Source organism: Eumetopias jubatus, unplaced genomic scaffold, assembly GCF_037043125.1.
Source record: "Eumetopias jubatus isolate StellerSeaLion01/CBP00866 unplaced genomic scaffold, mEumJub1_p1.0 scaffold_15, whole genome shotgun sequence".
NCBI classification, from domain to species: Eukaryota; Metazoa; Chordata; class Mammalia; order Carnivora; family Otariidae; genus Eumetopias; species Eumetopias jubatus.
The window spans coordinates 58731991-58841181 of record NW_028274821.1 but is presented as its reverse complement, the minus strand read 5'-3'; the positions used below and the strand labels follow the sequence as shown (position 1 = coordinate 58841181).

The 109191-nt window shown below is 40.6% G+C and overlaps 1 protein-coding gene and 1 non-coding gene across 2 annotated transcripts; both read right to left on the bottom strand.

The window, feature by feature from the left end:
* Positions 1 to 19411: 19411 nt before the first annotated feature.
* Positions 19412 to 106857, bottom strand: LOC114218175 (phospholipid-transporting ATPase FetA-like). The gene is made up of 27 exons (XM_088019222.1): positions 106770 to 106857; positions 86146 to 86204; positions 81395 to 81508; positions 80440 to 80538; positions 78777 to 78838; positions 73600 to 73672; positions 73157 to 73227; positions 72032 to 72114; positions 71134 to 71292; positions 68865 to 68953; positions 48495 to 48691; positions 45646 to 45854; positions 45067 to 45110; positions 37735 to 37900; positions 34461 to 34649; positions 33641 to 33756; positions 30696 to 30860; positions 28710 to 28821; positions 27208 to 27313; positions 26721 to 26868; positions 25986 to 26169; positions 24207 to 24430; positions 22747 to 22830; positions 21152 to 21397; positions 20828 to 20966; positions 19700 to 19830; positions 19412 to 19603 (listed from the first exon to the last, which is right to left on the bottom strand). The coding sequence occupies exons 1-27, from the start codon at positions 106810 to 106812 to the stop codon at positions 19412 to 19414; spliced, it is 3504 nt and encodes a 1167-aa protein (XP_087875348.1). The 5' UTR covers positions 106813 to 106857.
* Positions 27570 to 27676, bottom strand: LOC114218281 (U6 spliceosomal RNA). Its single transcript, XR_003611159.1, has one exon. It is a non-coding gene; the product is annotated as a U6 spliceosomal RNA (small nuclear RNA).
* Positions 106858 to 109191: the final 2334 nt, after the last annotated feature.

Below are 109191 nucleotides of genomic sequence, written 5' to 3'. Positions count from 1 at the left end.
CGCGGAGCAGGGAGCCCGATGTGGGGCTCGATCCCAGGACCCTGGGATCATGACCTGAGCCCAAGGCAGATGCTTAACAACTGAGTCACCCAGGTGCCCTGAAAATAACATTTTAAAGACGTGGACTAGTTCTTGTACAACCAAGTAAGAGACATGATTCAAAATAGTCACCTTGAATGACTTAATTCATTACAGTAGTGCTCCTATTCAAAATATTTTTAAACTCCTGGGATGCCTGGGTGGCTCAATTGATTAAGCATCCAACCTCTGATCTCAGCTTGGGTCTTGATCTCAGGGTCCTGAGTTCGAGCCCTGAGTTGGGCTCCATGCTGGGTGTGGAGCCTACATCAAAAAAAAAAAAAAAAAAATTCTAGAACTCCTATAAAAATTTTTAAAAAGTATGTATGTTTAAAAAAAAGTTGGGGGTGCCTGGCTGGCTCAGTTAGTAGAGTGTGTGACTCTTGATCTCAGGGTCTTGAGTTCATGCCCCAAGTTGGGTGTAGAGCCCCCTTAAAATAAAAATTAAAAAAATATATATATATATATCAAAATATTTCTAGAACTCCTCTTTTGGAACTGCAAAAACCCACCTAGCCAACTCACAAAATTGTGAAACATAATCAATCATTGTTTTAAGGCACAAAGTTTTGGGGTGATTTGTTATACAGTAATATATAAGCGAGACAGAAAAGTATAAATCATTATGCTTTGGGGAATGTTGAAAGGAAATGATTAGCCTTACAGAAAAACTCTAGCTAGGCAGAACCCTGAGAGAATAGGTTGGTCTGGATAAAAAAAGCTCAGCTGTATCTTTTTTTTTTTTTTTAAGATTATTTGAGAGAGAGAGCGAGCTCACAAGCAGTGGGGAGAGGCAGAAGCAGGCTTCCCACAGAGCAGGGAGCCTGAAGTGGGGCTGGATCCCAGGACCCCGAGATCATGACCTGAGCCAAAGGCAGACGCTTAACTGACTGACCCATCCAGGCGTCCCTAAAACTTGGTTGTATCCTTAAATAAATAGAATATAACACTTTAAAAAACAAGGAAATAATATTTTGTAAGAGAACTCCATGATGAATGGGATCAGCAGTAGGTCCCCAACTTTCTCCTCTTGAGTTTTTGCTTTTTTTCCTTAGGGTCACCTGAACCCTATCTATTTTGACTTCAGGAATACTCTGCTTTCCTTTTTTCTTTACCTGAGCATGGATAAAAAATAACTTTCCATTTCTCCCTGAGAACACTAAATATAAGGCTACATTTTCTTTTTAAAAAGAGTTATACAAGAAAAGAAAGTACAAAAGTATAAAAACAGATAAACAAGTTAAATATAGATTTTAGGATACTAAGATAAGCAAGTTAAGTATAGAATTTGGATCCTAAGATAACTAAAGTCTAGTCAGAAGTTGGCTGGCCCTGTTTTTCTCTCTACCCAGTTATCAATCCACTGTCTTTGACTATAGGACCTCACACAAACCAAAAACACAGCAGATATTTCAAAGCTCAACGTCTTACTTCCGGGAGGAGATAAAAGACTATCTTATTAAATCAGGAGTTCTAGAGAACAGAGGATTTCTTCTTGAAGTATCAAAATTAATTTTTTTAGGTATTTTGGGGCACCTGGGTGGCTCAGATGGTTAAGCGTCTGCCTCAGCTCAGGTCATGATCCCAGGGTCCGGGGATCGAGCCCCACATCAGGCTCTGCAGGAAGCCTGCTTCTCCCTCTCCTGCTCCACCTGCTTGTGTTCTCTCTCTGGCTGTCTCTCTCTGTCAAATAAATAAAATCTTTTTTTTTTTAAGATTTTATTTATTTATTTGAGAGAGAGAGAATGAGAGATAGAGAGCACGAGAGGGAAGAGGGTCAGAGGGAGGAGCAGACTCCCTGCCGAGCAGGGAGCCCGATGTGGGACTCGATCCCGGGACTCCGGGATCATGACCTGAGCTGAAGGCAGTAGCTTAACCAACTGAGCCACCCAGGCGCCCCAAATAAATAAAATCTTAAAAAAAAAAATTTTTTTAGGGTGGGCACCTGGCTGGCTCAGTTGGAAGAGCATGCAACTCTTGATCTTGAGGTTGTGAGTTCAAGCCCTGTGTTGGGTATAAAGATTACTTAAAAAACAAAAAAAATTTTTTTGGGTATTTTTGTAAAACTCCTTTAAAAGTGTACTTTTACTGGGGCATCTGGGTGGGTCAGTTGGTTAAGTGCCTGACAATTTGGCTCAGGTCATAATCTCAGGGTCATGGGATGGAGCCCCTTGTCAGGCTCCACGCTCTGCGTAGTCTGCTTCTCCCTCTCCCTGTGCTCCTCCCCCAGGTTGCGTGCTCTCTCTCTCTCAAATAAATAAATAAAATCTAAAAAAAAAAAGAATTACATTTTTACTTATACACTTTGCTTTACATACAGTATATAGGTTATAATTTTTTTCTTTTTATAAAAACTTTCTTAATGATTTACTGTGAACACTAATTAATATACTAGGCTAAAATACAGTTTTGTTCTCACTGTCTATTAAGGACTTGCATACCAAATTATCAAACTTTTTTCTAGTCAATAGGCAAGAAAAAGAAATAGAAGGCATCTGAGTCTCTGTTTGCAGATGACCTGATCTTACAAGTAAAAAACCCTAAAGATTCCCCACAAAACTGTTAGAACTAATAAATTAATCTGGCAGAGTTGCAGGACACAAAATCAACACAAAAATCTGCTGTGTTTCTGTACAGCAGCAAAGAAAAATATGAAAAGGAAATTAAGAAAACAATCCCATTTATAATAACAACAAAAAGAGTAAAATACTTAGGAATAAGCTTAACCAAAGAGTTTTGTAAAAGACTTGGACACTAAAAACTATAAAACATTGCAGAAAGAAATGAAAGAAAACACAAATAAATGGAAAGATATCCTGTGTTCATGGACTGTAAGACCTAATATAGCTAAGATGTCAAAACCTGCAATATGTGACAACATAAATAGACATTATGCTAAGTGAAATAAGCTAAGCATAGAAAGAAAAACATTACCTGATGTCACTTATATGAGGTATCTACAATAGCCAAATTAATGAATTGAAGAGTGAAATGGTGGTTGCCAGGGGCTGGAGGAGAGGGAAATGGGGAGTTGCTGTTCAATGGGCATAAAGTTTCAGTCAAGCAAGATGAATAAGCTCTAGAGATCTGCTATACAACAATGTACCTATAGTCAACAATATATTGTTAAGTGTTCTTTCCACATTAATAAAAAAAAATGTCAATACTACCCAAAGCAATCTGCAGATTCAATGCAATCATTTTCAAAATCCTAACAATGTTTTCACAGAAATAGAAAAATCCATCCTAAAATTCATTTGTAATCTCAAGGGATCCTGAATAGCAAAACAATCTTGAAACAGAAGAATAAAGTTGGAAAGCTCCCATTTCCTAATATCGAAACTTACTACAAAGCTACAGTAATCAAAAGAGTATGGTATTGGCATAAATACAGACATACAGACCAATGGAACAGAATAGAGAGCCCAGAAATAAACTCTGGCATATCTGGTCAAATGATTTTTGACAAGAATGCCAAGACTATTCAATGGGGGAAAGGACAGTCTTTTCAATAAATGGTGTTGGGAAAATTGATATCCACATGCAAAAGAACGAGGTTGGGCCTTTGTCTTATACTGTATACAAAAATTAACTCAAAATGGATCAAAGACTTAACCATAGGCATAAAACTATGAAAAACTTAGAAAAAACATAGGGGGAAAACTTCATGATGCTGAATTTGGCAATGATTTCTTATATATTGCACCAAAACCACAGGCAACAAAAGAAAAAATGGATAAACTGGATTTCACCAAAATTTAAAACTTTGTGCATCAAAGGACAATCAACAGAGTGAAAAGACAACCCACAGAATGGGAGAATATATTTGTATATCATATATCTGATAAGGGACTTCTATCCAGAATATATAAAGAACTCATATAACTCAATAATAAAAAGACATGTAACCCAATTAAAAAATGGGCAAAGATGGGGCACCTGGGTGGCTCAGATGGTTAAGCGTCTGCCTTCAGCTCAGGTCATGATCTCTAGGTCTTGGGATCAAGCCCCATGTCGGGCTCCCAGCTCAGCAGGGAGTCTGCTTCTTCCTCTCCTTCTGCCCCTCCCCCTGCTTGTGCTCTCTCTCTCTCTCTCTCTCTCTCTGTGTCTCTGTATCTCTCTCAAATGAATAACTAAAATCTTAAAAAAAAAATTTTTTTTTAAGAATCAGCTTAAAAAAAAGGGGGCAAAGGATTTCAACAGACATTTCTCTAAAGAAATAAAAATAGCCAATAAGCCCATGAAAAGATGCTCAGCATCACTAGCCATTAAAGAAATGCAAATCAAAACCAACAATGAGATACTTCACATCCATTCATTTGACTGTTATAAAAACAAAACAAAAACAGAAAATACCAAGTGTTGGCAAAGATGTGGAAGAACTGGAACACTATATTGCTGGTGGGAAGGTAAAATGGTACGGCCTGTGGAAAACAATCGCTGGTTCCTCAAAAAAGTAAACATAAAATTACCATATAATCCAGAAATTCCATTTCTGGGTATATACCCAAAAGAATTACAAGCAGGAACTCAAATAGGTATTTGTACACTCATGTTCATAGCAGAATTATTCACAATAGCCAAAAGGTGGAAGCAACCCTAGTGTCCATTAACAAATGAATGAATAAACAAACAGAATGTGGTATATATATCAATGACCACTATTCAGCCTTAAAAAGGAAGGAAATTCAGATACGAGCTGCAAAATGCATGAACCCTGAGGACATTATGTTAAATGAAATAAACCAGTCACAGACAAATATAATATGATTTAACTTAGTCAAATTCATAGAGTAATCATAGAGTAATCTAGAGTAGTCAAATTCATAGAGAAAGAAAGCAGAATGGTAGTTGCCAGGGCCTCTGGGGAAGAGGGAACAAGAGTTATTGTTTAATGGGTATGTAGTTTCAGTTTGAGAAGGTGAAAAAGTTTTGTAGATGGATGGTGGTGATGGATGGATAACAATGTGAATATACTTAATGCCACTGAATTGTACACTTCAGAATGGTTAAAATTCCTCCAAAGAAAACATCCAGATGGCCAACAGACACACGAAAAGATGCTCAACATCACTCATCATCAGGGAAATGCAAACCAAAACCACAATGAGATATCACCTCACACCTGTCAGAATGGCTAAAATCAAAACACAAGAAACAACCAGTGTTGGTGAGGATGTGAAGAAGAAGGAACCCTCTTGCACTGTTGGTGGGAATGTAAACTGGTGCAGCCACTATGGAAAACAATATGGAGTTTCCTCAAAAAATTAAAAGTAGAACTACCCTATGATCCAGTAATTGTACTACTGGGTATTTACTCCAAAAAATACAAAAACACTAATGTGATGGAATACATGCATTCCTATGTTTACTGCAGGATTATTTACAGTAGCCAAACTATGGAAGCAGCCCAAGTGTCCATCGATAAATGAATGGACAAAGAAGACGTGGTATATATATAATACAGAATATATATATTACAGGATATTATTCAGTCATAAAAAAGGATGAAATCTTGTCATTTGCAACAACATGGATAGAGCTAGAGAGTACAATGCTAAGCAAAATAAGTCAGTCAGAGAAAGGCAAATACCATACGATTTCAATCACATGTGGAAGTTAAGAAAAGAAACAAATGGGGGCACCTGGGTGGCTCAGTCCTTAAGCGTCTGCCTTCGGCTCAGGTCATGATCCCAGGGTCCTGGGATCGAGCCCTACATCGGGCTCCAGCCCCACATCGGGCTCCCTGCTCGGCGGGAAGCCTGCTTCTCCCTCTCCCGCTCCCCCTGCTTGTGTTCCCTCTCTCGCTGTCTCTCTGTCAGATAAATAAATAAAATCTTTAAAAAAAAAGAAAAGAAAAAAAAGAAAAGAAACAAATGAACAAAGGGAAAAAAGAGAGACAAACCAAGAAACAGACTTTTTTGGGGGGGAGGAGCAGAGGGAGAGGAAGAGAGAGAATTTTTTTTCTAAAGATTTTATTTATTCATTTGAGAGAGAGATAGAGAGAGAGAGAGCAGGGGGGGAGGCAGAAACAGGCTCCCTGCTGAGCCAGGAGCCTGATTATGGGGCTCAATCCCAGGACCCTGGGATCATGCCCCGAGCCAAAGGCAGACACTTACCCATCTGAGCCACCCAGGTGTCCTAAGAGAGAGAATCTTAAGCAGACTCCATGCCCAGCACGGGGCCTGACATGGGGCTGGATCTCATAACCCTGAGATCATGACCTGAGCCCAAATCATGAGCTGGACGCTTAACTGAGTGAGCGACCCAGGAGCCCCCAGACTCTTAACTGTAGAGAACAAATTGATGGTTACCAGAGGGGAGGTGGGTGAGATGATGGGATGGGAATTCAAAAGTATACTTATAATAATGTAAAAAATGATTAAAAAAGAATGGTTAAAATGGTAGATTTTATGTTATATATATGTTACCACAATTAAAAAAAAGTTAATATGGTACAGGAGGTTCTGCTACGAGTTACACTTTTTTTGTTAGAATCTACCCCTGCCCCCCCAATCCCACTCTCATCCCCGCTCTTGGCCATCTCTCTCAGAGCCATATTGATATCTGGCCACTCAAAATAATATGCTCATTTTGCATTTCAGACTCATTTGACAGGTATTATAATATATGCCAATGTCTGAGTGGGTGTTTTCTGGGTAACGCAAACACTGATCAATCAGACTATCTCCACAGAGCTTGCCCTTACTCTAATGTGTCATGAGCCACTCCAGTCAAGTGACTTTTAATAGGGTGCTCAGTCATTGTGTATGAGTAACAGAAGAGAAGGGTGAGTTATGGTCCTAAGTTTGCAGAGAGAAAATTAGAACGCATAAGCCTTCCCACGAACTAGGGTTGCCAGATTTGGCAAACAAAAATACAGGACACCTTGCTGTTTATCTGAAATTCAAATTTAACTTGGCACCTTGTATTTTATCTGGCAACACTCTAAAGTACTGGAAGTTGAAGAGAAAATAAATAAAATAATCCAGAGTGTTCTGGGCTCACTGAGGTCTTACTTGTTAGGGAGTCTAGACCGGGAAAAGTAAAAAAGCTCCTTAATAATTGGTTCCACTTCCCCCACCAAAAAAAAAAAAAAAAAAAAGTATTGGTCTCCACGCAATGCCCATGTGGACTCCATCTCAGGAGCCCCTCCCTGATTTGGGATTCTATGGTCCAAGACCTACTTTATAAAGACAGATCAGAGGGTGGGGAAAAAAGTGAAGAAGGATAAATCAAAGCTAGAAACGGGTGGGAACATACTCAGCTTCCTGTTAGGCAGGCCTGGCCTCAAAAAGGGACTTTCAACACTTAAAAAAATCAGAGGAAATCAGATTTTGACCTGGCTCAAAGTGGAAGAGAAACAAAGGTGGTAAGTATCCTATGGCACTTATAGCAGGAGGGGCACAGGTAACAGAATACAGGGATAGTGGTGGGCTCTCTCTTCCTTCCCCAAAGCCACATAACTGCCTCCTAAAAACTCCAATCATTATTTGTACTTACTAATACTCTGAGCCCCAGTTACAATAATGGCACTACTGGTCAGGCAACTACTTGTCAGCTTATCAACTCCTACAGCTTCCCAACCACTGTTTCATCACTGCAATATCACCTACTTCCCCACAGAACCTGGGGTTCTGAGGTCTCTGAATCCTGTCTCACCTTCAGGAATCTGAGGTCTCTGAACCCTGTCTCACCTTCAGGAATCTGAATCTGTTCAGGTTACCCTCCTAAGAATCAACAAAAACAGGTTTCAGGCTGTTCTTTGAGAATGCCGTCTTTAAAAGGCTCACATTCTCATTTATTACTGACACTGTTCACATAGTGGTAATCCCTGTGTGACTCTGGTCTACTGAGATATAAATGGCCCAATACGGCCTGATCATATCACAGCAGTATTTATGAATCTTTGCTATCTATCACACTAGGCCTGCCTGGGATGCCTACCACTCCAGTCTCTGAGGGGTGTGGGTGGGGGTATCCAGGAGCTAAAGGGTAAAATCCATGAGGACTTTGATTCATCAACCTGTCCTGAAACACCAGCTGACTGGCTACACTGAGTCAGCTTTAAAGGCTGTGGCTGACCTCCAGAATTCTTCCCCAGAGGGAGTAGTCTCTAGGGCAAGAGGAGCAGGTCACTTGGGCAAAGCTCTTTCAAGATTATCTGGACAGCCCCTAAGGCACTTACCAATAAGAATTTCTGCAGCACCCCACCCTGACTTTTTTTGTAAACAGAACATTAGCGGAAAACAGCTGATACATAGAAGGTCCTACCTGAATGAAATTAGATGCATGAATTGAAAGACTGAATATATTCAGTTTTAGCTCGCCATATGAGCATCACAAGTAACCCCCCAGATACTCTTCCTTTCTTCCCCCCTTCATGTAACTAGAGACAGCTTTCCCACCAAAGCACTGCCTCACACCTTCTACACTGGGCTCATTCACTCATTTATCCACCCATCAAATATTTACTGGGTGCAAACATGTGTCAGGTACTGTGCTCTGGCGCTGGGATACAAATGAATAGTGTATGGTCTTTGCCTCCAGGACAGTCCCCTGTGTCTGCTGGGCCAGCCTGGCAGTCCCAAGCCAGCCCTGGGCACTGGATCACCATGCCCTTCGCAGCAGGTAAAGGTAGCGGCGGGGGACTGGCAAAATGTCAGACAAAACGTTTTCCTAAGGTAACAGTGAGAGAAAGATCCTATCCTGGCTCTGACAGATACCAACTTGGGAACCAGGGGCCAAAAGGGCGGAGGACACCGAGGACCTGGTTGGGACTGGCTGTGCGGAGGCCCCCGCCACAGTCCCGGGGCTGGGTGCTCGGCGGCTGCGCTCCCCCAGGGCGGGCACAGGAGATGTGGGTACAACGATGACAGCTGGGCGCGAGTCAGTTGAGGGGTGTCACCAAAAGGACAGTTTGAGGAGACGGTTGCGGTGGATCTGAGGTGACGCCCAAAGGGATGTTTGGTCCTCGGTGCTTGAGGGTTCAGCGTATGGTAGAGCTGAAGGGTCAGGAGGAGGACAAGATGAGGTCGGTCCAGAGGGCGGGAGCGGACGGGGAGGGTGGGGATGAAGGGCCACGGACAGGGCTGAGGGGATGGGCGGGGGCACGGAGGGCCTTCTCCTAAGGGATCATTTGGAACGTGAGAGCAATGGGTCTTCCGGACCCCGCCAACCCCGAAGAGTCGTCCCTACCTCGTTTCTCGCCTCAGTGTGATCCTACGGTGCCAGCGGCGAGGGTGCCGGCGGCGGCGTCTCGCGCCCTCCTGGGGTCGCGTTGCAGCTGGGACAGGTCGGCGCCCCCCTCCCTCTCCGGCCGGTTGGTAATGTCCGGTCCCCCCTGCAGCCGCGGCGCCGATGGTCCAATCTGGGTTGCCCTCTTTGCCGCCCCTCCGGACGGCGCGTTGGTTCGGTCCTCTGGGCCGGCGGTGCTTGCCCAGCTCCCCCGCTTCTCGCTGCGATGGGTGCAGCGAGTCACGCGCAGTGCTTTCCCGCGAGGGGAGCGGCGAAGCTTCGGCCGCGGCCCCGCCTTCTGCGGCCCCTGCCCCGCCCCTTCGCCGTGGTGCGCCGCAAGCGCGGCTCGGGTCCTGGGAACCTAGGGGACCGTGGGCGCGGGCCTAATGGGTTCGAAGATAGGTGTATTAGCGCACCCACCTTCTCCCAAAGCAGCAGTTCTCAACCCTGACACCCCAGCAGAAACTCTTAGGGAAAACAAACTCAAAATAGAGCAACAAAACCAAGGCTTGACTTAAGCAGAGACGGACTGAATCAGGATCTCTGCGATGGGAGTGTAGTGGTCATTGGGTGGCGCCCAGGCTTTGATATTTTTATTTATTTATTTTTAAAGATTTTATTTATTTGAGAGAGAGAATGAGAGACAGAGCGCATGAGAGGGAGGAGGGTGAGAGGGAGAAGCAGACTCTCCACTGAGCAGGGAGTCCGATGCGGGACTCGATCCCGGGACCTCCAGGATCATGACCTGAGCCGAAGGCAGTCGCTTAACCAACTGAGCCACCCAGGCGCCCCGGCTTTGATATTTTTAAAAAGTACGCCACGCATACCCAGGGTTAAGAAGCCCTGGTAAAACCTGGAACTGACAAAGATTCTCTCTTTTGACCAAAACTTCAGTCAGGCTCTTCTGGGTTCTCTGCTGGACTTGGCCTGACCTTGAGCTTCCTTGTAGAATCCAGTTTGAGCAAGAATCCTAAGTCCGTTTAGTGAGAATCCCCCACCGTCGGTATCTGACCACCCTCCATTTCTTACCAGCCTGGCCTGCCTTTAGCAAGAATTCTGCTGAGACCCTCTTCGCAATTGCTATCTGTGGTCTGAATGTTTGTGTCTCTCAGAAATACACACATTGAAATACTCCCAAAGCACTGGGTGGGTGGGGATTTGGAGAAGTGATTGCCTCTTGAGGCTGGAGCCCACATGAATATTGAATTAGTGCTCTTACAGAAGAGAGCTCTCAGAGGTCCCTGTCAAATCCTACACGTTGAGGTTATAAGGGGAAGTCTGCTGCCCAGAAGGGAGCCCTCACCCAACCATGTTGGTGAAGCGGGAGAGCTAAATTCTTATCTCACGGAGTCTGAAGAATGAATCTCGTGGACAACGGAGAGTAAAGCAATAGAAGTTTATTAAGTGAAGATACAGAACACGCTGGCAAGAGGGAGAGGGGTCCTGACAGGGTTGCCAATGAGGGCCTTTAGGGTTGGTCTTTTCTAGAAAGCTAACCAGGGAACTTAAATCCTTTTAACATATCTACTGATATCACCATTGAGCAAGGACTAGTGATAACACTCAATGGCTTACTTCCTTTTTAGGATCTGGTTATTCTTTGTTGGTCACAGGTGATTATCATAAAAAAGACACCCACCCCGCATGCCTAGGGCAGGGTGGTTTGGTCGGGTTTGTTCCCTTAGCTCTGGTTTTCCCACACCTGGACATTTTTGGGATTTCTGTGAGCCTGATCACAGAGCCCGCTACCTATCTCTTCCTACCTAGCCCCGCCTGTCCCTTACTCACTGGCACTCTGATCTTGGATTTCCAGAACTGTGAGAAATAAATTTCTGTTGTTTATGAGCTGGTATTTCATTATGGCTGCCTGTGAAGACTCAAGATTTCAATTTTAAATCCACTGACCCCTACTGTGCTCCTTGGCTATAAATCCCTGATGAGGGAGCAGAAGGCTAGCTGGAGACAAGGCACAAGCTGACACCCTGCAACCTCCCCCCACCACCCCACTCCTGGGTGGGACATGTGTGACATTCTTCCAGGCATCTCCCAACTAAATGTTAATACCTTGCTAGGGGGGAAAATAACCTTAACTTGACAATGGCAAGACCCCTGGTATCTTGTAGCATATGAAAGTTCTTTTGAAATCTCCCTTTTCCTTACTTGCCCCAACTTCTTAGTTTATAATCAGCCACTCCTCAAGACCCCAGGGCAGCAGCTCTTTCTGCCCACGGGTCCTGTCTTGTGCTTTAATAAACCACCATTTTGCACCAAAGACATCTCAAGAATTCTTTCTTGTTCGTCGGCTCCGCACCTCACCCCACCAAACCTCACTTATATTCCAAAACCCCATCAATCCCCACTGTCCTTGTTGGTATTTGAGTTGAGCTCAATCTCTCCCCCACTGCAAGACCCCATTGCAATGGGTCCCATACCTATTGTGATGCCCCTTAAGGTCTGTTACCATCTTTAACAAGTGTCATGAAAAATTTTTTCTCTAAGAGAACTCATGCTCTTCTTCTGGTGGCAGGTAGGATGTATGTGGGGCACTGGGAATTCTGCTGTCTCCTTCCACCCAAAGTGGGAGGAGGGCAGGCTGTCATTCAGCAAATAGTCATTAGAAGTTCACTGGTTTCCATGCTCCATGAAAGAGTTAGAGACTGAGACCCTACCACTCACAGAGTTGTTAGGTCAAAGTCAAGGAAGCAGATAAATGTCATACTGTATAATGCATCCTCAGGCTTCACAGAAGTGGTGTGAGCTGAGTTTTGAAGAATGAGTGGGAGATAAAGTGTTTGGGGGAATCAGCACGTGCAAAAGAACAGAGAGGCAAAATAACTAATATGATTGAAGTGTGGGGTACCATGGAGAGAGCACAGCAGAGATGGTCAGGCATGTGATGAAGAGCCTCCTATGATATACTAAAGAGTTGGGGCTCATCTTGTAAGCCGTGGAGAGACACTGAAGGGCTTATGCAGTGGAAGGGCTGACAAATCACATTTGAATTTTAGAAATAAAATTCTGGGCGGTGAAGTGGAGAGGGCTAGGACTACCAGTAGGGAGACTAATGAAAAGCTGTATGCTTGTACAGTTAAGTGGTCCGGGGTAGGGACTTAACGCAAACTAGACCAGTTAGAATCCCTTCCCTAAGAATTTGGAACTGGGGAAGAACTACACCCTTACTCATGGCTGGACTTAAAATGGAAACTTGAGAGCCGTGATCATCTTTTACTTGCCAAATGGCTTAAGTAGCAAAGAAAACCAGTTTGCTGAGAAGGATCAATCTGTTGCAAAGAGAGGAGCCAAGTCTAGACACAAAGAGACTACTCCCCAGGTTCTTGGGTGACCTTCCAGCAGTGGGTTCCTCTTCTGAGGTTTAGCCTGATTCCTGCCTTGGGTTCACATCTTTCTATCCTTTATAGTCTCATTTTTGTCTTTGGCAAGCATAGGTTATTATTTCCTGTTATTTGTGTTAAGGAATAATTTTTAAAAAGGTAAAATCATGAATCTTATACAAACATAAAATAAACACATATTAAAACTCACTAATTAAGTGAGGGAGCCAGTAAGATACTGGTAAGAAACTGGTTCAGATGAGGATTTGACCTTCATAAAATGTATATTTGCTAGCAGATGAAATTAATTTGCATCATCAGGAACAGGAATCATTTGCATTGTCATGGGCAGAAACATTTTGCATTATTACCAGTACTCAAACAGACCTGCACTTTAGAAATCTCACTCTAGGATGGGAAAGAGCCCAGTTAGGAGACTGTGGTAATTATGATGAGCAGTGAGAAGCTCTAAATTAGAGCAGAGACTGAGGGGTTAGAAAAGAGGAGATAGATTTAGGATATAGAATTGATAGGACTTAAAATGGAGGCCCCGCTTCCTGAAACTATGTGAACTTTTAGCTACTGTCCTCATCACTGACTTAGTTTCTCAGAGTTCTAATTTTAATTTCTGGAGAGACAGAAGCTATAGTGAGTTACATATCCACCGTTGGCCAATTGTGTCTAGGGGTAGTAGAGTCAACTGGCACCAAACATGACCACCTAAATTCACCCCTTCGTCAGGAGCTGTGTGGGAAGAGTCAGTAACCTATGAATTTAGTACCTTGATTATCAGAGAAGAAGCCACTGAGTAAATCCATAGGATCATTTGATAAACCAGTGTTTGCATCTTTGGTAGCCAAGCCATGAAGTCCTTTGATTCCACCTTCAAAATATATCCTCTATTCATCCACTTATTTCTCCACTGCTTCTATCTTAGTCCAAGACACCACCATGCCATGCCCAGACAACTCTAATTTCCTCCTAGTCTTCCTGATGTCACTTTTGCACCCCTATTGTCCATAGAGTGGCCTGAGCAATCTTTCAAACTGGCTTTAAAGCCCTCCACTGTTTTCCATCATATCTATCTAAATGCCCTTCTCTTTGCTCACCATATTTTTTCATACACACAAAGCTTGCTCCTATCTTAGGGACTTTTAACTAGCTATTTACTCTGCCTACAAGGCCTTTCCATCAGGTTTTTGCAAGGCGAGATCCTTCTAGTCATTTAGGTCTCATTTCACATGCTACTTTCCTCACAGAAAGGGCTTTTCTGACTACTAACTATAAAGTAGCTCCCCCTTCCTCTTCACAGTCCCTCACTGTTAAAGTATCTTCATGGCACTTATTATCTGTATGATCTTGTTTGTTATTGTCTCTCCTACTAGAATGTAAGATCCATGATAGTAGAAACCTTTTTGATTTTTGGCTTTCACTGTATTTCCACATCTACAACAGTGCCCAGATCATGGTAGATGCTCAATAAGTATTTGTTGGGGCAGCTGGGTGGCTCGGTCGGTTGAGCGTCTGCCTTCAGCTCAGGTCATGATCCTGGAGTGCCGGGATCGAGCCCTGCGTCGGCCTCCCTGCTCGGCGGGGAGCCTGCTTCTCCCTCTCCCACTCCCCCTTCTCCCTCTCCCACTCCCCCTGCTGTGTTCCCTCTCTGTCAAATAAATAAATAAAATCTTTAAAAAAAAATTTGTTGTATGGATGGATGAATGTGATGGAGCGAGAGAGAGAGGGAGAGAGAGAGAGAGAAACTGGAACCTTGAAAGAATGGGATTTGTGGGATAGGGGTGACCATAAAACCGTTTTATTTTGTCTTCCACTCTTTAAATCCACTCCATGGGACTTTATACTTCATGAATTTTCTGGTCATTTTTAGGTAGCAACCAGTACTTACCAATTTGTTTTACTTTAATAATTAAAATGTCCAGATGATGAAATATTTTTTTAAACTTCAAACTTTAAAATTATGGTTTTTCTGATCTCTGAGCTTGGCCCTACTATAGGTGCCCATGTTTAGTGGGAAAAGGGGGTGAGGCTTAGTAGATGTCTATCTTTTCTCCCTTCCCCCACTTGCTAACCTTCTTTCTTTAGAGTCTGAGCAGGGTGGAAGGGGAAGAGATGAGGAAGGTTTTTTCCTTGACTAATACTACCACAGACTAGTTTTAGTGCTTGGCAGGTATCTAAATCTGACTTTCTCAAGGAGCCCTTTTGTAGGTTCTTCAGAGATTCCTTCTCTATTGGTGGAAATATTTCTCCTATGCCTAGTTACTTTTTTTTTTTTTTTAAAGATTTTATTTATTTGACAGAGGGAACACAAGCAGAGGGAGAGAGAGGGAGAAGCAGGTTCCTTGCTGAGGAAGGAGCCCGATGTGGGACTTGATCCCAGGACCCTGGGATCATGACCCAGGCCAAAGGCAGCCACTTAACCAACTGAGCCACCCAGGTGTCCCTATGCCTAGTTACTTTAATGTTGGTGAATTCAGCTCTAGTTGGTCACATACAACTCCTTTAGAAATCTCTAAGAATTAGGGGTGCCTGGGTGGCTCAATCGGTTGAGCATCAGAGTCTTGATTTCCTCTCGGGTCATGACCTCAGGATCATGGGATCATTGGGCTCCACGCTCCGGGGGGTTAGTTTGCTTCTCTCCCTCTCCCTCTGCCCATCTCCCTGCTTGCACGAGTCTCTCTCTAAAATAAATACATGAATCTTTAAAAAAAATCTCTAAGAATTAAAAAAACCCAACTTTATTGAAGTATAATTTATATACAATAAAATTCACAGATACTAACTGTATAGTTTGATGAGTTTTGACAAATATATACACCATGTAAACACTTCCAAAATCAAGGTATAGAAAATTTACCTCATGCCTCTTCACAGGCAGTCAATCCCACCTTCAGGCAACCTTTTATCTAATCAGAAATCTCTAAGCATTTGACAGAAGATCTATTGCTTCCTTCTGCTGTGATCTCCTCAACTTTTCAGATGGTCTCTCTGACAGGATAAAGAAACCCTAACTAGGTGTGTTACACGGTCCATATGTGGTCTATGGGGAGTTCCCATGCATCCCGCTTTGTCCTGAAAAACAATGGGAGTGTAGGCCAATCTCACCACAGCCACCTCTTCTAGTTCTGCCATAAAACGGGTAGCTAATTGTTCTCCTGCTTTTTAGATTTTCCAGGTATGAGTTAGGTATGCATTCTCTGTATCCTCCAAACACATTTATCATATCAGTCTCTCCAAATAATTTCCTTAAAACCCTCTCAACTTGAACTGAACAGCAGGTGGGACTCAAAGCCCACTAGCAATTCTCTCCAAAGATCCCTTATCAATGTCTGAATTTCTGGCCCTTTTCTCAAGGTGGGTGAGGTGATTTAAAGTTGCATACTTGATTTGACACTCCCTTTTTTCAAGTCTTGTGTGGTCATCTCACCCCTCAGTTTGGAATGTGGCTTGTGCTGTCTTGGATCCTCAGCAGAGACGGAGACTTGTATCTCCCAAGATGTACATAAACCACCAGGAGAGGATACTGATTGTTCAGGAGCTTTGGGGGATACTATAGGTCCAAATTATTTTCTTACAAATGCCTTATAAGGGAGACCATGAGTGGCCATGTTTCATAAAAACAGACCTCTAAAGTATAACTGAGCACTAGATACCAAAGGATAAGATTCGTTTTGAAAGGACAGGGGTAAGAGGCAAGTTTAGGACAAATGAAAACTAGTAGATAATATTAATTTACTCATTCACTGAAAAACATTAACAATCTAAGTGCTAGTACTTAATACAATAATGAAACAAAATTCTTGTCCTCAAGGAGATCACCATGGCCTAGTAGAGAAGACAGAGAAGTAAATCACAACGAAAATAGGCATGTGAGTGATAATACATTCAAATCTTGGGAACTGAAAATAAGAGAAACGTACAAGGTGGTCTCATATAAGGAAGGTCTGGTGCAAGGAAGAGGCACCCAACTCAGAATAGGAGGTTGGGTGTCAGTGAAGCCTCCCAGAGGAATTGACCAAAGCTGAGAGTGAAGAGCAGTTAGACATTCACTAGACAAAGGAGGGAAGTTTATTCTAAGAGGACAGAATACAAAGAGCCAAAGCACAGAGGCTTCTGAAGATAATGGAATCTTTGAGGAATTACAAATAGGTTGATATGGCAGAAATGAGAACATATGCATCAGAAAAGTGGTGATAAAGCTGGAGAGGTAGGTAGCACCCAGGTAGGAAAGCGACGATGCGTCATTAAAGGATTTTAAGCTGGCAAATGACATGATCTGATTTGTATTTGGAAAGGTCACTCTCTGTGGTATGGATAAAGGATTGGAAAGAAGCAGAGTCAGAGGCAGGGAGACCAAAGAGGCAGATGTTGCCATAATCTAGACAAGAAATGATGAAAGCAGTGGGACTGGGGATGAACAGTAAGGGACAGATTTGAAGACATTTCTAAGATAGCGTATATGTAACTTGGTAAAGAATGGACTGGATAAGAAGAAGGAAAGGGAGGAGTCCAGAAAGACGTCCAGGTTTCTGGTTTGAGCTAGTGGGTGGTGATGCTGTTCAGGAAAGAAGAAAACCAGGCAGAGAAGCAGATATGCTTTCCTGTGTTCATTCATTCAACAGACATTTACTAAAGTCCTATTATATGCTGTGAATAGACAAGTATATCAATGGAATCAAGTATATTTCAATGCCCTGTGATTAAGTGTCACTGAGAGAGTTATGCACTGGGAAGCAAGTAAACAAATAGGACAGGTATATAAATCACACTGAGGAATTAGGGGAAGCTCTTGGAAGAGACTGCCTAATCTGATCTTTCAAAAAAAATTGAGGGGAAATTCACATAACATACAATTCACCATTTTAAAGTATACAATTCAGTGGCATTTAGTACATTCATAATGTTTTTCAACCATCACCTCTATCTAGTTCCAACTATTCTGAGTTTTGAAGGGTGCCTAGGAGTTCGCTAGATGAAGAAAGGGGTGAGGGAAAACATTTTAGGATATGAGAATAACATGTTTGATGACATGAAGACCAGAAGTGGTGTGGCTGGAGTGAATACAGATAGGGGAGTAGTGGAAGGCAAGGCTAGAGAGGGTCCAATAATAAAATGTCCAAATTTTAGGTTTATATAGAAGGCATGGAAAGCCACTAAAGAGTGCAAAGCTGGGGTTTGACATGATCAATTTTGCTATTTATAAAGATTACTCTGGAAGTAGTATTGGTGATGCTATAGATAGGGGAAAACGAGGAACGTGAGTTGGGGGAGATTTTATGCAGTAATTCAGATGAGAAATGATCAAAGTCTGAACAAGAGTAGTAATAATGGAGGGAACCAAAAACAAGAAATAATAAAGAGGCAGAGTTTACATTACTTGATGACCTACTAGACATCAGACTAGAGGAAGAGTATAGGATGATTTCCATCACTGCTTTGGGTGACTGGGATGATGGTGACAGCATCCTGGGTGAAGTTTTGGGGGAAAATGATTAATACAGGTTGGTGGATTGAGTGTGAATTTCCTAGGATTCAACTAAATGAAGGATTTCAGAATCAGTTTAATAAATGGATCTGGTTCTAAGAAAGATCTAAGAGAGTTTAGAATCTTCTTTCTGTTGGTGAATGAAGTCATGCATTTGGATGAAGTCACTCAGGAAAAGCATACTAAGATAAGTAGAGAACCTAGTACTAATCTTTGGGAACCAATATTTAAGGTGTGTAAAGGGGATAAAGCTATATGGTTAAAGGATGTGGTCATACGGAGGCCAAGATAGAGTTTAGCAACAAAGGGCAGAAAAGTGCAGTGGAGCTGAAGAAGAAGAGAAAGAGGGTGGGGAAGGCAGTGGGGATCTGTGGGCCAATGATATTGCTTGGACGTTGTTGTCACTGGGATCCAACAGATCATACACATCTCTCCACTCCAAAATAAGCAATTTATTACTCCATATACCTCTCAGAAACAATTTCCCAAATACAAACAATTTCTTCTCAAAGTAATTTTATGGAATGAAGACAAATGTTCATCAATTGTGGCTTATACCCTCTCAAGAAAAGATTTTTAAACATCCCCAGCAGTCTCCCTCTCCCAGTTCTGAAGCCTGAAAAGGTGTCAGTTCTTGGGTAAAAGGGGTCAACGAGAGGGGAAGAAGGCAAAATCTTGAGCTGTCTTATCAAGGCAGGAACCAGCTCCTCTTTTTTTTTGTTCCAGAAACTCTCCTTCAGCTTTTTATGACCAACTTTTCATAGCTGCCTCCTTCTTTTGAGACATAGGGCCAGCAAAAGACTTACCCTGAAGCCCCCAGATAAACCTGAGAAGGGTGTCTGGATGGGATATGTTTGTGTGGGGCCCTGGCAAGGTTTATGGTTGCTCTGGGTGTGGGAAACAGGGCCCAAAGTAAGATTCTTAGGTCATATATTTTTTTTCTCTTTCCCACATTGCCCCTCTTCACTCACCACTTCCATATTTGCTTGTCTGGATTAAAACTTGGAAGGGTTGATGGAAGGGAAGCCTGATGTCACTTTTTCTTGAAATGCTGCAATTCTGACAGATATCTGGAGGCTCTTTCTTTACCTTTCCTTGCCTTCCTGGGCACAACCTTCTAGGAAACGAAGAGGCTGAGTCCCTGGAGTGAGCGCAGAAGGGCAGGTTTCTGTTAGTTTCCCGGGGGCTCTAAATCCATCCTTATTCAGTTGTGTAATAAAGGGAGGAAGAGCAATGACTGATTCCTTTGGGATTTCCCTAAGGGCCTCTACTTTTTAAAAGGAAAGCTGTTTTTCTTGAATACCCTGTCCTTCATTGTTTTGCCTGAAGTGATGAGGGCCCCAAAGCCCTGTTTGTGGGAGAATGCATAGGCAGAACGTCGAGAGCTTGCGTATTTCAGTTTGGTCCGGGTAGGGGGTGGCAGTGGAGGTCTCTTGCAAAGATGAATTCTGTCCATAATCTATAGTCAGAGCATGGAGGACAGGGTTTTTATCCACAGAGGCAAAGGCAAAGAGGGCCATAAATTATATCTGGGTAGATTCCTTGTTGCACTCACCTTGTCCACGTTGACAGGCCAGAATAGTGGCTTGAGAAATTGGTACCCAATCACAGGCAAAATACAGAGGACCACGCTGAGGATAATAATCAGCCACATTTGTGGCAGGTTCAGAGTGTTCCTGGCCACACCTGTAAACAATGAGGTGGGAAAGGGCGGCTGAACCAGAGCCTAGAGGAAGGGGACTGTCATCCAGAACTTAGATACCTCTCCATTCCAAAGAAGGAAATTATTGTTTTGGAGACCATTAAGTTTCCTAATAATATAAATGCAGGGGCACCTGGGTGGCTCAGGTGGTTGACTGTCTGCCTTCGGCTCAGGTCCTGATCCCAGGGTCCTGGGATCGAGCCCCACATTGGGCTCCTGGCTCAGCGGGGAGCCTGCTTCTCCCTCTCCCTCGTCTCGCCCCCTGCTCATGCTCTCTCTCTCTCTGTATCTCTGTGTCTCAAATGAATAAATAAAATCTTAAAAAAAAAATAAGTGCAGAATTACAGTGAGGTCCTTTGTACCACTAAAGTCACGGGGAATTCACATGCCTCTAAAGGCTGGGCTGGGCAGGAGAGTGGGGGTAGGTTATAGGAATCCTGGAACATTGGCCTGGACACAAAAATGGGATACAGGGTTTTGGAGGGGAAAAATGAGTGCCTTGATGAGAGGTGAGAGGCAGCTACACCTATTACCTGTCCTCTCTGTATTTTGTTCCCATCAAAGTAGAATGAAAGGTAGGGAAATTAATACGGGAGACAATAAGGCAGTATGCCACAGTAGAAAGGATACTGGACTGGGAACCAGGAGAGCTAGATTTGAGTAATTTAATTTTTAAAAACCTTCAGTCTCTAAAATGGTGCTAATAATTCTTGCCCTTTCTACCTCATAGGATGCTTGTAAAGATTAAGTTAGATAAGAAATTTGAAAATATCTTAGAAAATCTAATGGGTAAAATATTTCCCTAGCTAGATTTTGAGTCCTTTTAGGGCAGAGACCATGTCTTATTCCTATCTATATTCACAGAGCCTAGTACATAGTAATAACTGCTCAGTGAACATTTATTAAACAAATGTACTTGGTTCACACTTCCCAACCCTATCCCCCACCTCCTTGCCACACACTGGGTGGGCATAGCCTTACCTAGGAATTGGAAGACGTTGGGGAACATTAGGCACAAGCCATCACTGTACAGGAAGATTAAGATGCAAAAGTAGAAACCCAGGCTGCCCCAGGTGAAGATGTGGCTTATCACCGTCCAGTAGGTTGTATCCAGGGCAATCTGAAAAGCACTCTCTTATGTGCAATACTCTACAACCTGGGACATATCAGCCACCTCCCTTCTCCAGTCCGCAGTGGAGAATGATCCCTTCCTGCTTTCCCTCCCACCTTCTTTCCCTTTCTTCCAGACAGGCTCCCCAACCAATCCTCCCTCACCATCCCCTCCCTCCACTCCCCCAGCCACACCTGCATTGTGACCACGGACAGCAAGGCGGTCTGAACTATCAGGGAGAAGGACTGGTAGTCGGAGATCTCTTTCCCATCACTGCGCACTGAGTTGTGCATGGACCTCATAGGGATAAAGAACAGCACGAAGGAACTATAGATCCCACGCACTAAACACTTCACAAATTCCTTCTTGTTGAAATAGAGGTTGTGCTGGCCTGGATCATACAGCTCTGGGAAGCGAAGACTCCACGTTTCATTCACATCCTGGAAGTACCAGAGGGTAAGGAGGAAGGCTCAGGGTCTCTCCATAGAAGGTCCCATCTCCATCAGAGTAGAAGTTTCTCTCCTCACTTCATCTGCTGACAGGCTGCCTAGGAGCTTCCTCATGGATTACTTGAGAAGTGGAACCAGAGAACAGAGCAGTGACCACAGACCCTTCCTGAAGTCCTATACTCAAGGCAAGGGATCTAGGTAGTGGAAGAAAGCTAGGAGAAGGTCAAGGTGGTGGTAAGGACCTAGAAGCAGATAGGATAGGGGAGATGGGGGGTAATTAGGGTTGGTTGGAGGTAGCTGGAAGGGAGCTTGGGATGGGGTGCAGTTGGTACATGAGTCCCCAGTTTTAAGTGTTCCTTTAGTTGAATATTTTTTTTGTGTCAAAAGCCAATAAAAGGAGAGGGGAAGCCAATGGGGACCAGCTAGTCACGTGGAGGTTTCCATGTTCTGTGATGCTCTTCCCATTCCCATAGCTACCGGTGAACTCAGGTGACAGGATTTCTCTATGTGAATGCCACTGGATCATCTTCATCTCCTAAATCTGAAACTTGGGATAACAAAGCTTGGGGCTTGTTTTTGAGAGGTTGTGGATCCCTAGAATTAGCCAATTGAAGCTTCATAGGACACAATTCATCTCTCTTGTTGCTCTGTGGCTAGCAGCTACCTTGGGGAGAATTTTACTTCCTACCCTGATGGAGACCAGGAACCATGATCCCATGATGTCCTCTTTCAGCTATTTTATTCCTCTTTGGAGGCTTCTTTTCTATTTATTGTGCCCAAGACTAGAGGTTGGGATAGAAGAGGAGGGAGAGGTATGGTACTAGGATCCCCAATGCCCAGGAAATTTCTGACAGGGACAGATGATATCCCATAGGCTGACTCCCTATGACTCAAAATATTATACCCACATTCCCATGCCTTGGCATTCAGGACTCTCAACGAGGCCACCCTGCATTGGCTTATCATCTCTATATGGGTCTCTCCTTTCTTGAAGCCCCTTGCTTTACCTAGTCTTTCTCCAATAACTCTTATTTCCTTTCGCTACCTTTCATGCACACTCAATTTACTATAAAGCACAATTTCTATGTTTCTCTCTACAAAAACAAAATTGACACAGGAAAACTTGGATTTCTAAAACTGATGATTATTCTCTGTAAAGGAAAATTCTTTACTTTATCCATGATACCTCTCCAGGTGATGAGCTCCCTTCCTTGTTCTAGACATTATTCCATTTACAGCTGACTTAGTAGAACTCAGCTCTTGTCCTCCCCACTCTTGGGAAAACTCCTCAAGGGCCCAGGGGCTTTAGCCCTGACTAAGAGGCTTGCTGCTGGTCTTACCTGATCAAACAGACTCAAGCCCAGGACAGGGAGGGAGGTGTAGACCAGGTTGTAGAAAGTGATAAACCAGGTATCATAAACAGTCTAGGAGAGTACCAAGGAGATTTCTTAGATTCCTCTCTTTTCTAAAGCCCCAGCTCTACCTCCCAGGTTCAATAGAGGTCCTTCTGGCCCCCACCTACCCATCACTACACTAACCTAGGGCAGGATTTGGATTTCAGAAATCTGACAGAGAAGGCTGACCCCCATCTCTATTTGGTCCTACTCTAGTTAGAACCCTGGGTCCCAGGCTGGGGCAAGGCCACATCAAGCTTGTTTGTGACCAACCCTACAAGGTTGATTTGGACCAACCCTACCATGACCTGCACTGCCCATCCTTGCACAGAAAAGATCCAGAGTGCCTGCTAGGGAATGCTAGCTGTACCCCTGCACTCTCAGGCATGTAAGCCTCTGGGTTCTTTTATCTGATTTATGGCATTCAGTAGCTTCTATAACATGGACACTTTCTAACATTGGTAAGTAGAATAGACTCAATGACCCTTTCCTAGCTAGATGCTCCATCCTGGGGTCCAAAGAGGGCTCCTTTACCAGCCACAAGGGGTCAGCAAAACACACACATATGCATACACCTCTCACAAACTAAAATGGCTTTGTTACACACTGTGGGTATACAAGTCTACTACTTTCCCCTGAACAGTCTGTTTCCCCCAGAGCCCAAGGCCACAAAAGTAGTAGGTATTTCCCAACATAATCATTCCTGAGGTGGTCTTTCTTGGGAATCTGAGAACCCTAAAAAACTTCTCATAGGAAAAGGGATTCCTCGTAGAACATCAAAATCCAGGTGCCAATTTTCCCCACTACTGTCGGGGAGATTTCATACTCAAATGTGGAATTAATTCATTAGAGCAACAACAGTGTATGTTTGGGGCAGGGAGAAGGGGTGTCGGGGTGGGGAAGTAGAAGTAAGGGAAGCTGTGTCTGAAGTATGGCTACAGGTGAACACCATAGCTAGCCTGTCTGGCAAGACTCAGAGGCCCCTTGAGGCTTAGCCTGTTCCATAAAAATTGTTTTGGATGCTAAAAATACCTCCCAGATCCAAGCATTTTCCCATATTATTTATGTTTGGAAACTAGGTCTCCATGTCAGGTAAAAGGTGAAAATATCTTATGGGAGAGTTTTGGAGGTAGGAGTCAAGTCCAAGTCAGAGCCAAGCCAGAAAAGTTAGGGTTTGGAAATCTAAGGTTAAATGTAAGGTTAGGAGATGGGATCAGCATGGGTGAGGACCTTTATGCTTAACTGACTGAGCAACCCAGGTGCCCCCATGTGAGGAGCTTTATGGATGGATGGCAATATGTCATACATTGGTCTCTAGAAAAGAAAAAAGGTCTGAGATGGCTGAAGTGGGGGTGAGTAAAGAAGACCCAGCTGACCAGAGTGGGGAATACCACCTGATCTCCTACCTGTGCAGAGAACCCACTGAAGAAGGCATACCAGAAGTGCACCAGGGTGAAGGCAAAGTTTTTGTAAAAGAAGTAGCTGAGGAACTTGCAAATGCGATTATAGGACCAGCGGCCATGGACCAAGAGTAGACGCTGAAGATAGTGGAACTGGGAGAAGGCGTAGTCACTGTTGAGCATGGCCTGCATTCCCTCCTGGCCGCTGATGCCAACCCCAATGTGGGCAGCTGCAAAGAAATCCCAGAAGCTTCTCAACCATAGAGCTTGTCTGTTGGGCTCCCAGCCTGGGAAGTGTAAAAGAAAGGCTGAGATCATGTTGTATAAATTATTTTACATTGGAAAACACCACCCAGCTCAAAATGGCACACACTAAGTGGAGCCTTTTCTCTGTAGTGGATTGCCCTTTTCCTTAGTGGATTGTCAGAAAACAGCTCCTTCATCTGCACTTTGTTTTGGATGCTGCCACTCAGGAATGCCTGTCATGGCTAGTACTAGAAAGCTCTCCTGGATGGTCTTTGTACCTACTATAGCCATCTAGGCTCTTTCCTGCTCTCTAGATGCTGAGGTAAAGATTTCTTGTTATCTTTTGAAGCCACTTACATCAATTAAAGATGCAGGATGGATGTCAATCTAAATTAATATTTAATTACCAAAGTTTATCTAAAGAGCTAAAATCCAACTGTTAGGAGGAAATAAGTGATGTACATACTTTGTTAGTGAGAAGCAAGTTCTTCAAGAGGCCTAAAATGACTTTTTCTGGATAAAACAGGGATTATACTTGATGGAAAATAAGACCGAAGTTCTTAAATGTTTTAATTAGTCTGTTGTAGTATAAGGTAAATTCATTGATCTTCTGGTATATACCTATTGCAATGCTTAATGGAATAGTTGAAACCTTTAAGGCCCTAAAAACCAGAGAAGTTCTAGAAAGTGAGGAAAAGAGCAAGAACACTTTCTAGTATTAAAGCCAAGGGTAGAATGTCTGCTAGTGTTTCCTGGATGGGGAAAGAGGTTGGACTACAGGACCTCTAGATGTTGTCCATATTTCATAGAACCACAAGTTGCTTTCCTGGATGGGAAGAGAGGTTGGACTACAGGACCTCTAGATGTTGTCCATATTTCATAGAACCACAAGTTGCTGAAAGCTAACAATATTCAGCTGAAATTAAAACTAGTTTCAGCCATTTGCTTCTGTTGGTCCAAAGCATTAGTAAGTTGGCTATTCTCCTCCAGCCAGGGGAGTCAGGGCAAGTTCTCATGAACACTGCCTCAGGGGAGAAGAGATCCTTACATTGTGCCTCATAGCTAATTCCCTGGTTGAGCAGTCCTGTCTTCTGCCTAACATTGCTCAGGCATACAGCCTTCAAAAAAGGAACAGACTATGACTCTTGCCCAGTGGTTGTTTATGTAGGCTTTGATACCATCTTGGAAAGATGGTATGGTAGTTGCATGGCCTGTTCTGTGAATATATGCATATGTTCTTATTCCTGTAAGAATAAGGCATATTTGTGTCTGTGTGTGTTAAGTGCATGAAGTTGAATATGTGTGTGTGTCTGCATAGGGACTGATGTATACAGGTGTAAATAAGTGGGAATGCAGGTATAGAGGAGCATGAATTAGGTTGTAAGTAGTACATTATATTGTACATTATAAATGTATAATACATATGATATGCAGGAGTGTGAACCAACAACACAGTGCCACCCAGGTTGGTTTTTGCCCATGGAGGAAGGAAAGGGCAAGCCTTTGGTTGGAGGTTACTGTCCCCCAACCCTCACATGCCTTTGATCATGCTGACGTCATTGGCCCCATCCCCGATGGCCAGTGTCACCACCTTCTTGTACCTCTTCACCAGCTCTACCACTTGGGCCTTCTGAAGGGGTGTCATTCGGCAGCAGATTACCCCCTTGCACATGCACGCTGTTCGCAGCAGTTCCAACTCCAGGTTCCCTTCTAGAGCATAGGCCTGCAGTACCAGGACACATCCACATTTCAGGTTGCCCCAAAAGGCTCTCAGGACAGGATCTTCCTAGGCCCTTCCCCATATCGATACTCTCCTGTACTACATAGGTCAGGCAGAGTGGCTCCCAGGTGCTCCACTCCTGAGGGAGGCTAAGTCCCCAAGTCAGTTCTAGGCATCCTCATATCTGATCCAGCCTCCAATGGGAAACTGGTCAGCCTCTCTCACTGGGTCAAATAAGTTAACTGGGCTATAAGGCCAAGTGACTTTTTAGAGGACCTGGTTCTGTTTGCTTTCCCTCTTCCCCTAACTGATAGGCCACATCGTAGTGAAGAATTTGGATAAGGAAGGAACATGCTCTTGGCTTCTCTTTCCTCATTATTCCTGCCTAGAGAAAGGTAGGGAGAAGTGTCTGTCAGGAAAGGGCACCAGAAGAGAGGGGAAAAAGGTGACTCATGAAATAGACAAGGGGTCTTAAAATTTCCCTGAAGCGGGCTGGACCTAGGAAAAAAATTCCTTGGGAGAAAAGAATAGAGTTGTAGCTCTGTGTTGCCCACCAGACTGTAGCCATTGATGATCAAGCCATAGTTGCCATTGGGTACCTCCTCAGGTACTCTGAAGGGCATATGGGGCTTCGTGGTGAGGTAAGTGTTTACTGGGTCTGATTCCAGTAGAGACTCAGGTTTCATCTTGACCCTTGCTGACCTGAAAGCCAAGAGTAGTAGTTAATGTCTGACTGAAAGCCCCAGAACTTAGGAAAGTAAAAGTGTCCCAGAATGAAAGCGGGCAAGGTAGATACAGAGCCTCTACAAAGCCCCAGCCAGGATCTCAAACTCGGCTGCCTCCTGAGAACTGCCATTGTCTCAGGTCCCTGACCGTCCACACACCACACTTCTCCAACTCCTTGAGCCGTAAAGCATCTTCCCAAAATTATCTCAAATATTTTAGGTTTTTTGTTTTCCCCTTCTCCGTTTCTTCTTTGTTCCTTCCAACAGTGTGGGGGTCATACTAAATGAAGAGCTGTGGCAGTTCTCCCATCTGTACCTGAGCTCTTGCCGAACAGTCTCATCATTCTTGCCTTCCACGATGAACATCCCATCCATTTCATCATCAAATATGTTGCAGGCATAGGCAATGTTTACAGCAGTCTCTGCAGGGAAGGGGGAACACTGGCGACATTTTGGCTGGGACAGGGTCTTTACAAAAGTGTATACATACATAGGCACTAATGATGGGCAGCAGAGCCCATTTGTCCACATTTGCCATGGATGCAGTCAAAGTATGTTTTCCATGAGTCAGTGGAGACCATATTCAAACACACAGGAATGGTCAGCCTAGTACAGACTTGTGAGTTACTTATCAATAACTAGGATCATTCTGGCTTAGTTTTTCTTTTTCTTTCATTTTTTAACAAGGAACACTTCATGAATTTGCCTGTCATCCTTGTGCAGGGGCCATGCTAACCTTCTCTGTATCATTCTAATTTTAGTATATGTGCCACTGAAGCCAGCACCATTCTGCCTTAGCCTTCCAACAGGGCCTTCCCCTATTTCCTACAACAATTCCACTCTGTATCCACTTCTCCAAACAGTCAGGATGTATTTCCCTGTGCCTGCTTTTATGCCAGATTTTATGGGGGACTGGGATATGTTTCGGTTATGGTCTTTTCTTTACATCAAGAACTCTGGAATTTGGACTAAATTCATACTAAGGAAAAAAAATTACAAAAATTAAATCCTGATCCCTCACTGCAAGTGGTATCAAAATTCAGAGGAGAGATTGCATAGAAAGTCATAGAAACTTTCTTGGGAAAAGACTCTGAAGGATGAGTAAGACTCGTTTAGGGGAAGGAAAAAAGATTTCAAATGGGTACACAACCCAAACAGAGACCCTAGAGTAGGAACTGGATTGTTTGGGACACTAAAGATAACGGTCACATCAGGATGCTCTATGTAGGTAGTTACAGATTATCAAGACCTCAGAGAGTGGAGTCTGACTTTACTACATAAAGTTTCTGAAGGTTTCTGAGCAGAGGAATAACATATAAAAGTAATATATTTTAGTAAGATTAAGCTGATGGTTGTAAGTAGGCTACACTGAAATCAATAAGGACAAGAGACAGCAATCAGAAGTTTTTTGCACAAGTACAATCAACAGGGGACAAAGGTTGAACTAGGGTGGTGGCGCAGTCAAGGGCATCTTCAGAAGACTTGGTGGGACATGGTGAGATAATGAGTCTTTGGGACAATAGAGAGGGTACAGTCAAAGGTACTTCCAAAGTTTTTAGCTTGTGGGTTCCTGGATGACAGGGGTCATGTCTGATTGAATCATCTCTGTGTCCCCACTGCCTAATACAGAATCCAGCATAAAGTATACTCTTAGAAAACTGTGTACAAGACTAGGAGTGAAGGTGTCCTGTAAGGACGTGACCTGGATTATAAGGTATTTGTTAAATAAATGGCTAAGAAAAAAAGAAGACACAAAATAAGAGAAATGGCTAAGGTGGACAGAAAAGAGGACTGGTCAAGTGAGGAGCTTCCCCTTACCTTGCTTATCTCCAGTTAAGACCCACATCTTAATTTTGGCTTTGTTCAGGGTGGTGATTGTCTCAGGTACACCGTCCTGCAGCTTGTCTTCTATGGCTGTGGCCCCTAACAGCTTTGAACAGAGAGAGCAGTGAGTGAGGAAAAGGCGGAATGTCACAGCATTTAGTGCTACCCAACAACTCAGCGGGCACCTCATCATCCTCTTTAGCAAGCTGGCTCTGTCCTGACATGAGGATCCAAATGGTATAAAATTCAGCACCCTCTGCCTCTCAACAGATGCAAGTTTTCAACCACATAAATCAAATTTAGACACAGAATGTTAGGGATCAAAGAGGGAAAAGACTTGCCCAAGTCATACATGAAGCCCTGTGCCACTTCTAAACCATCTGTTTCTCAACATACTTTCACTGCTCTTTTGCTTCACAGCACACTTCCTGGCTTTCCAGTGTTGACCATAGGGATGGGCACCAGGACTCAGTCTGAGGAACTGACAGATGGACAAACAATTGGCTGATTTCTGCTAGGCCTCCAGAAGGACAGATTAGAAATACTAACCACAGAACTGATGATGGAAGGAAATGTGTGACCTTTGGAATTTCTGTTTTCCCATTTGGTATCAGCAATTTCTCTTTTAATAGCAGAGCCAGCCTGTATCAGTCTGGTCAAAAACTTTGGGGTCATTCTTAACGTCTCTTTCTCTCATATCCTATAATCTAATATATTAGCAAATTCTGTTGGCTCTACCTTTAAAAAATGTACAGAATTTGATGACTCCTCACCACTTCCACTACTTCTATCTGGTCCAAGCCATCATCATCTCTCACTTGTACTATTACAACTATCTTCTAATTTGTCTCCCTGGGTCTGTCCTTGCTCCCCTCTAGTATAATCTCAACACAGCAGCCAGAGTGACTGTTCTAAAAGCCATCACATCAGGGTGCCTGGGTGGCTCAGTTGGGCGTCTGACTCTTGATTTTGGCTCAGGTCGTGATCTCAGGGTCCTGGGATCAAGCCCCATGTCTGGCTCTGCGCTCAGAGCAGAGTCTCCTTGTCCCTCTCCCTCTGCTCCTCCCCCTGCTCACACTCTCTCTCTCTCTCAGATAAATAAATAATAAACGAACAAGTAAGTCTTTTTAAAAAAAGCTATCACATCACTTCTTTGGTTGAATTCTTCAATGGCTTTCCATATCTCATTGTAAGTACTTATACTGGCCTATGAGGGCACTCTACTACTTCTCTGTCTCATGTCCTTTTATTCACTCCTCCTCACTTATACTGTATCAGCCACACTAGCTGACTTGCTGTTCAACTAACAAGTTAGGCTTATTCCTGTTTCAGGGCTTCCACTCATGCCATTCTCTCTGTCTGGAAAGCTAATTCCCCAGAGATCTGTTTGGCTTGCCACCTTCTTCAGGTTTCTGCTCAGACTAAGTGAAGACTAAGTACCCTGTATAAAATAGTAACTATACTCTGCCCTCTCCAAAACATTCATGCATATGCTGATAACTCCTTAGCTTTCTCCCTGGGTTTATTTTCTCCCATAGCACTTTCATTATCTAACATACTATATATGTTACTTTTTTGTCTGTTTTGTCTGCTGCTACATGCTCAGGGCTTAAAACATGCCTGGCACACAGAAGGCACTTAATAAATATGTTGAATGAATGAGTGAATATTTCCATCAATTAGTTCTGGATAATCTAATCTGTGTATTATTAAGATCCTCATTTTTCCCAGATTACTTAGCTTCTGTGAGCAGCTTTGGGATAAAATTTATAACTAGTACATTCCCCCCCCTGCCCCATGATTTATGGATTTCAAAGATCCGGGACATCCTGAATCAGCTTGGATTCCAGTATCTTGTATCCGGAGAGTCTGAACCTATTGATTTGCTGGAAGCCACTTTCAGAGACCTTGCTCTGCTCAGTCTGCTGACTGCCACCCCCAATCCTGCCCGCAATCTGTTCCTGGCTTCCTCACACTAACCATCAAGTCTTTTTCGATCTCTTCATAGACATCTGACATTTTATCTTCCCGATTTTCCAAAGACAGGCATGCTTCACTGTGCTTCTTGCTCCAGGCCTGGTAGAATGCATTATCCAATTCTCGGTAGGCCACCATGAGGGTGCGGAGGCCTTCAACAGCAAAATCCTGCAAGACATGTGTGTGCACTGAGTAGGCCTGGGCTGGGTGAGGGCTGAGTTTAGGAAAAAGCAGACTGACCCCACCAACCCATTTGCCTGCAAAATAGGATTTAATGATTAGTACCATGGGGCTAGTACCTAGCTTAACCACAAAACAACCATTGAGCTTTCTCAGCAAAATGTCCTAAAGGTGGCGCCAGCATAGCTGGGGGCAAAGTTTGAAAGTACTTCTGAAATATAGAAAGTTCTAGCTTTTACCTGTAGTTAGATAATTTGCTGTGTGACCCTGGGAAAAATCAAGGCTTCTAGATTTCTTTGTTGTAAAACTGGGATAATAATTCACTGCTTACAGAGAGGATAATGATGTCTGTAATATGAGAATGGAATACTAAAGTAAAAAGGAGTTGTTATAAAACATACTCAAAGGACTTACTATCTTTTACAACCATACATTCATTTTTTAAAAAAAGATTTTATTTATTTATTTGATAGAGAGATAGCAAGAGCAGGAACACAAGCAGGGGGAGCAGGAGAGGGAGAAGCAGGCTCCCCCGCTGAACAGGGAGACTGACCAGGACCCTAGGATCATGACCAGAGCCGAAGGCAGACACTTAACTGACTGAGCCACCCAGGCGCCCCATATATTCATTTTATTTTCCTCTTTCCCTGCCTTCCTTCAAGCATCCAACAGGCCCCTCAAAAGCACACACACTTGTATATTTGTCTACAGCTGATTGGCTCAGTTGATTAGCCACAGCCAACTGTGTTAATGAGGCACTGTGGAAATGCTCTCTGGATGAGTTAGCATTTTTTGCTCTGTGACCACCAGTATATCCCAACTAACCACAGTTAACTATCTTGTAAAGTATACTCTTGATCATAAGGAGATCTGAGTGAGAGTGTGTGTAGTTTAGGGCAGAACTCATATCCAACTGAAGATGAGTTAGAAGATTTTATGTCCTGAGAATTGCACATGAATAAAAATTCTACATGATCACTGTTATAGTGAGCTTCAAAATAATTCACTTTGGCATTATAAGAGCAAAGAGAAAAAGAATTTTATCATCCTGATATTCTGCTCTTAGTTCCCTGTGAAACTCCTCGGTGTTTGACATTAGTTGTCAGGTGAAATGAACATAAAACAATATATGTACGGAATGCCATCTCTTAAACCTCTGTACTATTAGCAGATGAAGCTATGAAAAGAAGCCTGAGAGAAGATCTCAGAGACTTCTTAGAAGGAAGAGATATGACAGAAACTGATCTTGCATAGGATATTAAACAAGGTTTAACACAGACAGATTCTTAATTCATTCAACAAATAATTTAGCAGTCTGTGGTTGAAGTTATTTCTTACTTACCCCTTACTTGTGTTTTTTTCTTTTCTATTGTGGTGAGCAAATCCTGACTGCTGCTTGTTTTTATATGACCTGTTTGCTGATTCCTGTCTTAGAGGGCCTGGAGCTGTGCTTTTGTAAGAGTTTTTGAATCTTGACTCCTGAGTATAAGCCTCACTCTTACAAGTTTATCATCTGTGGTTAATAGATTGTAGTGTAGTCAGGCTTTATTATGGGTGTCTGTTAAGGTGGGTAGCAGGACACAGGTCAAAAGATCTGAAACAATTTTATGACCCCCTTTGGAGCCAGCCTGTGGAAATGCTCTCTGAGAAGATACCCTAATTCATGTGTTCTGGAACGTTAAAAGGTAAGTTTTTCAGGGGTGCCTGGGTGGCTCAGTCGTTAAGGGTCTGTCTTTGGCTCAGGTCATGGTCCCAGGGTCCTGGGATCGAACCCCACTTCAGGCTCCCTGTTAGCGGGAAGCCTGCTTCTCCCTCTCCCACTCCCCCTGCTTGTGTTCCCTCTCTTGCTATGACTCTATATGTCAAATAAATAAATAAAATCTTAAAAAAAAAAAGATAAGTTTTTCAGACTAGCCCATAAAAAATACTGTGGCTTCTGGGAAACACTATAGGACATAAGAACTGTCCTGTGTGGGATACTTCATGGACTTTTTTTGAAAACCTGAAATATAATGTATAGATCATAAAATTCATACTTTTACAGTATACAAATCAGTGGTTAAAAAAATTATACCCTTAAAGTTGTGCATCCATCACTACTATCTAATTCCAGAACATTTTCATCACTCCCTAAGGAAACCCTGTACCCATTAGCAGTCATTCCCATTCTCTTTTCCCCTAGCCCTTGGCAACCACTAACCTACATGTTTCTACCGATTTGCTTATTCTGGGTATTTCATATAAATGAAATTATACAATATGTAGCCTTTTGTGACTGGCTTCTTTCACTTAATGTAATGTTTTCAAGGCTCATCTGCATGTATCAGTATGTCATTCCTTTTTGGGACTGAATAATATTTGTTGTTTAGATATACCACATTTTACCTATTCATCTATGCCATTCTTGATGGGCATTTGGGTTGTTGCTACTTTTTCACTATTATTGACAATGCTGCTATGAACATTTGTGTACAAGTTTTTGTGAGGATGTATATTTTCATTTCTCTTGGGAATATACCTAGGAGTGGAATTGCTAGGTGATATGATAGCTCTACGCTTAACTTCTTCAGGAACTGCCAGACCGTTTTCTAAAATGACTGCATCAGGGGGTTCCTGGGTGGCTCAATCCCTTAGACTGACTGCATCATTTTACATTTCTATCAGCAATGTATGAAGGTTACAGTGGACACAAAGACATATATGTGGATTCATAATCCATGTACAAAGAACCACCCACAGCTTCCCTCCCCTGCAACCTATACACTTACATCTAAATGTTCCATGGTCACATCTCTGAGGGACCTACAGGATGGATGGAGCCGCTGACAGAGGATGGTGTCTGCACCCTTGCAGAATAACATTACTCGATCTTCAGGTGTCCTCACTAAGGATACACAAATTGGGCAGAGTAACCATATAGGCTCATTGTTACAAGAACTTGTCTGGGCCACTGAGGGATGGCATGAGGCTGTTCCCGCGACATTTGTTTCCGATTCTTTTGGGGGCAAAGCACTCATTGAGTGGTCACAGAGGACAAATGATGCAGTTAGTAAAGGCTGGTGGGAGTGGGAAGAGACCTTATGCAACCAGTTCTTCCATGAGTTCAATCTCATCTTGGAAGACTCTGATGCAGAATCATATTAAGCTCCCCAAGTCCAAGTTCCAGACCAAGGCCCATACCTAGTAAGGACCAAGAATGAAGAATGACCTTCTTCCTCTTCAGTCTGAGGCTCAACCTAATTGAGAATAAGAGAGTATGAATTTCCCTTAATTGTCTGCCCCTATCTCTTACTCCAGGTTCAGGCTTTATGGGTTAATTCTCTATTCTTATCTTGGCTTTGGGAGTTCAGACAAGACACTATCCAGGAACACTAAAGAAGTATATGGTAGCAAGCTCCCAAAGAGAAAATATACAGGGTATGTGAGGGAGAAAGTAGGAATGGCTATGTATTGTATTTGAGGTATGATACCTTTGAGAAGGCATGTGAGTGGGAGAACACATTTGTGTGTATATAAAAGAGAAAGTCAATGTGTGAATGTGTATGAAAGACAAATAAGGGGAGAGGACTGACTAAGAGGGGCACCTACCAATAACAGACATTCTCTTGCGTACATTGTTGAAGTCCAAAATAGCCAGCAGTTGGTAGACTTTGGTCTCACCCATTTCAACTACCATGATCGTCTCAGATGTGCGGGAACGGAACACAAAGCCAAAGTTCCTGGCAGCAGTGACAAGGGCACCTTCATCTGGGGACTGAGCCTGGTACATCAGCTTACCTGGCAGGAGAGAGGGGCCCACAGAGATGTGCAGCTGAAGTCAACCCAGCTTATATAAAGATAGACCCCAAGAGGGAACATTTTTCTTCAAACTTCCTCACAAGTTTGGCTCTAAAAAGCTAGGTTGCATACAGGTCAGTTTTTTTTTTTCCTTTCCAATATTTCCAACTGATTTCACAGACCTGAGTTAGTATTATAGAGGAACATGGTACAGGCAATATACACAAATGAACAAAACATAGTTCACTCTCTGATTTTGGTGGGTAAAGGGTCAGAGGGCTTGTTAAAAATGCAGGTTCCTGGGCCCTACTCAAACTTACTGAATCCAGAATCACAAAATACTGGAGGAGGGCTCAGGAAATTGAATTTTTAACAAATCTCCTGGGTGAGTTTCAAGCAGGTTGTTCTGGGTAAACTGCTCCTATATAAGACCGGCTATACTTTTTTTTTTTTTTAAGATTTTATTTATTTATTTGACAGAGACACAGCAAGAGAGGGAACACAGGCAGGCAGAGTGGGAGAGGCTGAAGCAGGCTTCCCGCGGAGCAGGGAGCCCGATGCGGAGCTCGATCCCAGGACCCTGGGATCATGATCTGAGCTGAAGGCAGATGCTTAACGACTGAGCCACCCAGGCGCCCCAAGACTGGCTATACTTTGATGAACACTCATATAAGGTAGGACAATAAGGGTAGGACATATAGAATAGGATAATAGGATTGATGATAATAAGACTGATGATTTAATAAACAATTAAAAATATATATATATATAAGTGAATATTGTCACCTTTGAAACTCTCATCCTGGGAAGCTAAGTGATTCACTCTGTTGAATCAGTCTGTCAATCTTATATTACTCAAGACATTTCTGTAACTCCTCTTGAATTTTTTTTACAGCAGAGTGAAATAAAATTTATTCTTTCCCATTTTGCCATTATAAGGTAATTTTAACTCATAGTTTTCAGTGTCCACTATTGAAAAAATACTTTCCTAGATTGTGAAGAAACACTTCAGAAAGTTAACAACAAAAACCTTTGAGGGGCATCTGGGTGGCTCGGTCCGTTAACCATCTGCCTTTGGCTCAGGTCATAATCTCAGGGTCCTGGGACTGAGCCCCGCGTTGGGCTCCCTGCTCAGTGTGGAGTCTGCTTCTCCCTCTCCCTCTGCCCCCTCCCTGCTTGTGTGCCCACGCTCTGTCTCTCAAATAAATAAAATCTTAAAAAAAGAAAAACCTTGAATTCACTCCTCAGTTGTGACATCTATTATTTTTTTCTCATCACGAACTACTGTATTCTAATAACTGCTTCAAATTATTTTGGTCATAAAGAGAATGGAACAAAAAACTGCACTGATGAATGCAAACACCATAGCACTGAAAAATGCATAACTCCTCTTTTACAATATCACCATAACCTGAGGTATATTTTGGATTATTTCTCTTCAGAAGGTCAATTTGATTTTTAAAAAGAATTATGCATCATCAGAGTCTTACACTTGTTAATAAGGCACATGGGACATATAATTTTAGGTCAGATATAAGATGTATCTTTAGGACAGTAAGACTATTTTCTTGTTTCCTACCTTGTCACTTAAGGCAATAAACAAAGACAATTCCAAATATGCTTCAAATAATAGCAACTTATTAGAATGTCAGCTCTGGAGACACCTGTGGTGGCGTAGGATCTCATGGCACCAGGAGACATGAGATTTGGGTTCTTTTTATTATTTTTATTATTATTATTATTATTATTTTTGTGGTGGGCAGCAAAGTAAAGTTTGGTGAAAGTAATACAAAGCTCCTGAAGAGGGAGGGGACCTGAGATGGGTTCTTATCTCTGCCTTCTTAACTATAAGATTTTAGGCAAGTCATTTAATCTCTTTTAGCTTCAGTTTCCCTTTCTATAAAACTGGAGTCATTTTTCTTGTTCTGCTTACTTAAGAGGGCTGTTGTGAAGATTGTGGGAGATGATATAAATGTAAGCAATTTGGGGCGCCTGGGTGGCTCAGTCAGTTAAGCGGCTGCCTTTGGCTCAGGTTGTGATCTTGGGGTCTTGAGATGGAGCCCCACGTCTGGCTCCCTGCTCAGCGGGGAGTCTGCTTCTCCCTCTCCCTCTGACCCTCCCCTGTCCACATGCTCTCACTCTCTCTCAAATGAATAAATTTTTAAAAATCTTAAAAAAAAAAAGCAAGCAATTTGTAAAACTGTAAAGTGATATACAAATACAAGGTGCTACTAAGGGTAGTAGTATTATATTATATTAAAGTATTTTAATATTTGAAACTCTCATCCTGGGAAGCTAAGTGATTCACTCTGAATTTAATACTACAAATATTTGAAAATAGTAGTAGTATTAAATTAAATTACATTAATTTTAAAGCATATGATTTATTTGGTTGCCTAAACTCTTGTTTGTTACCAAAAAAAAAAAACAAACCTTCTTAATATTTTTTTAAAGTAGGCTCCATGCCTAGTGTGGAGCCCAATGTGGGGCCTGAACCCATGACCCTGAGATCAATACCAGAGCTGAGACCAAGAATCAGATGCTCAACCGACTGAGCCACCCAAATGGTCCAAAAGCCTTCTTAGTTTTTAATGTCATTTCTCATTCATTGTTTCTAAAAGAGGTTTAAGTAAATTCATGGATGTCATAGTCATATTTGGTTACGAAAGAAACTAGGATATGTGGGGATACCATGAAATTGTGAAGCAACAAGAGGACAACTCAACTCATCCTTCAGGAAGTCTTGTCAGAGATAATGGGGCTGATCTTGGGGATAATTCAGATAGACTCTGCGACCAAACATTGCTGAATCTCAGGATCAGAAGCCCCCTAGATAGCATCAAGTTTGACCCCTTTCCAATGACTGAATCTTCTTTAAGACTAAGAGGTTGTCTTCTACTTGAGTAGCTCCAGTGACTATTCATCACACAGGATACTTGCCTATCCATCCCACTGCTGGACAACGCTCCCTATTAGAAAGCTCTTAGATTAAGCCATTACAAATGATACCAAACCAACCCCATCTGTAGCCATCCTAGATTCTATGACATATTCTCGGTCAATGAGTCCTCGGGCCCCTCCTCACCTTCCACTTTCTCTTCTGACATCACAGTATGACACAATGAGAGTGAGAGGAAAAACAAGTGCACCCAGCGATCTCCCTTTTTCACTGCTTCTACCAAAGTCTTGTCATAAAATGAAAACTTAGGATCAGCCAGTTTGTTGTAGGAGAAGTCGACCTTTTCTGTTTCCTGGAACATATAAGCCAGAACAAACTTCTCAGTGGCAGCCTGACACTTTAAAGAAGGTCTATTTGGGGACAACTTCTGGAATGTGATGAGAACTCTTAAGAGGAGGATGGGAAGAGAAAATCAAGATAAATGGAGGAGACTCTGGCTGGTTTCTAAGGCCTTTGTAGCTCTGGACCATCCATTCACTTGGGCCAGAAAAGATCTATCCCACAGGAGACATGCTGAACACTGTCTGGCAGACCCTTCTTGCCCCCTTTCTTCCCCAGCTACCCTGAATGACCAATGGCCATTTTCAGGCTCTACTCTTCCAAGTCCCAAATCCATGGTAATCAAACCTGAGGATATGAGGGGGTAATTGCTCCATAATAGTAAATGGTGTCTGGAAAAAATTTTGTCTCTGGCTATCCTCTGTCTGATTTGGGGGCTGGGAAGGGAACTGAGCCCTAAGTACAGTGATATCACTGTGTTGGACTACTTCTATTTAACCCCACAGGTGGCTAGAGAGGAAAACTGCAAGATAGAGGCACGGGTGTATAACAAGGAAGCTTCAGTACATACCTGTTGATCACAGACTTAATTTTAAGCCATTTTACTTGACCTGTCAGCATACCTGGTTCCTTCCTGCCTCTACCCTTCATGGACCTAATATTCACTAACATTTTCCTGGCTCCTTTAGATATTGACTCTAATTCTCCATTTCAGCCAGGTTTTTTTTTTTTTTTTAAAGATTTTATTTATTTATTTGAGAGAGAGAGAATGAGAGATAGAGAGCACGAGAGGGAAGAGGGTCAGAGGGAGAAGCAGACTCCCCGCTGAGTAGGGAGCCCGATGTGGGACTCGATCCCGGGACTCCAGGATCATGACCTGAGCCGAAGGCAGTCGCTTAACCAACTGAGCCACCCAGGCGCCCCTCAGCCAGGTTTTTAGTGACCATCTTGGGTAAAGATGACTCAATTTGGCCCTGAGACTCTATTGTCCCCATTCTGGAGTGTCATGTTAATAACAGACTTCTCCAATCCATACCAGAACTCTCAAGGATATTTCTCCAGCTCTTTGTAGTTGTGGTGCTACCTGTGCTGGGTCCCGGTATGTCAAGTATAGATATAACTCTCCTGGTTGGTGCTATGTCCAGAAAAGGTAAGTTTGTAGTGAGTTATATTGGATCTTTTCTTTTTTTTTTTTTAAGATTTTATTTATTTACTTGAGAGAGAGAGTGAGAGAGAAAAGGAGCAGGAGGAGAAGGAGAAGCAGACTCCCCGCTGAGTGGAGAGCCCAATGCAGGGCTTGATCCTGGGACTCTGGGATCGTGACCTGAGCCAAAGGTAGATGCTTAACTGACTGAGCTACCCAGGTGCCCCTATATTGGCTATTTTCTATATCCTATCTAGAAGGCGTTTTGTCATAGCAGTGAGGAAGTATGGTTAGGTCCAGAACCAGGCCCCAGACCTGGCCAACCACAGACTCATGGGCTCTGGAAAGTTTGTGGGTTCAGTAATTTAAGAGAATTCATTATGTAGCATCTCCTGAGGCTTTTCTAGAACTGGGCTCTTACACTGGCACACTCTTTGAAACTGGAAGCTGGTGAGTGATGAGAGAAAAGTTGGAGAGGTAGGCATGAGGTAGATCCTGTGTTACCATCTTTTTTTTTTTCAAAGATACTTGAAATATGTTTAATAATAAAAGGCCACCAACATTCTCTTTTTATTTTTATTTGCATTTATTCTGCAGAATTTACTCCCAGGCCATAAGTTTTTCTTTAGTTTCTTCTGGGATATCTTTTTCTTCTGTGCAACCTCCTCTTCTGGTTTAGGAACAATCTGCTCTTTTTCAGTAAGGATCATCTCAATGTGACAGGGAGAGCTCATGTATGGGTTAATCCAACCATGAGCCCTGTACGTTCTACGCCACATCTTGGAGGCTTTGTTCACCTGGATGTGCTCAATGACCAGATAATCAACATCTAAACCCTTAAGTTCAGCATTACTCTCTGCATTTTTAAGCATGTGCAGTAAAAATTCAGCACTCTTCTTGGGCCACTGACCCTGTGTCCAGCCCCACTGTTTGGCCTGGGCACACCGACCAACTCCACCATTGTAGCGATGGAATGGCACACACTGCTTCTGTAAAGTGATGTCTTTCAGATACATGGTGGCTTTTCGGATATGCAAACTCTTGATGGCCTGGGCAGTTTCACATGTGTACTTTTTTTTTTTAACAACTTCTTATCAATTCCTTTTATAAAATCTTTTATAATTTTCATCTTTACAGTCATCTGCCATCCCTTCATTGTATCAACCCTTATTTTGTACATATATAAGTCTTTCTTCCTTTAAAATTTTAGCAGGCACTTTCTTCTAACAGACCAAAATATGCCCAAAAGCTACTGTGTGGCACTGATCTATGCACTAGCCTGATCATATTTGATCATATTCTGTTTTTTTTTGTTTTTATCTTTTTCTTTTTCCTTTTTTTTTTCTCTCTTCTTTCTTTCCCTTTCTTGTCCCCTGGTTTCAGGTCTTTTCTGATTTGTATAGAGTATATTTGCTGGAGACATTGTTAACCTGTTAGCATTCTGTTCTCTCATTCATCAGTTCTCCTCCGGACAAAATGACAAGACGAAAAAAATCACCTCAGCAAAAAGAACAAAAGGTAGTACCATCTGCCAGGGACCTACTCAATACTGACATTAGTACGATGTCGGACCTAGAGTTCAGAATCATGACTTTAAAGATACTAGCTGGGCTTGAAAAAAGCGTGGAAGTTATTAGAGAAACACTTTCTGGAGAAATAAAAGAACTAAAATCTAACCAAGTCGAAATCAAAAAGGCTATTAATGAGGTGCAATAAAAAATGGGGGCACTAACTGCTAGGATAAATGAGGCAGAAGAAAGAATCAGCGATATAGAAGACCAAATGATGGAAAATAAAGAGGCTGAGAGAAAGAGAGAGAAACAACTACATATCACGAGGGCAGAATTCAAGAGATAAGCGATACGATAAGATGAAACAACATTAGAATAATTGGGATCCCAGTAGAAGAAGAAAGAGAGAGAGGGGCAGAAGGTATATTGGAGCAAATTATAGCAGAGAACTTCAGTAATGTGGGCAAGGAAACAGGTATCAAAATCCAGGAGGCACAGAGAACCCCTCTCAAAATCAATAAAAATAGGTCAACACCCCGACATCTAATAGTAAAACTTATGAGTCTCAGAGACAAAGAGAAAATCCTGAAAGCAGCTCGGGAGAAGAGATATGTAACCTACAATGGTAGAAACATTAGATTGGCAACAGACCTATCCACAGAGACCTGGCAGGCCAGAAAGGACTGGCATGATATCTTCAGAATACTAAACGAGAAAAATATGCAGCCAAGAATACTATATCCAGCTAGGCTATCATTGAAAATAGAAGGAGAGATAAAAAGCTTCCAGGACAAACAAAAACTAAAGGAATTTGCAAACACAAAACCAGCCCTACAAGAAATAGTGAAAGAGGTCCTTCACATGTGTTCTTAATGTGAACACAAAGATCTGAACCTCTTGATTTACATGATTTCGTAGGGTTTTCTGGGTCAAGCTAATAGCGAACCATTTTCAGAGGTCACCTCAGGCCTCTTAGGGGCAGAGAGCCCTGCGTTACTATCTTATATGCAATAGGGAGTCATAGCAATTTTTTTGCTGGAAGTGATGTGTAATTAGATATGTGTCAGAGAAAGTCCTCTGGTAGCAGCAGAATATACTAGAACTAGCAAGATGAGAAGCACAGAGACCTGTTAGGAGGCTATTCAGTAATTCATAAGAGAAATGATGTAGTGACAATAAATATTAAATTAAGGGAATGGTTTGAAAATATAGGGAGCTAGAATTGATACATGATATGAGAGGTGACAGAGGGAAAGAGTTAAGAATAATTTTATATTTCCTAACTGGGGTCCTGGATAGATGGTAAGATCATTCACTGAGATAGGATACCTGTCAGGAGGAAGTTTTTAACTGGCTGAATTGGAGATACTTGAAGGACTTACAGGTAGTAATGAAAGCAGGCATATATAGTTTTGAGTAAGAGATCTGAGCTATTTTCTAATCTCCCCTTCCAGACAAGTAATGTTTGAGAACATTAGACCTGGCTGCATACAGGAGTGAGGCAGGGCAGGCTTGGAGCTGCAGTACAGCATTATCTGAGAGGCAGCATTCATGGAAAATTCTGAAACCAAAAGCCAAACAAGCAGTTAAGTAAGGGTGAAAGGCAAATCCAGGTACTAGACAATAGGATGGAAACTGGGGATTATCAGGTGAGAGGAAGGGGATTCAGAATGGAGGGTAGAGGTGGTAACTGAGGAAACTCCTTGAGATGCTATGACATAGCCATAGATAGTTTTCATAACATATCTTTATTCTTGGCCATGGCTGGGAGGGAACTACAAAGGATTCCTTGGATAGATGGATTTGGAGGTCATCAGTAAGTAGGTGGTAGTTAAAGCTATGTAAATACATGAGATTATTCAGGGAGACTATACAGATGGGGAAGAGGTTCAGTAAGAGAGCCTTGGAGAACATCAGCCCCTATGGCCAAGTTGATGAGAAAAAGCAATTAGACAGAAAGAAAAAACAAGAAGAGAGTTATTTAAAAGAAACCAACAGACAAGAAAACTTTAAGAAAAAGTGGAGTTTATGTGTTAAAATCTGCAGAGAAGTTGGGTAAGGACTTAAGAGCAAATAGTCATTAGTGACCTTGGCTAGGATAGTTTCAGTGGATATGATAGGACAGAGTCTGATTACAGAGAGTTGATTGAAGAATGAAAGAAAGTTGAGGAGTTAGAGACCTCTGTAATTGCCTGTTTACTTATATGTCTGCCAATTCTTTGAAGGGAGGGACATGTCTCTTTTGTTTTTCTCCAACCTTTAGCATTTACTCAAAATCTGACATATGGTTGATACTCAGTATTTTGGACTGATGGAGACAGATAATGGTTAGAGGGTAATGCAAGAATGGTTCTAAGTGCTTTTAAAAAAATAAAAATAAAAATAAAATATAAAAATTTATTATTAGTGGTTACCTCTGGTTAATGGGCTAAGGGTTATTTTACTATTTTATTTATTCTAACTATGTATTTTATTTTATTTTAAATTAATACTCTTTTTTTAGAATAGTGTTAGGTTTACAGAAAAATTGAGCAGAAGTACAGGAAGTCCCCATATACTCTCTTTCTCTCCTTTCTACTCTGGTTTCTTCTATTAACAAACATCTCACATTAGTGTAGTTCATTTGTTATAATCAAGGATCCAATATTGATACATTATTAACTAAATTCTATAGTTTACATTAGAATTCATTCTGCATTGTACAGTTCTATGGGTTTTGAAACATGCATATTGTAATGAATCCACCATGATAGCATCACACAGAATAGTTGCACTGCCCTAAAAATCTCCTGTGCTCCACTCTTCATCTCTCTCTCCACCTCTTCCCAAACCCCTGGCAACCACTGATCTTTTTACTGTCTTTACTGTTTTGTCTTTTCCAGAATGTCATATAGTTGGAATCATACAGTACATGCCTTTTCAGATGGGCTTCTTTCCCTTAGCAATATGTATTTAAAGTTCTTCCCTGGGGCACCTGGGTGGCTCAGTCAGTTAAGCGTCTGCCTTCGGCTCAGGTCATGATCTCAGGGTCCTGGGATCAGCCTTGCATCTGGCTCCTTGCTCAGTGGGGAGTCTGTTTCTCCCTCTCCCTCCACCTGCTTGTGCTCTCTCTCTTGCAAATAAATAAATAAAATATTTTTAAAAAGTTCTTCTTTGTGTGTGTGTGTGTGTGCAGGTGTGTGTGTGTGTGTGTGTGGCTTGACAGCTCATTTCTTTTCACTGCTGCATAACATTCCATTGTATGGATGTATTAAGTATTTTTTTAAAGAAAAGAAAAACTTGAGTTGAGGGGAAAGAATCACATAAGAAGATAAGTTTCAGATATTAAGAAAGAGAGAACACAGGATTGACTGAGTTTCCTGAAGTAGGAAGGATATGGGAAAAAAATAATTCTCATATGCTTTGGTGGGATTATAAATTGATACAATCTATCTAGAGAGCAATATGGCAATATTAAATTCATTAAAAATGTGGCTACCCTTTGACCAGCCAATTTCATTTCTAGGACTTTATTCTAAGGAAATAATTATCAGAAGAAGAGACAAAAATGTATGTACCAGGGTGCTTACCACAATGCTATTTAGAATAGCAAAAGAAAATGGAATAAAAATAGGGGATTGGTCAAATAAATTAAGGTATACCAATACAACTGGATATGCCACTCATTCAAAATGATCATGTAGACCTAAATTTACTGACATGGAAAGAAGACAACAATATATGTCAAGTGAATAAAAAGGAAGCTGAAAATAGCATACATGCTATAATACTTCCTCTTTCCTTCCTTTTCTTTCTTTCTTTCTTCCCTTATTTTCTTTCTTCTCCTTCCTCCCTCCCTCCCTTTCATCCATCCATTCGTGTGTCTATCATCAGATCTTGATGTATATGTGTGTGCATATACACACATGAAAAATATCTGAAAGAGTATATCCCTAAATTTTACACTGGTTTTCTACAAGGGATTGAGTGGTTTTAACTTTCTTCTTCATGTATTTCTGTATTGTTTGGATTTTTTTTTATAGTGAGCGTAGATTATTTTTTAAACAGAAAGAAACAAGAAAGGTATTTTCATTTTAAAATACAGATTTTAAAAAAGAATTAACCAACAAATGGGAGTTGAGCTATAAAATATGAATAAAACGTGAGGAATTCATGGGGCGCCTGGGTGGCTTAGTCAGGTAAGCATCTGCCTTCAGCTCAGGTCATGATCCCAGAGTCCTAGGATCGACCCCTGCATCAGGCTCCTTGCTCAGCGGGGAGTCTGCTTTTCCCTCTGTCCCCTGCTTGTGTTCTCGCTCTCTCTGACAAATAAATAAAGTCTTTTTATAAAAAAATAAATAAAACAAAAACCCAAATCCCCTCAAATAAACGTAGGCCATTTATATAATGCTTTCTGTTATTATGGGGCCAATAAAAGCTTTACTATTTCAGGAGCTAAGGGACTCCCAATTTGTGTCAAAGATGCTGCTATGCAGCACAGCCTCAGCTCCCACATGCATTTCACAGGGAGCTGTAGTCACTCACCTCAGAGACTTCTACCCTCTGTCCATTCTTGTCATAGATACCACCTGTTGGTAAGGAAACAGAGCAGAGATTTGGCAAGGGTTTTAAAGAAAGGTTTAAATTTTTTTGTTGTGGTAAAATACATATAACATAAAATGTTAACCATTATTGAGTGTACAATTCAGTGGCATTAATTACATTCCTTTGATGACTTCTCTCAAGACTGCTTATTGGTCTGAAGGGGAACCAGGAGATTAGCAGCTTCAACAACATGCTGGTTTCTCCATTTGATTTAATATGAGAGTGAACTGACACTCTCAAGACATCAGGAATTCCTTGAGGACAGAGATTAAGTCTTGTACATCTAGGTATTTCCAATGTCCAACACAATGGATTACCTCTATCAGGTGTTAAATAAATGCTTTTTGGTAAGCAACTAAATGGAGTAGGGGATCTTTGCCTAGTGAACAGAGAAGGCTGGAAAATAAGAGGTAAATGTGAATTTCAGAGGCATATAGATTTAGAGGGAGATTACTCTTGAAAACAATCTGCGAAGTAGAATTTCCCTAGGACTCAGGGAAAGCAGGAAGGCATGCATACCATAGAATATCCCATTAATAGAACACTTATTGAAAATCATGACGTTCTGAGTCAGAGTTCCTGTTTTGTCAGAGAACACATATTTGACCTGGCCAAGCTCCTCATTAAGGGTGGTGGTGCGAGCCTGTGCTGGTGTGTTCTTTGGTGCACAAAACATCTTCCGATCCCAGTTGATATAGTAACTGTTGCCCAATCTTATTATCTCAACACTATGAAGAAAGCAAGAAAAAAAGGGTCCTGGGTCAGAACAGATCAAATACATCATCCTAGTTTCCTTCTTAACAGTCGTGTGACAGGTCAGGGTGAGCACCTGAAAATCAGAATATCTTCCTTGGGAACCTACCATGGATTTTGAAGGACTCTTCCCACCAGCCAACCCTATGTAATTCTGATTTTGACCATTATCATTCAGGGCTTTACGACCCGAGACATACTTGATTAATTTTGCTGAGGCATAACTCCCTTTCATTCTTTCTTCTTCCAAAACATACCCAGGAAAAGTAAAATATTTTGAATTTCTGCAGTAATGCAAGGCCTGACAGCATTAAGAACTAACTAATAAAAGGCTGGCCAGGTTTAATTAGAGGATTACTGTGGCTGTCATGTAAATCCCCAGGTGAGGAAGAGAGAGAAATTTGAAACACTCAGAAGCTTCTTTGTTTCAGAAGAGGGAAGGATCTGTGAAAATCAGAAACAGCTTATACAGAAGCTGACCTTCTGATAAATTTCCTGGCAGCTGTCTGTGGGGTAGCTTCTCCCTCACCCCCACCCCCAATAGTGTCCTCTTCACTTTATCTGAATTTTCCCTATTGCCTTCTGTTACAGGTAAGGTATATTATAGATTCTTTATGGTTAACAAGCATCTTCATTTTAACACGGGAAGATTTTTAAGGGGCCTCCTTCCTATCATCATTCATGCTTAATGGGTGTTAGTTTAGGTTGCTTCTAAGAGACAGCTGCATTGAGCAGCATAGATTTTTTTATTTCAGGTGAGGTTGGAGGGCTCTAGCCCACATTATTGACTACTAGACCTCATGCACTGAATCTTGATCCCTCCGTTCCTTTGCCATACTAACCAACATAGCAATTTCTCTAAACCCAAACATTTAGTCATATTATTTCTATCCTTAGAAAGGTCTTTCCTGCTTTTAGGATAAAATCCAAACTGCTTGGCCTGGCATTTAAGGCTCTCCTGGATCTGATGCTAAATTACCATCCGACACTTTGCCCTAGACCACTCACTGTTCTCTGACCAGATCAAGCTTTTAAAAAAACACCAAACCTGGGGCGCCTGGGTGGCTCAGTTGGTTAAGCGACTGCCTTCGGCTCAGGTCATGATCCTGGAGTCCCGGGATTGAGTCCCGCACTGGGCTCCCTGCTCAGCGAGGAGCCTGCTTCTCCCTCTAACCCTCCCCCATCTAACCCTCCCCCCTCTCATGTACTCTCTCTCTCTCTCATTCTCACTCTCTCAAAATAAATAAATAAATCTTAAAAAAAAAAATAAAAAACACCAGACCTTCCTACATGCTGAATACATGCTGATCTTCTGTTTGCAATATTGTTTTGCTATTTTGTACTTCGTGAATTTTACTCTTTTCTCAAATACCAGTTTGATTATTACTTTTTCTGTAAATCCCCAAGGCGCTTGGGCTAGAATCAACCCATTCTTTTTCTAGTCTCCCATAGCATTCCCATATATATTCCTATTACATCATTTTCCATATTGTACCATAATTATTTAAGTATCTGTTTCCACGGCTATGTTATGAGCTTATCTAGAGAAACAGCTGTCTTGTTATTCATGTTCCTATTTCTAGCACCTAGTATAGTGCTTGGCACATAGTAGGTGCCCAATAAATATATAATTAATAAAATAATTTAGTCACTTAGGGTGCTTTTCACGTTGGAATCTCCCAGTGCAGGGTTTAGGAAACTTGGGAAGAAGGATGCGAAAATGTGTCTGGGTGTGCATGTGTGAAAGGGAATGATGAAAACAAAAAGGAGAGCAAAGACTTATTTTACCTATTTCAAATTTTTGTCCATGCAAAAGAGGAGGAAACATCCTTTTCTTCGCCAACTTTTAGAAACCAGAACTTAGGTCATAATTATACCTATCTACCATTTGCCACATTGTTTCTACGGGAAAACAAATTGTAAGTTCTGATTAACTGATTTACAAATGAAAGTTTGGAACCTATCTCTTTGATTAACTAGGGGCTCCCTGGCTTGAGCTTCAGGATCACCAAATTTGTATGCATTTTTTCTAATTATTGCATGTGTTTAATATGTCTTATTTCATCATTTACATTAAAAGCCATTTGAGGGTAGGGATGATTTTCTTTTTGTATAACTCACATAGTATCTAGCACAGTATTCTGGATATGGAAAGCACTTACACAATCTCTAGGCATTTTTTTTTTAAACACTTGGACAAGAGGTTTGGCAGTTTCTTATCCTTTTTTTTTTCTAAGATTTATTTATTTATTTGAGAGAGAGAGAGAGCATGCAAGAGCAAGCATAAGTGGGAGGGTCAGAGGGAGAGGGAGAGAGAGAATCCCAAGTGTACTCTGTGCTGAGTGCAGAGCCAGATGCGGGGCTCAATCTTGGGACCATGAGATCATGACCTGAGCTGAAACCAAGAGTTGGACACTTAACTGACTGCACCACCCAGGCACCCCTATCTCTAGACATTTCTCAGAGTGTTTTGTACACTGGGCACTGTGGGAAGTAAAGAGTTGAAGAGCACACAATCTATGCTTTCTAAACATTCACACTCTATTTGGGGAGTTAAGCAGAAAGTATAAAGTCAGTTCCTCCCCCTATAACACAAAGTAGTCAAAAAAGCCTACCTGACATAAAGGGAAATGGGCACCATAGTGTTGAGAATAATGAAGTAGGACCAGAATATGAGGACAGCAGAGCCAACTGATGAAGACACATATTCTTTCCATGGCAGAAAATCCTGGAAGTAGTAGCCTTTATTGTTCTCCCAAATGCCATGCCCAATTGCTAGGATAAAACACATGCTGCCTAAAAACAGGAAAATCTGAAAATCAAAAAAAGAATTAAATTAACATTTCATCCAAGGCATGTGCTGCTTCAGACCTACCTTTTGGAGACTTATCTTTCAACAAACTTTTCTCTGTTCTTGGAGGTCAGGGGGGCCCCATAGTTCATAGGCTCTAAGCAGTACTACACAGACAGAAAAAAAAAAGCCCAGCAGGAGCCATCCTTGGGATTTTGAAGGAAAATAAAAGTAACTAAACTATATTAAATACTAATTATCAGGAACTGTGCCAAGTACTTTACATATGTTATTTAATTTAATATTTATAAAACCTCTCTTTTAGTAATAGATGAGGAAATTGATATTAAGAGTAGAAAAGTATTTTGCCTCAAGTCACTTAGCTACTAACTAGCATGGAGCCCAATGTGGGACTCAATCTCACGACCCTGAGATCATGACCTGAGCCAAAACCAAGAGTTAGCCGCTTAACTGACTGTATCACCCAGTTGCCCCTAAAGATGATACCTTCTTACTCAAGATTATGGTTCTAGATAATCTCAACCTCCCATCAGGTTGAGAGAGAAAAGGGCATAGAAGGACAAGGAAGCAAAAAAGACAAATTTGAGAAATGTTTAGAAAAGAAGTTTGGGAAGAGGAGATAATCTTCCTGAACTCATTTTACAAGGCCAGCATTACCCTGGTAGCAAAGCCAGACGAGGACACTACAAGAAAAGAAAACAGTAAGCCAATATCCTTGATGAATATAGATGCAAAACTTCTCAACAAAATACTAGCAAACCAAATTCAACAACACATGAAAAGGATTATACACTGTGATCAACTGGGTTTTAGATATTAATGAAAGAAAATGGAGACATAAATAAATGGAAAGATATTCTATGTTCATGGGTTGGAGCAGTAAACATTATTAAATGCTTATACTACCCAAAGCTATCTATAGATTCAATGTAATCCCTATCAAGATTACAATGGCATTTTATTTTTTTTGCAGAAATAGAAAGAATAATTCTAAAATTTCTATGGAACCCTGAAAAACCCTGAATAGCCAAAGTAATCTTGAGAAAGAAAACAAAGCTGGATGCATCGTATGTCCTCATTTCAAACTATATTACAAAGCTATACTAATCAAAACAGTATGGGGGCACCTGGGTGGCTCAGTTGTTAAGCGGCTGCCTTTGGCTTAGGTCATGATCCCAGCGTCCTGGGACTGAGCCCCACATCGGGCTCCTTGCTCAGTGGGGAGCCTGCTTCTCCCCTGACTGCCACTTCCCCTGCTTATGCTTGCTCTCTCCCTCTCTCTCTCTGTGTCAAATAAATAAAATCTTAAAACAAAAAACAACAGTATGATACTGTCATAAACACAGACATATACACCAATGGAACAGAATCAAGAGTCCAGAGATAAACCCATGCACATATGGCCAACTGATACTGGACAAGGGAGGCAAGAATACTCAATGGAGAAAAGACAGACTCTTCAATAAATGGTGCTGGAAAAACTAGGTACTCATATGCAAAAGGATGAAACTGGATCCCTATCTTATACCTCTCACAAAAATTTATTCAAAATGGATTAAAGGCTTAAATGTAAAACCTGAAACCATAAACCTCCTAGGAAAAAAACAGAGAAAAAGCTCTTTGACAACAGTTTGGCAATGATTTTATGGATGTGACAACCAAAAAGCACAAGCAACAAAGCAAAAATAAACAAGTGGGATTACATCAAATTAAAGGCTTCTGCACAACAAAAGAAATAATCAACAAATAAAAAGGCAATCTATGGAGTGAGAGAAGATATTTACAAACCATTTATCTGATAAGAGGTTAATATCTAAAATATATATGGAAGTCATGCAACTCAATAGCAAATAGCAAAAAAGCAAATAATTGGATTAAAAAATGGGCAAAGGACCTAAAGAGATAATAGGCTTCTTTTTTTTAATTAAAAAAATTTTTTTTAAATTTTATTTATCTATGTAAGAGAGAGAGTACACACACACAAGTGGCAGGGGGGTGAGGAGCAGAGGGAGAGGGAGAAGCAGATTTCCCACTGAGCAGAGGGCCTGAAGCAGGGCTCCATCCCAGGACACTGAGATCATGACCTGAGCTGAAGGTAGCCACTTAAGTGACTGAGCCATCCAGGCACCCTGATAATAGGTTTCAAATATTTATTTCATATTTAGATTTCAAATGCCCAAAAGGTGCGTGAAAAGATACTCAACATCACTAATTATCAGGGAAATGCAAATCAAAACCACAATGAGATGTCACCTTAGAAAGGCTATAATCGGCACATACACACACGCACTGCACAGATTTCCAGTATCAACGCATCTTGATAGAAATGAAGGACTCCAAGAGATGAGAGAGTCATGGACAACAGGTCTTTAATAGATTACTGAAATTATAAATTCACATCCACAGTGGTTTCATGTTGACAGATTTCATATTTTGAAAGCTTGAGATATTTTATAATGAAACATGCCATGTGGAAACTTTGAAGCATAGAATTCTGCCAAACACCTGAATAAAGAATTCCTTACCTGGTATGTAAGAGACTTCTCACTACCACCATGACAAACCAGGAGAAGTGGGCCCACCTTAGTCCCTCAGAATTTTCTCAACTTCAGAAATATGCTGAGTGTTTAATCTAGACTTCAAGCTCTGTCACACAGGGACCTGTCACACTATTTGGTTAAGAAGTAAATTATACTGAACGGGGGGGTGGAGCAAGATGGCGGAGGACTAGTAGGAGACCTGGATTTCGTCTGGTCCCAGGAATTCAGCTGGATAGGGATCAAACCATTCTGAACACCTATGAACTCAACAGGAGATTGAAGAAAAGAACAGCAACAACTCTCTGAACAGAAAAGCGACCACTTTCTGGAAGGTAGGACATGCGGTGAAGTGAATCCGAGGCGATATTCGGGAGGATAGACGGCGGGGGAGGGGGCCTCCGTAGGCCGCTTCTGGCAAGTGAGAGCAGCGGAGCACAAAATCGGAACTTTTAGAAGTCGGATCCACTGAGGGATGTCGCTCCAGTGGCTAAGCTGGGGGTGGAACCCTCGCGGGACAGTGTGGTCTCAGGACCCTCGGGGTCACAGAAAGACTGGGGGTGCCTGAGTGTGGCAGAGCTCCCGGGTATCGGAGCGGGGAAGCCGGCCACAGAGATGGAGCCGAGGTGCGGGGTCTCAGCTCGGGGTTGCCATAAACCGTGATCCGCGGCACAGTCGGGCCACTGCTCTTCCAGCAGGGACCCAACAAGCGGCAGATCCGGGGAGACTCCCCTTCCTCCCCCAGGAGGAGCAGCGTGGGAGCACACCGCAGGGATCTGCTGGGTTTGGAGACTCCACATGGAGGCAGGTGCCAGAGATAGAAATGCTTGGTCACAGGCCGGGTGAGCACGGAGTGCGGCTGGAGACCGGGGACACGGGAGTGACTGACTGCTTTTCTCTGGGGGCGCACTGAGAAGTGGGGACCCAAGTTCTCGGCTCCTCTGGGGCAGAGATTGGGAGGTCGCCATTTTCACTCTCGTCCTCCAAAGCCAAACGGAAAGCGTGCAGGGAGCAGAAGCTCCAGAGAGCAAATCCGAGCAGATTATTTAGCCCAGACCGGCAAGGGTGGGGCAATTCCGCCTCCAGCAAAGACATCTGGGAACCACCACTACAGGCCGCTCCCCCAGAAGATGAGCAAGAACCGCCAGCCAAGACCAAGCTTACCGATCAAGGAGAACGGCAGAACTCCAGCGCTAGGGGGATACTGCACAAAGAATTCATGGCTTTTTTTTACCATGATTCTTTAGTCTTTCAAAGTTAATTTTTTTAACTTTTTTTTTTGAATTTTTCTTTTTCCCTTTTTCAACCAACATCTTATCAATCCCTTTTTTAAAAAAAATTTTTATTTTTCATTTTTAGAGTCATATTCTATCCCTTCATAGTAGTTACCCTTACTTTTGGCATATATATAAGTTGTTCTCTCTTTAAAAATTTTGAGATACAGTTTCTTCTAACAGATCAAAATATACCCTAAATCTCTAGTGTATGGCTTTGTTCTAGTCTCCTGCCTGATCACATTCTCTCCCTTTTCTCTTCTTTTTTTTTTAAATCCTCTTCTTTCTTTTTTCAAACTTCTTATCAATTCCTTTTATAGAATCTTTTATAATTTTCTTCTTTACAGTCATATTCCATCCCTTCATTGTATTAACCCTTATTTTTGTACATATATAAGTTTTTCTTTCTTTAAAATTTTGGGAGGCACTTTCTTCTAACAGACCAAAATATGCCCAAAATCTAGTGTGTGGCACTGATCTATGCACCAGCCTGATCATATTTGATCATATTCTGTTTTTTTTGTTTTGTTCATTTTTATCTTTTTCTTTTCCTATTTTTCTTTTTTCTTTCTTTCCCTTTCTTGTCCCCCGGTTTCAGGTCTTTTCTGATTTGTTTAGAGTATATTTTCTGGGGACGTTGTTACCCTGTTAGCATTTTGTTCTCTCATTCATCAGTTCTCTGGACAAAATGACAAGACAGAAAAAATCACCCCAACAAAAAGAACAAGAGGCAGTACCGACTGCCAGGGACCTACTCAATACGGACATTAGTATGATGTCGGAACTAGAGTTCAGAAAGATGATTTTAAAGATACTAGCTGGGCTTGAAAAAAACATGGAAGTTATTAGAGAAACTCTTTCTGGAGAAATAAAAGAACTAAAATCTAACCAAATTGAAATCAAAAAGGCTATTAATGAGATGCAATAAAAAATGGGGGCTCTAACTGTTAGGATAAATGAGGCAGAAGAGAGAATTAGCGATATAGAAGACCAAATGACGGAAAATAAAGAAGCTGAGAAAAAGAGAGATAAACAACTACTGGATCACGAGGGCAGAATTCGAGAGATAAGTGATACCATAAGATGAAACAACATTAGAATAATTGGAATCCCAGAAGAAGAAGAAGAAAGAGAGAGAGGGGCAGAAGGTATATTGGAGCAAATTATAGCAGAGAACTTCCCTAATTTGGGGAAGGAAACAGGCACCAAAATCCAGGAGGCACAGAGAACCCCTCTCAAAATCAATAAAAATAGGTCAACACCCCAACATCTAACAGTAAAACTTATGAGTCTCAGAGACAAAGAGAAAATCCTGAAAGCAGCTCGGGAGAAGAGATATGTAACCTACAATGGTAGAAACATTAGATTGGCAACAGACCTATCCACAGAGACCTGGCAGGCCAGAAAGGACTGGCATGATATCTTCAGAGCACTAAATGAGAAAAATATGCAGCCAAGAATACTATAACCAGCTAGGCTATCATTGAAAATAGAAGGGGAGATAAAAAGCTTCCAGGACAAACAAAAACTAAAGGAATTTGCAAACACGAAACCAGCCCTACAAGAAATATTGAAAGGGGTCCTCTAAGCAAAGAGAAAGCCTAAAAGCAACACAGACCAGAAAGGAACACAGACAATATACAGTAACAGTCACCTTACAGGCAATACAATGGCACTAAATTCATATCTTTCAATAGTTACCCTGGGGCACCTGGGTGGCTCAGTTGGTTAAGCGACTGCCTTCAGCTCAGGTCATGATCCTGGAGTCCCAGGATTGAGTCCTGCATTGGGCTCCCTGCTCAGTGGGGAGTCTGCTTCTCCCTCTGACCCTCCCCCCTCTCATGTGCTCTCTCTCTCTCTCAAATAAATAAATAAAATCTTTAAAAAAATAGTTACCCTGAATGTAAATGGGCTAAATGCCCCAATCAAAAGACACGGGCTATCAGATAGGATAAAAAAACAGACCCCTCGATATGCTGTCTGCAAGAGACTCATTTTAGACCCAAAGACACCCCCAGATTGAAAGTGAAGGGGTGGAAAACCATTTACCATGCTAATGGACACCAAAGGAAAGCTGGGGTGGCAATCCTTATATCAGACAAATTAGAGTTTAAACCAAAGACTGTCATAAGAGATGAGGAAGGACACTATATTGTACTTAAAGGGTCTATCCAACAAGAAGATCTAACAATTGTAAATATCTATGCCCCTAACATGGGAGCAGCCAATTATATAAGGCAATTAATAACAAAAGCAAAGAAACACATCGACAACAATACAATAATAGTGGGGGACTTTAACACCCCCCTCACTGAAATGGACAGATCATCTAAGCAAAAGATCAACAAGGAAATAAAGACTTTAAATGACACACTGGACCAAATGGACTTCACAGACATATTCAGAACATTCCATCCCAAAGCAACAGAATACACATTCTTCTCTAGTGCCCATGGAACATTCTCCAGAATAAATCACATCCTAGGTCACAAATCAGGTCTCAACCGGTACCAAAAGATTGGGATCACTCCCTGCATATTTTCAGACCACAATGCTTTGAAATTAGAACTCAATCACAAGAGGAAATTTGGAAAGAACTCAAATACATGGAGGCTAAAGAGCATTCTACTAAAGAATGAATGGGTCAACCAGGAAATTAAAGAAGAATTTTAAAAAAATTCATGGAAACAAATGAAAATGAAAACACAACCGTTCAAAATCTTTGGGATACATCAAAGGCAGCCCTAAGAGATGGGTCAACCAGGAAATTAAAGAAGAATTAAAAAAATTCATGGAAACAAATGAAAATGAAAACACAACCGTTCAAAATCTTTGGGATACATCAAAGGCAGCCCTAAGAGGAAAGTATATAGCAATAAAGCCTTTCTCAAGAAACAGGAAAGGTCTCAAATACACAACCTAACCCTACACCTAAAGGAGCTGGAGAAAGAACAGCAAATAAAGCCTAAACCCAGTAGGAGAAGAGAAATGATAAAGATCAGAGCAGAAATCAATGAAATAGCAACCAAAAGAACAGTAGAACAGATCAACAAAACAAGGAGCTGATTCTTTGAAAGAATGAACAAGATTGATAAACCCCTGGCCAGACTTCCCAAAAAGAAAAGAGAAATGACCCAAATCAACAATCATGAATGAAAGAGGAGAGATCACAACCAACACCAAAGAAATACAAACAATTATAAGAACATATTATGAGCAACTGTATGCCAGCAAATTAGATAATCTGGAAGAAATGGAGGCATTCCTAGAGATGTATCAACTACCAAAACTGAACCAGGAAGAAATAGAAAACCTGGACAGGCCTATAACCACTAAGGAAATTGAAGCAGTCATCAAAAATCTCCCAACAAACAAATGCCCAGGGCCAGATGGCTTCCCAGGGTAATTCTACCAAACATTTAAAGAAGAATTAATACCTATTCTTTTGAAACTGTTCCAAAAAATAAAAATGGAAGGAAAACTTCCAAACTTGTTTTATGAGGCCACAATTACCTTGATCCCCAAACCAGACAAAGACCCCATCAAAAAGGAGAATTACAGACTAATATCCTTGATGAACACGGATGCAAAAATTCTCACCAAAATACTAGCCAATAGGATCCAACAGTACATTAAAAGGATTATTCACCACGACCAAGAGGGATTTATCCCTGGGCGGCAAAGTTGGTTCAACAACCGCAAATCAATCAATGTAATACAATACATTAATAAAAGAAAGAACAAGAACCCTATGATCCTCTCAATAGATGCAGAAAAAGCATTTGACAAAGTACAGCATCCTTTCTTGATCAAAACTCTTCAGAGTATAGGCATAGAGGGTACATACATCAATATCATAAAAGCCATCAATGAAAAACCCACAGCGAATATCATTCTCAATGGGGAAACGTGAGAGCTTTCCCCCTAAGGTCAGGAACGTGGCAGGGATGTCCACTATCACCACTGCTATTCAACATAGTATTAGAAGTCCTAGCCACAGCAATCAGACAACAAAAAGAAATAAAAGGCATCCAAATCGGCAAAGAAGAAGTCAAACTCTCACTGTTTGCAGATGATATGATACTTTATGTTGACAACCCAAAAGACTCCACCCTAAAACTGCTAGAACTCATACAGGAATTCAGTAAAGTGGCAGGATATAAAATCAATGCACAGAAATCAGTGGCATTCCTATACACCAACAACAAGACAGAAGAGAGAGAAATTAAGGAGTTGATCCCATTTACAATTGCACCCAAAACCATAAGATACCTAGGAATAAATCTAACCAAAGAGGCAAAGAATCTGTACTCAGAAAACTATAAAATACTCATGAAAGAAATTGAGGAAGACACAAAGAAATGGAAAAACATTCCATGCTCATGGATTGGAAGAACAAATATTGTGAAGATGTCAATGCTAACTAGAGCAATCTACACATTCAATGCAATCCCCATCAAAATACCATCCACTTTTTTCAAAGAAATGGAATAAATAATCCTAAAACTTGTAAGGAAGCAGAAGAGACCCCGAATAGCCAGAGGAATGTTGAAAAAGAAAAGCAAAGCCGGCGGCATCACAATTCTGGACTTCAAGCTCTATTACAAAGCTGTCATCATCAAGACAGTATGGTACTGGCACAAAAACAGACACATAGATCAATGGAACAGAATAGAGAGCCCAGAAATGGACCCTCAACTCTATGGTCAACTCATCTTCGACAAAGCAGGAAAGAATTTCCAATGGAAAAAAGACAGTCTCTTCAACAAATGGTGTTGGGAAAATTGGGCAGCTACATGCAGAAGAATGAAACTGGACCACTTCCTTACACCACACACAAAAATAGACTCAAAATGGTTGAAAGACCTAAATGTGAGAAAGGAGTCCATCAATATCCTAAAGGAGAACACAGGCAGCAACCTCTTCGACCTCAGCCGCAGAGACTTCTTCCTAGAAACATTGCCAAAGGCAAGGGAAGCAAGGGCAAAAATGAACTATTGGGACCTCATCAAGATAAAAAGCTTTTGCACAGCAAAAGAAACAGTCAACAAAACCAAAAGACAACCGACAGAATGGGAGAAGATATTTGCAAATGACATATCAGACAAAGGGCTAGTATCTAAAATCTATAAAGAACTTCTTAAACTCAACACCCAAAGAACAAATGATCCAATCAAGAAATGGGCAGAAGACAGGAACAGACATTTTTCCAGAGAAGACATCCAAATGGTCAACAGACACATGAAAAAGTGCTCAACATCGCTCGGCATCAGGGAAATCCAAATCAAAACCTCAATGAGATTATCACCTCACACCAGTCAGAATGGCTAAAATTAACAAGTCAGGAAATGACAGATGTTGGCAGGGATGCGGAGAAAGGGGAACCCTCCTACACTGTTGGTGGGAATGCAAGCTGGTGCAGCCACTCTGGAAAACAGTATGGAGGTTCCTCAAACAGTTGAAAATAGAGCTACCATACGATCCAGCAATTGCACTACTGGGTATTTACCCCAAAGATACAAATGTAGGGATCCGAAGGGGTACGTGCACCCCAGTGTTTATAGCAGCAATGTCCACAATAGCCAAACTGTGGAAAGAGCCAAGATGTCCATTGACAGATGAATGGATAAAGAAGATGTGATATACACACACACACACACACACACACACACACACACACACACACACACACACACACATAATGGAATATTATGCAGCCATCAAAAAGAATGAAATCTTGCCATTTGCAACGACGTGGATGGAACTGGAGGGTGTTATGCTGAGCGAAGTAAGTCAATCAGAGAAAGACATGTATCATATGACCTCACTGATATGAGGAATTCTTAATCTCAGGAAACAAACTGTGAGTTGCTGGAGTGGTGGGGAGTGGGAGGGATGGGGTGGCGGGGTGATAGACATTGGGGAGGGTATGTGCTGTGGTGAGTGCTGTGAAGTGTGCAAGACTGTTGAATCACAGATCTGTACCTTTGAAGCAAATAATACATATGTTTAAAAAAAAGAAAAGAAGAAGATAGCAGGAGGGGAAGAATGAAGGGGGGGAAACTGGAGGGGGAGACAAACCATGAAAGACTATGGACTCTGAGAAACAAACTGAGGGTTCTAGAGGGGAGGGTCGTGGGAGGATGGGTTAGCCTGGCGATGGGTATTAAAAAGCGCACATTCTGCATGGAGCACTGGGTGTTATATGCAAACAATGAATCATGGAACACTATATCAAAAACTAATGATGTAATGTATGGTGATTAACATAACATAATAAAAGGCTACAATCAAAAAATGTTAGAATGGCTGTAATAAAAAAAAACCGAGATAACAAGTAGTAGGGAAGATGTACACTATTGGTGGGAATGTAAATTGGTATAGCCACTATGAAAACAGTACAGATGCTCCTGAGAAAATTAAAACTAGAACTACCATATGATCTAGTAATTCCACTTCTGAGTATATATCTGAAGGAAAAAAAAAATCACTATCTTTTTTTTCTTAAAGAATTTATTTATTTATTTGACAGAGAAAGACACAGCGAGAGAGGGAACACAAGCAGGGGGAGCAGGAGAGGGAGAAGCAGGCTTCCCGCGGAGCAGGGAGCCCGATGCGGGGCTTGATCCCAGGACCCTGGGATCATGACCCAAGCAGAAGGCAGACGCTCAATGACTGAGCCACCAGGCACCCCTAAAATCACTATCTTGAGGAGTTATCTGTGCCCCTATGTTCACTGCGCCATTATTTACAAATTCCAAGACATGGAAATCACCTAAGTGTCTACTGACAGATGAATGGATAAAGAAAATGTGATACACACACACAGAGACACACAGACACACACACACACAGGAATATTAGTCAGCCATTAAAAAAGAAGAAAATTCTGCTATTTGTGACAACATGGATGAACCTTGATGGCATTATGCTAAGTGAAATAAGTCAGAGAAAGACAAACACTCTGATACTCTATATGTGGAATCTAAAACAAAAACAAAACCTCATAAAAACAGACAGCAGATTGGTGGTTGCCAGGGGCCAAGGACAGGTGAAGAGGTGCAGAGGAGTGGGGTGAAGGTGGTCAAACAGTACGAAGTTCCAGCTATAAGATAATTAAGTTCTGGAGACGTAATGAACAGCATGGTGACTATGCCTAACAATCCTGTATTGTATATTTGAAAGTCACTGAGAGAGGAGATCTTAAAAGTTCTTACACCAAACTAACAAAAGAACTGTAACTCTGTGAGGTGATGGATGTGTTAACTATCCTTATTGTGGTAATCATTTCACTATATATTTGATATATACATATATCAAAACACTGCATGGTACACCTTAAATGTATACAATGTTATATGTCAATTGTATCTTAAAGATGAGAAAAATAAAATACCGAAAAATTTTATATGAATGGAATCATATAGTATATGCCCTTTTTTTGATGGGCTTCTTTTGTTCAGCATGATTATTTTGGGAATCATTTATGTTTTTGCATCTACTGATGGTTATTTATTTTTATTGCTGAGTAGTATTTTATTATATAGATACTGCACAATCTATTTACTAATTTGTTGGACTTTTGAGTTTTTCCAGTTTATGGCTATTGCAAACAGCTGCACCAAACACATATGTACAAGATTTTACATGGATATATGCTTTCATTTCCTTAGTAAATATCTAGAAGTGGAATTGCTGGATCCTACAGTAAATTTATATTTAACTTTTTAGGAAACTGACAAATGCTTTCCAAAGTGGTTGTACAATTTTATGTTCCACTTACATTATATGCCCACATACCGCTGGAGCAGACAGATATGATGTTACTGTTGAATCACGTCTAAGTCTACTCAGTGGTCTTCACACCTGTGCCCTTTGTCACAAAATGTGACTAGCTCAAAGCAACACATCCCCACTGCTAGATGATTGGAGCTCTCATCTTTGAATCACTGATGGGAAAAGTGTGTGTTTGTTTTTGATGGGAAAGTCTTTGAAGACAAGGGTATAAAAGGCAGGAGGAGTAGGTCTAACTGAGACCATTCTCAAAAAATGAGATTTTAGGGGCACCTGGGTGACTCAGTCATTAAGCATCTGCCTTCGGCTCAGGTCATGATCCCAGGGTCCTGGGATCGAGCCCCACATCGGACTCCCTGCTCAGCAGGAAGCCTGCTTCTCCCTCTCCCACTCCCCCTGCTTGTGTTCCCTCTCTTGCTGTCTCTCTGTCAAATAAACAAATTAAAAAAAAAATGAGAGTTTAGAGAACTTTTTATTACGAAAAATTTCAAACACATATTAAGTTATATAAATAGTATAATGAATCCCTATGTACCCATCACTCAGTTTCAACAACTCTCAATTCATGGCCAGTCTTATTTCATCCAAACCCCCGCTTCCCCCCCCCCCTTTTTTTAAGATCCCAGGGTCTTGGTCAATCCCAAGACCCTGGGATCATGACCTGAGCTGAAGGCAGAGGCTTAACGACTGAGCCACCCAGGCGCCCCCCACTTCCCCTTTTAAGCAAATTTCTCACATTAAATAATTTTATCTGGAAACTGTTTAATATTCACCTTTAAAGGCTATTATTTAAACATATAACCATAATACCTTTATCACTTAAAAAATTAAAAATAAATCCTTAGTATCATTCAATATTTGAGATTTGAGTGTTGAGTGAGTAACAGAATGGGGGAGAACAAAACAAAGGAGGATTGAGAAAAAACAGTAAAACCTGCTGTTATTTCTAGACAAATGCAGATTCATACTGACTAGTTCAGCTCTTTGTGATGGTCTCTCTGGGGCCATAAAACCCTTTCTTCTCAATCTTATTTCTATTTCTTTATCCTTCTCTTCAATGAGCCATGTGAAAGCAAGGCTATCCTCATTATTCAGATCAAACCCCAATGATGAATTCCATTGGTCCTGCCTTCCTTTTTGGATAGTCTATGTGGCCAGCATTAAATTGGGGTCCATATTTTTCTACCTGCCCCTTTTCTAGGCCCTATTTCATCAGCTCCAGTGGGAAAAAATGGGGAAGGTAAATGATTAGAATAAATTTTTATTTATAAACAGAAATGTATTTATAATTTATTTGTGATAAATTATTAAAATAAATTATTTATTTCAAAGCTGTGGGAAAATATTACAGACCTTCAACCTCCATCTCTGTTGGTTGGATAACTGATAATTACCCATGATTTCCAGTGATGTGTCCTGCCTCTACTGTTAGACTATGAGTCCCCCAGGACCAGATCTTTCTGCTCAGATTAAGCCACCAGAAAGGAAAATTACCTCTATCAGACCAAATCCCCTAGGGCAAGGCTTCCCCCGCAGTGTGAGGCCTGCAGTGTCAGGACACAGTCTGCTCTTTGCTCATTCCCAGAACTTTTCCTGCCATCCCAAGGCTTTCTAAGCCCTTGCAGATGTTCTATGTCTCTTATCGCGATGGAGTTTATTGGTATGTAGTCTCTAAAGCTTCACCTTGCTTCTTTTCTACAGTAAGAAACAAATAAATTGGTTGTGGCTACAAACTCCCAGGTTGCTTGTTTATTATCAGAGCCAGTCAGACCCAAGAAGAGCAAACAGCCTTCCATTTTGCAAAAAGTGGTACCAATAAATGCTCAAAGAGATACTCAATTTTGTCACTGTTGACAAAACTAACAGAGAACTACTAAGGTCGTCACTGTCACAGGGGAGCTCCCAGGCTTCATAGGCAGCCTGTAAAAAGAAAGTACTCCTTGGTCCTTTGACCTTCACATCTGTGCTTTTTATTGTTCCTTACCACAAAAGTATATCCTGGATTTCTGGCACCACTCAAATTTCAAACACTCTGTTTTTTTGCCCAACAGACACACTCTTACTTAATAGAATAGGGTTCATTGTGAGCTCTGATCACTGGGGAGAGAGAGGGGATCAAACTCCAGCTCAGCTGTGGGCTTGTCAGGAAGCAGCTTTGCTAAACATGCTTCTTATATCTGCCAGATTTTCCCTAAGAAACATTTCCAAAAATGCAGAAAAATGAACTGTTTAAACCAGGTAAGATTTGTGCTGCAGCTTCAAGAAATGAGAGTGCATTATATCTAACTACATTAACAATGTCCTGGCAAAAAATACCATATAAACAAAACTACAGTGCTGATAAGAACCTAGCTAATTCAAGAACATTTCCTCATTTAATAACAATTCAAAAGATATTTCTTGAGCATTATTTTGTGCAAGGCACTTCCAAGAATATAGAGATGAATATGACCTAATTTCTACCTTAGAGGTTCATAATTTGGTAGCTCAGATAGTCATTCTTTTTTCACTAACTCAACAAATAATAGTAAAGTTCTGTTATGTGTCAGGCATAGTTCTAGGGACTGAAGATAAAGTGGTAAAAAAAAAAAAAAAGACAATGTCCTTAATCTCAAAGAGTTTACACTGCTGTGGAGATAAGAAATAAAATATATATATATAAATAATTTAACTAGTGCTGTGATGAAAATAAAACAGGTTAACAGAATAAAGAAGGTCTTGGTGGGGGTGGCTACTTTAGACAGAAAAGAGGCTGCTTTGAAAAGGCGGCACTGAATGATGAACAAGAAGTAAGCCATGCAAAGCAAGCCATGGGGCAGGCCTTGACAGCAAAGGTAAAGATTTTAAGATAGGAACAAGTTTGCTTTTTCACTTAATTTGTAGTTTTCCTGGGTATAGATTTCTAGGTCAAAATAACTTTCACTAAGAACTTTGAAGGGATGACCCTACTAATTTCTAGGACCCAGTTGTGTGGGTAAGAAATCTGGTACCAACCTAATTCTCATTTTTTTCTGTTCATATCTTATTCTTATCCCTGTGAAGATTTTGAGGGACTTCTCTATACCCCTGAAGCTCTAAAATTCATGATGCTTATTGGATGATTTAGATCTGAAACTCATATCTTCTCGATATGAGTTCTAGGAAATATTCTTAGAAGAAGAATATTTCAACTTCTTGAATTCTAGGAAATATTCTTCTATTATTTATTTGACAATGTCGTCCCCTCCATTTTCTCTTCCTGATACTCCTGGTAGATGAATTTGGGGGCTCCTGGTTTGGTTCTCTATTAAAAAGAAGTATTTATCTCATATATTTTGTCTCTTTATCTTTTTATTAGAGCGTTCTTTAACTATTTCAGCCCTTTTATTGGCTTTTTATTTATTTTTTTAAAGAGTTTATTTATTTATTTGACAGAGAGAGAGACAGCAAGAGAGGGAACACATGCAGGGGGAGTGGGAGAGGGAGAAGCAGGCTTCCCGTGGGGCAGGGAGCCCGATGTGGGGCTCGATCCCAGGACCCTGGGACCATGACCTGAGCTGAAGGCAGACGCTTAACAACTGAGCCACCCAGATGCCCCTTTATTGGCTTTTTAAATTTCAGCTATCTTTACTTCCTGAAATTCTTTTCTGTTGCTCTTAGATTGCTTTTTTCTTTTTCCGTTTTTAGCAACCCTATTCTTATTTTATTTATGCAATTGTGTCTTCTAAGAATAGTAATAAGAATTTTTGGAAGTTCTTTTCTCTTCCCTGAATTATGTCTTTTCTGGGGTCAGTTATTCTATTTATTCAGCCTCATCCTCCTCTTTTGTGTTCCTGGTTTCCCTCTAGTCCACTTAAAAATATGAGTAAAAGAGTAGTTTAATCATTATAGGTTGGTTTGGTTTCCTTTGGTTAATTTTGTTTCCCCAGTAGGCCACTCTCCTGAATGGGCACATGGAAGCATGCATTCTGTGTGGGTAGGCAGTATGTGTTATTTGACAGATCTCACCTTCAGGTGCACAAGGAGCATGCAAGCACATTGGAGCCCCATAACTAACTAACTAACTAACTAACTAACTAACTAACTAACTAACTAACTAAGTTGTGTTATGTTATTTATTTGAGAGAGAGAGAGTGCCTGTGAATGCTTTGGGGAGTATCAAGGAGAGAGAGAGAGAATCCCAAGCAGACTCCCTGCTAAGTGTGGAGCCTGATGTGAGGCTGGAGGAGCCTGATGCAGGGCTTGATCCCAGGACCCATGAGATCATGACCTGAGCCAAAATCACCAGTCCAACACTCAACCAACTGAGCCACCCAGGTGCCCTGCCCCTTAAATTTAAAATAAAATGGGTTTTACACTGAAGTGATGACACCTGCATTAGAAGCCCTAGCCCTCTGAGAAAGGTTGTTAAATTTCTTTAGAAAGCAGTTCTCTTGTTTGAGACTGGAAAGCAAATACATTTGCTATTGTTATATGCATGCTATAGGGCTGGCAGGGGGGTACAGAGGGCCAAAAAATTGTTGCCCATGTTGTTTTATGGGCAGTTTTAAAATTAATTATCCTAATCATTTTCCCACCTACCACTTCTGCTCTCCATACCTGCTGATGCTAGCTTGGAGCTATTACTGAGCTCTACCAAGAAGAATACATTTGCACTGAAGCTTTCACTACTCTGGTTTATCTATCAATATAATCTATCTACTTTCTGCCTTCCAAAAACTCATCAACATCTTGGGTCTGCTGCTGGTTCATCCTCTGTCAGGGCTGTTAGGTATTTATTTCCTGTTTGTACTTCTTTTTTTTTTTTAAGATTTTATTTATTTGACAGAGAGAGAGACACAGCGAGAGAGGGAACACAAGCAGGGAGAGTAGAGAGGGAGAAGCAGTCTTCCCGCCAAGCAGGGAGCCTGATGCGGGGCTCGATCCCAGGACCCTGGGATCATGACCTGAGCTGAAGGCAGACGCTTAACGACTGAGCCACCCAGGTGTCCCCTGTCTGTACGTCTTTATAGTCATTTCATTAAGCTTCTCAGTGTTCTTCTTAAACTGGTGCCCAAAAGTGAACACAGTACCCCAGATAAGATTTCATACAAAGATTGCATGAATAACCATAGAAATACAGGAATTTATAGCAACTACTCTGCCAGCTTAGCTGCCCCCAGCATTTGCATTGACTCTCTGTTGCCTCTGTTTTGTGAGAACCTGAGCAGAGAACTACATTCTCTCTCTGCAGAACCCCCTGCAGGTACCTCTATGTTCCTGCTGTAATCTGCACTGGAGTTCTCTAGGCCTGCTATTCAGCTATCTTCCTAGGACTTCCTTTCACTTGTCCCCTTGTTTCCTGGCTTCTGTAATCTTTCTTAGTTTACTTTCTTGTTTTGTCTAAGTATATACACTAGGAGCTTCCTAAGAGGGGAGACACGATGAATAAATTTTTTTGAGTCTTTATGCATATGGATATTTCTTTATGCTTGAATTTTATTGATAGTTTCACTGGATTTAGAATTATAGGCTACAAATAATTTTCTCACACACTTTTGAAGGCATTGAGGTTTACCTTCTGCTGTTGCTGTTGAGAAGTCTAATGCTATTCTAATTTTTGATCCTGGTATATGACCTTCTATTCTTCTCTGGAAGCTTGTGGGATTTTCTTTTTAGTTTTTTAATTTCTTCATATGTGGCCAATCTGCCTTTTATTTTTTTTTAATTTTTTATTGTTATTTTAATCACCATACATTACATCATTAGTTTTTGATGTAGTGTTCCATGATTCATTGTTTGTGCATAATACCCAGTGCTCCATGCAGAACGTGCCCTCTTTAATACCCATCACCAGGCTAACCCATCCTCCCACCCCCCTCCCCTCTAGAACCCTCAGTTTGTTTTTCAGAGTCCATCGTCTCTCATGGTTCATCTCCCCCTCCGATTTCTCCCCCTTCATTCTTCCCCTCCTGCTATCTTCTTCTTTTTTTTCTTAACATATATTGCATTATTTGTTTCAGAGGTACAGATCTGTGATTCAACAGTCTTGCACACTTCACAGTGCTCACCATAGCACATACCCTCCCCAATGTCTATCACCCAGCCACCCCACCCCTCCCACCCCCCATTCCGGCAACCCTCAGTTTGTTTCCTGAGATTAAGAGTTCCTCATATCAGTGAGTTCATATGATACATGTCTTTCTCTGATTGACTTATTTTGCTCAGCATAACACCCTCCAGTTCCATCCACATCATTACAAACGGCAAGATCTCATTCCTTTTGATGGCTGCGTAATATTCCATTGTATATATATACCACATCTTCTTTATCCATTCATCTGTCAATGGACATCTTGGCTCTTTCCACAGTTTGGCTATTGTGGACACTGCTGCTATAAACATCGGGGTGCACGTACCCCTTCGGATCCCTACATTTGTATCTTTGGGGTAAATACCCAGTAGTACAATTGCTAGATTGTATGGTAGCTCTATTTTCAACCTTTTCAGAACCTCCATACTGTTTTCCAGAGTGGTTGCACCAGCTTGCATTCCCACCAACAGTGTAGGAGGGTTCCCCTTTCTCTGCATCCCCACCGACATCTGTCGTTTCCTGACTTGTTAATTTTAACCATTCTGACTGGTGTGAGGTGGTATCTCATTGAGGTTTTGATTTGGATTTCCCTGATGCCGAGCGATGTTGAGGCCAATCTGCCTTTTAAACAGCACTTGTCATGTGTTTTAATTTTGTCCCCCCAGGAGACAGCAAGTATAGCAGAAAGAGCATTGATTCTGAAAAGTTATGCCTAGATGGATAGATGTGATAATTAAATAAAATGATATATGTAAAGCATGTAACACATATTGCTGCCCTGCCCCCTTTATAAACTTGGGGGCTGCACCCAGATCTTATACATCTTTATGATTCTCACAACATCAGGCACATCTGGGCACATAATAGATTCTCAATAAATATGAATTGATGAGTCATTGCCATTATTTTTTGTAGGATTTATTGTTTATTATTTATTTTATATTATCCTACAATTTTTTGTAGGACATTATTATTATAATGTCTTTGCCATTATTTTTTTGTAGGATTTTACTTACAATATTTATCTTTATTGTGTCTCAATTTGCATGTTTGTCAAATGAGGAAATACTTCATGACTTGTCTATTGTCATGGATGTAGTGAGGCTCCAGTAAGTGAATGATGAATATTCTAAAAAGTTAAAATCACTCTAACAGATGTCAAGTATTGTCACCGACCTTCACTAAGTAGGTGAACTTTCCTGGGCACATGGGAGACATTCTGTTTTGAAAATAAGCCTAGGCAAAACGACATAACTTAGTGCCTAATGATACATGTTCCTAATACTGTCAGAGGCATATTTACCTATGTCACCTCCCTGAATTCTCAAATGTGATTTCCTCATGAAGAAACCAGGAAATGTTACTTTGTTTCAGTTGCTGAAAGCTACGCAGACAGTAGTAGAAAGAGTGGATGCCAGCTTCTAGTCTCAAAGCTGAATGAACTTTCCTAATTTTCTAAAACCCCATTTACTAAATCCAGAGGATTTAGGAAAAGAACAGTGATATTTCCAGGGTGCCTGGGTGGCTCAGATGGTTGAGCATCTGCCTTTGGCTCAGGTCATGATCTGCAGGTCCTGGAATCGAGCCCCACTTTGGGCTCCCAGCTCAGCAAGGAGTCTCCTTCTCCCTCTCCCTCTGCCTCTCTCCCTGCTTGTGCTCTCTCTCTCTCAAATGAATAAATAAAATCCTAAAAAAAAGAACAGTGATATTTTCCATAATTAATAAGGGAGATGAGGCAGTTTATAATTCTGATATTAATGAGAGATATACAGAAAGAAAAGGCACTTTTAAATTTTCAGAGTCTAAGCAATAGAGTAAAAATAAAAATGAAAAGTTATTGAATTAAGTATAGGCACCACTGAAATTACTTAGTTATGCAAACAAGTCTATATCTAACAAGAAGAAAATTCTGTATAGGATAGCATGGAAATAAATCTTCAGATTAAACTTCTATTATCAAAGCTATTACTGTCTATTGAGTGCTTTTCAAATTTCATTTCTTAGCAACAGAATCTCTTTTTTCCAACTGAAATCTTACAGAACAGACAAATGTCAAGCTGCTCTTCTTGAAGTAAGAACATCAGAATGATGGGGCCAGAACAAAACTCACTTGATCTTTCCTATTCCCCCTGTGGCAGACCTTAGACTCCTCTAAGGAAACAGTCTGAGTGTAAGTAAGGTGTTCTATTAGTCTAAGTAATGTTTTATTAAAGTGCTCACGATGGCTATGAGGAAATAAAAATGTGTCAGTTTCTAAAGCAGGGTCCTTGATCCATCCCAGTATTACTAATCAGAGCATGAAATCTTAAATTGTGACTGTCCTCTACAACAGAGGTGTAAACTAGAGAGAGACTTCCTTGTCAATTGGCTCTGTTCTTTTCTGCTTCTGGCATTAGTAAATAGCGTACCATGAGTTTTTCAAAAAACTAAAATCCAGGTCGGAAATGCCAGCTACAGCCACGGAAGGAAGAAAAGCATGTCTATTTGTAAAGAAGAAAAAAATGTCTTTAACTTACCCAGAGCACAAGGACATTCAAGAGATGGTCCATGTGCGTCCGCTTAAAGGTAGACTTTCCACAGTTCTGCATTAATTTGGTGTCTGGTCCTAAGTGAAACAGGGAGACCAGCTCTTAGAATCATTGAATATACTCAGAGGATTGAAAATGGATTGAAATATACCTTTATGATCACCTAATCAAACCTCTTACCAATGCCAGGGGATAAAGCCCTAGAGAAAGGCTCGTAGTTGGTGCCAATAACTATAAAAATACACGTTTTATTTCTAAGGATAATCCCAAGTATTTCTGCAAAGTACATTGATGCTGACCTCTCTTTTTGCAGCACCTTAGACAGTCTAATCTTCCACAGATGAGATAAGTCAGAATAGGAGCCACAAACTTTTTTTTGTTTTGTTTTAATTTTAATCCCAGTAAGTTAACAAGCAGTGTTATATTAATTTCAGGTGTACAATATAGTAATTCAACACTAGGAGCCACAAGCTTCTTTCTCATCATCATCATCTGATTTATTTAGCTTAGAAAAGAGATTTTTTGATAAAGAGATCTCCACCTTCTTTTGAGGAAACCCTCTGCCGGGCCAGGTTCTACTCCAAGTTTCTAAGTGGGAAAAGGCAATAGCAGTGATTTCTTCTGAGGTGGAAGCTGGGCTTTTCTGGGGCTGAGAGACCAGAGACCGTATTTCTTCATGACAGGGCAGATGGTAAGTAGAAGTAAAGAGTTTTTAGTGGCCAATAGGACTAGAGTTGGGTATTACTGACCAGAAATATGGTTGTAGAGAAAATGTAAGAGGTTTAGAAGAAAGTGTAAGTAGCAATTTCTCTGGTTTTTACTACCTGATTGTTATTCTTACATGTACTCCAATGAAGGAATTTCCTTAATGTTTACACATGAGGGAGCTGGAACTTCCCTGATAATGTGGGCAGATGCTGAGAATACAGGGCCTAAGCTACACTATTCTTTCCTTCTAAGGCATTTCGTGAAGGGCCTGAAGTCATGAGAAGTTTGTCTCAGAGCCTGGAAGCTACAAGGGACAGAATCTTCAAAGGGTCCTTAGAAAGAATGACTCTACCTCACATTTCAAGAAGGATGTGGAGATCATGGTAGAACCTGGGCATCATGTAGAGGAATAACAACTAAATTCTGCACTGAATACTTCAAGATGCTCTTAAGGGTATCAGTTCTCTTCTGCTCTAAGTTTCCCAAAGCCCCAAAAGACTTTTCACTACCATGTAAACCAAGAGCCAGAGAGCAACCTTAGCTAAATTTGTGCTGGTTGGCAACCTCACTGCCATTGCTTTAGAGAGAAACCCTTTGCTGAAAAGTGAGCTTTTTCTGAAAGGCAATGTGTAGGGGTAGCTGCTGAAGTACACTGAAGAAAATAAGAGTACTTGACATCTTTTGGGTTTGGGATTAGTCAGCCTAGAAGCTGTCACTATAGCTCAAGAACTGATGAAAAAGTTTCCACCAAGGCCTCCCTGGACTCTTAAGCTTCTCTCTAGGGTTTGGATCTCATTATTTCCCATAGAAGTGAGGCATCTAAGATCCCCATGTCTAGGGTGAATTCTTCAGAAGGGGAGCTCTGAGTTGAATAGTACTCCCCGTGGTAAATCTTCCTCGATGCTTTCTTCAGGTTCCCCAGCCTCTTACTATGGTTGTTGTCATCAATGCCCATTGTCACCAAGGGCAGAGGGTGGCACAGAAGCTTCTTCCATCTTCCCAAACACATCATAACCCCCCAAAAAACCTTCACTAAGCATAAGGGATTATGGTTCTAAATGATGTCTCAAGAGGGGCCGCTGCTAATGATTCATATGTGCCTTTTCCTGTGGCATGAATCTCTCACATTTTATAATCTTCTCCATAGTGAGCACTGTGTGTATTCTCTCCTGGGAGTAATCCACATATATACACTCTCCTTTCAGATGTTCCCCCTCTCACATGTTAATTCCATGTGTACTCTTTCTATACATACACCTTCTCCTGTGTCCAGATATGACTGGAAAGACTCGTAAGTGCCCTGTGGTCTTGGAACACAGACTCTTGCTCTGGGAAAAATGTCTTTTTTTTTTCTAAGAAGAAAGGTTTTTCTTAAATCTTCCATCCATCCATCTATCCATCTATCTACTTCCCTTTCTGTCTGTCTCAAAGCCATGGTGTATGTATATCTGGGTCCCATATCTACATCCTGGAAACTGAGTACCCATAAATTGATCATGAATGGAACCTAGCAGACTGGGGGCCTGACTGCGACTCTCAGGAGACATACCGGTATAAATCACCAAGCCATAGCACCAATCTGTATTCCTGATGATGCAGCCTCGGAGTAGCAGCTTGTCATGGTCCAGGATGTAGTTTTTTCCCTTATAAGTCAGTATTCCTGTGAATTTGTCCAACTTGTTATTGGGAGACTCACACCTCACTTTTCCTGAAGAAAAATGAAGGAGTAAAAGTCCTGGCTCTGTAATCTTAGGCCTTTCCTAACAGGAGGCTTAACAGAAAAGAGGAAAGAACATCCCTCTTTCAAAATACATACACTTCCTTTTCCTATCCTCTCTCAGCTGCTGCCTATTTCTCACCAGCTCCCTTTAAAAAGGCAGACAAAGGTTTCTGAACGTTAAAGAAGAGTAATTCTGTATGTGACATGGGTCATCCAGAGAGATAAAAACCCGCATGATAACTTTTCACCATCAGTACTGCCAGATCATATGAGCTCTGAATCTGAAGAAATTAAAAAACTACTTAACTTAAAGCAAATCTAGTATTTTTTTCAAAATGGAAATAATTTGCTTTTTCCTGATTACTAAAGTAAAATATGTCCTTTGTAAATACATATACAATACTAAGAGGAGAAAGTAAAATTGCCTAGAGGTAAGTGCTATTAATCTTTTGAAGTACATCCCTCCCAGTTTTCTATACATGTACTTATAAACATATATGCTTCCAAAAACAATCTTATGTTATATATGCTATGCACAGTCGACTGTAATAGTTTCCTTCACTTATGAATATGTTGTGAATATTTTTTTCATGTAAATAAATATCAATTTGCGTATTGTTCTTAGTAAGTTATGAAGAATTCACTGTATGGATTTACCATACTTACTTTCTTTAACCAGTCCTCTACTGATAAACATGTTTGTGGGCAAACCTACTTCCTAACTCACCATCAAAGGCAGACAGTAGCCCCAGGTTATCTTCCAAGTCACTGGTAACTGAGATGGCCTGCTTCACTTTCAGGTTGGTTTCACTAAAGCAAAGGGTACAGAGTCACCAGAGCACAGGACACATGCACAACAGCAGCAGAGGTCACGTTTCTCCCACTTCGTCATGGGATTTTAGAATATAGATACTGCCAGTAGAGCTTGGGCTACAGTTTTGAGCTGTAAGAGTCACCTCCGCTGTTCTCTCTCAAGGACAGTATTGAGGTAGATGGCTCCACAAGGAAGCCGAGTGTTAGCCTGCTCACTCTCCTGTCTCCCTGCAACACACCATCTCTACTTTAATCAATCCATGAAATCTTGCTGGTCAGGTGCTCCAGATGAAGCTGAAGAGACATCACAAAACAACCTGAAGGTGGCACTGCTCCCTTCAAGAACAAGGAGCAGGTCTTGGTAAGAATGTTGCACACACTTTCAATTAAATATACTCCTCACTTCGTAAATAGTTATAGGACCCATGAAGGAACCCCAGTTAACCATTTGCTGATACAGGAATGCATAGAGACAGAAAGAAAAATGGAAGCCGCATTTCAAAAAGCTTGTGGGCACCAAGAAGAACAGTTGTAAGAATGTAATCAATAGAAAACCGCAAAGGACAAGCTCTCCGAAGATGGCCTCTATCCTCCTAAGACCTTAGCTTTTGCATGTTAATGAATTTCTACCTTAAATCCTTTGTAGAACATGGTATTTTATCAGTAAATAATTACCTCCATACCCATCCTCCCCACTCCAAACTTCGGAACCCTATTCTGAAATTTTACAGTTCTATTAACCTCTTTCCTATCATTCAGCATTAGTGAATACAACCAGAGTGTCTCCAGTTTAGAGATGGAGAATATGGAGTTTATTTGTCCAGATTCTGCATCCAGTGGATGCTTACTGTTGTTAAGAGCTCAGTCTTAGACTTGAGGTCCCAAGGGCCAGGCCTCCTCTTTTCGCTTACCTGGATATTTCTAGCATCTTTGGCACTTCCATCTGAGAATAATATTCATTCTCTGCATCATGCTCTCCCTCAGTGAGAAATTAAGGTGGCTCAATTGTCTTAAATGACTATCAGGAAGGAAGACTTACCCATCCAGTTCTGCTGTTTCTATATATGTCAGACCGCAGGCCTCACTGCTAGAGAGTAATAGCATATCAGCCTGTGGTCAGAAAAGTCAGAGAAGATAAGGAAAGCAGGAAGGCAGACTTTTAATATTACCGTGTAACAAAAGCAATTACCTCAGGAACAGATGTTCATCCTAAGAATTTTACAGATATTTGGTTTACTCTCTTTGTCTAGGACCCACCGCAGCTACCACACACAGCCCCTCCTGAAACTAGTCATACTTTATCTGTAGCTATGGCGAGAGGCAGACAAAAACAAGCTTCTTAGCACAGGAGCTGTTAATCTCTGGATGCAAAGTGAGGCAGACAGAGGTCACCAAAAGCAGTGGCAGCAGAAGTGCTAAAAGGGTTCCTTTGTACGCGCTCAAGCCAAAAAAGAAAAAGCCACAGCCCAAAGAGGTACTCACCGTGACAGACTGATTATTTTTTAGTTTTATTATATCTCCCACTTGAATATTCATCCATTTGTCCTCCTTTATCCTGTAAGAAAATGAGCCTTGAATGTGTGCTCTGAGAATTTCCCCACAGTCCTGCTTTGACAATCAAGAAAAGAAATAAAAAGTGAAAGAAAAAAGCTGAGATGAAATCAAGACTTATAGGAGAACCAAACTGTTTTGTGATGCATGCTTGCTATAATCAAGAATGGGGCCCATTTCTCTTGACTTCAGGTTATAAGGGTTTTCTAAACCTCCATAAAGTCATATGTAGTCATACATGTGCATTATTCTTTCACTAAAAGTAATATAGGCATATGGTAAAAAAAATAATCCAAATAATAAAGAAGTATATAAAAGGAAAAATTCTCCTCTCTTCCCAGATTTTAGTTTTGCTTCTCAAGGTAGCAACTGTGAGTAACTTTTTGTATTTCTTTCTAGAAAATATCAATCCAAATAATACAACACATACATTTAAAAGTTACACACTAGATACATAATTTGTTACACTTTGCATTTTTCATGTAATAACATGTCTTGCAGAGCACTTACAGAAGATGTGGCTCATTCTTTTTGATAGATAAAAATGCATTCTATCATACGGCTGTACCAATTTTATTATGTTAAAATTGGATTACTTTTTATTTTTTTTTAAGATTTTATTTATTTATTTGAGAGAGAGAATGAGAGAGAGAGAGAGCATGGGAGGGGAGAGGGTCAAAGGGAGAAGCAGACTCCCTGCTGAGCAGGAAGCCTGACGTGGGACTCGATCCTGGGACTCCAGGATCATGACCTGAGCCGAAGGCAGTCGCTTAACCAACTGAGCCACCCAGGCACCCAAAATTGGATTACTTTTTAAAAAAAAATTCAAGTTAGTTAACATATAGTGTATTATGGGCGCCTGGGTGGCTCAGTTGGTCAAGCGACTGCCTTCGGCTCAGGTCATGATCTTGGAGTCCCAGGATCGAGTCCCGCATCGGGCTCCCTGTTTGGCAGGGAGTCTGCTTCTCCCTCTGACCCTCCCCGCATCTCATGTGCTTTCTCTCTCATTCTCTCTCTCTCTCAAATAAATAAATAAAATCTTTAAAAAAATATAGTGTATTATTAGTTTCAGGGTAGAATTTACTGATTCATCAGTTGCATATAATGCCCAGGGCTCAAGACATCAAGTGCCCTCAAAATTGGATTATTTTTGACCCCTCAAATCCTCACTTCCCACAAAAGGCAGCTGGCAGTAAGAGCAGATTCTACAACAATACTGGTTCTCTTCCTTTCTCTTTTTTGTATCTTGATTTCCCCAATTCCATACAGGCCATAAATCCTTCCTTTCTGATAAGGGACTAAGAAAGATATACACAGTGCCACGAGCATTTTGGAATTATGAGCTACCTCTTTGCAACAATTCTATTATGCTAAGCACCCAAAGAGCTGGCAAAGGGAAGGCATACCTGGATGCCATTGCTTGTTTCACCTTTGAATGAAGCCTTGTTATCTGTAGGCATGACATACATCATCACTTTGCCAGACACACAAAGGCATGGGTTTTCTCACAATGCCTTTTCTGGGAAGATAGCTTCTTTAAGAAGGGCCAAATTTCTTTTATCCCCCCCAAATTTCTTTTATTCCCCCCCAAAATTTCTTTTATATAAATCCACTCTTTCTTTTAGATAATTTTCTTCCAATTCCTGGGTTATATTTCTTTAAATCTTATTACAAATTCAATTTTCTCTGCATGTTATTATTTTTTCCCATTTTTTATTGTTATGTTAATCACCATACATTACATCATTAGTTTCTGATGTAGTGTTCCATGATTCATTGTTTGTGCATAACACCCAGTGCTCCACGCAGAATGTGCCCTCTTTAATATCCATCACCAGGCTAACCCATCCCCCCACCCCCTCCCCTGCATGTTATTATTTTTTTAAAAGATTATTTATTTATTTTTCAGGGGAGAAGGGCAGAGGGAGAGGGAGAGAGATCTTAAGTACTCTCACAACCCTGAGACCATGACCAGAACCAAAACCAAGAGCTGGAGGCCCAACCAACTTCACCACCCCTCTTTGCATGTTATAATACAAATGTAAGACTTTGTTATAAAACCACTATTTATATATCCTTGTATCTCCTTCCCTTGGTTTCAAGTGTCATTTCAATGCAGATAAAATCCAATACATTTACTAATTTTGTTACTAATTTTCAAATCTGCTTTACAGTACTGAAAGGGAGTAGCTATAAGACTTGGAGAAAAATATCTGAATGTCTGTTTTGCTTTGTTTTGATCCACGTTCACTTTTGCTAGTTCTCTCGCATTCTGTCTGCTATGATTTTCACCAGTAAATTTGGCAAGAAGGGCTACACCATTCTGGCTTTTCCTAAAGATTTAAAAGCTTATATTTTATTACATAGGAGCTGTCAAACTACTACCAATTTTTTCCTGGACATTATAACAGTCATGTATCCCAGATTTAGGAGAGGGGAAGTTACTCCCTTCTGACTTAAAATATTCAATCCTGTTATGCCATAAGCACATTTTGAATTTTCAGGCATTGCATTCTAACTTTTGGTTTAGAAAATATGATCCAAGAGCTAGAGAAGGCAGTGCTTTGACTCCAGAGGAGACCATTCACATTATATTCTCTGTTTTATATGAGTGGTACCTCCTGGAGTTCTGTAACATACTGGTACTTTTTCTACTACAAATATTTAGAAATGCTAGATATGCTAGGGCAAACATTCTTTCAAAAGTAAAGATATGCTTACCATAAGTAAGGAGCCAGGAGGAAAAAAAAAAAAAAGGTCTGAAATCCAGAACAGTCAGTATGCTCTAAAGCTGTTCTTGCTCTAAGTGAAGGAAGGAATTGCCAATCTTAATAATTAGTGACTTGAGTTTTAATTTAGCCCACTGAGAGGACATGAAGCCTTAGGATCTTGAGAGGCAATGAGGTGGAACTAAGAACCCCTTACAAAGCCAGGACTCTGAAAGGGCAACACCATTAGGGAAAAGGTGGTCTAAAAAAAATTAACCCAGAGGCATCTGGGTGGCTCAGTGGTTAAGCGTCTGCCTTTGGTTTAGGTCATGATCCCAGGGTCCTGGGATTGAGCCCCATATTGGGCGGGCTCCCTGCTCCGCGGGGAGCCTGCTTCTCCCTCTCCCACTCCCCCTGCTTGTGTTCCCTCTCTCGCTGTGTCTCTGTCAAATAAATAAATAAAATCTAAAAAAAAAAAAAAAAAAATTAACCCACTGGCAAGAAAGTTTGTCTATCTTACTCTGGAGAGTTGGGGGTTAGTAAAGAACTCTCCCTTAAGAATTTATAACCTTGTGAGGTATGGGATTCAAATGTATAACTCCTCAAAATAGGTCTCAGTAGGTGATACCGTTGAGTTACCTGGCAGAAGCAAACACAAACCCCTCAAAAGGGATACAACCTCAACTCAGGGCATTTAGAATTCTCATAAAGAAAATTCCACTAATGATGTGCTGGTAACCAAAATTATTGAGAAATGAAAATGACAGAAATCACAACTTGCAAAACAGGCAAACTTTTTCAATAGTAGCTCTACTCAACACCATGTGTTCTAGAAAAAGAAAGTCACTTTCTGGAATACAGACTATTTCAACAACCAGCTTCACTGAGCGTTAAATTAAACACTGGCTTATAAAGTCTAACCAGGGCCCCATTTATGACCTCCCACCCTGAAACCACTCTATGACAAATTCTTTTCCAAGCCTTTCAAAACCTAAGTGCTCAAACTACTTGAGGGGTTCATTTGACTAAATCCATTTGGTCAGTAATTCCCTAGCCTTGCAAATTTCTAATACACTGAGTTTTGTCTTTTCTTTTTTTCAATTTTCTTTCTTCCTTTGTTTTAAATTTTCTTTTTAATCACAACTGACTTTTTTGCTGGTATCTTATGAGAGGCTTCAACAGACCAAAACACTTGAGGAAATAATCCACCACGAGTAAGAATCAGCAGTCAGAATAAATAACAGGATTAGATGCCCAAGAACTTCACATAAAAGAATTATATGATTAAAATTACAGCTCCCGGGGGGTTCTGTAAGGCCACTGTGAACAAAGACTGGACTTCAGTTTTTTTTTTTTAAGATTTTATTTATTTACCCGACAGAGAGAGAGACAGTGAGAGAGGGAACACAGGCAGTGGGAGTGGGAAAGGGAGAAGCAGGCTTCCTGCTGAGCAGGGAGCCCGATGCGGGGCTCGATCCCAGGACCCTGAGATCATGACCTGAGCCAAAGGCAGTTGCTCAACCAACTGAGCCACCCAGGCGCCCCTGGACTTCAATTTTTAATTCCTTCAGGTTTGTACTTATTAGCAATCATGTTACTGCACACACTGGTCATTTTTCCTGTTTTACAATCTCTATTTGTTGAATTCTTCCCCGTCCCTGAAGGCCTAGCACAGACATTCGCTCTTCCAGAAAGTCTTCCTTGATTCCTTTAACCAGCTATGATTCCTCATTTTTATTAATTCCTATAATAATTTTTTGTATCTCCTTTAATAGTCTCCATATTTTATTTTATATATGAGTTACATCTGCCTCCCTATATTCCTGACAAAGGTAAATTGCTCAAATTTTGTACAGCATCATCAAATATAAACACGGACCCATTGACAACACTTTAGACAGCTATGACCAAACACCACAGCAATAGGTCAACACCAATACTTTATTGTATTATTATTATTTTTTAAGACAATACTTTCTTTAGAATGTTAACGAAAAGATGACCTGATCAAAGTTTATATAGTAGAATGGCCAATAAGCCCTGCCAGAATCCACTGATGTTCTAAAGACACATATCTCCATGCTGACCACTGCGTTAATAATAATCGCTTGTATGTCATAAATTGTTAGTTACCTTAATATATATTATTTCATTTTCATTTTTGCAACATCCTCCAAGGTAGAGAATATTATCTTCCTTTACAGATAATATGAGGCCCAGAGAAGTCTGAGGTCACACAGCAAATTCAGGGTATGCTAGATCTAGAAACAAATTCTTATGTTCAACCTTAGGTTCTTTTCACTGTCCTACTTTTCCAAAGTACCCAACACCATCAAGCTTTGCCAAAGACAACCCTCTCCCAGAGTTGGTCCTACCTAAACTGGTTTCCTTATGACTCACCTGCCATTCATCACCACCAGAACATAACGGTTGTTGACTTGATTGTCATTTTGGTGTCTTTTCTAAAATCACACAAGAAAATGTTCAGGAAATAGGCATAGAGCAAATTGTATGTCGAAGGTTAGTATTCTGAAATACTATCCAATGCAGTTCTCCTTATTTATAATTTTCCTTTACCTCCCAAGCCTAACTACCATTAAAACCAGGGTAAGAGGCTGATTGTCTCAGGGAAGCTGGGAAAAGAGGTCAGAAAAAGAACCAAAGGAAAAGAAAGAGACAAAATCTTGGTTTTAAATATCAAAAGCCAAAGCCTGGGGGAATGAAAACAAACAACTTAGTCAAAGCCACAGAGCAGACAATGAAAAATGATGGACAGGACTAGAGTCCCTGTGAACACCTTGGTAGGAGCAGGGAAAGTTAAGAATTCTCAAGCCTATTCCCACCACAGTCAACACACAGAAGCTTCTACAGTGGATGCATTAAGGAAAGACAACAGAGGTCTTCTATTCAAAGACCAAATAGAAGGGGGACAAATACAGGGTATGTCCTGATGCTCACATGAATCTTCTACTTCCAGTTGAGATTTCTCCCTGGGAAAAAGGCAGGACTATGAAGAGGGCCGGGAGAATCTTGAATTTGTCAGCATGCTTCTCCTAAAGAAACTAAGTTCTAACCCAGAAGTAACTGGGTTATCCTGAAGTGGCAAATTTAGCTTTCAGCTCTCATTAAAAAGGTTTGGGATGGTGTGGTGGTAGTTGTGAGATATACTGAGTTTAGTTATAGAGAAATAAAGTCACATTTTTTGCACATCCGAGTTTTGACTAAAATTTCAACCACTACATGGCTAATTATGGATTTAAAAGAGTTGCAGAGTTAAAAAGCTAGAGAAACATCAAGCTCAAAAACTTTGGTCTAAAAATCTATCCTGGCAAAATCAGAAGGACTCTCTTAGGGAAGCTGGAGGCAGGTCAACAGGTCTGACTTCCCAAATCCCACTAGCAGGCTTGGTACTGGGGCCTCATTCTCATGGTTCTATGTCAGGCCTGCTCTAAGGCGCAAAGAGGATGCCAAGCAGCACTCACTGCCAGCCAGTTTCTCCCTCCAAGACCAGGAAAGGAGTTGGCCTCTGTTTATGTCCTAAGGTGTTCTAAACCCAGGGGGTTCCTAGCTGTATATACCTTATAGAAGTGAAAGTTGGAATGGAAAATAGGGAGAGCTAGAGAGGAGAAAGGGAATGTGGAAAGGGGAGGAGAAAACTAAGAACAGGACAAGAGGGAGGAGAGGACAGGGGGAGGAAAGGAACAGGAGTATAACAACAGGAGAAGGGGAATGGAGGAGGAAAGATGAGCACAAACTTGGAGAAAGCCAAGTGAATGAAGAAGTGAGAAAGCCAAGTGAAGGAAGAGGTGGGTTATTAAAAAGGAGCTGGAAGAAAGCCTGGAAGAGGGCTAAATGGTGGCAGTGGAAGACAGAGAAAGGCCTTGCACTGTCTTGAGGCTAAGGGAGTTACATTTTCTTTTGGGATGGATAAGGAAGCAAGGAAAGGAAACATCTCTTTCCATTCAGTGCTTCTTCCTCGCACTAGGTAATTCTGGGAAGTCTTTTCTGCCCCCCAACCAGACTAGGTACTGTGAAGGACTAGGAGCCCAGGAAGCCACTTCACCATGTCATCGATGGCATCCTTCACTGCTGTTATGGACAGCACCACCATCAGGGGTATCACAGTTGTGTACCATGCCAAGGAGGAGATCTGGGGAATCAACTGTGAGAGGGAAAAGGGAGAAACTTGGCTCAGAAAGCTTAAAGGACAATATATTTCCTACCAGCAACCCCCCCCACCTCTTTCACCTCCACAAGGTTCATAATAAATTCAACTATCCTAGTTGCTTTCCACTGTTTTGGAAATATAAGTAATATAAGTAAATATATAATATAGATGTTAATATAAGTAAACATCGCCAAGAAAGGACAAAAGAATAGGAGATGGAAAGTTGCCACCTATCTGTCCCAAACTCCACTACAATAGTCTTGATGGGCTATTTCTCCTCTGATGATGAAGGTTCTGGTGAGAGGTAGGGGGAACTGGGAGATAAGAGTGGACATTGGAAAACCACATCCCCTCCCTTATCCCTCAGCATAAGGGGAAATGAAACAATCCGTCCCTCTCTCCCCAGTTTGGGCTGACCCTGCCCTGCTTCCTTGCCCTGTGCTGGTATTCTTATGTTCTAAACCATTCTCTTTCTCAGAATTCCTCCATGTTAACTTTCTGTCAGGGAGGCTGGGACAATGAATGAGAAATGGAGTTGTAGTTGTGGTTGGGGTGCAGAGTCTGTGACCTCCTGTGGTCAAGCTGAACTGTGGCCATGCAGACATGATGAGGGAGCTCCCCTTCCTTGGGATTCAGTGACCTTGTGTCCTTCCTTTTGCAGAGATTTATTTCATCCCACCTAATCCTGACGACAGCTACTCTATAGGACTGGCCTGACACTCCAGGCCATCCATTTGCCTGTTACCTAGAGAGACATTTCTCAGTTTAGGGAGGAGAAGGACTGATTACACAATCAGATCACAGAGATATTGATAAAATGCTCTGTGGAAAAGATCTCAAAAGTCAATACCTGTAGGAATAGCAAAATGAGGAAATATGCATTTGCAAGTCGCTGGAATTGTTCAAATAGGTTCAGGGGCAAGAAGTTAAAGACGCTGTATCTTGAGGTCTTGATGGTATTGTTCTGTGAGTAAAAGAAAACAAGCACAATTAGAGGAACTAAAGACCCCACCTCCCAGTCTTAATAAAAAGCACCAAGACCACTCCTCAAAACAGGAAAAAGCCATAGTTCCTCCACCATGGGGTGAGGGGGAGGGAAGGAAGAAGTTTTTGTCTCCCACTTTTCTTGGAGACCTAGAGAATGCAAAGAAGGCAAGGCTGATCAATATGGGACTTTTTTGAGGCATAGAATTCTTTGTTTATTGATGCTATTAATAATAATGTTAATAAAATCAACAATAAAAGCTTACATTTATTGAATATTTACTACATGCAAGGCACTGTTCTAAGCATTTTATATGTAGCAGCTTATTTATTCCTCACAATAACCCTATGAGGAGAGGACGATATGATCACTTTTTGAGGATGAGGAAACTGAGGCACTGAGGTTATTTGCCAAAGACCACAGAGTCAGTTGCAGAGTTGGGGCTGCGCTGTCCCCTGAGTCTCAGTTTCACTTGTGTAGCTATCCAAGTGCCTTCTTTTCATGGAATCAGAGATCCTTCAGAGTCATCTTACCTCTCACCCACTAGTCCTTCTCAGCCCTAAATAGTAGGCAAGTTTGCCATTTGTATTAGCTCTACTCCAGGGCTCTCAAATGAAGTTTTTCTAAGCCTGGCAAATTCAGTTTGGTGTGCCTTTATATACCGCTTTCAATGCTGAAGGATGTCAGATGCCAAAAGCAAATTACTCTTTCAACCTTAGCCCACTGAAGGTTCCTACACTGGTCCCTGTCAGCATTGGGAAGTCACTTGCCTTTTAATTGTCTTGAGCGAATCTAAATAGTTTTGGTTTATATCTGAGCTATGATTTTTCTGAGTGAAAATGGGAACTTGCTAACTCTTCAATCCTGATCTCAAGATGCTGACAGGATCATCGTACTTTCTACCTTGGGGTCTTCAATCATTTGACCTAAGATGTCAGAGCTTGAATATAAGAGCTCAAGAAAAGCAAAAGAATAACAATTTAAACCAAACAATTTCCTCAGGACAGGGCTTCTCCCCTACCTTCTCCATGTAGAAGGCCAAAACAAGAGGAAAAAACCCACATGCAGTCCTGGAGTATAGATATTGCTCAAGTATGAAAAATCTTGCCGGACTCTGCCTTGGGAAAGCATCAGAGACCTTCTCTTGGAAAACCAAAACCATTCAGTCCTAAGGCTATAACTTGCCCAGGAGGGCTAGATAGGCTCTTCAGTCAAGACATGCTTGTCTATTTCCCTAGGGAAGAGAAGCTGGTCATAGAGCTTAGGAGTTTAGAGATCTAAGCTACAACTAAGATTTCCTGGGTGTTTTCTCTATGATTTTCTAGTTAATAACCAATCAAACACTATACATCTCTCAAGGCTTGCTCTGTTTATAGTCCTGTTCTGGGCTATACTAGTAGGCTGAAAAAAATTAAACAAGATCTATCCCAGAGAAGCTCATAGGTCTGTCTTGAAAGAAGTTTTAACTAAATGATCACTATTGGCCCTTCTAACCCTGAGAAAATGTTATTCTAACATAGAAATCGCTGTCTTTGATCATGAGATACTCTGAATTTCTCAGTGTCTAAGTCCAGATAGTTCTGAAACTTGGAACCAAAGACCTTTTCTGATCTTTAGGCTTACTGAAGCAGCAGGCCTTCACTCCTGATTTTCCATTTGATTTTATAACTAATTATCATATTTCAGGTTTCTACCCACTTGGTAGCATTTATTTAGCAAACAAAGACAAAAGCCTTGCTGATTCTATCTCAAGACAGAAATATCAGCACTTCTTTACTAACTTGGCAACCAGAGTGTTCTGTTCTACTCTTAAACATCAAACCAAAAGCAATATCTAAAGAATGTAGAACATCTGGTTAAACTATGAATTTCTTCAGTGTTTAGTTCTTTTTTGGCAGAGGTGATAAAATTTAAGCATGCTAGAGGTGGTGGATTTTGGTTTGGGCTGTTTATTTTTTTAGGTAGTGAAACCTGACTGTCGGCTAAATGAAGGAATAGAAGAGGACAGAAGGCCAAGGCCATAATGGGATTCAGAAGGTAGAGGCTGAGAAGAAGAAAAGGAGTGGGCCTGGAAAAGAGTAGAGAAGAGGAGAAAAATCAGCAGTGGGCCATGGAAATGAGATGGTTGTTAAATACATAAGAAAAGGTATTTATTCAGCATATATTTATCAAATGCAGTTTATGTGCCAAATATTGTGGTGTAAACTGTGGATACAGAGATGAAAGAGACTTGTACTCTTTCTTCAAGAGGCAATGGTTTCTTGCAGAAAGAGAGCTAACATTATTCACAGCTATCTCTAACTCCCAAAACCACCAAGTAAGGTGAGTTAGGCCCTTTTCATAGATGAGGAAACTCAAGATCAGAGAGGTTAAAAAACATGCCTAAAGAGGCAAAGTTAGTAAGGAGTAGAGCTGTGCTCAAACTCAGGTCCGTTTGATGTCAAAACCTAGTTTTGTTGCATTATAGTGCCTCTCATATGTGTCTAGAAGATAGAAAGGGGGAAAGAAAATCTGCTTGCATGGCCACACCCTGAACACTGTTACTGTCCAGAACCTCTCTAACTTAGAAATCATAAACTAATGTCCTACAGAGACTACAAATATGTATGGCTATATATGTATTTATATGCCTATAGCTACAGATAGATAGGTACAGCTGCACATACACAAAATAACATGTATAAAAACATTGCTTGTTGGGGCGCCTGGGTGGCTCAGTCATCAAGTGTCTGCCTTCGGCTCTGGTCATGATCCCAGGGTCCTGGGATCGAGCCCCGCATCGGGCTCCCTGCTCAGCAGGGAGCCTGCTTCTCCATCTCCCACTCCCCCTGCTTGTGTTCCCTCTCTCACTGTGTCTCTCTCTGTCAAATAAATAAATAAAATCTTTAAAAAAAAAAAGAAAAGAAAACATCTCCAGGACATATTTTTAAAGTTTAGAACAGTTTAAGAAAGTGGCTTTGCTTTATTTATACAAAGAAGTACTGATGAATATACAAGAAAGTAACAAGAGTAGTTCCCTATAGGGAGCAGAGGTGGGCAAGGATGGGTGCTGGAGTATGAATTTTAAATATATATCTTTTTATGAGTTATTAATAAATAAGTGAAAAATGAACAATCTAATAGAAAATGGGCAAAGAGGTATTTTCCATAAAAAGAAATACAAAAGGGTAATTAACATGAAAAGATTATTGAACTCACTTGAAATTAAGGAAAGATAGATAACAAAATACCATTTTTCTTTTTTTTTTTTTTAAGATTTTATTTATTTGCGAGAGAGAGAATGAGAGACAGAGAGCATGAGAGGGAGGAGGGTCAGAGGGAGAAGCAGACTCCCCGCTGAGCGGGGAGCCCAATGTGGGACTCGATCCCGGGACTCCAGGATCATGACCTGAGCCGAAGGCAGTCGCTTAACCAACTGAGCCACCCAGGCGCCCAACAAAATACCATTTTTCATTCAAGAGGCTGGCAAAGAGGAAAAAGATTGATAATACCTAGTCTGGCAGCAATATGGAAAAAATAGCAGTCTCTACTGTAGGTAGAAATATAAATGGATATAATCTTTTTAGATGGAAGTCTGGCAATATGCATCACAATTTTTAATGTGTTTTCCCTTTGACCCAACCAATTCACTTCTAGGAAATTCTCATAAGATATATTCACACAAGGGGCGCCTTGGTAGCTCAGTCGGTTAAACATCCGGCTCTTGGTGTCTGCTCAGGTCATGATCTCAGGGTCCTGAGATAGAACCCTGTGTTGGGTTCCCTGCCCAGCAGGGAGTCTGCTTCAACACCCCCCCCGCCCCCTCCTCCCATTCTTGCACTCTTTCTCTCTCTCTAAAATAAAAATATCTTTAAAAATGAGATATAGTTACACAAATGTGATAAAATTTATGGTTAATGGTGTTCATTCAGAACCATTTATCATAGCAAAACACTGGAGACTATTTTTTTGGAGGGGACACCTGGATATGAATGGAAGCATTTTATTTTATTTTTTATTAAGGTTTATTTATTTATTTTAGAGAGAGAGTGTGTGTGCGTGTGTGAGCCAGGGGAGGGGCAGAGAGAGAGGGAGAGAGAAAATCTCAAGCAGACTCTGCCCTGATGTGGAAATCAACCTCATGACACCAAGATCATGACCTGAGCCAAAACCAAAAGTCAGACGCTTAACTGACTGAGCCACCCAGGCACCCCTGAATGGACACATTTTAAATGTTCATAAATAGGAGACTAGTACAATAAATTAAGGTATATTGAAAACAGTGGAAAACCGTGCCACTGTTAGAGCTGTACGTATTGTCACAGATGTCAAAGTAGAAAAATAATTGTTGGACTATGACTTCATTTGTGCAAGAAAAAGCTACAATATCTCTTTTCCAGAAATTATACATGAAACCCAAAATCTGAGATATATTCTCTCCTGAGCCTAGGTCACTAGAATTAATTTTGGTTTCTGAGCCCTCACTATACCAGCCCTCATTGTATAGGAGCTTGAAAGAAAGTAGAACCTATGTTGTAGGATCTACATCTACAATGAATTCCTGCCCCACTCACAAAGGGGAATATTAGAGGAGAATAATAGCCTCTTTCCAAAGTAACTAGAGGCCTAATACTCACAGGATACCCAAATGTAGAATTGAGTTCTCTGCTGTTGGCTTGCAGATATCTCACTTGTTCTGAAAAAGAGGAGAGAAATGATGAGAAGGATAACCCTCTACAGATCAGCCTGGGATACTGGCTGCTAGTGAAGACTTCACTAGATCTTCACACTTTCTCACTGAGGAGTATTATATCTAAAAATGGGATTTCTGTCTCTATTCAAAGAATCAAGACAATAAAAATGGAAATCCTCAAGTGTTAAAGCTTTCTGGAGGCAACAGGGCAAGAAACTTTTTTTTTTTAAAGATTTTATTTATTTAGTTGACAGAGAGAGACACAATGAGAGAAGGAACACAAGCAGAGGGAGTGGGAGAGGGAGAAGCAGGCTTCCTGCCGAGCAGGGAGCCCAATGCAGGGCTCGGCAGACGCTTAACGACTGAGCCACCCAGGCGCCCCAGGACAAGAAACTTTTGAGTTTTGTATCATGAATGTCTCTTAGTAATCCTAGATTATGTCTCCACAGACAACAGGATGGCTGTACCAACATTACTGCTAAACACACAACCCCAGCCCTTTCCAATTAGTCAATCCCAGCATCTTATTTTAAGGTATCTGAGGGTCTTGCCAAGGCAGCTTTTCCTAAACTTGCTTAATGAAATTTAAATCAATAAATCATTATTAGGCATCTATTGTACAAAGGCTAGTGTGTTTGATCTTGTGGGGGGATTAAAAAGATGAGTAAGACACAGTCCCTGACTTCAAGGGACCTGCAGTTTAGTAGTAGTGAGCCTGATAACTATAACACATGACAAAACCATCACATCAAAGCACATAGGTGTTACGGACTGTTACAAATAGAGAGCCCATTATTGTGTTATGAAAAATCTTTTTTTGTGTGTATTTGTATTTTTTTATTTTTATTTGTTAAAACATTTTAAAATTTAAATACATTTAACATATAATGTATTATTGGTTTCAGAGTTACAGGCCTATGATTCATCAGTTTTATATAATATCCAGTGCTCATTACATCACATGCACTCCTTAATGCCCATCACCCAGTTACCCCATCCCTCCACCCCACCCTCCCCTCCAGCAACTCTCAGTTTGTTTCCTATGATTGAGAGTCTCTTATGGTTTGTCTCCTTCTCTGGTTTCGTCTTATTTTTTCCTCTCTTCCCCTATGATCCTCTGTTTTGTTTCTTAAATTCCACATAATGACTTATTTCACTTGGCCCAATGCCCTCTAGTTCCATCCCCATCATTGCAAATGGCAAGATTTCATTTTTTTTGATGGCTGTGTAATATTCCATTGTATGCATATACCACATCTTCTTTATCTACTCATCTGTCAATGGACATCTGGGCTCTTTCCATAGTTTGGCTATTGTGGACATTGCTGCTATAAACATTGGGGTGCAGGTGCCCCTTTGGGTCCCGATATTTATATCCTTTGGATAAATACCTAGTAGTGTAATTCCTAGGTCGGAGGTTAGTTTACTTTTAACTTTTTGAGGAACCTCCATACTGTTTTCCAGAGTGGATGCATCAGCTTGCATTCCTACCAACAGTGTGAGAGGGTTCCCCTTTCTCCACATCCTCGCCAATATCCTTTGTTTCCTGAATTATTAATTTTAGTCATTCTGACCAGTGTAAGGTTGTATCTCATCATAGTTTTGATTTGTATTTCCCTGATGCCGACTGATGTTGAGCATTTTTTCATGTTTCTTTTTTTTTTTTAGATTATTTATTTATTTGACAGACAAAGAGACAGCAAGAGAGGGAACACAAGCAGGGGGAGTGGGAGAGGGAGAAGCAGGGAGTGGGAGAGGGAGAAGCAGGCAGCCTGATGCAGGACTAGATCCCAGGACCCCGGGATCATGACCTGAGCTGAAGGCAGATGCTTAATGACTGAGCCACCCAGGTGCCCCATTTTTTTCATGTTTCTATTGTCTTCTTTGGAGAAATGTCTGTTCATGTCTTCTGCCCATTTCTTAACTGGTTTTTTTTTGTTTTTTGGGTGTTGAGTTTGATAAGTTCTTTGTAGATTTGGAAACTAGCCCTTTATCTGACAAGTCATTTGCAAATACCTTCTCCCATCTTACAGGCTGCCTTTTAGTTTTGTTGAATGTGCAAAACTTTTTGCTGTACAAAAAGTTTTTTATCCTGATGAAGTTCCAATAGTTCATTTTTGCCTTTGTCTATCAAGAAGTTGATGTGGCCGAGGTCACAGAAGTTGCTGCCTGTGTTCTCTAACAGGATTTGATGGTTTCCTGTCTCACATTTAGGGCTGATCATCCATTTTGAGTCTGTTTTTGTGTGTGGTGTAAGGAAAAGGTCCAGTTTCATTCTTCTGCATGTGGCTGTCCCATTTTCCCCAACACCATTTGTTGAAGAGACTATCTTTTTTCCATTGGATGTTCTTTACTGCTTTGTCAAAGATTAGTTGACCATAGAATTAAGGGTCCATTTCTGGGTTCTCTATTCTGTTCCATTGATCTATGAGTCTGTTTTTGTGCCAGTACCATACTGTCTTTATGATTACAGCTTTGTAATAGACCTTGATGTCTGGAATTGTGATGTCTCCAGGTTTGGTTTTCCTTTTCAACAATCCTTTGGCTATTCAGGGTCTTTTCTGGTTCCAAACAAATTTTAGGATTGTTTGTTCCAGCTCTGTGAAAAATGCTGATGGTATTTTGACAGGGATTGCCCTGAATGTACAGATTGCTTTGGGTAGCATAGACATTTTAACAATATTTGTTCTTCCTATCCATGAGTTTTTCCATTTCTTTGTGTCTTCCTTAATTTCTTTCTTAAGCCTTCTATAGTTTTCAGAGTACAAATCCTTTACCTCTTTGGTTAGGTTTATTTCTAGGTATCTTATGGTTTTTGGTGCAATTGTAAATGGGGTCGATTCCTTAATTTCTCTTTCTTCTGTCTCATTGTTAGTGTATAGAAATGCAACTGACTTCTGTGCATTGATTTTATATCCTGTGACTTTGCCGAATTCCTGTATCAGTTCTAGCAAATTTTTGGTGGCATCTTTTGGGTTTTCTACATAGAGTATCATGTCATCTGCAAAGCGTGAAAATTTGACCTCTTCTTTGCTGATTTGGATGTCTTTTATTTCTTTTGGTTGTCTGATTGCTGAGGCTACGATTTCCAGTACTTGTTGAAATACAGTGGGGAGAGTGGACATCCCTGTCGTGTTCCTGATCTTGGGGGAAAAGGTCTCAGTTTTCCCCCATTAAGGATGATATTTGGTGTGGGTCTTTCATATATGGCTTTTATGATATTGAAGTATGTTCCCTCTATTTCTGCACAATGGAGAGTTTTTATCAAGAAAGGATGTTGTATTTTGTCAAATGCATTTTCTGCATCTATTGAAAGGATTACATGGCTCTTGTCCTTCCTTTTATTAATGTGGCGTTTCACACTGATTGATTTGCAAATGTTGAACCACCCCTGCAGCCCAGGAATAAATCCTGCTTGGTCATGGTGAATAATCCTTTTAATGTACTGTTGGATCCTATTAGCTAGTATCTTGGTAAGACTTTTTGCATCCATGTTCATCTGTAATTCTCCTTTTTAGTGGGGTCTTTTTCTGGTTTTGGGATCAAGATAATGCTGGCCTCACAGAATGAGTTTGGAAGTTTTCTTTCCATTTCTATTTTCTGGAACAGTTTCAGAAGAATAGGTATTAATTCTTCTTTAAATGTTTGGTAGAATTCCTCTGGGAAGCCCTGGGAATCTGGCTCTGGACTCTTGTTTGTTGAGAGATTTTTGATTACTGATTCAATTTCTTTGCTGGTTATGGGTCTGTTCAGCTTTTTTACTTCCTCCTGTTTCAGTTTTGGTAGTTTATATGTTTCTAGGGATTTATCCATTCTTCCAGATTGGCAGATAGTTGCTCATAATATGTTCTTATAATTGTTTGTATATCTTCAGTGTTGGTTGTAATCTCTCCTCTTTCATTCATGATTTTATTTGGGTCCTTTCTTTGTTCTTTTTGATAAGTCTGACAAGGGGTTTATTAATCTTATTATTTCAAAGAACCAACTCCTAGTTTCATTGATCTGTTCTACTGTTCTTTTTATTTCTGTATCATTGATTTCTGCTCTAATCTTTATAATTTCTCTTCTCTTGCTGGATTTAGGCTTTATTTGCTGTTCTTTCTCCAGCTCCTTTAGGGGTAATTTAGATTGTGTATTTGAGACTTTTCTTGTTTCTTGAGGAAGGCCTGTCTTGCTATATACTTCCCTCTTAGGACTGCCTTTGCTGCATCCCAAAGGTTTTTGTGTTTTTTTTTTGTTTTTTTTTTTTGCATCCCAAAGGTTTTGAACAGTTGTGTTTTCATTTTCATTTGCTTCCATATATTTTTATTTTTTTAATTTTTAAAAAAGATTGTATTTATTTATTTGACACAGAGAGAGAGAACACAAGCAGGGGGAGCAGCAGGCAAGAGATAGGGAGAAGCAGGCTCCCCGCTGAGCAAGGAGTCCAATGCAGAGCTTGATACCAGGACCCTGGGATCATGACCTGAGCCGAAGGCAGCCGCTTAACTGACTGAGCCACCCAGGCACCCCAAGCTTCCATGTATTTTGAAAATTCTTCTTTAATTTCCTAGTTGACCCATTCATTCTTTAGTAGGATTTTCTTTAACCTCCACATATTTGTAATCCTTCCCAATTTTTTCTTGTGGTTGACTTCAAGTTTTATAGCACTGTGGTAAGAAAATATGCATGGTATGATCTCAATCTTTCTGTACAAGTTGAGACCTGATTTGTGACCCAGTATGTGATCTATTCTGGAAAATGTTCCACGTGCATTCAAGAAGAATGTGTATTCTGCTGCTTTAGGATGAAATGCTTTGAATATATCTGTTAAGTCCATCTGGTCCAGTGTGTCATTCAAAGCCCCTGTTTCCCTGTTGATCTTCTGTTTAGATGACCTGTCCATTGCTGTGAGTGGAGTATAAAAGCTCCCTACTATTATTGTATTATTATCAATGAGTTTCTTTAATTTTGTTACGAATTGGTTTATATATTGGGCTGCTCTCAAGTAAGGGGCATCAATATTTACAATTGTTAGAGCTTCTTGTTGGATAGACCCTTTTATTATGATATAGTGTCCTTCTTCATCTCTTATTACAATCTTTGGTTTAAAATCTAGCTTGTCTGATATAAAGATGGGTACTCTAGCTTTCCTTTGATGTTCATTAACATGATAAATGGTTCTCCACACCCTCACTTTCAATCTGGAGGTATCTTTGGGTCTAAAATGAGTCTCTTGTAGGCAGCACATCGATGGGTCTTCTTTTGTTTTTTTTTTTGTTTGTTTGTTTTTATCTATTCTTACACCCTACATCTTTTGATTAGAGCATTTAGTCCATTTACATTCAGAGTAATTATTGAAAGATATGAATTTAGTGCCATTATATTCCCTGAAAAGTTGCTGTTCCTGTAGACAGTCTCTGTTCCTTTCTGGTCTTTGTTACTTTTGGGCTCTCTCTCCACTTAAAGGATCCTTTTTTATATATCTTGCAGGGTTGGGTTAGTGTTCACAAATTCCTTTAGTTTTTGTTTGTCCTGGAAACTCTCTCTCTTCTATTCTGAATGACAGCCTTGCTGGATAAAGTATTCTTGGCTGTATATTTTTCCCATTTAGCAATTTGAATATATCATGCCAGTCCTTTCTGGCCTGCCAGGTCTCTGTAAACAGGTCTGCTGCCAGCCTTATGTGTCTACTCTTGTAGGTTAAGGACCTCTTGTCCTGAGCTGCTTTCAGGATTTTCTCTTTAACTTCAAAATTTGCAAGCTTCACTATGTCAAGATGTTAACTTATTTTTGTTGATGTTGCGGTGGGGGGGGGGCTGGTTCTCTGTGCCTCCTGGACTTGAATGCCTGTTTCCTTCCCAGAATAGGGAAGTTCTCAGCTATAAAATCTTCAAATAAACCTTCTGCACCTTTTTCCTGTTCATCTTCTGGGACTACTATAATATGGATGGATATTATTTTGCTTTATGGAATCACTGAGTTCTCTAAGTCTCCTTTGTGATCTAATAGTTTTCTTTCTTCTTTTCAGCTTCCTTATTTTCTATCATTTTATCTTCTATATCACTGATTTGCTCTTCTGATTCATTCATCTTCACTTTTATGGCCTGCATTTGGGACTGCATCTCAGTAATAGCATTTTTAATTTTACCCTGACAAGATTTTAGTTCTTTTATTTCTACAGTAAGGGATTCTCTAGTGTCTTCTATGCTTTTTTCAAGCCCAGCTAGTATCTTTATAATCATTGTTTTAAATTCCAGTTCAGACATCTTACTTATATCCATATTGATTAAATCCCTGGCAGTGAGTTCTACCTCCTGTTCTTTCTTTTGGGGTGAATTTCTCTGTCTCATAATTCTGTCCAGAAAAGAAGAAGGAGAAAAAACAACAACAGAAAAACAAAACAAAAAACTAGATCCTGGGTGTGTTTTTGTCTGCTTGTTAAAAGGAACTAGATCCCTCCCCCCCACCCCAGGATCTTTGTACTATCAGTTTGCTATCACTCAATAAACCTTGCTTTGCTGCCCACCAAAAGAAAGAAAAGAAAGAAAAGAAAAGAAAAGAAAGAAAGAAAGAAAGAAAGAAAGAATGAATCTAGATCCCAAAATAAGAAAGTAAAAAATAAAAAAAATATAATGTTATATAAAAATAATTTTAAAAGAATTAAAAAATTATTGAATAAATAACAAAATAACCAAAAAAAAAAATACTGCAAGACTAAAGAATAAAAATACAAAGAATACCATATACTGTTTTCCCCAAGAGCTGAAGCTTTGCAGCCTTCTGTGATCAGTAAACTTGGTGTGATCCAGTTGTTTGTGCTGGTCTTCTGGCAGAAGAGCCTGTTGCCCTGATTCTCAGGTGGACTTGCCCTATTGAAAATGTACTTCCCTTGCACAGAGGCTTGGCTCAGTGTAAGTGGCTCCAGATTCCACTGTGCAGCACTCTTTTGCTCCCTGCAGGATTTCAGCACTGATGGGCAAGATGAATATGGTGGCGCCCCACTCTCTAGCCCCGAGCTGAAAATTTGCACACCCCCATTCTTCAGTGAGCCCTCACAGAAAAGCAATCACAATTGTCTCCCTGGTTTCCATCAGAACTCTGTGTTCACCTGACCTGTGACTGACTGTTTTTATCTCAGGCATGCGACTGAATTTCAAAACCCCAAATTTTATGGATTCCTGCAGCGCAGACTGGGGGAGGGAGGAGGGTCTCACCACCTTCTGCCTTTTGCTGGACACCCCCCAGGAAAGTGGTTGCACGACCATGCAGCAGTTCACAGTTTATGGTAACGGAGAACAGAAAGCCAGCACCTAGACTTACTGTTTTCAACCGGCTTCCCCACTCCTACGTCTGGGAATTCTGCCCCACTCAGGCACCCCCCATTCTTCTTCTGACCCTGGGGATCCTGAGACCATGCTGTCACACCTGGGATACTGCCCTGCTTCACCACCTAACACCTTTAAGCCAGGACGTCCCCCACTGTAGCAGATTTCTAAGAGTTCCAATTTTGCACTCCACTGTTTATAATACTTTGCAGTAGCATCCATAAGCAGACTCCCTCCTCCCTGCCATATCCTCAGCTATATCACGAACCCGATTCAAATCTCTGCACTTCCCACCTTCCAAAAGGTGATTGCTTTTCTACTTGTTGATTTGCAGCATTTCTTTTCTCAGATCTCTGATTGATTTCTCAGGTGTTCAGAATGATTTGATAACTATCTAGCTGTTTTTGAGGGATGAGACTTAGGGTCCCCTGCTCCTCGGCTATCTTAACTCCCCCTCTCTACTTTTTTTTTTTTTTTAAGAGATGGAGGTGGGGAGAGGATCTTAAGCTGGGTCTACACCTAGCATGGAGCCCGACGCGGGGCTTGATCTCACAACCCATGACCTGAGCTGATATCAAGAGTCAGATGCTTAACCAACTGAGGCACCCAGGTGCCACTAAATCATGTAATTTTTAATACACAGGATAGTAAGTCTTCTTTTTAAAAGTCTTCTTGGCTCTTCTTGTTTATTTTCTCTTCTAGATAAACTTCAGAATAATTTTGTCCAGCTTCCTCAAGATTGAGAGTCAGAGCTACCTCCCATGGGAGAAACAGTCCGGTCTGGGAAACTACATTGCATTTCTCAGGAGGATAAGATCATAGACTTTTTTTTTAAGTTTTAATTTTAATTCTAGTTAGTTAATATGCAGTGTTGTATTAGTTTCAGGTGTACAATATAGTAATTAAACAATTCCATACATCACCCAATGCTCATCACAACAAGTGCACTCCTTAATCCCCATCACCAATTTTACCCATATCCCTACCCACCTCCCCTCTGGTAACTATCAGTTTGTTCTCTATAGTTAAGAGGCTGTTGCTTGGTTTCTCTCTCTTTTCCCCTTTGCTCATTTGTTTTGTTTCTTAAATTCCATATATGAGTGAAATCACATGGTATTTGTCTATCTCTGATTTATTTTGCCTAGCATCTCTGGCTCCATCCATGTCATTGCAAATGGCAAAGATTACACTGTTGTTGTTTTTTAAAAGATTATTTATTTATTTATTTGACAGAGAGACACAGTGAGAGAGGGAACACAAGCAGGGGCAGAGGGAGAGGGAGAAGCAGGCTTCCCACCGAGCAGGAAGCCTGATGGGGAGCTTGATCCCAGGACCGTGGGATCATGACCTGAGCTGAAGGCAGACACTTAACGACTGAGCCAACCAGGTGCCCTGATTTCATTGTTTTTATGGCTGAATAATATTCCATTGTATATGTATACCGCATCTTCTTTATCTATTCATCAATCTATGGACACTTGGGCTGCTTCCATATCTTGGCTATTGTAAATAATGCTGCTATAAACACAGGGGTGCATGTATCCCTTTGGATTGGTGTTTGGTGTTTCTGTATTCTTTGGGTTAATAGCCAGTACTGCAATGGCTTGATTGTAGGATAGTTCTATTCCCCACCCCACCCCCTTTTTAAAGTAGGTTCCACGTCCAGCAGAGAGCCCAATGCGGGGCTTTAACTCACAACCCAGAGATCAAAACCTGAGCCGAGATCAAGAGCTGGACACTTAACTGACTGAGCCACCTAGATGCCCCAGGGTAGTTCTGTTTTTGACTTTGAGGAATCTCCGTACTCTTTTCTAGAGTGATTGGACCAGTTTGCATTCCTACCAACAGTGCACGAGGATTCCTTTTTTTCCACAACCTCACCAACACCTGTTGTTTAGATCACAGACTTTTAAAAAATAGCTGAGGGGATGATAATACAATGATAAGGCAGGGATTTTGTGGTTCTTCACGTAATCTCTGTTCCTCCTCTGGCCATCAGCAAAAATTGCTAAACATCATGAAGTTATAACATAAGTAAATTTCTTTTTTTTTAAAAGATTTTATTTATTTATTTGTCAGAGAGAGAGAAACAGAGAGTAAGCACAAGCAGAGGGAGGGGTAGGGGTAGGGGCAGAGGGGGAAGTAGACTCCCTGCTGAACAGGGAGCCCGATGTGGGACTCGATGCCAGGACCCCGGGATCATGACCTGAGCTGAAGGCAGACACTTAACTGACTGAGCCACCCAGGCATCCCTAACATGAGTAAATTTCTTATAGAAAATACCTAAGGGGCCAAAATCTGCACATTGGGCAGTACAAAAATAGAATTATGAGGAAGTTCAGGGATCTGCACAAATTATAGGAAAGGTGAAACTGGGATGTTTAGTTACTTTCACTCCAGGATTTGAGAGATTATACAGATTAAGTGGGATGGAGTTCACATTTTTGCACTATTAGTCCCCCACTTAGTGATACACTATAGATCACTGTGAGGAAGATAGAGAGTGGTTGGTATATCCCTGGGAAGCCACTCTTTTGTGCATTATTACGATCATGTCTGTATAGTTACTTTGTTAGCAATACATATGAGTCTTCCGTGGGCTAGGTTTATGATCCAGCTATGCACCTTCTAGTGTGTTTACCAAACTAGTGCACTTCTTTCACATTGTTTAATTCTAGTGATTACTAGGATTATGTGAATAAAGATGGGGAAAGTTGAAAAGGAACTGATAGGATCTTTTGTTGTGCCTTGTTTTGACTAGTTAGTGGCTTATTTACAACTTTGTGATACAAGAGCTTCAGCTAACCATTGTAGCTTAGGTTATCCAAAGAAGTGGAACATGTATGGCTCAGATAATTTAGCTGCATCTAGGATTTAGAGCTGCTAGTTGGCCTATGCTATTTGTGCAGGGACTTTTTCAGGGGCCCAGATAGCTGCCTGATTATGGAAGAGTATCAGGGCAGTGTTGGTATTTCTACCAGTGTTGAGGTTATTCAATCCCTAAGTAGGCTAATCTACTGTGTTCATACTCAATACGCTTAGGCAATGATAAGTAAAATCAGTCTCTCCCATGCCGTTTGACCCTCTAATCATACCCAACCAACCAGCACAGCCTCTCTATTTATTAAAAAATATTATTTTATAACTCTTCATAAAGTTCTAATATTTTCTTATTGAATCTTACACTGCTTATTAAATTTAATCCTAGATATTACTATTTTTTAATTTACTAAAGGTCTAACAGGTTTTTCCAGCAACTCATCTGGGTGCAGCAGGCTATTCTCTCTAAGCCCACCAGTCCCAAGATATACATGGAGTCCAGGCTCTGTACAACAACTTAATACATACCTCCCTCTTTGAGTTTAAGAGTAAAGTAAAGCAGGTAGATCCCAAAGTTCAGAGCCTGAGCTGGTGGAGACAGACTGAGACTCCAAAGTGGGGGCAGGAGTAACCTTCACCTAGTTCTGGCTCTTTGATATCACATCTTCCATGAAAAAAGAGAAAGGAGAAAAGAAAGTAGGACTTCCAATAGGAAGGGAAGAGGAATTGAGGGCTAGAAAGTCAGATTTCAGAAGATGCCTCTAAAAAAAGAAAAGCAGGAATGATGAGAAAAGTGGTTAAAAAATGTCAGTTGGCACAACCATCTAGGAGAAGAAACTCAAAGTCTGAGAGAGACAGAAGACAAGCCTAAGGAAAGAAAGTCGCCAGTCATGTTTGAGACAATAAAGGCAGGCAGGCAGTTTTCAGACTGGATAATAAAAGATTAATTCAAGATTCACCAAAACGATGACAACAACAACAACAACAAAACCAATTTGCTAGGGCTTGTGACTACTGTTGAGAAAAGACTGGGATGACTGATTGTTTACCCCATTACTTGTTAATTCAAACTTTCTGTTTGGCTGAAACAAGAGTGACAAAATGTGAATTATGGATGAGAGGTTAGAACTATAGAAGACTAGAAATTAGATTAGACAAGGAGAGTCTAGAAGACAGTCTAGTTGAAAAGGTCCTGACTACAGAATTCAAGGACACAAAAACCTAGCTCAGCCTCTGGTGACTGGAAAATGCATCCATCTTTGGTAACTAAGGGTTGAGTCTACAGCCTGTTGAATGAAGGCCTGGTTTCAAAGGGACCTGTCTTGAGATCAGAGCTAGACTGTGGGTGGTAAAATAATTGAACTGAAAGGGCCATTTTGGTGAAGCAAGGCAACGTGGTATTACAAAATGTGCAGTGGACTTAGAGTTTAAAACTATGGTAGCCTCCAACAGTGGTTTATAACATGAGCAACTGAGTCAGGCTGCCAGGGTTCAAATCTCAGTTCTCCACTTACCAGCTATGTATCCTTGAGGGAGTTACTTAACCTCTATGGGACTCATTTCCTTTATCTGTAAAATTGAAATGATAATAATACCTATTCATAAGGTTATTGTGAGGATTAATAAATTAAGGCCTACAAAGCATCATTTTAGAACAATTCTTTTTTTTTTAAGATTTTATTTATTTATTTGACACAGAGAGAGAGAGCACACGCAGGGGGAACGGCAGGCAGAGGCAGAGGAAGAAGCAGACTCCCTGCTGAACAGGGAGCCCCATGCTCCCTTTTGAACTTTCAGCTATCTCCTGTGGATGTACAAAGCTAATCTAGTCAGTAGAGAAGGAAGGGTACAAAAGCCACAGTCTAGTGAGGGGAGCTCTACTCAAGCCCTTGGTGGGCTTGAGTAGATTCAATGGTAGTAGAAGGGAAATGTCAAAATAGGAGAAGCCTCTGTCTAACAGTGTTCTTAGTGTCTTGATTCAAATGCCAGGGTGAAAAACTTAGCTCTTATGCAATCTGGATATAATCCAATCTCAGGTTTTAAGGGTTAAAGCTACGGAAGATTGGAGATTAGCCTAGACAAGGAAATGGCAGAAATTAAAAAGGAAAATGAGCTCTGTAAGAGGGAACTAGAGAAAGAGGCACACTGAAAAATAAGTAACCAGGAGGAAGAAGGAGGAAGGGAGAAAAAGGGAAGAAGGCCGTTGATCAGGTGGCAATTAGGCTTAGGAGGATCTCAGCAAATATCTCCTTGCTCATAGTGGGAACTCAATCACAAATGGAATTTTCCAGCTAAGAAAGAAAAGCAGTGAGATGATTTTAGGAATACAAGTCTCTAGTAGATTCGTCAGACCCTCTCTCCTTACACCACTCCCAACTCAATTAAGCCCACGTGCTAGTGGGAGAAACTCAGCAATGATCCCTTGTTATTATTCTAGATCAACAGACCTAGGTGATTTCACCCAAGTCACCTAATGCCTGTGGCTAAAATTTTCCCATCTCTAAAAAGTGAGGATAGCTGCCAGAGGAAGGATAATTGGCCAATTTCTGTAATTTGTGGTCAGATTAGTTGGCATCAGTTTACTTTAGGAATACTGGAATTTCTTAGGGGCGCCTGGGTGGCTCAGTTGTTAAGCATCTGCCTTCAGCTCAGGTCATGATCCCAGGATCCTGGGATCGAGCCCCGAGTTGGGCTCCCTGCTCCACGGGAAGCCTGCTTCTCCCTCTCCCACTCCCCCCTGCTTGTGTTCCCTCTCTTGCTGTGTCTCCCTCTGTCAAATAAATAAATAAAATCTAAAAAAAAAAAAAAGGAATACTTGAATTTCTTAGATTCCAAATGATGTCAATTTATTCCTTTGTAGTCAAATAGTATAATCTGAAACATGATAGCTACTAGTAAATTCAGCTAACCATATGACTTCCAGTCTTGGGTACACACAAAAAAATTTCTATTTCCTTTCCCCAGACTACATCTCTAAGATATCAACAAATGATATTTCCATCTAAAGAATGGTAAGTAGAATACCTAAATGACATAGAAGAGAGCCACCATAAGAAAGGGCAGGGCCTGTGGTCCCACAGAATAAACAGTAACTCATTTGTTTCCTCATCACCACTTCATTATGTTTCAGGTTTAGTCTGTCCACTGCTATGTCTCATGGTTTACATTTAGCTCGCTTACCATATTTATTCATAATACCATCTTCTCCCACTAAACAAAGAGCTACTTAAAGGTAGAGACCCTATCTCTCCTTTTTTTCTTTAAATCTCTGTATCCTACTACGTAGTTCAGCATTAGGTCTTGGATTTAATAAAGATTCAGGGAATGAACAAGCACACAAGTAAATGTTTAAAAACATGTTTTGTTAAATTGTGGCCAGATTTCTGTTTAAACCCTCCAATGGAGGATAATCACCTCCTTATGGGAGTTTCTACATAATCACAGAACAGCTGGGCTGAAAGAGAAATGTCAGCTAATTCTTTGTTGATCTTTTCTTTTAATCTTTTTTTTTAAAGATTTTATTTATTTATTTGACAGAGAGAGACACAGTAAGAGAGGAAACACAAGCACGGGGAGTGGGAGAGGGAGAAGCAGGTCTCCCACCGAGCAGGGAGCCAGATGTGGGGCTCGATGCGGGGCTCGATCCCAGGACCTTGGGATCATGACCTGACCCAAAGGCAGACGCTTAATGACTGAGCTACCCAGGTGCCCCCTTTCTTTTTTTCTTTTTTTAAAAGATTTTACTTATTTATTTGAGAGAGACAGAGATAGCGAGAGAAAGCATCTTTCTTTTTTTTTTAATATTTTATTTATCTATTTGAGAGAGAGTGACAGAGATAGCGAAAGAAAGCACGAGTGTGGAGGAGAGGGAGAAGAAGGCTCCCCGCTGAGAAGGGAGCCCAACTTGGGGCTTGATCCTAGGACCCTAGGATCATGATCTGAGCCAAAGGTAGATGCTTAACTGACTGAACCACCCAGGTGCCCCTTTTGTTGATCTTTCTATGCCAAGGTCAGCAAACAGGAGGATATTTAGCATGGTTGAAGAGGGTGGGTAGAGTGTAGTGTCAAAAAGAACCTGGAGACTTATTCAACCATAGCAGGAAGCCTGTATTTCCTGAATAAGTCATGGGAATAAAAGGCACAGCATCAGGAATATAGTCAATAATATTTTAATAGAGATGTACTGATGTATCAGGATAGATGTAAGCTACACTTGTAAACATAGCATAATGAATAAACTTGTCCAATCACTATGTTATACATCTGAAGGTAATGTAATATTATGTGTCAACTATACTCAAATTAAAAAGAAAAAAAGAAAGAAAGTAAAAAAGAAAAAAAAGGGGGTAAAAATGTTGAGGACATGAACGGCAGGGAAAAATAGAGAAGTTTCACACTGGAGGAGGCTAAAGAGATAATAGGAGCACGTGTTACTGAAAGGGATAGCATAGAAAGGAAGAAGAGACATTGGTAGGGAAGTTGGTGAAATTTAAATGGAGGTGACATGGGGGGTACAAGAGTCTATTAATTGAATGACGATTTTGTATTAATGCTGACTTCCTAACTTGGATGGTTATATGGTTAAGTAGCAAAAGGTCCTCGATGTGGAGAAATATACACCCAAGTATTTAGGGGTGAAGAGACATCATGGATGCAACTTGTTCTCAAAAGGCTCAGAAAAGGGGTGCCTGGGTGGCTCAGTCGTTAGGTGTCTGCCTTCAGCTCGGGTCATGGTCCCGGGGTCCTAGGATCGAGTCCCGCATCAGGCTCCCTGCTCTGTGGGATGCCTGCTTCTCCCTCTCCCACTCCCCCTGCTTATGTTCCCTCTCTCACTGTCTCTCTCTGTCAAATAAATAAAATGAAATCTTAAAAAAAAAAAAAGGCTCAGAAAATGGGATGCCTGGGTGGCTCAGTCAGTTAAGCATCTGCCTTCAGCTCAGGTCATGATCCCGGGGTCCTGGGATTGAGCCCCGCTTCGGGCTTCCTGCTCAGTGGGGAGTCTGCTTCTCCCTCTCTCTCTACCCCTCCCACCACCCCTCCCGCTCATGCTCTCTCTCTTAAATAAATAAAATCTTAAAAAAAAGGCTCAGAAAACAACTAATTATTATATATATAATAAATATGTTATATATAAACATAATATGTATAGTAGGTACACACACATACATAGAGATGAAGCAAATGTGATAAGATATTAGCAATTAGGCATCTGGGTGAGGAGATTATGGATATTTGTGCTGTACTTGTAATTTTTTGAAAGTTTAAAAATAAAATTACATATATTTTCAATTAAAAAAATAAAAGAGTGGCGACTGGGTGGCTCAGTCGTTAAGTGTCTGCCTTTGGCTCAGGTCATGATCTCAGGGTCCTGGGATCGAGCCCCGCATCAGGCTCCCTGCTCCGCGAGAAGCCTGCTTCTCCCTCTCCCACTCCCCCTGCTTGTGTTCCTTCTCTCGCTTTGTCTCTCTCTGTCAAATAAATAAATAAAATCTTAAAAAAAAAAAAAAAAGACTCAGGGCACCTGGGTGGCTCAGTTGTTAAGCGGCTGCCTTCGGCTCAGGTCATGACCCCAAGGTCCTGGGGTGGAGCCCTGCATCGGGCTCCCTGCTCAGCGGGAAGCCTACTTCTCCCTTTCCCATTCCCCCTGCTTGTGTTCCCTCTCTTGCTGTGTCTCTCTCTGTCAAATAAAAAAATAAAATCTTCAAAAAAAAATTAAAAAAGGAGAATCTGGAGAGGAAGCTCACTAAAGTCTTGAATGTCATGAAAAGTCCAATTCTTGAGCTACTAGCTCTTCTGTTACCTCTGCCTCTGCCCATCCCCTCCATAACTTCACTAACTTTCCTGTCCAAGCTGAGCAGAAATAAGAGTAGAATTACTCAAAGGACAATCAAAATGGTAATAAAAGAAAATAAAATAGTAACAAAACAAATAGAAAATCAAAATAGTAATAAAAGCAAACAAAACAAAACACCCACCAAATCCTAATTTAGTAATAGGGTGACAGAGAAGATTGGTCAGTTGGCACAGTTCAGGACATGATCAAAACTAAAGGGGGAGCTCCTGGGTGGCTAAGTCAGTTAGGCGTCCGACTCTTGATTTAGGCTCAGGTCATGATCTCAGAGTCATGAGATCAAGCCCCATGCTGGGCTCCGTGCTCAGCAAGGAGTCTGTTTGAAATTCTCTCTCTTCCTCTCCCTTTCCCTTTGCCCCTTCCCCCACTCATGCTCTCTCAATCTGTAAAATAAATAAATCTTTTAAAAAACCAAAAAACAAAACTAAAGGTCCTACCCACTATCCCTGTTGGAGATCTTTGGTTTCTTCCCTCTTCTCTCAAGGGAGAAGCTGACAGGAATATCATTCATATCACTCCACATAGATGGAAGTTGGGAGTGGTGCTTTGCCATTCTGACATCATTTGGAAAGTAGAGCCAATGATTTTTTTTATCAATGTGGTAAAGGTAAAATTAATCATGTTTGATTGAACTGCTAGATATCACTTTCAGGGTTTCCCAGTCATAAAACCTTCCCTGGGATTGGAGATGAGAGGTTGGAAAACTTATAATAAAGGCCATCATTTAGAAACAAAATGCCATTCACACAAAGCTGGATCTAATAGTAAATCCTGGTGATACTAAGAAGCAATTTCACTCTAAGAGATTCAAAACTTAATTCCCTTTGTTTAGGGTTGCCAGATTTAGCAAATAAAAATACAAAGTATGTCCCAAATATTTATGTGGGACATATTTATACTAAAAAATTATTCATTATTGAGATTCAAATTTAATTGGGAATCGTGTATTTTATCTTGCTACCCTGGTCCTGTTACTAAGGTCAGGAAAAATTCCTATAAATTAGTTCAATTGTTGCTTTATATTTTCTAAAGAAACATAATTCTAGAAACTAACTCTAAAAACTGTAGATGTCTTTTTTATCCTAAATAACTTTATTGAGATATACATACCATATAATTCACCTATTTAAAATAAAATGTACAATTCAATGGTTTGTAGTATGTTCACACAGAGTTATGCAATATACATGGTCTATTTTTTGTTTTTAAGTGTGGTATTGTGTAGGATTCTATTACTAAAGCTCTGATTAATTTTCTGCTCTAAATGCCACAATATCTATGCCCCTCCCCCTTCCTATTGTTTTCCTTCTTTTTCTTTTTCTGTCCTTTCCTTTTAGTTTCTCCAACTTCCTTCCCTTTGTGATTACACTTTTTTCTTTAATGATTTTTCAAATAACCCAAAGTAACACATAAATATATTTTAAGTGTAAAAGATCTAAAATCAGAAATATAAAGAAAGAAAGTAAGTTTCCTTTCCCCTCTTTCTCCCTTTCCCAAGGAAAGCACCATTAACAGACTGGTGTATATCCTTTGTGTCCCTTCCTTTTCAGGGCATTTACATATAAATGTATACATATATACTTTCCAGAACAGAGGAAACTCTGTAGGCACTGTGCTAGGCAGACAATTTAGTAGAATCATACAAGATATACCCCAAACAGTAAAGCAACAATTCAATATAGGATATAAGTAAGACTTAAAATTAATTGTACATTCAAGAGAATTGAAATGATATGTTCACACAAAAGCTCATACATGAATGGCTATAGCAGTATTGTTCATAATAGCCCCAAAGTGGAAACAACCCAAATGTCTATCTACTGGTGAATGGATAAATTGTGGTATATACATACATTGGAATGGTATTCAGCCTTACAAAGGAATGGAGTACTGACACATACTATGACATGAACCTTGAAAATATTAAGTGAAAGAAGCCAGTCACAAAAGGCCAGATATTTTATGATTCTATTTATGTCATGTCCAGTATAGGCAAATCAATAGAGATAGAAAGTAAATTAGTGGTTGCTAGAGGCTGGGGAAGGCAGGAATTGGGAGTGACTGCTAATGGGTATGGGGTTCCTTTTTGGAGTGATGAAAATGTTCTAAAATTAAATTATAGTCACAGTGGCACAATTCCATTAATATATTTTAAAAATCACTAAATTGTATGCTTTAAAAGGGTATTTCAATGGCATGTAAGTTATGGCTCAATAAGGCTATTATTTTAAAAAACTCCAGAAGCCAAGCACTGTAAGAATTCAAGATGGAAAGATAATGCAGGGGAGGGGGCAGGGGAGGTTGGTGGCTGGAATTGCCGGAGAAGGTCATGGAGAAAAACTTGCACTAAACCTAAACGATGAATATAGGTTCAATATAAATATAGGAGACGGGTATGTAAGCAGGAAGAAGAACCTGATGAAAAGTTTGGCACTGAGACAGGACAAGTTGTATGATATTACAGAGGTAAGAAGAGTCTGAAGGAGGCAGGAAACAAGACTATAAAGTCAGGGCTTTAATGTTAGGCTGATGACCTTAAAATGATCAGTAGCTGACAAGGAATCCCAGAAAGACTTTCAGCAGGGAAAAACACGATAAAACTGGATTTTCGGAAGATTAATATGATGGATAGAAAGGAGAGGGTAGATAAGCAAGACACTAGAAGCAGTCAATATTCACTCTATGTATTCTGAGTCTTCCAACCAGAATAGGCTGATGGCCTAGAAAAGGGCAGAAGCCAAATTACTGGGTTTGCCACTGTTATTTTGTTGACTCAAGCTAAGACGACAACATCTTGGAAGGACCAGTATTAATTGCTCACTGCTGAAAACAGCACAAGCAATAACTCTACTGTAGTAGGTAGGCCTCGCCTACTTAAAAGGGGTTTAGGCCAGGAAAAGTGGTTTCAATTATTTTTCACTGGTAAAACTTTGGACTTTTGAAATAACCCCCATTTATAAATGTTCAAGTTCTTAGTTATCTTCCTGAACAACAACAACAAAAAAATCAGAGCTCCTATAGATTAAATTTTTTTTACATATTTACCTAGTGCTTACCATATACCACATACTGTCCTAAGTGCTTTACAAATATTTCTTCATTCAGTCCTCACAACATACTTACAAGGTAGCACTATTATTAGCCTGATTTCATAGATGAGAAACTGTAGCATAGAGAAATTAAGAGACTTGCCCAAGATAACATAGTAAGTAGCAGAGCTTGGATTCAAACCTAAACAGTATGGCTCCAGAATCCATGCTCTTAACCACAATGCCTGCATATGATCTTACTTCACAGCACTTATTGTAGATATAATTTGATATTTCTCTGTGCTATTATTTGATGTGTTATTACTTCATTAAAGGTTGTCCTTCACTAAGCTATAATTTCTGTAAGAGCAGGGATTCTGTGTAGTTTTGTCGCCATTGTATTGCCAGCATGTAGCACAGTGGCTGGCATTCATTTGGTGATAATAAATATTTGTTGAGTAAGTAAATCAGTCTTTACTGATGATTGCCACATCGTTCTTTTGCCTTGAATTTAATGTTCCCTAAAGTATTCTCCTCTCCCATATTTTCTGTTCATAAGAAGATGCGGGAGAAATTGGTCAGTTACCTTGTTTTCCCCAGCCTTCTTTCCTTTAGCAGTTCTGAGAGTAGGAAAGGACTCCCTGGTTTTTCCCTCAGTTGGGAGGTTCCTGACTTCCTCTTCCTGGAACTAAAGCCTGTGCCCTTGGGATGGAATTCTTCTTTATGGAACTATGTGCCCTTGAAATGAGTTCCCTACAGGAATCAGACAACTGCACAATGACAGAAAATAAAGGTTTAGTGTGACCTGAAATCAGTGACCTAATTTCATTCTCTGCACCTTCTTCATTCCTCAAAAGGAAGCCTAAATATAGAACTATATTCTGGCTTGCTTTTCAAAATTTTATGTCAGAAAAAAATTTTTTTCATGTCAGGCAGTTCTAAATATAGAACTACATTCTGGCTTCCTTTTTGAAAATTTTATGTCAGAAAAAATTTTTTTCTCATGTCAGGCTTGGGTGTGATTACACCAGCTCCCTTTAGTACTTGGATTCACCACAGGAGAGCATGGAAGTGGTATGGAAATCCTCCCTAATACCATAGCCAGATCTATTTGCTCTGTCCACAAAGAGTCTGCAAAGGATGACCTTATCTGTTTCAGCAACCTCTTTTCACACTGAACACTTCTTTTAGCAGGAGGCCATTGTGAAGGATGGGGAGAGGAAAAGGAACACAGGCTTTTCTGGTGAACTTCCAAATAAAAGTACAAAATAAAATAGAAATAGAAATAAAAGTACAAAAGATAAGAGACTGGAACTACTCACATCAGAATTCTCAGATAACCAAACAGTGGAGTTGTACTTGTAAGGACAAAGTATTTACTTCTGCAAAGTATATTTCCTTTCCTGGTCAGTTGTTTGGTAGATTGGTGGTTTGAGTGATAGACTAGCCAGTCTATTTGTCTGTCCTATGTATATTAGCACGTGTACTCAATGCACACACACTTACTTTTATAGGCAATAATAATGACATACAGATTTAGATATTTACTGAGTTCACCTACCGTCACTTTGTCTGTCCTCACTTTGGCTTTCAATTAGAGACATTGCAGAATAGTACCAACTATAATTCCATGGAATTTCTGTAAAGGAAATAAAAAGATTCAGTATAAGAATTTCTCATGCCAATACCATTTCACTTAAACATGTGCTTAAGAAACATGTGCTTAAGAAACTTGGAACTTGTTCTCTGAAATCCAAAATAATCTACCTCTAAGATACATATGCTAAATTTTAGAACTCATTTCATATGTCCTCATCATAAAGTTATATTTTCAAAGCTTGGCAAACAGATTCCACTTTCTGGTAATCAAGTCTAGGCTGATGACTACACTTTGTTAGAAAAATTATCTGTAACAGATCATTGGAAACAGGCAAAAGAATTATTGGGTGATCTCTTAGTGCAGTTCTGGATTGACATCTTTAATTTTCTATTGATGGGACTCTTCTGTAACTCTGTAGGCAGAGGTTAACTTGTAGATTTTTATCCCACAGAAATAAAAATATCTTATGTTTGGTGAAAAAGATAACTCCAAAGGTTATGACTTGTGCACTTTAGGAATTCAATTAGTTTTATGTATAATTCAGAAATTTTATCTTAACCTTTATTAAATTTCCTATAAATACTTAGCTCCTACATTTTCATTTGAACTGGTCTTAACTTTTTACTGATTACCTCATTAATTAATGAGTTAAATAAAATATTTGATACCTACAAATAAAATATTTGTATTTACATGAGAGTCATGTTTTTTAACTTTTTGAAAATTATACTTTATGAAACCCCATGAGTTTGCTACACAGAAAAACTCTTCTTTCTCTTCTTTCTCTTTATCCTTCACCCAACCCAGAAAAGGCCAATAGAGTATATTTATTTTAAACATTTCTTTCAGGTCTCCCAAGCCACTAAGTGTGGATAAGGCAAGATTAGAAAACTTTATAGGTATTTTCATCTTAATCACCCCAAACAGGATTAGATGGGAAAAAAATTCATATCTTTAGGGAAATGTAAAGTCTAAATAAAAGGATATTTCCAGCCAAGAGATGTTCAGCTATCAGAAAAAAACAACAAAAACAACAACATAAATGAAAACCAAAAAAAAAACACCCAAAAAACAAAAAACCCACAACTAGCTGGAAAATTGTGATTTGGAATAACAATGTATCTTCCAGTTCTGCTGTGAGGCCCAAGTGACCTCATTAAGGATAAAATTCATATTTCAGTAATCTAGGCAGAGTTGCATCAAATAACTCAAATAGGAGCCAGGAAGTTAACAGCAGTTAGATGTAAAACAATAGGAAATGAAACGCTGGGTACTGTGACAAATTGGAGAGTACATGCTTCCTATAAAAGTATCCAAATGAAAAAGAAAGAAAATTAAATAGTGTGCAGGCCAAACAAAATTATTTGTGCTTGTTGGCTACAAGGTTTGTATCCCAACCGAATGTCTGTTTCTTCTGTCAACAGAATCTGTGTTTTCCTAACTAATTTTAGCAGTTCTAATATCACCATTCTCTAGGAACCCAATCCTACTGTAAGTTGCCTACATCTTCACAGTAGGCTTGGGGTTTCTATAGCTGCCAAGAAAGAAGAGCCAAGGATGGGATGTCCTGAAGTTCTGGCTTCTCTCCATCCCCTGCAGGGCCATCAGCAGCTCTGAGAGGGTAGTCTGGCCAAATCCACACAAGCAGTATAGCTAGGAATGTGAAATGGTTATAAGGGACTTAATGGCCAGCCAGGGGCCTGAGTAATGACTGTTTAGCTAGAATCAGGAACTCACCCAATCTGGTGATGTTCTCTGCACACACATCACATTACATAGCAGCCATCTGGAAAGTATATTTAAGCTGTTAAACTCAGAGGAAGAAAAGAAAAAACAAACAAACAAAAACCTCAGAGAAGAAGAGTGTGAGGGAAGGGAGGAAGAAATGAAATGTGGGAGGAAGAAATGGAATGTGGGAGGAAAAAGGGAAGAGAGAGAAAAAAAAGAGAAAAGAAAAAGATTGGGAGCTAGGGAGCTAGGGAACCAGGTTTAATTTCAGTCTGCTACTAATTAATAACAATGTGAGCTGGGGTAAATTATTAACCACTTAGAAACCAGAGAGCAGTACCTCAAATTTTTTCTAAACTGAGATTTTAAAAAAAGAAACAGGAAATAAATTAGGGAGATACAAGATGGAGAAAGACCCACTAAAGAATAAATCTGTCAGAGAGAGAGTGAGGGGTAATTATGTATTACAAACTAAGTACAACATTTGTGTCTATTATGGGACAGAGAAGAAGAGTTATGAGAGGATTAAGTTAAATAAGGTATGAAAATGTCTGCCATAGTGCTTGATTCAGAGTAGACAATAAATGGCAACATTTTTAAAATTTTAATATACATACCCACTAAATTGGTAAAAAAGTTTTAAGTCTAATAATAC

Coding starts and splice junctions, on each gene's coding strand:
- LOC114218175 (XM_088019222.1), bottom strand. CDS start 106,812: ATGTCTCTAATTGAAAGCCAAAGTGAGGACAGACAAAGTGACG. Junction 45,855..48,494: donor CCCATTTCCCTTTATGTCAG/GTAGGCTTTTTT, acceptor CTTTCTTCATAG/TGTTGAGATAATAAGATTGG. Junction 45,111..45,645: donor TATTAATGGGATATTCTATG/GTATGCATGCCT, acceptor CCTTACCAACAG/GTGGTATCTATGACAAGAAT.